Below are 103,835 nucleotides of genomic sequence, written 5' to 3'. Positions count from 1 at the left end.
AGGTAAGCGAACACAAAACGTTAGCTGTGACAAACTCAGACACGGGGGGTTTTGCGCTTAAATTTTGGTATTTGGAAAAGTCATCTTCATGCCTCCAAATCATTAGTCTCCTCTGCCTTTGGTGGTACCCAGCCTGAGCTGGAGGGTAAGGCATAAGGGCTGCTTCAGCAAACAGCCTGACTGCTCCTTCCTAGATACTGCTTGGTAGAAACGAAACTTCATCTTCTGGAGAAGGTAGACCAGAGCACGGCCGTATTGTGACTTCACAGACGCTCGTCAGTCACCTGCCAGGAGGGACTAAAGCAGCTGGATTGTTTAGTCTGATAAAGAGGAGGCTGAGGGCTAAGCTACAACACACCTCACCTGCAACTACACAGAGGGCTGGTAAGAAGATGATGGTAGTGACATAATAAAACCAGAGGCAACGGTGCCAAATCGCAGCTTGGGAGGTTCGGGTTGAACGCTTGAGCCTGCTTTCATCAGACAGCATCCAAACAGACGCTCAGCGGGGGAACTCTGTCCTTGCAGGTTTTCAATACTTGAATGGACAAAGCCACAGCTGATCTGACCCTAGTGCTGGCAACAGAGCCACTTGCAGCAGCTGCCTGGGCTAAAGACCTCCAGATGTCCCTTCCCACCGCTATTTATATGATTCTGTGAGTGACAGAGAGCATTCCTTAGCGCTGGAGCCTATCCTTGGTGGTGTTGGAATGGGGCTCAGCATAGTTTTTAAAGTCTTGCCAGTTAAAACCAAGCCCCAGCCTGTGAACTGTACCCAGGAACCATCTGGGAGAATGCTGAGAGAGTTTAGCTAAAGCCACAGCTGAAGAGTGCAGAGCTGAACCTTTCTGTGGCGGCTGGCTTAGATCCCAGAGAACATGCTCAGGGATCCTTTAATTTACAGGTACAGATACTGCTCAGGCTGTGGACATTTGCTACTCAAAGGAAAAGATGGCTCAAGTGTCCTGGACTCAGACCTGGTTAGAGCTAATGGCCCAAAGAGCTCAGTCCCACTTAGGGAAAAGCATGAACTGGGTCACAAATTGACCTTAAGATCCAGACCGAGAACACTTGGAAATGTGGGACAGGGTTTTTTTTTCTGGTCTGAGACATGGCTGGGCCCCACGTGGGAAGATAATTGCACAATCAACCACTATGACAAAAGCCCAGCTGTAAATCGTCCCCTGCTTTGGCGTGGGGATGTTAGGACCAGGCTCTCTCCTCTCAGTTTAGGGCACAAATGCAGATGGGGGAAGGGGTAGAAAAGAGAAGGAACGAGACGGAGCTCTGTTCCATGTAGCTTGTGGGACAGGGGCAAGGGCCAGTGTGCCTGCAAGGTGATGCCCCTGCCTGGGAGCCAGCAAGGTGAAGCAGCTACTGGCCTGTACGAACCAGCTGGCAGCAGGCACTGCATCCTTGTAACCCCGCCACCGGCCAGCAGACAGGCCCACGCTCGTGAGTTTTGCAGGAGGGAGCAGGAACCCCAGCAGCAAGGCAGTGGCAGGGTGATTCAGGCAACCTCAGCTCATTTCCCTGCTTTTCATCTGGTGCCAAACGCATGAACAGAGCCGAGGCAGGGCCGGACGGTGTACAAAGGAGCGGGCAAGCGCTACAGATGCTGCAGCATTTCAGCCACGCTAACACTGAGAATAGCATTTCCCAAGCCAGTACAGCAATAATGCAATTTCAAGACGAAAGAACTCATCCTGTTAGGAAAAGCAACTTCACCCTACGTCTAGGCACCAGGCACGCTTAGGAGGGACAGATCACAGCACCAAGGATGAGTGCCACCTGCCGTCCTGCACATACGAGGGGGACAGACTCTGCCTCAAGCAACCAAAGGCAGAAACAACCCCACAGCAGCAATCCCATCCTTTCCCGGATCAGCAGCTGGTTCTGGAGCACGTGGCTGAGAAAGCTGCCTGGGGTAAAGACACGTACCTGAGACACAGTATATTGGGAGGAAGGACGCTGCTTGCTGTCCATTCGATACGGCAAGAAACGTGGTTGGAAGCATTCGGAAGATAGAAGATACTTTGTGATCAGACCCTCTTCCCCATGGGCTGGACTTCAGGTGCCAGTTGACTGGAAGCTAGCAAACGTTACTCCAGTTGTCACGAAGGGCAAGGAAGACAACACTGGTAATTACAGGCCGCCCATTTTCACTCCGGTGCCTGGTAGAATTATGGAGAAGGTTATTCTGGGAGTTTTTGAAAAAGCCTTGCATGAAGGGACAGCCATGCCTTACTAATATCAGGCTGGTGGCCAGTCGCTAGCAGTGCTCCCCAGGGCTCAATTTTAGGGACACTTCTCTTCAAAGCTTGTATCAGTGACCTAGACACAGGAATCGAGTGCACGCTAAAAGCTGGCAGTAATAAATTAGGAGGAGCCGTTGATTCCCTTGACTGGACAGAGGCCTTACAGCAAGATCTTGCCAGATTAGCACGCTGTGCAATCACCAACCACATGAAATTTAACACGAACAAAAGCCTCGTGCTACACCCGGAACAGTGTGATCCTGGCCGTATCTATAGACCGGGGGACAGAAGGCTGGAGCGCAGCCCTGCAGAAAGGGACCTGGGCATTTTGGCTGATGGCGAGCTCCTCAAGCCTGTTTCTGTTTGAGATGTGTTTAGACAACACTCTTATCCATGGCTTAACTTTCAGGTTGCCCTGCGTGCAGTGAGGAGTTGGACTCGATGATCCCTGTGGGTCCCTTCCAACTCAGGATACTCTACGATTCTGTGATTCTGTGAAATCTCCAAGGCCTAAATCTAGTACAGGGGAGCCCAGAGAGAGAGAGGAAAAGCCAGCCCCTGAAGCAGACGCGATTTTGCCTTTGAAACCCAAGCACAGAAAAGAGTTCGCTCAGTGGAGGAAGACTTCTCCTATGCTTTTGGCCAGGAAAGCGGGGCGGGGGGGGGGAAAGGTGTAAGAATGGAGGTCAGGACAGAGTACACACATGCTGCTGTGACATGGGAAAGCAGGTAAACCTCTGCTCATCTCTAGCATCTATAGGCAACTAAGGAACTGGCCCTGGTCACCCGTGCAGCCATACGGGCACCCACACCTGCTCATTCTCCGCCCCCTCGCCCCCCACTCCTTGCTCCTTTCCCCATGACATCCTGCTTCTGCCTTCACCCAAATAAAAGCTCTGTTCCACCTCCCCCTATGGAAAACAACCTCTTTTTCCAGCACTAAGCACACTTAGACACAGTATAAATTTGGGGGGGTTTTAATTTTTACAAATGTTTGAAAGAATCACTGAGCAGACAGTGACGCGTATTCCAGCAGTGACAGGCACCCAATGAATGACATTTTCCTGAATTGAGTCCCAGGTTCTCTTGGGATCAAGAGTGAAAGAAACAAAATTTACTAGAAAAAAAAGCCTGGTGCTGATGGCAGCAGAACTCCCAAGCTCAGCCAAAAAATTACTCTGATTTTACCCTACAGAAATCTAAAGATTAATGAAGGTTAGAGGTGAATTACTATATCCACATGGGTTACCAGTAAGCACCCTTGCCCCCTCCCCAAATTTAACTGGTGGGGTGAGGAAGGGATTCCAGCTGCCTAGTGGCAGAGCCCAATCCCATAACTGGGTCACCACAAATGGAGCAGGGGCATGGGAACCAAACATGGCTACTGGATCAACAACTTCAAAGTGAGGGCAAACAACGCCAGTGGAGGGAGTTCAGATTTCCTCACTCATCTCTTCTGCTGGTCAGCACCGGTGGCTCTAGGAGGCTTTAGTTTCTTTCATTTCTTCCCTTGTTTGAGTAGGAGACTGTCACTGAAAGGGAGAGAGAAGCGAGTCATTAGTCCAGAAAGCACAAACAAAGCTGAACCAGACCCTCGCTACAGACTTGGGGGTGTGGGATGTCACACCTCAAGGACCTGGACTTTAAGCCCTTCCTACTCGGGACTTTTTTCAAAACGCCTTAAGCCTTCTGGAATGTGTAAGACAAAATCTGGTCAGAGGTAAAGAAGAAGGATCTCACAATCCACAGAAAGAGACCAGCTCTGGCTTCCCTTCGTGACTCTAAAACATCTAAGCTTTTAGCTGCATGCTGTTAGCTCAGCTGGCACTGCCTTGCCCAGTAAACACTGGACAGATTAGGCAAAGCTACCACGCTCCTGCCAGCTCTGAAAGCCGGGAATGGGGTTTTCTAGCATGGACTGGAAAGCTTTTGGAGCGCAACAAGAGCATCTTTCCTAGAGATCCAACCAAACCAACACAAACTCCTACAATTATCTAATTGCCTTCTCACAGCCCTCTCTGCCACCCGTGCAGGATGCCCTGTATACACAGAACAGATCGGAGGACGCTCCACAGTCACTCCTGCCTTCCCCACGCAAGGCTCCTTACGGGACACACGCGGAGCTCCAATTACTGATTATCTCCTACTTGATGTGGGTGTTTGTGCGGCCCCTGCAAGGAAGGGCTTCAAGCTTCACATCGCAAATGGAAACTGAGGTAGAGGCGGAATAAACTTCCTGTCGCCAGAAAGGCCCAAGCCAGAAACATGCCAGGCACCAGGCAAACATCAACACTCTTGTTACAAGTCCCAACAGGAGGATCAAAATAAACAGTGCCTTACCTTCCTCTGTGTGTCAGGAGATGCAGTAAAGCGCGGGAACGGAAGAAAAACAAGAGTAAATTGATTAGATTCAACAAAAATCTCCATTTCCACAGTAAGTCTGCTCCCAACTTGGCTGTGTCCTCTGGCACCACGCTCCTCTCAGAGAATAAGATATCGAGAGAGCTCCAGAAAGGGGACCAGCTTCGCAAGTAGGGTGCAGTTAAATCCACCCACAACAGCCATCTGGCCCCTTTACCTGGTGAATCCCTCATCCTGCAGGTTCAGTACCAAGTTATCTGCTGTGAGATACACGCGGTTTTGTGAGCCAGCAATCTGAAAAAGAAATCCAGTGCAGAGATGGCGTAAAGGAGAAGAGTATAAACGCACATGGAAGAATAACACTAACGAAGAATCTGTCTCCCCCTCCAGATACAGTACTTAAGATCTCCATTAAATCAAAGCAATTCCCAAAACGACTCTGTAACTTCCCGACTTCCTGTCCCAGTGCCATCAGACTCTCTAAAAGAAGTGCTCATTCTGTCTCCCGGTCAGACAGACCTTTGATCCCAGGCTTAGCTGTCCCCTTTTCCCAGCCTGCAAGAAACCAAGAGCTTTCGGTGGCTGCAGCTGGGCGTGGGTGATGGAATCTGATGTGGATCTGGCCTTGTCATATGGAAGGCATGAACTCCTAGCCTCACATCTAACTGACAATCATTGCAAGCTAGATCTTAAGCTCTATTTGAGCAGAGAATGACTGGGCAGGAACAAAGATCAGGACAGGGCAGGTCACATTCGCCTTAAATTCATCATGTGGCCACTGGACTAGGAGGACAGCACAAGGACTGCAGAAGGACAAAGGTAATTCTGTGCACCATTACTCACCGTTTTTGAGATGTTCTGAGCAGCTCGGATCTTACGTAGCTTGATGTAGCCTGGATTCCTGCTAAGAGCTTCACCGAGGTACAGCAAAAGTTAAGGGAAAAATCTGCTAACAGAAGCCACCTACGCTCAAGGAATTTTTCCCAAGCCATACAATCAAACATCTTAGGGGGAAAAAGCAATCTCTGTCCCAGTAACTTGGGCCTTTGGGCAGGGATATTTTTACTACCCCAAATCAAGAACAACATTACGGATTATGGTCACACACAGCAAAAGTTAAACCTTACAACAGGGAGCTCATAGCCTTCTCTGCTCTGACCTGTAATCTCAGGCAAATCTCACTCCAGCCAACTGTAGGGTGAAAATAATAAATGACAGTGACCTACTTAGAGCTATCATCTGATAACAGTCTCCTAAGCGTGAGCCCAATGCGACAGATTCTCGGTCCTGTCAAGCTCACAAGACACATCCCACAAAATCTCCCGAAGTAGGATATCATCTTGGCAGCTGTAGCTTCCCCTTCAGCCTGAACAATCTTCTGCTTCTGCTCCTGCTTGGCCTTCTCCACCAGAAACTGTGCGCGCTGTGCCTCCTGCTGGGCTGCAGAGAGAATGGCCAAAAGCATTGGAAGCAGATCCCATCTTCTGAGCCCCCACCAGAACCCTACAGTTGAGGCCTGGGGGCTTCACTTCCAAAAGAACAGATAGCATTCTGGGGCCATACCCACAAGTAAGAAATGTATCTGAGTACACTTTATTTTTTCTTAAAACAGCATTCAGACCCTCTGAACACAATCCACATAGTAAGCGATAAGAGTCCCAGTATGAAGAGGAACCCTACGGTCTTGGGAACTCAGTCCCACCGGTGGTCTCTCCCATTAGCTATCACCCAAAGTCTTCTGAAAATACTTGTGAAATAACCTGTTTGGCTCCATTACGAAGGAGGCCGAGATGTATAACTCGGCAGCCGTAACAACGCAAAAGCAGTGATACGCTATCCCAAATTCTGCTTCCTTGTTTAACAATTCACTAAAGAGGCAAAGGCAATCCACTCTTTCCAGGCGTAAATCGAACTCACCCACTTGCTTAGCCTCCACAGCTGCCGTGTATTCACGACTGAAGCTCAGCTCTGTGATAGCCACATCGTCCAGGATGAGGCTGAAATCCTTGGCTCTCTCTGTCAGTTCTCGCCTAATGAGCAGAGACACCTGAAACACAAATACAGCAAAAAGAGTATCAAACACAGGCTGACTCTCACTTCCTGCACCCCCCAAAAGTGAAGCACAACTGCTCTTCACAGTTCGTTCACAGTGGGCCCAAGAGAGACATTACTTAAAGCAAACCTTGATTCATTGAAATTAATACCATCTCTGAATCCGTCACCTCTAAATAACGCTGCATATCCACAGCTACATACAGCATTTTCAGAAGTAAACTACAGCTTACTTACAGTTATTACTTAACTATACTACACAACTCATTTTACAAAAATGAAAACCTTCCTGAAAGGTTTTTTTGCTTCCACATGCCATTGCATCTAGTTCCACAGTTCCCACACAAGTTTTGGCAATAAGCATTTCCTTGAATTTGCCACTCTTGGCAGTTTGGCTGTCCCCTCATCTTTGTATTCAGATGAAGAAAATAAGTTACCACTACGCACTGCTACACACTGTAGACATATCACATCTTTTAACTACTGTAGCTACTCATCTAGCATGGCTACTCTGCTTTTTTGTCTTTTTCGATGAGTGTTTTTGGGTAGACATTTTTTTTTTGTTATCCTACTAATTTCTGAGTTGCTTTTAACTTGCCAGTATCTTTTTCAGGCAGGCTGACAAGTCTTCCATCAAATATAATTGATCCATCAATTAAATAGAAATTATTGCTACAGTATCACATTCTTGATCAGTCTAGCATTTGATTTCACTTTTATTGCAGCTGTTTCTGAGCACAATTCTAAAATGATGCCAGAATCCTTCGCTGTGTGAGCTGCAAGTGCTTAACTACGTAAAGTCACTTTATTTTCTTCTGATTATCAACTGCTTCAGTATGCATCACTTTACAGTAACGAATAGATGACAAGAAGGCAAATTCATCCAGTTTGTTCAGAAGTTTCGGATACCCTACAGTCGTCTTTGCTTCCAATAAACCTAAATCGTTTGCAGACATTGTTTCTTTGCTGTCACATCCTTCCTTTCCACTTTCTCTTTATACAAGATCATTAACAAATCTTTCCAGTGCACACCACGTGGCCTACCACAAAACCCTGAAGTCCCTATTCCGGATCAGTTCTCACAACGAGACCTGGATGCTTAGTTCTACTCTTCGCTTTTTTGTCATGGATCACACACTAGTTAAGAGAGCTTTGCATTTCATCTTTCTGACAACTTATCCTCTTTAGCAGCCTCACGCAGGATCTTTTAGAAGAAGATCAGCAACTTCTCTCTCCCTCCCCTGCGATAAGTAACAGATACTCTCAGAATCCCTGGCAATCACATTATCAGAACACAAGCTTACAGGTATAGACTTTTTATAGCTAAATATTTCTATTATTTTGCAACCCCCTCCAGATTACCCTCTAATTTTTTTCTAAACACAAATATTTACCATCCATCCGTAGCATACATTATTGAAAGTTTACAGCTTTGTTAACTGCTCACTCACTTTGCTTTTCAGATCCTTTAAAACTGTTTAATTTGCACTGATAGCTCTTCTAAGACCCATGAAGGGCCAAGTAATAGTTTTTTAAAAGCCAGCTCTACTGTTACTTGTGAACTATGATGTAAATTATCTCTCCCTCACCCATCATAACATTATGGTGCAGTTTTGCACTCTATACAATGAATCCAGTCTTCTCAGATGCTAGTGGTCCAGCCTTAGTGTTTGTATTTGCATTGGAATCAAACTGTAAGCTGGGTACAGATCCACACCCTTTCTGTTTGGATGCACCATCTACCAGCCTAATATATTTATCCTTTATCTGTTATAACATTCCCCACGTGCACAATTTAGTTGTTTCTTTACAATGGGAGTGTAATTCTCCTCCAGAAGAGTTCACCTGGGCTCTCTGCGTGATAAGCTGGGAAGCGTTAAACTTGGCTACCACGCTCTTGAGCACTTCGTTAACGATAGAAGGCAGGACTCGCTCCTCGTAGTCCAGGCCCAGGCGCTGGTACATGCTGGGCAGCTCTGCAGCGTTGGGGCGTGTGAGGACACGCAGCGAAATGTTCACCATCTGCAAATCTGAAGAAGAGAAAAGAGATGATGAGGGGGGGCCAGCACTGCAGCCGGACTCAGGTTGCCCAGAGAGGTGGTGGAGGCCCCATCCCTGGAGACATTCAAGGCTTGATGAGGCTCTGAGCAACCTGATCTAGTTGAAAATGTCCCTGCTTACTACAAGGAGATTGGACTAGATTACCTTGAAAGGTCCCCTCCAACCCAACACATTCTATGATTCTATGACTCCTTTCCCTCCCTGCCGCCCCACAGACACCACCTAGGCCTCACGTTCCGGGCCCGCGGGGCCGCTCTCACCTTTGGAGCCGGTGGGGGAGGAGATTTTCCGCGGCCGGGCTCGGATGTCGTAGATGATGGGGTACTGGAACCAGGGGATCCTGTGAGGGGCGGGAGGTCCGTTACTCAGGCGAGGCGACGGGGAAAGGGCGGGCCGGGGCTGGGGGAGCCGGGCCTTACCTGAAGTGCAGCCCCTCGGCGAGGATGGTGTCCTGCTGGACGCCGCCGATGCGGTTGAAGAAGATGGCCCGCTGGCCGCCTTCCACTGCGGGGAGAAGGAGAAGAGTCAGGGCGGGAGGCGGAGGAAAGCACCGGGTGGTGGTGGGGAGTGTTAGAGAACGGACGGACGGGACACTCACCGATAAAGACGGACTCACGGACGCCATAGGCCAGGGCGCCGGCCCCCAGCAGCAGCTTGAGGGCGGTGCCGACGCCGCGGGGCCCGGCCGGCAGCCGCCCCGCCAGGTCCTTCAGGTTCTGCGCCATGGCCGCGCCGCGCCGCCGGGAAGGACACCGGAAGGTGCCGCCGCCGAGGAAGCTCCGTCGAGGAAACCACCCCCCTTCCCGCCACGCCGCCACCGCCCTCCGGCCGCGCTGCCCTCCGGAAGTGGCTCCGGCCGGAGGGAGATAACGAGAGCGCCCCAGCCGCCATCTTGGGTGGTGGCGGCGGCCGGTGGGCGGGCTGGGGGCGGGGCGGGGGCGGTGCTAGCAAAATGGCGGCGCCCAGGCGGCCTCGTGAGGAGGAAGAGGAGAAGGAGGCTGAAGATGCTTCGCTGGAGGCGAAGCGACCCCGAGGGCAGCGGCGGCTCTTGGTGGTGCTGGAGGGGGCGAGTCTGGAGACCGTGAAGGTACCGGTGGCGGGGGGTCAGACCGGACTGGGCCGGGCCGGGCCTGGCCGAAGGCGGCCGCGGGAGCCCTTGCCCACCGTGTCGGTGCTTTGGCCGTAGGTGGGGAAGACGTTCGAGCTCCTCAACTGCGACAAGCACAAGGCGCTGCTGCTGCGGAACGGCCGGGACCCCGGGGAGGTGCGGCCCGATATCGCCCACCAGGTACTGGCCGGGCCGGGGTGGTGTCTGTGCCGGCCTGGGCTGCCCGGCGGTCGGCTTGGGGGAGGTTGTCCCTCAGGTCTGGGGTTCTGCTTTGTGCCCCTGAAACAGGGGTGAGTTTGGCCTTACCCGCTATTCTCGTGGTTTGTTAGTAATCCTTTTTGTTTGGCTATGGGAATGCTTTTTCTCAGCTTTACGGTAGAGCTCATGCAGCTAGATAACTCCTTTCTGCCTCCATATTGGTCTCTTCTGCATTTGTGGGGCCTAACCCTCAAGTTTTCCAAGAGCCCTCTCTCTGGTGCCTTTTCTGTTTCCCCTACTGTGCATTTTTCTATTTCAGAGTCTCCTGATGCTCATGGACAGCCCACTGAATCGGGCTGGTCTCCTGCAGGTTTATATCCATACCCAGAAGAATGTTCTAATTGAAGTCAATCCACAAACCAGAATCCCAAGAACTTTTGATAGATTCTGTGGTCTTATGGGTAAGTGATTCAAACTTTATACCAGTCACAAAATAATGCAGGAAGGTGGTTAGAAAAATTTTGGGAAGAGGCTAAAAGTTGCACCAACCTCAAAAATGTGAGTGTGAGAAAAGAGCAGAGAAATTAAAGTGTCTTTTGGTGAGTTCCAGGATGCATAGGTCAAGTATGTGTTCCTTAGCACAGCGGGGAGTGCCAGCATGAGACTGTGTTAGCAGCAAAATAACTTGTTGATCAGTATTTCTTAGGACTGCTTTAGAAGATGCCGGGAACTCTAAGGATGGACTTCTTGTGTACTTTAGCTCTGATCACCAGGTAGAGGATAGGATTCCTCCAGCAAAAGAACAGACAGCTTAACCAATTTTCTTCTCTCGTCAGTTCAGTTGCTGCATAAGCTCAGCGTTCGAGCAGCTGATGGGCCTCAAAAACTGTTGAAGGTAAGCATTCTTTGACTGTTCACAGGTAATGTTGCAACATTCCTCCTTTGCAACTAGTGATGTAGGAGTAAATTTTTTTATTATTATTTTTTTATTTTTGTGCAAACCATGGACTTAACTATGTGGCAAGGTGTCTTACTTCTATGCCCCTGCTAACTTTCTGCTTTTTGTAGGTGATTAAAAACCCAGTCAGTGATCATCTCCCTGTGGGCTGTCTGAAGATAGGCACCTCTTTTGCAGTTCCAAAGGTGTCAGATCTGCGTAAACTGGTTCCTGCGGAGGAGCCAGTTGCCATTGTTGTGGGAGCTTTTGCCCATGGTTCAGTAAGTGCATGTATCCCTTACTTGGAGCTATAAAAATTTTTATCAGCGTAGATTTCAGTCTTGTTCCGAGTGTGGGGTTTTTTTTTTTTTCTTTTGCTTGGTCCCTCCTGTCCCGCCCCCTCTTTTCTTCCCCCGGGTAGGCTTGTCAAAAAAAAAAAAAAAGGCCCAACGCTGCAACATTTGGGACTTCCCTCCCTCCCGAGAGAGGGTGGTAGCGAGGGCTAGCAGTTACCCTGCTGTGTTTCACTGTGGCAGTGTTCAGCCTTGGAGAAATACTGTGCCTCCAGCCAATGGAGATAGATGGGACTAAGTGAAAACTTCTAGCTTGATTATTTTTTTTTTTTTTTCTCTTTTCCCCTAGGTCAATGTTGACTATACAGAAAAGATGGTCTCCATCAGCAACTATCCCCTTTCTGCTGCCCTGACGTGTGCTAAAATTACTACTGCCTTTGAGGAAGTCTGGGGAGTAGTATGAGCGTCTGCTGCTGTCATGCTGGACTCCTGTACAGTGACTCCACATTCTGGAGAGGCTCTTTTACTTAGGTATGGACCTAGAGGACTTTGGGCTTGCGGAAGGGAAAAGGCTTCCATTTTGTCCTTGTAGCTTCTGGAGCAACGAGACTTTAAATGGACTGCCCCACCGACCTTTTTTTTCCTTTCTATTAAAGGTCATTTTTGGTAAGAGTGCTTGTGTATTTTACTTTCTCATCTTTAACACATGGGCAGGCTTGATCCCTTTATGGCAGAGACTCAGCCCAAGTCTGTCACGAACTGAAATTCTTAAGTGTGCCCTGCTGGCCCTGCAGCTGAAGCTACTCAGTCCTGTAGAATCACCTTGCTCGGTGGTGTGCAACAGTTCGCACGCCCACACCGAGGCACCCAAGAGGAAAGGAGCTGAAGCCGATATGAAAAAGACCAGGAGCAATTTTTATCTCGGATGACAAACGTAGAAAAGTCAGAAGGTGGCTCCAATCGAGTTTTACAATCGTCTGATATCAGCAGAGAGACACGAGTGTCCACCGGAGGGCGGCAGAGAGATAAGGCAACATACAGAAGGTGGAGGATCTGGAAGGAGGCTTACTCCGTTCCCCTCCTTTTGGGTCTCTGGCCCTGGGCTTTCTCTATCCCCCTCCTCGCGTTGAAAAAAGTAATACTTCAACACAGCAGACTTGGCAGGTGATGCTTTGCTTCCGGAGTGCGAAATTGACTCCTACAAATGCACAGGTGGTACAATCTGAAAAAGAGAAAAGTGCTGGGTTTGTTTTGGATGTTTTCATGTTTGCCTTTCACCTTGGGATGTAACCTTCCTGTCCCACTTCACCTCCCGCTCCAAGTGTGGGATTCTCTCCACATAGTACAGCCTTACCTTTTGGCTATTATTCTGCTTTTTTTAGCTTTTCTTTTCGTGGCACAATTAATCTGCGAATGTAAGGCAACACTAATAATAAGGTGAAGAACAACACATGGCCGAAGAAATAAATAGACCTGTACACCTGTAAAGAGAGAGGTGGGGTTAGGGATCAACAAGCAGCTTTGAGCCAAGAACGTTTGAGAGAAGACGGAGGGGAAAAGGGCTGGTTGCGTGGGTTGTCTGGTTGTAGCTACTAAATACCTTCATCCATTTGTCCCAGGTGAAAAGGCAAAACGGCACCAGAGAGTAACCCATGAACAGCCAGTGGTTAGCCTGCTGCAGCACGTAGAAGATGGGCTTCAAGACAGTGATGGAGGCCAAAGTGCTCAGGGCAGGACTGTCCCGAACAAGGTTTATGACCTAATTTAATGAAAAAACAGAATTCTCCTCAGTTGGTTGTCCTCTGGCGATATGTGCAAACTCTGGGGCCAAAGTATCTATCCAGCTGCGTAAAATGAATTTTAGTAAGCAGTTAGTCTAAAAAAGTAGTTAAGTACCCCATCCTGCTCAATGTTTTAATTAAGAAAAAAAAGTTTAAATATGGAATATTGTTCTGTCAGTACTGGGAGACTTAGCAGAGGCATTCAGCTCATGTGCTTGTCCTCCAGCTTTTCCAGCTGCCAAGCGTTTCACGTTGCCCTCTACTCGTATGCCAAGTTCTCCACTCCTGTCAGCTTCTGCAATACGTTTAAGGCTCGCCCATGCAGAAGCCAGCAACCTACTGAACTCCTGACAACACAGTGGTGTCATGTTTGAACACCAATTCCAAAGCGAGCAGCTATTTATTTTTCATATTTAATCCAAGTAAAGCTTGCAGCGTGGCCGTTTCCAGACTCCTGGGGAAAGGCTAACGCCGGCCACCCCATCCTGGTAAGTCAGACAAAGCGCACCTGTCTTTCAACGATGACTATAAGCAACTCCATCTGAAAGCACACCAGGTAGCCGGAGTGCAGCCCGTGCCAAATGGCCAGGAAGAACAGGGCCAGTGCCTGTGACAGCAGTTTGTTACCCAGGAACTTCAGACGCTTGAAGATGTAGCTAGAGCAGAAAAGAAACAAAGTGCTTCTAGTTTATTTGTCTGTCCTCCCATCTCTCCACGTCAAGAGGTGCAGGGCCCGGGGACCATAAGCCTTTGCGCACCCCTGCGGTGACAAACATCTCCCCATACCAGGTACCTCAGCCCTTGTCTTAAGTCCCAGCTAACTGGGAGAAGTGTCTCATCCAACAATGAGAAACGAAGGGACTTTAGAGCTCAGTTGTGTGTCCCAGCAAGTGCTGAACCAAAACCTGTCTGAGTCACTGCACAGGGAGCATCAGGAGGCATGATGTGGGGACCAGCTGATGGAGCAGTTCTGCGGCTGTTGGACCAGGCAGGCCAAAGGGCTCACTCTAGTCCCGTTCTAGCTTCTGCCTTCCTGCTGCCATCAACTGCTTGCCCGTATTAATGAATGGCCCTTTTAGATTGAATTAAAACATCTGTCTAACCCAGTAGCCTGTTTCAAATGGGACAGCAGCAAAACATGGAAGAAAGAAAGAGTGTAAGAACTGAGAACTGGCAGATTGTTCCTCCAGTGCTCCCTCTCAGCCTAAGATCTTGGTTCTGTTGACACAGACGTTACTGACACGCTACAGAAGGAGGATTTTGTCCTGCTCACCGGGCCACCCAGGCATTGGTGTTGATGTTGAAAGAAGCAATGGTCCCTTGGAACAAAGGTGTTGTCTCATACAGCCAGACCTTCATGTTGGCACAGGCATCCCACAAAGGCTTTCCACTCTCGTCCTTCCCATTGTACCCCAGACCAACAAGGATGCAGACACCTTCCTATGGAAGAAGATTCACGAGAAAGATGAGAGGAAAACATTGCCCCTTTTTCTTTTTTTGGAAAATGGGGAGATGGGGAAGGTCTGACTGCATTGAGTGGAAAGCACCACTGCAGGTGGAAAAAATGGATTAAAAACTGTCTGCTTTTTAATTGTCTAGCCTTTGCTAACTTAAAGCAAACTCAATTGACCTGCACTGATCTCCAGAAATTTGGATTACTTCCATTTAGCGCTACGTCCAAGAGCATGTTAAGTAGCTGCAAAGGTTCTACCTTCGTTCATTTGTCTTTGGTTTCTAGAATGACATCTAGACTCACCGTAACAAGCCAGCAGGTTACGTATTTGTAGAGTATAATTTTTCCCCAGATCAACATGTAACCACAACGGAACCAGAAAGGCTTCTCCTGCAGAGATAAGAGTGAAATACAATAAAAATGAAAAACAGAGTGGCAATAATGAGACAAGGTAGATGAGATCTCATCACTGTCTTCTGTTTTAATCTGATGTATGTGTGGAGACTCCTACAGGGACTGGACTGCCAGGCTATCGGCTTATACAAAGTCACACATCATCCTCCTTCCTTTGGTAATATTTGGCTGTACTTTCATAGCTACTTTGGGAAGACCCTGGGATTAGCATAATCCTTGCGGAAGTTACACCCTCATTTATTCATACTGACACAGAAACACTGATAATCTGCAGGTAGGAATTGCTTGTCAAGAGTTTTCTAAGAACCTCAAAGATTCTGGTAAACCTTGCGAGTTACTTTAGTTCTTTGCATGTACTGGTTCAATACAAAAAAACCCAGTAGCTTCTAAGATTAATTCTCTATTTGTAAAAGTTTTCATTTGGATCAATTCATCTTAACACTTTCCTGTTCTGCATCAAATGGAATCCACAGGACAGGCAGTAAAGCCAAATCAGTTGTGAAAAGGCTTATTACTAGTTGCTGACTTATTTTAAATTGAGACAAAACTAAAAAAAATATAAAATAATCCCCTTTTGTAGATCCAACGCCCTCCAGAGAAGTGGAATTCTTCCACACCTGAGAACTGTGACATGAATACATACCATATAATCATCTGAGAGGAGGTATTCATCAGAGATGTACAGGCTTGACAAGGTATAGGTTACTAGAAACAGGAGACCCAAACTCAGGCGCTTGAGAGCAGGCACAAAACTGAGAAAGAAAAATACAAAGGTCAAAGAAAAGCCTTGGAAAGAGACCATCAAACTCATAATTTTAAAAACAGAAGTGGAGAAGAGGAGGTAGGGGAGATAGCGACAGGGAGTGACCATGTTCCACTGCAGCAGATGCCTCTGTTTGGAAGGCGGGATGCCAGCATTACCAGGTTGGGACCAAGTCTGTACTAAAGATGCCAAATGGTAGTTGACGTTCATGCCCTGGAACAATGCTAGGACGTTAAGCAGAGAGTTATGAGCAGATTTTGAAAGACTGCCTTGTCTTATAAATGACTTTTGGTCACAGTACTTTAGCGTCCAGGTAAGAAGGCACTCTGCTGCAGGGAACATGTGGAGGATTCAGCGTTTCAGGATCTTAGGAAGGCAAGGAGCTAAGTGGCTTTTTATTACCTATTGGGTCTCTGGCCTGGAACGTCAGTCATCTCTCCCCTTGCCAGTTTCTGATAGTCTGTCATGGAGAACTGAGGCCCCACCATGAAGGCACCATAGAAGTAGGAGAATCCTGAGACCTCCATCAAGGTAGGAACTCCCCGGACAGCAAATCGCCGCTGCTCAGGGGTCAGGAACTCCTGCACCAAAGGGAGTGGCATTAACTTCATCCTAGGGGATCTCATACTACTTCTGGATGTTATGTTCTCAGCCTACCTCCTTAATGGTCTCAGTTCTTGCTCTCCACGTACATGGAACTTTCCAATTTGTACTTCACGTCCATTCCTCTCCTCAGCCCTCTCTATCCCCACCCCTTCTAAATAGCAACAAGATCCAATGGTTGAGACCAGTTGCACAGATCTCTATTCTGAAAAAATCTCAAAACATGGAAGGGATCTGTTGATGTGCATCCCCAAGGGCATAGTAAAAGCACTGTATCTGACCTCTACCAGTCCCTGACTGCAATCACATGTACTCTCCCGAGACCTTATCGTCCTACAATTCCTACTTCTGGATGCAAGAATTCATTGTCTTTAAATACTTGAAACTTCAGGTTAGGAAATTCCAGCTCAACCTTGTTTTCTTGCAGTCAGCTGTGATTCCATGGATGCTCCAGATTGGGTCAGGCCCCAAACAGGGGGTGGGGAATGCAGATACTAGAAGTCGGATTAAGAGACTGTAGCAAGCGTTCTGTCCTTTCCCACACACTATGATGTGTGACTTCCCTCGCTGTTTCAACTGCTCTAAAAGCAGGGCCCTAACAAATGGTAAAGGGCAACCATTCACAAGGATATGGCAAGACTAAACAAAGGAAAGGAAGATGGGAACTGAGATCCAGTGCTGATGGTCTGCAAGTTAAAGGTACACTACCCACAAGACACAGAGCATTAGGGATCGGGAATCTAAAGCAACAGATCTGGGGGAAGGAGATGGTGGGGAATTTGGAAGGGGGCAGAATAACATTCTGACATGACTGAAACAACTGTTGTCCATCTCTAATCACTCCTGTTTCTGTTCCAAATTATTTCTTTCCACTCCATTATTCTGTGCCTTCAGACACTCACAGATGCTCCCCTCTCAGCTATGGCTTTTACCAAACAATGAATACAGCTTGCTAACTCGCATCCTTTGAACTTGAGTTTCTGATCTCTAGATCACTGGAATGACATGGAAGAGGGGAGGGGGAATGAAGGAGAAATGGTGTCTTACTCACCGGATCTTTTCCCCCATCATAGTAATCGATGGCCAGACCTAGGGGTGAGAAACAATTATTTGAAGCCCTATGATGGGCTGGTTCTTCCCTGAGGCATGGCTTGCAGAGTGGAAGAGAGAGGAAGGAGGTGGCACTTACCAATCAACTTGAGTGTCAAGACACAGTGTGGCATTGTCCACTTGATGTCATAATGCTCTGTGGCTGTGAAGTAATATCCAGCCATAAGGTATGTCTGAAAGAAACCATTGTTTGGGTTATTCAAACTAATTCGTCCAGCTGGTTTTGATCTGTCTCCACTTTTCCACCCACAGTTGCTACTGGGAAACACAAAACTGAACAGAGGGTTCCTTTCTACAAACCGACGCAGTAAGAAAGAGAGTTTTACCATCTGAAAGAAGAACGTGGTGAAGACGGCAGTGATTGTGCGACCCATTAGTCTCAGTATGAGGAACTGGATTAGGACACATAGCAGGGAATGAAAGAACTGCGTCCCTGCGGAGGGGGGAAAGAGAGAGAGATATGAAGTAGAAATGACATTTTCCCATTATAGGTCCTCCCAAACTGCAGCACGCCCGAGGCCAGGCGGCTCTCTCTTCCCAAACTCATCTTACCAAAATTGAAGTAAGCAATTGAGATTCCTGTGAACACATTGTATAGATGAACGAGGTAGGTCTCCCTCTGGAAGAGGAAATAGCGCTGGAACAAGGCAAAAGGATATCCTGAGTAGAGAAGGGAAAAAAAAAAAGATGAGAGTTGTAAATTAGTGTAGACAAGCATTTGTAATGGTCCATATCATAGCTTTCTTGAACATGTTATTAGGAACGTGCACTTTACATAGATACATCATGGACAAGAGGAAATGGCTTCAAACTGTGCCAGGGGAGGTTTAAATTGGATATTAGGAAAAATTTCTACACCGAAGGGGTTATCAAGCATTGGAACAGGCTGCTCAGGGAAGTGGTGGAATCATCATCCCCGGCGATATTTAAAAGACAGGTCGACATGGAGCTTAGTGACATGGTTTAGTGGTGGTTTTTGTCAGAGTTCGGTTGATGGTTGGACTTGAAGATCTGAAAGGTCCCTTTCAACCTAGACAATTCTATGATTCTAACATCATGAACGCAGTATACATCAATGGTATACATTCCTGATATTGTGCTTCCATCTCAGGAGATAGATGCCAGATGAATTACTCTGTATATTACACAGAAGAAAATACTTTAGCAAGAACATAATTATATCAAAGTTGACATTGAAGCGCAAGAAATTCCAGGACTACAGTTTGTCAATACATGAAATGGATAATGCCGAAATACACGAAACAGACTTTAGTCTCCACTTCCAAATTCTGTGACAAATACAGTGAACGTGACAAGAGGCTAGATTTAAAAAAAGAAAAAAGAGGGGGGAATTTTTTGGTTAACACTATGACGTTGTCCTAAAAAATTCAATCCCCGCTCCCACCTCAATGAGTTCTTACATGATGCTGACCAGCTTTAATCTGAGAGTTCCTCAAGCAATCACCAGTAGCATACTCTTTCTTTTCTAACTCTCCAACTGCAGATTTGCATCTGATTTGTGAACTACTGGGCACACAAAGCTGTAGCTCAAGTCCTCTGGGACTACGCATGTACTACTTCTGAAAAAATCAGTCAGAAGCATTTCATATGGAGCAGCTAAGATAAATGGAAAGAGTTTTTTCCTTGCATTTTCTGCATGTTAGCTCTCAGTCTAATTTAGGAATGCTGCCAGATTATTCATCTGTGGCTCTAGTGAGAAGCAAACATTTGTGAAGCACTCTGGTAGTACGGTGAGAAGTGCCATACAGAAACCCACGAGTAAATTAAATTCTGCAGTCTAGGTGAGGTTCACATAGCACATAATAAACATTGCCACATATTAGGCAATAAATATATTATGTTTTAATACATATTGACACAGGAAGCATTGTCCATCTCATGAGTATGTGAAGTCTTTTCATGCAATTAGTGTTTCTAAAGGCATGTGCACCATGAGCTGAACGGGCATAGTAGGAGCAACTTTAATTCTGGAATTTCGTAACTTGATTGCTTTACTTTGCAAGCTTGTGTTTTTTTTTTATCCTGATTAAAAACAAAACAACAAAAGAAAGGAAATTAATCACATACCACAATACTGGAATCCATACTGCTTATTAGCTGAAATCTGTAGCAGTGGATGGATTTCTGCTACCTGCACTAATGGAGTAACAGTAGCAGTAGGTAGTCATGTTTTATATGGAGCAGTAATAAAAGGTGATGAAATGCGCATTTTGCCGAGAAGTGTTTGATGGATGGAAGGTTTCCAATAAGCAAGGCCAAATCTAGTCACTACTGTGCGAGGAAATGAGGAACTCTATCGTGTTATGTAAAATACACATCGTGCAGTCTGTCAGTGCTAATAGAGTGAGGTGTGACTGGAGCCATTTTAAGGTCCTTCCCGTCCCCCCCAGATCCCTTGGGAGGCAGCCCCAGAGTTCGGGACTTTGGGGCTCCTTTCCAGATCCCCAGCGGCATGCTCTACTGAGCCCAGGTGTGAACCTGCTGCTTCTACAAACCTTCCTCAGCCCCTGGCCACCCCTCTCTCGGTCTTCCCTGCCTCCTTGTTCCTGTTCCTTCCTCCTTTTGTGTCTTTTTTAGCCGGTTTCCACGCCACAGGCTGCCTTCTCGGGCTGAGCAGCCGGCCAGCCCCACATACCACGGCCCTTCGCCCGCGGAGCCTGGCAACCTCACTCTTCCCTGCCGCAGCAGCGGCTCCAAATTCCCCTGCAAAACGCCTTACCCAAACCACCCCTTTCCCTTCCTGCTCCCCCATGCTTTTATTTATTTTTAATAGAGCCGCCTTTTCATTAGCTGGCATGCACTTTCTGTCCCATTTGCCCCATCGCCTCCCTGAACGCCAGCTGAGGGGGGGAAAAGGGAATCGGCAAAGAGAGTTCGTCACACAGGCCCTCTGGGGATACAGAAGTAACTCAAAGAATCAGAGCAATTCACATGATTTAAAAAAAAAGAAGAGGCAGTATTGCCTACCAGCCTTATACTCAGAAACATACAGATTCTCGGATTCCTTTTTCACTTATCCATTTTCCTGCGGAATTTTAATAAACATATTAACAACTGACAACAGCTTGGTGAAATGGAAAGCGGTAGAAAAATATAAAGCGTTACCATCGGTTTAGATCAAAAGTTAAAATGCTGAGGTTCACCGTGGAAAAATGTTTCCCCTTTTTGAGCAAGGGGGAGAAAGATCAGATCAGAAATATAGGCAAAGCATAATTTATTGCTGTTCATTGACACCTATGGTTTTAAAACCACATTTTCAAGGATTTCCCATCCTCTCAAAAATCAGAACAATCTTGCAAAACATTCCATTTTCATCGGGAAGAAAATACCTGCTTTTTGACTCCAGCCATTGCTGTAGACAGAATTAAATTATGCCTGAATACTATGATGTATCTCAAGTTTCTAAAAGCCAGAAATTTTATCTATTTTCCCCCATCCCCAACTAGTGTTCCTACTCTTTAAAGACCTGTCTCACTTGTCACACGTACTCCTTTTTAGCTCTACACAGGAGACCGTATCGTGGCTTGGGCAACGCTGCTCTGAAGGAGAAATAATTATGAGCCCTTGCAAATAGAGAGCTACTAGGATGTATGTTTTTAGAAAGCCACACATTTAAATCCCGGTCTTGTACTATGTGGGTGCTGTTCCAGTTCGAAAGTCGCAACGTCAGCCTAAGTTCTTCTGATATCCAGAGCAGCTCCGGTACTCTGGACTGCAATTTAGTTCCAGTTTTGCCGCAAGGTAGTTTCCTCAGTTTTACAGCTGGGCCAGTTCCACGCCACAGACAGAAACTTTAACCCCCAAACAGCAGTGGACACGGAATGCCAGCGGCCATTCTGCTGACGCCTGTGCATTCTTCAACACCCATAAAATACCTATTCAATAACGAGCTATTCCTACAGATGACGACGGCGGTACTCCCACCCCACCCGGGTGTTCTTGAAGGAGCCTGAATCAGCGCAACAAAAAGCTGGGGAGCAGTTTTGGAAGCACACCTGGCTGTCACGTTCGGATATGTCGGCCCTGCTTTGCTTTCGCCATTGGGAAATGGCAGGGCTGGAGTTCCCGGCTCCTTGCTGCCGAGGGACGGGAGCTCCCCGGTCTGACAAACTCCGCTTTCACAGCTCCCTCCGGCAGAGCGGACCCCGGCGGGAAACCAGCTGTAATAACTCTGGGAGAAAACAGAAGGTGACCTCCCGATCCTACAATTCTTGACCTCCAATTCTCCTTCTCCATGCACCATGGAGTCAAAAGGCAGTTTGCACGCAGAGTTGATTTTTTGCCTCTAGATAGACCTTCTATAGGAGGGAATTAGCAATTGATATAAAAGGGACAAATTAGCCAAGACATGCTGCTGCTGATAAATGCCTCCTTTTTTTCCCCCCCCCCCCCCCTTCAGAGGAATATGAGGATGATCCCTGGTTAAGAGAACCCCAGCGCTGGAAGGAAAGGACAAAGCCAGCTTCTTCGCCACAGCCATTTGGGAGGGTAACTGCACGGCGCCCAGGTTGTCCACCGATACAAGAATCTAATTGAGCAAAAGAAGTAAATGATCAAGAAGCTGGATTAGGCAGAAGGAAAAGCAAATTCCAAGCAAAAATAGTGCTGTCAAGTTTGCTGTCTTCTGGAATGGGTGATTAAGATACCTGTCTTTTTCCAGCGATAAAGCTGCAAATAAGAACACCAGAAACATTCTTTTCATCTCTGCTCCCTTTATTTCCCCTTCGTTTCATCTTCAAGACAGCAGATCAGACTATTTTTCCCCTTCTCCCTTTTGCTGATGAGCTAACTCCACCTTTGTTAACATCCAGCAGATCGATTGTCTCTGTTTTTTCTCATTAGAATGCTAAAACTGAAACGAAGGGGACAACAGGAAAAAGACATGTTAAAATATAAGCCTTACCTAATATTCTGACTTCAAAGATATTCTCTTTTTCTGTCTATAATACTGCAAAAGTCCCACACCTTGTTGAACACTGGGTGCATATATATGAGTATTTTAATTCAGCCCAGGAGTGTACTTTTGAAGTCCACTTACAGTGCTTTAGCTTACATAGCAGAACTGTCTCAAAGCATGTGAAGAGGACTCTCTTCTGACAAAACTGAACTGAAAATGCACTCCAATGGGCGCTCAGTCTTTATGACTGGACTGAAGCCAATGCAAAGCAAATGCCCCAAACCCACACAGCTAGGACATCAGGTACCGCACACAAACTAGTCAGCTCTACAGGTCTGCTCCTACTGTGACATTTTATTTGCTAATGTAGGCACAGTCAGTGTGTAGCATCACGCAACCCTCTTTTTTTATTTATTATTATTTAAGGAACGAGATGTATTTGAAGTTGAGAGTTTAAAAAAGGCAGCTCTGTGAAAAAAGTGCTCTGTGACAGGGCTGGTTTTAGCACCTTGTGATAGGATGGTGCTGCCTCTTACAACTTCTCCCATCTCTTACCCATTTGAACCAGTTGTTTGCCTCCCCTTCAGCAAGGTTCTTGCTTGGCCGACCAGCTGGGCACTTGATTTGGGATAACTCATCAGCTATGGGTGACCACAGGCAGAATTTCACTGAGCCTAAAATTCTACAAGACGCAGAGAACGGGAATAAGCCGAGGACGTAAAACAAATTGTTGAGAGGTAGGAGAGGAGGAGATAAGACCACTTGCAAGCAAAGCAGATGGTTTCTGGCACCTATTCAGTAGGAATGTGTTGATTTCTGCAGGTCACTGCTCTGTCTGTAGATGAGGGAACACTTCCACAGTGCTTTTCCTGGCAGTTCTGGGCAGATCAGCAGGGCCACTTCTGGCTCAGGGCTCTAAACAGCATGTTGGCCCCCCTCCATGTTATGCAGCAGAACATGTCAGGCAGCTTGCAAGCCACTGTATAACAGTATGGCCAGATAAACGCCTTTAATTCTTTGGGATCATACAGCCACACAAGAAGTAAGATCAAGATAAAGTTTTAAATGCAGTGTCATGAGGCCTTCTGTATCCTCACATACGGTTTGAGCAGTGACAGCAGGAGAGAAATCTGTCTCCTCTCACGGGAGGACAGGAGAAGCAGCACTTTTCTCTCCTTTGCACCGCTGGAGGGGCTCCCTCCCGTTCTCCTCCGAGAGGCGAGGAAGCATAGGTTCAGGCTGCTTACTCTGCCAAATGGCAAGTAACTCTGTTGGTACGGAGCTGAAAGCATTGGTGTCTTCCAAGCTGACCTAAAGACAGAGTTTCTCCTGGGGGAACACGCGGCCCTGGACCTCCTGAAGAATGGAAAGTAGAATCTTTGCAAGAGAGAGAATGCAAATGTCTCAAAAGACATTTTCATATGATTGACAGGCATTAGCGTACTAGACATACCAAATTTTTTTTAAATGACAGGGTCCAGAACTATGCTTTAAGTATTACTGCTGTTGATAATACCGCCAAATTGCAGCCTAATTTCTTCAAAGGTTGTTTATGCAAATCTTCACATACAGGAAGTCTGAAGTTAGTTTTTAATCTTGTGCAATCTGAATAATGGACTCTATTTGTATGCTCTGCTTCAAAATTGCAGGATGTATAAAAGGTGTCTCTGATTTAAATACAAAACTGTGACTAAAAACCCCATCATGTACTCAGCAGCGTGCTGTTAAATTCTTCACTCCTTCACTGAGAAAATGTGGTGCTCTTTAGGACTACTCCAATTTCTGTTCTTGGTTGCTCTTCCTTCCTCTTTCTCTCGTTCTCCCCTGTATTTAGTTGGGTTTTTTTTTTTTTTTCAGTAGTCAATTTTTTCAGGAGTCATTTTTTTTCATTTTAACAGTTTAAAGTGACCTGGCTTGGTTATTTCAGATCATGACCAAGTGAACGCTCTTATTCAAAATCAAGAGAGTCCATTCAGGCTATTTTTTCAACAATAATTCATCTTTCTCCAGAAATTAATGTAAGAAGTTAAAAAGCCCTTTGCGATTCTTCCTTTTTCAAAAGGTTATTTTTACTAGTTTCTGGTGATCTCCTGAACACTGAGACCCTAGAAACAGCTGTCGCAGCAGAACTGCACAGTGTAGATGGTGAACTGCATCACAGAGGGGGAAATAAGCAACAGCTTTTTAATCCATCTTTGGAACAGAAGACTGCGCTTCATCCTCGGGGTCGTGTTCTGAAACAATTCAGCAGTATTAGCTGCAGCCAACAAAAATAATTTTCTTCCTGAATCTATGCAAACACCTGAAACTGAGGAAGTGAAGGAAAAGCCATACCTTACCTGTCCTAATGCCATTCCAGCTTCTGGAAATGCCTTTCATTTATACCCCATGCCATCCTATCAAGTGGTCATCAGCACTAGTTGCATTACTAACAAGCTCAAGGCTTTTAGTCACATTAAAAGGACTACAAGCTAAGCTGCAATTAAATGAAAATTTCTTTTCACATTAGTGCCAGGTTAAGGAACTCTTCTCACTCTACTCTCATGTTGCTCAGAGTGGTGCTTGTCGCTTCCTTTTAATGCAATGGTATAATGCTTTACTACCCGTCTATTAAGCAGGAAAGCTGGAGTCAATCCCCTCTGCCCAAGTGGTTCAATCTACATGATGTGCAAGAGTACCAAACTAGAGGCGAGGTTGTTTTGCATGCCTTTAAGCCTTCCGTCTGAAGTTATGCCTTCAATTGCATGTAATTAAGAGATACGGAGCAAGGGAGAAAGGACAAGGAAAGGTGCAGCTCTAGCCTCCCGGTTTGGTATACATTTCAGGTATGCAGGGGAAAGATGTGAGTGGCCTCCCAGACTTTTAATAGAAATGGTAAAGATCCATTAAGACTTTATGCAAAGTAGACAGAGGCCTACATCAGGAAGGGACACTGTGCCATCTCAGTTGCTTTGTGTCAACACTGTTTGTGGGACATTTGTAACAACACGCATGAATCTCGGACTTAATGAATCTCCTGACTGCAGTGGGCACTTCTTCTTACCATTAAGATGATAATTATCTGCGGTTCCTTTCAAAGTAGTAAGTGGTTTTGCTCACCCATGGGACATCAAGCAGGAAATAGCCTTCCAGTGTCGAGTTCTAGCGTATGGATAGTAAGAGGGAACCCTGAGAGTATGTTCAAGGTGCCTTCTGCAAAGGCATCACACCACTCTGTGTGTCTGCCTCCACACACGCTCTCTAACGCCTTTTCTGCATCAGCACTTGTTAGACTAGTCCCTTGGCTGGTTGACTGACCTGGTAGTAAACTATCTGCTTTTTCTGGTTTAGGTTTCTGCCAGGCAAGTAAATTCAATCAGATCACAATTAAAGTACCAGAGACAGACGTGGGAGAAAGGAAAGCAGGACTTTTCCCGTTCAGCTCTGGGGAGCTGCTAGATTAATTCACGCTGACTTATGTGCATGTCCCGTATATGTTTCCTATTATTTTTTTCGTTACATAAGAAGTTTGGTTTAACTAACTTCTAAGTTAAGTTCAAAATGATAGTTCAATCCCCTATATTTACCTTTGACATGAAGAATGTTTTGGTTCAGTTTGACCTTATACATCGTAGATTAAACAGGACAGAAACCAGTCTGGTCCAGACCACAGCTATGAAGTGACACAACTTTTCTTGCATCCCTTTTTAAAAATTAGGCTTCTAGTTAGCCAGAGGAACTTTATTTTGACAGATGACACAGTAGCAGCTGTACCCTTTCAAAAATACTTTTCGGTTCATTCCTTTCTGCTAGGTGACTACACCACCGAAAGCTTTCAAAGCCCAAAGTTTCATTGTGCATCTGCACACATTTATGCAGACAGCATGTGTACATACATTTGAATTAATGTTTTGGGAGCTATAACCTCCCCCTCAATTATTAGCCCACATCGTAGCCCTAGCCCTGCCTTAACCATTTTACATGCGACTTAACTATCTCATGTTGAGATAAGCATAAGAAGCCTGTGTTTTGCAACATGCCTCGCACTGCAGGTGGAGCGCACCACAACATCCCAGGTCTTCTGGCCACTGAGCTCACAGGCTTCGCTCACCCTACCTGGTAGTCCCCGTGATAGCACGCCACTCCCACATAGCTCCGTGATTGCTGCCGACGCTAAAAACGTCCCTTGGCAGAGACAGATGCCGCTTGGATGGGGCAACATCTCAGAGGGGTTGTGGAGATTCCAAAGCGTGCACCCCTCCGGACACCTGCTCCTGGGGAATGTCGTGGCAAAGGCAGCGGGGCCATTCCCAACCAAACTTCTTGTGCCCAAACCACCTCTCAAGAAACAGACCTGAACGGGACTCGTTCCTCACCACGGCCACTAGCTCCGCAGGTCTCCACGCCCGGGCTCTCCCCGCCGCCCCGGAGGCAGCCTGCCGGCACCGAGCCCCCACCTCCCTGCGGGGACACCCACCGGCTGTCCCGCCCCGCTTCACTGGGAAAGCCGGAGGGTCGCCCAGGTCTCCCGCCCCGACAGCTCCCTGCGAGGCAGGTCCCAAGCTACCGGGCACAGGCCACCCTCCGCCGCCCGGGCCGGGCCGGGCCGGGGCGTTCTGGGGCGGGGCCGGTATCGGCGGGGGGCTCGCCCGCCGGTTCCGCGCCCACACGTGGCCTGGCACGGCAGCACTGACACAGGTGCGGCTCCCCACCGGCAAGGCGCTGCCCAGCCCCGGCCCCGGCACGGCCCGCTGGCGGAGCGGCTGGGTCGCCCGGCCCCACAGAGGGCGGTGCGCCCTGCCCGGGGCGCCAGACCCGTCACCCCCCACCGCCGCGCTTTCCGCCCTCCCTTACCCATCAGGATGGACACGATGAGGCGCAGCGCCTGCTCCGACGAGCCCAGGGCCTCGGCCACCTGGGCCAGGCCCCAGCCGGACCCCGCCATCGCCATCTTCTCCCCCGGCCGCCCTCGCCGGCCGGTTGCTCCTCGAACCCGGCAGCGGCACCAGCCACCACGGCCCCCGCACGCCTCGCGGCCCCCTCCGCACCCATTGGCTGCGACCGGGCAGGCCACGCCCCCTCGGCGCCTCCGATTGGACAGCCGGTGGCAGCGGGGCAGGGCCCTGCTCTCACTAAGGCAAAGGTTACCCCGCGAGTGGGCGGTGCCGCGGGGCTGCCCCCCGCCGCCCGATGATTGGAGGAACCGCTTCCCGGGGGCGGGGCTACATCAGGGCGGGGCCAGGCAGGCGAGGCGGAGCCCGCCTCCCCATTGGCTGTGGCGGGACAGGAGAGAGCCGGGCAGGGAGGGGTAGGGGATGGGGCGGGGTCGGGGTTATTCGCGGGCAGGAGGCGCGCGGGGAAGGTGGCGCGGGTCCAACGGTCATGCGAGCGGGGCAGGGCCCGGGCCCGGCTCTGGCTTTCGCGTTGGCTTTGGGTCCGGGCCTTGGCCTTGGCCTCGCCGTCAGCCTCGGCGTGGGGCACTGCTGTGCTGGCTGGGGACAAGGCACTCTCCCGAGCCTTCTCGGTGGCTCCTGGAGGACAGACAGTGGCTGCCTGGTTCTGGTGGCCCAGAGGGACCTGTACCAGGCCTTACAGCAGCACACGTCCCTGCAGCTCCCAGCTCTTTGTAGTCACTGGCCAGCTGTGCCTCCACGGCCTCCTTGTAACTCACCTGTTGGAGGGCTTTCTGCCAGGTGTGTCCCTTCATGCAGGCATCCATGAGCGCACCCTAAGTTCTGCTCCTCAGCAAAAGCTTCAGGCGCAATGGGTGCGATCCTCTTTCTTCCCCCTTGCTTGCATTACGGTTTTCCTGCTGTGTCATTTCGGGTGGGCGGTATTGCCCAAACTTAGCTGGAGGGGCAAACACACTCGCACAGAGGTTTATATGCAAAGGGACTTCTGGAGGCCTCTGGTCCAAACCCCTGCTTCACAAGCAGGACTTCAAAGGTGGATCAAGTTGGTCAAGGCATTGCCCGGGCGATTTTTATACTTTTTCAAGGATGGAGAGCTCCCAGCCTTCCTGGGCACCTAAGCCAGTGCTGAATCATGCCTTGCGGGAAGTATTTTTATCCTGATTATACTCTGAATTGCCTCTGTTGCAAGTTATGCCCATTGCCTCTTGTCCTGGCAAGGGTCTGACTCCATCCTCTTTATAACCACCCTTTAGGCAGTAGGACCTATTAGATACCATTCTTTGTCAAATCTGACTGGGAGAGGGACTGACAGGCAACATGCCCACGGAGACTTCATTTACTTAGAACAGGCTAAAAACCTTGCCCCCACCCCCTTGCCCTTCTCTTTTCCAGGCTAAACAAATCCAGATTCCTCAGTATCAGTGCTCCAGTCCCCTATCCAGTGGTCCTGCTCTGGGCTCTTTCCAGTTTATTCGCACCTCTCTTGTACTGGGGAACCCATAATGGACGCAGCATACCAAACACAACTTTATCAGTGCAATGCAGAGGGAAATAATCGCTCCTCTCCACCCATAGTTGACTATGCTGTCATTCGTGCCACCCAGCGTGCTGTTAGCTTTCACTGCTACAAGGGTGCATCATGGGCCGAGGTGCCACGATCCCCAGGATCTTTTCTGCAGAGCTGCTCCTAAGCCCGTTGTCTTCCAGTCTGTGCTGGTCCATAGGATTACTCCGACTTAGGTGCAGCTCTGACCGTGAGGTTACGGTGTGGCTGTGGGGTGGGCTCACCTCCTGAGCACTGGCCTTGGTGGGCGTGGGTTTCACTTTCAGTGATGTGGTTTTTTCTCCTGACTTCGTTTCCCTGCCCCATAGTGGCAAAGACACAGATCCAGAGGAGGAAGAGGAAATAGTCTCAAAAGAGCAAATTTCCCTGCACATTGGGCAGTGCAGCAGAAGACAGAGAGAGTGCAGAGAGTAGAATAGATAAGGAATGAAAAAAGAATGAAGGAATGGCTTGACAGAAACCTCACAAAGTTCACAAAAGCAAATGCAGGCAACAACGTGTGGCTTAACTTGGGGCTAGGGAAGAATTGAGCCAGAGTAATTTCAGAGGTCCTCAGTGAAGCAGCGAGAATCAACGGCCTCAAGCTGCCACAAAGGCAATTTCAATTGGACCAAAGAGTGCTTCACCATGGAAACAGGTGCTTAAGAGAGGCTGGGGAATCTTCAGCCTTGGACATCATCAGAAGATGCCTGGACAAGGCCCCAAGGCTCAGAGAACATGAGAAAAATGAAAATGAAGAGTAAGCAGTGCGGTAAAGAAGTGCTTGAAGAAAGGGAGATCTTGGCCTTGACCTCCACAAGTCTCTTGAAGGCAGTGTAAGGTACAGAGTGGCAGACCAAGATGGTCAGTAGGGGTTTAAAAACCCTCCTGGATAGCTGAGTCCATGAGGTTAGACTTTACAAATAGGTTATTGTATTTGTTCACCCTCACTGGTCGCTGTTTGCCAAACTTTTCGCAAAGTCCAAGGACTGACTGAATATCCATCTGTCATTGCCATGTTTAATTGGGTGTTTATGGTGTTTAAGCCAGTTTCAAAGAATCATAGAATCACGGAATGGTTTGGGTTGGAAGGGAACCTTAAAGGTCATCTAGTTCCAACCCCCCCTGCCATGGGCAGGGACACCTCCCACGAGTATGTGAGCATGCCAACTCTCTGTCCTCCCCCCAGTCACATTTGACAAGGAAGGGGCATTTCAAACTTCTAAATTTGTAGAAGCTTCATGAAAATGGAGAGGCAGATTGGAGAGAGAGGCCTATTGGTATTACCGCTGAAGGAATCCACTCCATAATCAAGCTTCCTCCCACGTTTCATAGAATTAAATTATCCGACAAATTTAACACTTCTGGGGCTATAGCATCTTAAAGTCTTTATCCTGCTGAACTATGTTGTTGTCTGACAGGGGATTGTTGTCCATGAAAAAGTTAAAAAGTGATGAGAACATTAATGTAAAAAAGATCCATTGTGGACAGGTAAAGAGTGAGATACAGATACAACTTCTGTCTCAGTAGCTCTCTAGCCAAAAATGGGAGAATATACCAGGGAAAGATCACCACATGCTCACCTCCTTCCTTAAACCTCCTCATCTGGCTTCCCCTCCCCTCATCCCTCCCCTTCCCTTCTCATCCCTGTCGTATAAAAATTGAGATCATCTGGAGGATTACTGAAAAAGCCTTGCTTTGAAGGTCAGAGTGTTATCTGGCGCCAACCACACCACTGTTTCTGTGGCCACTGGTACTCTGTTGCGCTTGCCGTGAAGGCTCACAGCATTGGGCTTAGCTTTCCGCATGGGCCAGTGCATCTCCTGCCCAAGCAGACCTCTGTCTCCTGGCAGGCACAGACTCCTCCTGCTTTTGAAAAGGCAAGGTGCTCCGTCTGGTTTTGGAGGCCACATTTGTAGCAGCAAAAGTGGCTTTGGACCACAGTCTCGCTCAAGTGGTGTCCTCCCGTAGACCTCCGGCTGTCCACCCACAACTCTGACCTAAGATTGCAGAAAAAGAGAGAGTTAGAGGCTGTATGCTGGTTTGGATAAGCTTCCAGTCTAGGTCCTTTGTCTTCTGGAACAGCTCAGGAAACAAACCTATGAAACACTCCCTTTGGGCGCAGAGTAACTTACTTGACATGTCCGCTATTTGTAAACTAAATTAAAAAAAATAATGGAGTATTTAAATACACCTGTGGCCAGTTAGCTATGTGTATAGTAAAAGAGAGTGTATATGAACTTTTAGGCTTATTTAATTCTGTAATCTACCATTGTCCGAGAAGAGTTTCAGAAGCAGCATCTCTTCCTGAGATTGCCTAACAGTTCCCATTGCGAGATGCTTGAATGTTGCTGTATTTGACCTGTTTAGATTAAACGCTAGATGGCCACTTTGAGTCAGAGCATAGTAGCTGTTTTTGAGACTCAGATCCTGATGAGTACCATTATTTTTCGTTATTATTATTATTATTTTTAATAATCAGGGCAGTGCTATGCTTGGGAGGAGGGGGTGTAACCAAAAACCCCTTCTTTACTGTCCTGAAGATATACCGTGGTTTGATGATACTACATAGGTATTACTGTGAAACTTGACGTTCACACGAGCTCAGCGTGACAATAAGGGAAGGTAGCTGCTGAAGCTTCTGCAAATTCATTTTTATTGACTGTGTTCGAGTGGCTCATGCAGCTTTCCCACAGACCCCAACTGCACCAGACCCCAGATGGTTCTTCAAGAATTTCTGCTGGACTTTCCTTTCAGGACGATTTCTTCTGCACCAAAGAACTGAAACAGGAATCATGTGCCCTGCCTTGCCTGTGCCTCTGCTCCCAGGCAGGCACAGGAGCCTGTTCTGGTTGAAATGGCTGCAGGAGACAAACGGGCTACTAGGGGGCAAGGTGACTATCTGGAGGGAGGGTGGGACTAGCAGTTTAAGGTTGAACACTGATGAGGAGGAGGAAGATTCTGGAAAAGCAAGAGTTAGAATAAAATTAAGTCTGACTGAAGTCTGCAGCTGTGAATCACTGAGCCGAGGGAAGAGCAGAGAGAGGGCAGGGAGAGAAACACCACTAGCAAGAGATGGAGTACGGAGGGAGAAGGGTGACTGCTTGGAAAAACAGGCAGGGAAGACATGAAAACAAGTTTTCATGAGAAGGATGAGTAGGGGGCCTCGGTGCCTGGAGGGGAAAAGACGTCAGGAGTGGGTGAATGACAAACTGGAGAGAGCGGGAGGAAGCTGGGACTCCGTAGACACTTGAGATGGGGAGGGAACAGTATGCTTGAAAACGATTCACCTTTTCGGTGTGGAAATTACTGCAGAAATAAATGTGATGCCGATGTCTGTTTTCCAGACATTGCTGGCTCCGTTCCCTATCCCCCTCCCCCCCCCCCCGCCTCCCCTCCACGAAATTAGGGAGTTGCCGTTCATGTCCCATCCCCTGTTTACGGTGGGTGATCTCGGACACAGCGTGATGGGACACACGATGGTGTCGCCTGGGGGCGGGGAGGGGGGGGTCAGGGAGCGCAGCAGCAGGCACTGCCACCCCGGTGACATCCGTGTTGTCGCCGGGAGGGCCGGGCGAGGCAGGGTCGCCGGGGGAGGACCGGTCGGTCTCTGCTGCCTCCCCCCGGTGCCGCCGGAACCGGCGGGACGGGCTGCGGGGTGCGAACCTCCGCCGTTAGCTTCAGTTTTGGGGGGGGGGGGGAACGGGCAGGAGACCCCCCGCCCGTAGCTGCGTCGCTCATCCCTCGCGGGGTGGCAGCCCCGAGCATCTTGTCACTGTCGCCGGCCCCGGCTAGCCGCCTTCTGGAAGTTACTGGTCCTGCTGTGGAAATGTCACACTACCTCGCTCCGCCACCACAGTTTACAGCCTTGCGGTTTAAAGTAAGCCCAAACATTTAGGAACATTTCGTCCTAACAGATAAAACTCTAAACTGTTCCTTTTCGGCCTCTAGCTCACCCACCACTGGAAAAGCCACGCATGCGGTGAGGTTGGAAATCCCTAGGAAGGTCATGGCAGAACCCACGCCAGTTATCCCACGGTGGGACATCTCCAGCTGTGGGTCAGAGCCCCTCACCCATGGGGAAAAAGGCCTTGGATGTGAACAAGACCATGGGGCTTCTGTTTTGTAGGAAAGGTGGTGCATCCCCTGTGCAGGCATTGCCTGGGCTTAAAAGTCAGGGCGATGTAGGGGAAGGGAGTCCAGAAGGCAGCAGGCATCTCAGTATGGTGTGGCACACGGAACAGACTGGTCCCGAGTCCCAGGTTTTACTGGGAGGCTGTGGGAGCTTTGCACTCAGACTCGGGGCTGGAGGGAGTCAGAGGTGGACACACTCTGGTGAAAATCCCCCTGGTACAGTAGGCAGAGGTGGAAATCCGTGGGTTATACCGAGCAGTTCTGAGCCAGCGCACAGGCAGGTTTTCCCGGGGCTCACCCAAGGCTCTGAATTTAACCACCAGCAGCAAAACTGGCCTGGGTCAGTCACAGCAGCGAGGCGGGGAAGTGCGGCGTGCAAGAAACCCACCGAATCCTCTCATGGGCAGAATGGGACACAGGCAAATTACTGCCGAGGTCTTGGTGGATCAAGGATATTTTGCTTGCTACTTACATATCGTTGATTCCCTGCTGATGGATTTCACCTAGTTAATGTTATGTATTCTCTTTGAATATTTACTACCTTTGTTTTATGCACTGACTCACTGTTTCCAGATGGGAAGGTGTGGCTTTTCTTAAGAACTTGGGAAAAGCATTTTTTTTCTCCCAGCTTCCTGGGGGAAGACGAGCCAGTCAAGCCTGTTTTAGATGGTAATTTTATGAAAACCCGAACAGTACTGCTCTTCATAATGTCTGGCAGAAAGGTTACAGCTACAGAACTCTGAGTCATCTTAAGAAAAGATTTGTCTTATGCAATTTGGGAAAAGTAGTATGTGGTCATGTAATTTAGGAATTTAAGAGAATGTGTGTGCCTCTGAGCAGAATTATATTGTGTTGGCAACCTTAGTGTTATCATTTATTAACCTTAATGGCATGGGTTTGCCTCTTTTAAATTATTATTTTAATATAATTTCTGACATGGTTTCAGTGAAGTGTAAAATATATTACCCAGATGTTTCGTCTTATGATTTGTAAAAAAAATATAGATCTAGGCAAACGCAATCAAATGCTGTATGTGTCTTCAATGTAAATGTATACTTCAATATCAAATGTAAATATGTACATCAATATAAAATGTAAATATGTACATCAATATCACTGGTCTTCTGCATAAACAGTTAGCATTATGCAGATATGTGCCCACATAAAATGCAGCTACCTTTTTGTTTAACTAACTTCATCAATCTTTTTGTTAATTAATAGGTATATGTCTTCTAAAGAATTATTAATATTCACACACATATTAATGTACCACTGCTACAAACAAGTTGAGTCAGGTTTATATGAAAATATACAATTCCCTTGCGATGAAATGACATGCATAATGTATCAGCCCACACTCATTTTACTTCTGCCATGCCCATTTTAAAATACGATTGTGACTTGAAGAATCACTGGCAGGGTCTTTACTTTGCCCAGTTCAGAGAAGAAAATGTCTCCCCTTGATTTGTTGTCTATCTTTCACCACCACTGTTTTCCTGTTTCTCAAAATTCCAGTTAGAAACATCACGCTGTGCTCCCAAGAGACAGCAGAAGTGAGATGACATGCTGTTTTCTTTCTCTATCCATTCTCAGTTTGACAAAGAAAACAGACTAGGCATGTTCTTCCAGTAAAGCCTTTATCCTGACTACGATGAAGTCAGTTATGATTCATCTGTAGGTGTTTCTCTCCCTTGACAATATAAAGGAATCTTTCAGCTGGGTTTTGCTAACACACTTTGCCTATGGCCTGTTGAAACTTGAATCCTTTTTCTCCTGACCAAAACAAGCTCTGGAGTGTGCTGTGCTGATTGTAAAGGGTAGAGGTTGTAATGGATTTTTAAATTTTCATTTATAGTCCAGTCCTGGTACAGCTGGTTTGTGAGGAGAAGAGGTTTTCTACGGTATTAGTGACAGGTCTTTTGTTTGGTGACATTTTGGTCTTGGTTTGTGGGCACTGGCTGGATTAAGGGTCCTACCTGCCATAAGTCTTGAAATTGCTTTCCATAAGGGTCTTAGATCTAACTTGCTCCAGAGCTAAGTCTGATGAACAGTTGCTTTTACATGAAGTTCACTTGGTAAATAAAGAGGTAGTTAGGAGTTCTTGGTCAAGTTCTTACTGACAGAAGTGTTCCCATAACAAATCCCAGCAAAACAATGCGCTCTTACTCCGGCTGGTAGCCTCAGAGAGGCACAACATCGAATAGGCCGCTGTCTTTTCCTTTTTTTCCCCCTAAGAAATGGGTCTCTGAAGGAGATGAGGAGCAGTGGCAGCAGCCCTGTGGCCACCAGGTTGCAGTAAGAGAACGGACTCCGATAAATTGCTCTTTGGACCGGGTTATCAAACATTTTGTTTCCATGCAAAAGCACTGGACCAGTTCTCATGTTGACTCTCCTTTTTCTGCACCCTTTGGATTTTGTTCCTGACTTTTAAAAGGGAGGCGGAAGAGGAGGAGAGGGGAGGCAGCCGAAAACCCTTTTCCCCTCCCTTTTCCCCGAAGTCATCTGATTTCCCGAAAATGCCGAATGCAGACCAGATCTGTGCTCTCCCCCGCGCAGCCTGAGCCAACGGGATTGTGCAACTTGTTTGGAAATTCCCTTTCCTGCCGAGGGCCGAGCATCCCACCCCAGCGGGGAGGCTGGGAGAGACGCATCCCGCAGGTAGAGGGTGCTGCGATATTGCGGATTAGAGCCTTGGGCACGTTCGGAGGAAGGTGTGAACAGGAAGGGAAAAAAAAAAGAAAAAGAGAAAGAGAGAAGAGAGAAGAGAACAGGACACGAACTAGGGAGAGAAGGTAAATATTGCAAGCATTAGAAATGGGAAAGGAAAAAATATTCCTGAGCGTTGCTATCTGACTGCTAGAAGAGTCAGGACAAGCTGCTCCCCATTACTTAGCGTAGTTTTTAAGGTGCTGGGAAGAATGGATTTTGTACCCCGGGGGGAAGGTGTGCTTTCTGTCTTACTTTGCTGTGCACCAGCATGGTGTCTGGAGGCACTGATGGTCATACGGGGAGAAGGTGAGTACCAGTGAGTACCGAGATCATCTCTCCATTTTGTCAGTACGGGGACTAGCAGCTCTTCTTGGTGCTTGGGGTTGCTGCATGCAGGAAGGAACAGAGTTATAAACTTGATTTTGAGGCAGATCATTGATGTATTCTCCACAAGCTGGGCTTTTAGGGTCTTTGACCTGCCTAGCAGGCATGCAGGAGCACAGGCAACGTTAATCAATCACACTGTTTTTTGTCCCAGATCATAACTCCAAAGTCCAATTCCTGAAAGTTTTCAGAAAGGAAGATCTGCTTTTTCCAGATGCGGTGAGTTATTTCGTCTCCAAGGGGAACTCAGGTTTATTAATAATTTCATTTTATAAATTAGGTATTGTTTCTGAAATCTGAATGTATCTATAGCCCAAGTAGCCTCCAGAACAAGGCAGTGAAGAAGGGAATAGCACTTAAGACCCTTGTGTTCAACTCCTGCAGTGTTACCAGCTCCTATAGAGCTAGAGAAGAGGAGAGAGCGTGACTGAGGTTGTACTCCTTCTGTGTGAAAGTCTACTGGAGAAAGACAAGCCCCACACAGCCACAGCACTGGTCATTAAAACTCCTCCAAATCCAGGAGCTATGCTGCATGCTATGTGCAGCCAAAGACTAGTTTTTTCACTAGGGACTGTGTGCACATATGCGGACAGAGAAGACTACTGCAATGTCATCTTCCTTCCTCTTTTCTCAGGTACCTTATCTTCTTCTGCCTCCCTGTGTGGGCTGATGCAGCCTCCATGTATGGTGAGATCTTGTCACCCAATTATCCTCAGGTGTATCCCAATGATGTGCAGAAATCTTGGGAAATCCAGGTCCCTTCGGGATATGGCATTCGCCTTTATTTCACACATATGGATCTTGAACCATCGCAGAACTGCGAATATGACTTTGTGAAGGTACTGTCCCCATCCTCAAGTGAGAAAAAGACAAGAAGGTGGGTTAGAGCACAGAACGGCAGAGCCGTGTACAAAGCTCAGGGCTGGAAGAGGAGATAGACACATCCTTCCTGTTCTGAGCTCCAAGAAGCCCAAACTGAGTGTATCCACACTAGCAGTCACTAAATTGATATGAGTTTGCCTCATAACCGCATGAGCATCTCCTGTATTCATAGAAAAAGCCTTCTTAGCCATCACCGACACCTCTCTATGGCAAGGCACATTCTTACCCAGTGAACCATAGGTATAAAAGGACCATTTTCTTAGGGCATTGATTTTCTGTCCCTGAAATTATTCAGAATTAACCCCTGAGTGGGCATAGATGATTTAATGCAATCATAAATTGATTGGAAATTATGAAGGTTAAAAACAATCAAGAGATTGTGTATGGATAGTGGGCACTCAGATAAAGTGTTGTGGTCCATTGCGCCACAGGTTTCAATGGCTTATGCACTACAGCTTTCTTAAAACTGAGAGACCCACTAGTTGTGCTCCATGTTGTCCCACAAGGCACAAAAGATCAGGCATTTTCACACAAACAGACAGAAAACAAGACCATCCTATCCTACGATAGCTATGTGTGAAAAGGGGCAATAAGGTTGGGTGCAGCACGAGAAGGAGACCTTGGAGAAGGACCAAGGTGGGATAGTAGGATGGATGTGCTCTGCTGGGAGCTGTAATAACATGTGTCGTTTTGCAACAAACCAATGAACCTGTTAGACTGCAGACCGTCAGTGATTGGTTTTGCCATTTTGAACCACGGTGTTGATTTTTTGTACAAGTGGGCCTGAGGAAAGGATGTTGACAGACAACTCTGCATTAATTTGTATCTGAGAAATTAAGCCAGGTATTTCACAGGTGGGACATCAGTAGAAGGGAAAAATCCTCAAGCGTCTTGCAAATGTCATGAAACTGGTTGTCTAGGGGCTCCATTCAGCTGTACCTTGGCTGACTGTCTTCCACTCTTGGCCAGCTGTCTTCCACCCTTGGCCAGCTTCGTGGTGACACAGCAGTCTTGGTCCCTACTGCTGTCTATGTGACATGGCTGTGCCCTGGGAGATCAACCTGAATGTTGTGAGAAATGCATGCAATTTAGGAGCCTTTGGTTAGCCACCTATGCGCAGGAAGACTCAAGTGTTGGTAATTGCACATATTCCAGTAATGTGATAAGACCTCTCTGCATTCTTCTGCAGATCGTGTCAGGTGGCCATGTTGAAGGTGTGCTTTGTGGGCGGAAGAAACCTCGTGCCCCTGGCTCCTCGATTGTGGAGGAATTTCATGTCCCTTATGACACCCTCACTATGAGCTTCCAATCAGACTTTTCCAACGAGGAGCATTTCACTGGTTTTGCGGCCTACTATGTTGCAGTGGGTAAGGTTAAACCAGCCTCCTCTGAATCTCTGTATTGTCCAGGCTATGGGGGGAGGAAAGCTGACATAAGGGTTTTCCTTACAAGAATGCCTTATTTAAAAGAGATCCCAGGCGAGGGGACTGCTTTCCAATATGGCCAGTATAAATGCTGTTTTAGAGATACCTTTTCCTTGTTGTCCACCAGTTTGCTTCACTTTCTCATCTTCTTCCTGCCCTTAGGGCCCCCTTTTAATCTTGGCTGATTCATCTTTTCACACTTGCAGACTTGGATGAATGCATGGATTTTGTGGAGGAACCTTGCAGTCATTACTGTAATAATTATATTGGAGGTTACTTCTGTACCTGCCCACCAGATTATTTCCTCTATGACGATAAGAAAACATGTGGAGGTAAGACATATACATGAGCTGTGGTCAACAGCAAGAGTTAATTTAGGCCACGTGAGATATTGTACATGGAAGACCTTCTCTATCAAACTTCTCAACCAGTTGCGACAGGTATACTTTGGGAGAAAAAACATCACAGTGCAAATCTGAACTGGCAGTAGACCGTGATTTTGGGAATTCTGTTAACATATTCGTAACATTCTTCGTGTCAGGAGAATTAAGAAACTACTAAATTATATTGTTTAAAGACTGTGATGGAGACCCTTCTTAGCATACTGCTATCTGTGAATCTTTTAATCTCTGACAAAACAGGGCAGTCCAATACAGACACAAAAATGGCCAACGGGCTGCTTGGCTTGAATCAAAAAATTGCAAAGTCACAAATAGTGCATATTGAAAGGAGTATAATATGAGGATCTGAGCACGAGGAAAGGAAGCCTAAATTGCAGGTGGAAGGTGAAAAGGCAGGCCACTAGAAATTAAAGTCTCTGGGTAATTAGATAGAGAATGGCCCTGGTTTTAGTTTCTTGGAAAGATGCAATGTTCTCACATGGTTAATGCAGGTGTCTGGGGAGACTGGAGATGTAGTGGAAGAGAGAAGGCGTGTTAGCTCCGTACATGGACCAGTTCCTTTCTGAATCCTGCCTGTGTTCCTTCCTTAATCCTAGTGAACTGCACTGGAAATGTCTTCACGGAGCCATCGGGGGAGATTTCCAGCCCCAACTATCCTAACCAGTACCCAGAGAACTCACGGTGTGACTACCGAGTGGCTCTGGGGCCAGGCTACTTTGTGACATTGACCATACGCAGCGAGGACTTTGACGTGGAACCAGCCAACTCAGAAGGGACTTGCCACGACAGCTTAACAGTAGGTGTGGGACTTGGGGAGGGAGTCAGGATGCTCTGGATCTCCCCTCAATCTCCTGATACTCAGAAGACCTTCTGACTGCTTAACTTTATTTTCAACTATGTTGCCTTTTGAAATTATTGGGAATATCTCTCTCTCTGAATGCATTTGGTATTTCTCATTTCTTCTTGTTTGTTATTTTCTCAGATTGTCTCTGGGAAGCAGCGCTTTGGTCCCTATTGTGGCAGCAAATTCCCAGGTCCTCCTGAAATCAAAACTAGGAACAACATTCTTGACATAATCTTCCAGACAAACCACGCAGTACAGCACAAAGGCTGGAAAATACGCTACTATAGGGATCGTGAGTATGCACTTGGGAAAGAATTCTCTCTGCTGCTGAGTTAGGAAGAGAGCTTGTCCCACGTCAGATTCATGGTACAACAGCATGTTAACTTGTTCACAGCTGCTGGTACTAAGTAAACAGAGGATGCCTGTTTGCTAGGCAGAATAATCCCTGGGGGGAATGACGTTGTGAGCTGGAAGGACAGTAAGTCTTGGACGAGTTAATCACTGATTTCTGCCTATCTCTTCAAAGCTGTAACCTGTCCCCCGAGTGTCATCCCCAACTCTGTTCTTGATCCAAAGAAGGATAGGTATATCTTCAAGGACAATGTGAAGGTGACCTGTGTGGAAGGCTACGAAATTGTGAGGGTAAGTTACATAAAAAAGCATATATCCTCTCTGGCCCTATCAGCAGCTTCCTGATGCCATTTCCCATCAGGTGTCCTGGGCACCTTTGGGGACTCGAAGTTTTCACCACAGCTCTAGGAAGTGGAAACTTCTCCCAGCCACTGCAGCATTTTGAGGACCCTTCAGTGGAGCGCCTGTGTCAGATACATTTCATGACCAGTGATTTACATGGGTCGTGTGTTCTTTTCCCTAGCAACGAGACAGCTTCATGACTTTTCACTCCAGCTGTCAGGACAACGGTGAATGGACCAACTCCCATTTCAGCTGTGTTCGTAAGTGACCCATCTCTATATTGTGGGAAGCAGACCGGAATGGAGCCTTTAGGCTCTAGATCCACTGTATCTCCAGGTTAGGAGGACACTGAAGGACTGGGATGTGCGCATGATGAAGGGACAGAGGAAGGGAGCGCTGATGACTGTACAGGGACCAGAGGAGCTGAGTGGTTCCCCATCATACAGAATAACCATATTGCTGAGTAAGGCTACCCCTTTGATAATATTTGGTCATTTTTGTTTCTTCTCTACAGCTGTGAACTGTGGCGATCCTATTGCCATTGACAATGCCCAAGCCGTATACGTCTCTGAACTTCATGAGCCTCTCTACAAAGCTGCTGTCCGGTATCAATGTGATGCACCTTACTATACCCTGAAAACCGAAGGGGATGGTAAGTATTGCCTCTGCAACACAAACACATTTCTTGGATTGAAGGCCTAAGAAATGGTACTGGGATCGTCACAGGGCTGAGATTATATCCCATCAGGTCAAGACTGGGAAAAGGTTCTTATTGGTGTGGGATTGCAGGCAATGTTTTTGTGTTGCCTTTGTGTTTATACCCTGTAATAATGTCTGAACTTGGGCTCTTGACCTTAAATGCATTAGCAAGTCCTCTCTCCATCTGCTTGGTGTGTGAAGCATGGAGATTTTTGTCACATCTGACACACGTTTCTGGTGAAGAAGTAAAGGACTAAAGAAATCTATTAGATGAGGTCCCTCCAAACTAGAGGCAGAAGCACCCTGGTGGGATCGTGTACTTCTAGGGAGATTCAGCAATGTTTACCAAGCAGTGCTCACTTTGGAAATGAGAAGGTTAATACATCATCTTATACAGTAATGCTACTTACCCTCTCTTCATCTTGATTGTGTCTTTATGTCACTCTTTTTTTCTTGTGTTTTCCAAGCGGTGTATCAGTGCTCAGCCAGTGGAGAATGGGTCAACAAAGAGATGGGAACAAAGCTACCAAAATGTGTCCCAGGTACTACCAAAACTGTGTGTACATATAGGATGCATATGAAGACCAGTGCTTCTTCCATCTGTCTGTTTTTAAACTGTTAATCCTGAAAGTACAGTTGATCCTTTCTATGCTGTTTAAATCACATTGGACAGGGTGTTTCTGAAAGCTGTGAGCCCCAAGGAAAGGTCAGATGAGGCAGCAGAAAGAAACTGGAAGCAAAAGTGGGCAACATAATAAGACATCTGGTATAACAGGACCTCTTCAAGTATCAGTGTGTGTTTCTGCACCAGTTTCCCCACCTTCAAGGGTGCACATTCTCAAGTTGTTCAGCGCTTTAGATCTCTGTCTGCATTATAGGTAGCAAAAAGACTGACAGGTCAAAAAACATGTCTGACAATGCTGGACCTTTCTTTCTTCAGTCCCTCCCAACCTACACTGAGAACTGTAGCTTCTCTTCAAACCTCTCCTGGGGGTAGCGTCCAGCTGTCCACTGGGCGCTGCAGATGCAGCACTATAGAGAAAGGTCTTTCGCTACTCTCACTGGAAGTCATAGCCTAAACCCTTAAGGTTTAATGCATCCTTCAGTATTCAGATACACTTTCTGCATCTGAAAGCTTAAGCAATATCCCTGTCAGGGACCTTTTCATCCTCTCTTTGTGTGCTTGGGAGACACTGAAGAGAAAAGCGCATGGGTACCACTGCTGCTCCTGACTGCTGGTTATTACGGCTGCGTCTTAACTTCCAGCTGGTAGAGTGAATTTTAAATCCTACGTATTCTGCACGCTGTTCAGCTTACCCTCTTACAGGAGGCAGCATGCCTTGGGCTAGTTGTACATGATGCCTGTTCACTACTCCAAACCCCCAAATACTCCTTGGCAAAGTACAAAATCCAGCTGAAGATGACTCTTAAGGGCCAGCTCAGCCAGTGACTTGGACTATACAAGTGCACAGTGTAAAATGCAAACGGTAAGATAAAGCTCAGGGTATTTACTACCCACAAGGAGGTTACAAAGAATATGAAGAAAGACTCTTCTCAGTGGGACACAGCAATAAAGGACAACGACAGGCAATGGATACAAGTTGCAGCAAAGGAAATTCCGACTGTATTTAAGGAAAAATGCTCACCCAGAGCACTGGAACTGTTGGCCAGAGAGGCTGGCTAATCATCACCCTTGAAGATGATCACAAGCCCTCTGGCAAAGTCCCTGAGCAACCTGGCTTTGCTGTTAGGAGGGCAGGAGAAGGGCAGTTAGAGATGAAGAGGTTGAGCTAGAGACATACAGAGGTACCTTCCAGCTTAAATCTTTCTATTATTATGTGAAATTCTGTAACAAACTCTGCTTTATTTAAATTGGAAGCTACCTACTGGCTGTAGTTCCTTAATCTCTGATGATATGACTAAGGGTTCAATGTAAATAAGGCAATATGTGATAAGATATCAATTTCCTAGCTATGTCAGAATGACCAGCCTTATTTATGCCTTTAGAGCTCACATTCTGCAAAACCTCGTAGAACATTTTACATAAAGAGCACGGAGCACCTCTGTACCCGTAAGACCGACGGATAAGAGCTCCATTGACCCACTACTTAAGATTTTACATGCTGAAAGAATGGAAAGGAAAAATGGTAAAACATCAGTGACAAACCTGAACACTTAACCTGAGGCTATCTGGAGTTCACAAAAAAGAAAAAATCATTTCAAAGGGCAGTGTCATATTTATAAGAACTTAAGCAAGTATTTTTTCCCAGACAATCCCTTCACCTACAGGGCTTAATACAGCAAAGGAAAGATGCTAACTACAATGCAATTATATTGTGAGCTTTGACATACCCCGCACTGGTGGGGTGACAACTGCTTTCCAGAACAATGAATATTTTCAGCCTAAATTGAATTTTGAGAGTAGTTTTTCTGGATTTTTCTTGAATTTCTCTGTAAATACTAGTTGCAGACTCTATGACATAGAATATAAACATTGGTTACTCATAATCAAAAATGATTTAGAGGACACAGGAAGGAGGGGACTATGGGCTTTTTTGCAGTAGCAAAGAACCCCCTGTTTGTAACTGCTAATTCTCCCATCTGGTTCCTCTTTTTTTCTTTTCTTTCCAGTCTGTGGGGTGCCTAGTAATCCCATCCGAGAGAAAGCAAGGATTTTTGGAGGCACCCGTGCAGAAAAGGGCAACTTCCCCTGGCAGGTGTATTTCGATTACCCAAGAGGCGGTGGCGTACTCATCTCTGAAAGATGGGTGATGACTGCCGCTCATGTGCTGGAGGGGTACGACAAGCCCAACATGTACGCTGGGGTAATCAATGTTGGTAAAGAATCTCTGTACTGGGAGGCCAAGCAGCTGGTCGCAGAGGCTTCATTCATCCACCCCAACTGGAAGAAGCAGCCCATAGAAACCAGGACTGATTTTGATAACGATATTGCACTACTGAAGCTGAGGGAACCCGTGAAGATGGGCCCAAACATCTCACCCCTCTGCCTTCCTGGTAAATCACCTGAGTATGAGCTACAGGAAGGGACTCTGGGCTACATTGCTGGCTGGGGCCAGAGAGAGAGAGGAAGACTGCCTATTTATCTCTGGAAGGCCCAGATTCCTGTGGTGAACATGGATAAGTGCCGATCTGTGAAACCAGAGGGCTCTGCTGATTCCAGTGCTTACCGATTCACCGACAATATGATCTGTGCTGGTGGTGACAAGGACAGCTGTAAGGGGGATAGTGGTGGAGCCTACGCTATCCAAGATCCTCTTGATGACAAACGGTACTATGTAGCTGGGCTGATCTCCTGGGGACCAAGATGTGGTACCTTTGGTCTTTACACCAAGGTAGTGCGTTATTTGGACTGGATTACAGAGACCATGAGCAAGCATGAGGATGCAGAAGCTTGGGAGGATTAGCTCTTTCTCCTTTCAGCACAGTCACCCTTTCTAAATGTGATCACGGATGGCTACGTGTTCAGGCTGGCTGTGATCCTGTTCACTCTGTGTATATAACGGGCCTAGTCATTGTGTCACTGCTGAGTCAGGAATACTTATAGGTTTCTCCCGCTGTCGTCATGTCTGGGAAGGGAATTTCTCATTCTTCTTCCACTCGTAGTAACGTAAGAGGAAGACGCTACTGGATAAAGAGGCCCCTTCTGCTTCCTCTCTTTTTTTTCTATCCCATTTTTTCCCACTTGGAGACGATCTACCCATGCTCCTCCTGACAGGGACATTTCAGTGAAGATGAGAGAGAATAATGGTTGGTTCCCAGGGTAGGTTCAGAGCCTGGTTTTTGATTTATGTACTTCCTGTATTGTTCAGAATATTTAACAGCATTAAAGGATGTCCAAATTGCCTGTTGTGCAATGTGCTATTGTGTGTGTATTGCCTTTCTTCTTCTCGGTCTAGACCTAGTTCTCCTTGAAACTCCCTAAATCAAGTGTCTGTTCACATTTTGATCCACTACGCTGCCAGCTTTTGTCAAGCTGTAACTTGTGCTACCTCACCTCTCTACCTAAGCGTCTTTATGAAGTTCTTTGAAGATGCTTGCATCTCTTTGACCAACCATTACCAGCAATGAGGACTTTAGACTTCTGAATCAAGCTGAGCAGAAGAGACATCTTCGAAGTCCTTTCGTTTACCTGTCCTCGGGGCTTTATTTTTCAAACTTTATTGTGTTAGATAAGAAATAAAGGTTGCTTGATTTAGGGAAAGTAGTGTTGTGGGAGAAGATAACCTGGCATTTGTTAGGGGTATCTTCTGCTCCAGAAAGTCCTACATCACTCACAGTTATCTATCTGCTAAGATGGTCAGAGAACTGGTGCAGATGGCATATGATGAAAGACAGAGGAAGCTGGGTTCGTTCAGCTTGAAAAGAAGGAAGCTGAGAGGAGGATCTAACTGCTGTACTCAAGGTACCTAAAGGAGGACTAGAGAGTGCACAGAGCAAGATTCTTCAAAAATGTGAACAGTGACGGAACAAGAGACAATAGACACAAACTACATTAAGGGCATTTCCAGTTGGGCTTTTTCCCAGGGTGTGGGTCAGCCTTGGAACAAGTGTGATGAAAGACTGGGGAATCTTTGTCCCTGGACATCTTCATAACTTGCCCAGGCACAGCCCTGAGGCTCTGACGTTAGTCCTGCTGTCAGGAGTGGGTTGGACTAGAGACCTCCTCTTACAGCCTAAGTTTTTCTGAGAGTCTAGGAAACGGTGAGGAGGACGTGTGCAGCTCTTGGGAGTTTTCATATAGATTCCTGCACCTTCAATTTTGTGTAGCAAGCAAGAGGTTTTTTTGTTGTTGGGGCTAGTAAGCAAGGATCTCATACTACATTCCTGAGGAACTGTGACCTGCAGGTCACAGATGAATGCTTTTTACTTTTATATCTGTATGTGCCAACTTTGAACTAATATGAAGTTTTATAGTCACTCCTTCTTGTTGCTACGTAGGTGGGCTCATCTCAGCTTTCATCTTTTGGAGCACAAAAGAGAAATGTCCATGCCTGGTAACGAGTCCCAGCTGCAATCTCAGTTCCTCTTGTGCAAAGAGGGGACTGCGTACTGGCAGAGGAACAAGAATGATGCAGTGGTGCCATTGTAACAATATTTTATAAGTTATTATATATAATACATAACTTTACAGTATGTATTAGAATTTCATAAATCATGCAGGCATGCCCAAACATCTCGGGTAATCATGAGCAAAAGCCACTGGAAATCTTACAGACTGCTATGTCTGGATATTAGGAAGCTTCTGCTTTGGTATGTATCCTGGTTTGAGGTAAAACAGAACCAATTTTCAGATTCGTAGTTTTACTTTTTAGCTGGGCCTCTTCTAACTGACTAAAGTCTGAAATTAACAGCATATCGTTCAGAAATGATGGAGATACTTACTTCATCAGTAGAAATAGCTCAACAAAGTACAAGTTGGGAAAAATCAATCCATTTTAAGTTCTGAAAAGGTGACCTTCAAACTAAGGTAAGACATTTCCGTAGCCTCTATGACCACAAAGCCGCTCAGGGAAGCAATGTCACATCATTACTCACTAGCTCACTGATTAACTTCAGTCTTTTTGGAAAAGAGGAAGAGAAAGTGCTGAAAACAATTCAGGAGAGCAGAGGAGAAGAGAAACAGAAGTGTGGATGAATGGGCAAGGAGCAGGAAAGATACTTATTTAGCTGGGATTCTCTTTCTAGGAGGATCACAGATTCCTATAGGGATTTTAGGCACACCTCAGCTTCCCAACGTTTCCTAGTTTCCTGCAGAGTAGGAGATTCTTTAACATGGCTTCTCAGTCATTTTCCTCAATTTTCACAAGGACTGAAGAGTTGGGTATTTTGTTGTTCTTGTGTGGCGGTGTGCTCTCCCCTTTTCTCCCCCTTGTCACCTGTACTCACTGAGCATCCCAAAAATTCCCTGTTCTTCACCTGGAATACCCCCCAGTTGCATATGCCTCATTCTCCATTCCCTCCCCCAGACCAGGGTTTATCCATGTGCAACTGGACAACTTGTTTTTCCATGCTCTTGTTGCCTCTCATGCTCCCCTTTTGCCCATAGAAATGGGAGAAACCAACAGAATTCTGACCTCTGGAGATCATGGATGAATTTATATCAGATGTGCAATTTCACGGATCACTCCCCAGGGTATACTATCTGAAAAGCAAATGAGAGATACTGACACCTGAGAAGAACTGGAGCTGGATCTCACAGAGAACAGCGCGAGAAGGCAACTATGACGCTACCCCCAGAGTTCCCCTGTCAAGGTCTTGCAGACTTCATTTCTCTCAGTGACTCGCAAGAAAAAGTTTGGTTGTTCTGCAGTAGCAAAACTAGTTAAGCGACAACTCCAGAGAATATACAGAATATACAAGAGGGGACATCTTCTCTCTGAGTCAGCATCATTTTAGAGCTGCTGTCCTGCAGTCAGAGCTTTATTTCATATAGTATAAAAAAGCCCCATCCTCAAATTCTGATCAGTAAAGGTTCCTGGGCTCTTTTCTCCATGAGATTGGTTGTTGTCTTCCATGCCTTTTGAATGTGGCATCACACAGACAACTTAATTTTGCCTCCTTTGGAAGCCACCTGGAGTTTCAGAGTGGGTAATCTAATGGTAGTTTTGTGACAGGTGAGGAACTGCCACATGCCATTGTGGAACTGGAAACACTTTAGTGGTAGGTAAAGCAATCCCTATATAAAGTCCGTAAGTCACTTTCAGTGATGGGGAGTATTTAGTAGTTGTTAAAAACAAAGACAGAAAAACATAACACACCTGGTTTCTCCAGCAATGATTTTAATATTCATAGAATCTCACCGATGCCAATGGGCATATGCACACTGTACTCACCACAAAGTACCACATCCTCTGAGAAAATCTGCTGCCCTGCAAGCTTCCCACACAATAGAGTACAAAAGTAGACTGCAGTAGTCTGATGATATAGTCAGCACTTCAAAGAATAACGTGTTTGCGGTCATGAGATTTCCTGATATTATTAAAGCTTTATCCAGTAATAAGATTTTGGAAGAACTAGAACAACCACAAAGGCATTCCACAAGCTGCCAGTGGTACAGCAGCTTTGATAAGTTTTGATGGTACCACCAAGAATTCATCAAAGAATATGGTGGCTTTCAAAAGTGCTCATGATGAAGGTTACATGATCTGCCTGTTTGAAAAGCCTTTGGGACATCATCAAAAGCTTTAGGTATGATTTGCTGTGTCTGGAAATTTATATGCTATCAGTGATTCTTCAGTTAGTAGGAGAGCAGCATTTAGAGCCTATCCTCCCTTATTATCCCTTTGATCCAGTCCAGATAGTTGATGATCTTGGTGTAGAAGCCATAACCTTCGGCACAGCCGATACCCCAAGAAACAATACCGGTAGCCACCCAGCGATTACTTCCTCCGTCTAACACTGTGAAGATGCTCCCACTATCTCCCTGGCAGGTATCCCGCTTGACTGTGAGGAAGCCGGCACAGAACATGTTCTCAGAGAAAACCATAGGTATATTCCGCTTCTTACTGTCCAGCCAACTCTGACACTTCTCTCGAGCAACCGCTGGTAGGCTCACATACTTCAATTCATTTGAAACAAAGTTTTTTTCCACACCGAAGCCGCTCACGTAGCCCACGCGCCCATCCCTGTAGAACGTGGTGTTGGTAGTATCTGGGAGACAGATGGGCAGTACTGTAGGGCCCAGGGTTACTGGGTGTTTCAGCTCCAGCAAGGCTATGTCCCCATTGAAGTTGTGGTCATCTTCAGGGTTGTAATCTGGATGGACAAAGATCCTACGTACAGGGTGGTTACCCATCTTGTGGAGCTCTTCTACCTTGGTGTGCCCGAGGAATATGTTAGCCTCCTCTGCCAGCTGGTCCAGGCTCACATTGTTCCCTCCTGCCCCTTTGGGGAAGATGGTGTGGGCAGCTGTCAGGATCCAGCGATCGCCCAGGAGCGCACCACCTCCTCGGCCATGGATGCCAGTCAGTGCCTGCCAAGGGAAATTGCCTGTCTTGGCTGGCTTGCCGCCCATAATCCGCTGGAATTCAGTAAGGGGTCTGTCTGGCTTCCCACATACTGTGAAGAAATGCAAGGAGACCATCACACCCTCTGTTGCCCTGGCTTGTCTCTCTCTTTCCTGCACCATCACTGTTCAATTTCACCTTATTTTTGCCTTCCTGGATAGATTTCCCTGTCCTCCCTCACTGATACCATTATCCTCATCCCCCTCCCTGCATGTTGTCCCGGCTTTGTTCTGACTGTGAGCATGAATCGGTAAACACCAGACAAAGTCAAGAGTTTTTTACTGACCTGGCAAGCAGGCGGGAATCCTCGCCTGGCCATCTTGGTCCACCCAGGTTCCCTCAGGAGAGCAGGTGAATCTGTCTGTAGGATGACAGGGAAGTGAATGAGACCCAGGCCTGTAGGCATGGGGTGGGAAGAAAGGATAGAATAGAATAGAATAGAATAGAATAGAATAGAATAGAATAGAATAGAATAGAATAGAATAGAATAGAATAGAATAGAATAGAATAGAATAGAATATTTTCAAGGGGTTCCTCTCTCCAAGGTGTCTCACATGCTGCACTCAGCCCTTCCATCCCAAAGGCACCCTTTCCCAGGAAAAGCCACCTGTGGTATAGTCTGGAATGTCTCCATCTGGGATAGCATGTACATCTCAAAGCACCTCAGTTCCAGGGGACCAGTAAAGCTCAGGTATTGCTTCTGTAGGAGAAAAGCCTGAAGAGCCATCTGAGTGAAGTCTTAACTTCATCAAGTCTTAACTTCACTCAGGCCACGTGCTTGTTGAGCGCTGTTTGACCTCATTTAGCCCAAAGAAGGGGGAGAAGTAGTAAAGACACGGATTTTAGATTCAAGTTTCTGGTCTCTGTAGTTTGCAGAGAGTAGGACAAGGTGGTTTGTTCCAGAAAAAGGAAAAAGATGAGTCAGTTACTGTATATGCTCAGTATCTATTTCTGAGGCTATATTGCAGGTCAGCTAACTTGCATGTCACCTCTCAACACAAACTCCACCACCTCCAACATTCTTGCTTTTCTTAGAAAGTTTGTGCTGGTGACTAAAAGTAATTTATATACAATTTAACTTACACTGTAGTAAATGCTTCCAAGAAAATGTTCGCTGTTCTCCTTCAAAATTGACTAAATCGCAATGACTCCCCATCAGAATTTGGCTGGTGCTGATATCTAGTTGCTCCTGATTTTTTTTCTGATGAGACTGAGCTCTGACTCTTTATGAAGAAGTTAAGCTCAGATGCAAAAACAATCAAATTCAACATGAGTACCAACTTAAAGCACTCCTTAGCTGCTTGCTCCTGGCCCCAGTGCTAGCGTGTCACCTCCCTCAGGCACGGTCCACAACTGTGCATCCATGCTGGCAACCATATCCAGGAACTGATTCAGCTTAAAAATCTACATTTTTTTTTTTTATGGAGGCTAAGTGAGTGAGCAGCCAAGGCAAAGAATCATGAACTTCTTACGCTGTTCTTGCAACCAAAGCTCCTGTGTCATCAAATCGTATCTGAGGTGCAAAAAGAAGGCACGTGAATGGTTTTGAACATTGCCTTAACTTTTCTGACCTGTTGCATAAAAGTAAATTTTTCTGTATGTATGTTAGCCCTTAGGCTACAGATGAGAGAATAAGACCTCCTGCAGAAGTTAAGGAGAACATGGAGGAGGACTCTGGGAATGAAGTCGGGTGGGAATAGGCTGAGACAACCAGCCTCAGGAGCTATGCCGTGGAGCCAGGGAAAGATTGGAGAGCCCTCACAGGAGAAAACCATGAGCCTGGGGAGCATAGACAATTCTAACTGGAAATCCGTGCTTTTCATGCACAGATTCCAATGTATGTGTGGGATTAGGACTCACCACCCCCTTTTCCGGTGACGATGTGATAATATGGTTCATTGCATCGGTATGTGATCACGGACTGGTAGTTGTTGTTTGCAGGTTTGTGGACATAGCTGAATGCCCCATTGGTCAGGTCTGTAGGGTTGCCACAGTTCACAACTACAAAAAAGAGAAAAGAAAGAGGTGAATCAAAGACAGCCTTACTGCCTGCAGGCTTAGGTTCCACTTGGATTGTGACCATGATGTGAAGGATGGAGAGGACCGGTTAGTACAGCGGGCAGAGAGAGGGTGTTCCAAAATGAATCCCAAACTGGGATCTTTCGCTTTTAGATGTTACAGCATTGTGTCAACTTTTTAGTAATATTTTATTCATTTCTGTAAGGGAGGAAAAACATTTAAGTTCTTGCAAGTGGAAAGTGTAATGAAAGTCAGCAGTGGACTAGGTGACCTCCACAGGTCCTTCCAGCCAGGATATCTGCGAGTCTATGGCCACAGGCAAATTGAGTCATAGAGGCTGAACTCCCCACGTTCTCGGAGGGGGAAAACCATGGCAGGGGGCATAATCCCCGTTCTCAGATCACTCACTTTCACAGCGGGGCATGGATTGATGCCATGTCCCATCAGCCTGGCAGACAGCTGTGAAGGACAGCAGCTTTCGGTTGCCCTGCATGGGAGAGAAAAACATCTCTGTTGGTTGTACAGAGCCTTACATTCCCTTCCCCACGTTGAAATACTATTCTATCTGCCCATCTTTTCACTGCTGTCCAATAGTTACCCCTCTGCAGTCTGTTCCAGTTGCTGTCCTCTCCCTTTGCTGCCTTCCCTCTACCCTGTGTTTGCCACAGGCTACAAATTCTTCATAGCAGGCCAAGGTATCAGCAGCCAGCAACCATAAAACCATGACAAGTCTGGGGCAATACCCAGTCCTGGCAACAGGATGGCAAGGGAGGCAGGTAACATCTTCTGCTTCAGATCTAATTTTCATAGCCTTCCAAAGAGGTATTCTTGTTTGCCAATGTTTCCTGGTATCTTTGTCTCTTACCTTCTACCAGGGCTTCATGAAATAGTAATTGCATAAGGAAAGGAGCTAGGAGAAAGGAAGGAGAACACACCGGGAGAAAGCCGACAGAAGCAAGGATGAAACAGAAATTGCAACAGGTTGCAACATGAGCGAAATCTCCAAAGAAAGTTTTACTGAAAGGTGAAAGACTTACACAAACTGAAGAGAAGCCAGACTATGGCTGAAGGGAGGGGAGAAGGGATCTCACCTCCATCAGGTTATACCCAGTCTTGCAGCTGACAACAAAATAGTCCTGAAACTGGTACACAGGCTGCAGGTCTCTGATGATGGTAAACTGATCCCGTGGGACAGGCTGTGGGCACCGTATTTCTGTTAGAGATTGGGACAAAGTAGGATATTATTAATAAATGGTCTAGATAGGCTGTAGCAGCCTCTGGGGAAGAAACATCTTACTCTCGGAGGTGTAGTGGATCTTCCAGCCACGGCTGAACCCTGACTCATCGGTGAGGAAGAGGATGTCCACCTCATTGCTGTTGGTTTCAATGCTGCCAGGTGACTCCTTGCCACAGAATTCACCGATCTGTCTCCCTCGTGCTTGGATCTGGTGAGGAAGACTTGTATCACAGGGACAGAAACACACATGCCTCTCTGCCCCAGCATCCCTATTTCAGTCCAGACCAAGTTTGCCACAGTGCCTATGACAGTGGACAGGGCTGGTTGTGTGGCCCATCTTTGCTGATGTCTGCAGTGACAGATCAGAACAAAGGACTGAGTCACCTACAAGCTCTGCTTCTCTCTTATCACGGGTAGCAGAGCTGTCAACCCCTTCAAGTCCTGAGATTAAATCAAAGGAAGATAAAACTGGAAGAAGGATTATTTTTTTGGCTCCGCTCGCAGGTGCCTGTCACCCAGAGCCTCTGACCTCAGGACACTGGTAATTAAGCACACTGAGGGGAGGGACAAGGGAAGAGCTCAGTCCTTCATGCTGGGGCATCCTCCTTGTACTGATCCCACATTTCTCATCCGAATAGTGGTGTCCCTACAATTCCTGTCCAGGTCTGGCAGCAGGGTTGGAAGTAGAGCTGGCTAATCTCCAGTACCTTGAGCTGGTCGTAAGGACAGTGGACTTGCTGGTGTTCATCAATCTCAAAGGGTTCCAGGAACTTGAGGATGACAGACAGGCCCCTTTGCAGACGGATGCTGTAGTTACACCGGAGGTCTTCAGGATAGGGCTGGGGGTACTCGGGGCTGCTCAGGTACCCAGATGCCTCTGTGAACAACTCACTGCTGCACTCCGCTGGTGTAGAGGAAGAAAACAAAGGTCACATTCTGGAGCTGTGTCTTCTGCAGCCCTGTCAACTGCTCCCTAAGTCACTTCTCCCACCCTTCCTGGCTGAAGGGCTCCTTCCCTGGAACCCTCTGATCCTTCCAAATTTCAATTTACCTTTGCAGGAGCGGTGGTCACTCTGAAGCTGGTAGCCAGTCCGGCAAGAACAGAAGTAGCCACCCACATAGTTGTGGCAGACATGCTGGCACCGAGGCCTTTCGTCTTCCTCAGCAGCATTCTTAGGGTCACATTCGTCAAGATCTGAAGACATAGGAAATGCAGGGACAAGGGGAGGCAAGTGTTAAACCTCTCTGCTGTAACCGAAAGTACATAGAGATTCACACCCTTGCTTACAGCATCTCTTCATTTTCCTGACAAGGAGGAAAACTGGAGCCACAAGGGCTGCTTTCTGCATGCCGAGGGTCTTGCCTACTCACCCACAGCTCGGTAATAGGCCAGGAAGCCCCTGTAGGGAATCACTGTGCCATTGTCTTCATTGGAGAAATCAGAGTGAAATGCCAGGTGCATCCTGTTCCCCTTAGATACAAATTCCTTCCTTCCTGGGTGATTGCCTGTGGTTGACCCAAGCTGGCCGCAGTATCGGCCCAAGTTCTTCTTGTCTGCTTTGATCTGTCAAGGTAAAGGGGAAATCATTGTAGTCTCGTAAGATTCAGCCTGCTTCATGCATCGCCATTACCCAGCCAGGAGTCGCCAGTAGCTCCTCCACCCATTTCTATCTTTAACTCCTTCCCTTTCCTTTGTGGGAAGCATGAGAGGAGGCCTGGTGAATGAAGAGCTGTTGCATGTGGTGGCTGCTAGATTCCCATCTGCAGCTATCCCTTGGCCCATGCACATACCTTAACATAGTCATAGAAGCAGGACTCAGATGGCTCCAGGTCAAAATATCGGAAGGTTAGCTTCACCGCATAGCCTTTTGGGACGTGGATATCCCAGATGCTGATGTTATTGTTGGGATATGGCTTGGGATAACCAGGGGATCTGATCTCCCCAAAAAGCTTTCTTGGGACTGGACTGGAACTGATCACTCCAAAAAAGAGGAAGGCGCACACAAGGAACGGAACGTGCCTGTGAACATGGCAAGTAAACTATGAATTGCACAAACTTAGGTCATCCAAAATCAGGGGAGACTTCACAAGTGACTTGTGCATTGTCTAATGGAATCCAACATGGGAGGCCTAGCTGCAGGTCCAGCTTCTGGCTTGGATCACTCCAGAACAAGGAGGGCAGCTGAAATGAAGACACCAGCACTACCCAGGTTCCAGCAACGCATTGTCACCCAGCCAAAGAGGTTCATCAACCAGGAATCAGTTTGAAAGAGCAAGGGTGAATTCCCCGAGAACTGCTCCCAGCAGGCATGGGGCTGGGTCCCTTAGAACCAGGGGAAGTTTGGTTCCCTTTGGCTCTAGGCCAGCAGGTCATTTCTGTTTATTGCTAGTTTAGGATCTCTGCCCAGCTCGTTTGGCGAGGGTCTGACGAGCTCGAGCTCAGTTTGCTGAGGAGCAATCCTGCCGTGCGTCCTGGGCAGCCCTCTCACCCGGTCATGCCTCAATTCCTCTCCTCCAAAAGTTGGCCCTCGTTATTTTTTTTATTTTCCTTTTTTCCTCTCATTCTGCGGATCGCTCCTATTCGTCTCTGGGGAACGGAGGGACTCTCAGTGTTGCTCCACAACAAGCTCAGTGCCCAGACCTCACGAAAAACACCAGCCGGGAAGATCCCTCTCCCTCAACCCTAGGTGCTGGCAAAGCTTTAATGGGGGGACGGCGAGATGAGCTCAGCCCAGCCCCTTGGACCTCTCTCTTCTCCTTCCTGGTAGGGTTCTAACCCTCCCCTTCCCCTCCCGGCCAAGATGCGGATGCCCCCCCTCCCCAGGTTGCCCCCACTCACATGTCCATACGCTCGCCCGCCGGGCACGCAACCCCCTGCCCGTCCTCCCCGGGATCTCCGGAGCGGCGGTCAGCGGGAATTCCGCCCGGAGGCCGGTCAGGTAGGTGGGGAGAAGCGGAGGGAGGGAAGAAAAAGCCCGGCTGGCCCCGTACCAGGCTCCCCCCAGCCCGGCGGCTGCTGCCCTCTGCTGCCGAGATGCTGCCGAGATGCTGGTGTGTGTCCCCCCTCCCCCGGTGTGTGCGCTTTTGGGGGTCTCTCACCTCCCAGCCAGGCAGGGGCGATCTGAATCTTCCGGGCGAGACCCTTTCCTAAGGCTCGATCTGCAATCCGGCAGCTGCTCCGAGGTTGTCCCCCTCCTGAAGTTGTCCTCCTAGGAAGCCTTCCCCCGACTCCTTCTGGGCCGTTTCCTGGTGTAAGAGGACCAGAAATTTTGGTCTTAACAAATTAATTTAAACTTTTTTTTTTTTTTTTTAAATCAAACCGTCAAAAGAGGCGAGTTTTCTCTGTTCTGGCTTGCTGAAGAGCATTTCAGAGGGTTGGGGTTTTTTGGGGGGATGGGATCTAGGAGCTTCTTCAGGGAAAGCAGGAAACATCAGACATTAGAGTTAAACGGATATTAAGGAAAATGAACCAACCTACAGAATTAAAAGCATTCTGAGAACAAGTCCCTCTTCAAGGACCCTTCTTGCTGTTTGTTCTGCGAGCGTTTTTAGGAGAAGCGAGATAGATAAGGCCTTCAGTGTTTAATGGGGAAATGAGAAAAGATAGCAGCTTACAAACACATTTCAGGCTTTTATCAACACAGTGCACAAGACATATATTGTGTTCCACCAACTTTGCAAAGTTTAAAATTTCTTGACTTTCAGACTTTGGTGTAAGAGATAAAACACCATTTTAGTGTTTTCCCTTAGAATTATGGGTGGCTTCAGATAAATTAGCAAGTTTCTTGCATTGAAAGCATAGGAAATAATTCACAGCTACAAAACCATGTTGAATTCAGGTGAAAACAGAGTTAAAAAGAAGGAAGAAATTAGTGTCTTTGTGATATTTATGGAAGTGTCCTAGAGAACATGCTCATCAAATGTCTTTGAATTGTTATCCGAAAAAGATCACATAAACAAGTAATTAGTGCCTCTGTAATAACAGCATATGGCCCCGCACATCAAAATGAAGATTAAGCGGGGGACATTACCTCAGTACTTCCTGATAGCCAAATATCTCTACTGCACGATGGACATACTTGGGCAGGGGTCACTGCTGTGCCATGCCGGAGCAGGTTCTGATGGCTTACTGTCCCACCAGAAGGGACGCTTTTACTCAGAAACCACATCTGGAAAGTATCTGGCAAGGACTGGAAGCTACTCTCAGAGATCTGTTATGGACAGGTTACCGGCGGGAAGAGCGTTCCCAGGCAAAGCAGGGATAGACAGAGGTGACTGAGGATCATTTGTAAGAAGGTTGATCATTTCAGGGTGTTCTTGACAAGGAATCTTCTGCCCAGAGGGCACTACTGGGAGTCCCCCATGGCGCTTTCGAAGCACATCTCCCTCGTCTTCATTTCCTCCCCCTGCCTTGATAACACCATCTGGGCTACTAGGAGAGAACTTCATCTGGTAAAGCTGAGGGTGGTTAGCTGGGGATATGCCTACCTGGAGCAGCCCACCTCCAATACATGTCCCAGAGACCCACCTGATTTGGACAAAGCGGCTGTGCCCTCAGCCCTGCTCCAGTGCTCCCACTGGTGGCGTTCCCCTTCAGATGCTCCGTGCAATCCTGTTCTTCATGTTAGGGAGGAGACAGGAAATATCTGCTATCATTTTTTCCTGGGGAGGATGTCTCTACCTTTCTTTGCTTAAGGGCAGAACACATGTAGGACCACAGAATACATGTAGGACCAGAGGATGGCAAAACCAGCAGCTGTTTGCTGGCCTGCTTGGCTCAGCGGGGTTACAAGAGGACTGGACAGTAAATCCAGACAATATCAGAGCAAAGAAGCTGTAGATCTTCAGCACAGTCAAAGGTGCCAACAGCCTCTCCTGGAGAGAGACTCCTGCTTTGAATACAGTGTGTTGCAGGAGGTCGTTGGAAAGAAACCTGCTGTGCAGCCTCAGAAGCTGTGAGATCATTCTCTGATGTACCTCTCATCCACTAAACAGATGAGAAGATGAGTTGGATACTTCGGAAACTTGAAGCAAGGAGGACAGAGAAATACCTTTGTTGGGCCTCCTACAGCTACACCACCAACCCTACAGTATGCCAAGGCCACAGAGCCAGGCTCACCTGTACACACTGAGCTGCTTTCCCAGGGCACTCTACCTTCAGCCCCTTGGTTTGACTACCCATCACAGCCTTTCGGAGACACTCCGTCACTAGCCGCAGGGCTTGGGCTTCACACAGCCAGGCCTGTGCTATCCAATGGCTTACCACTTTTTCAGACAAATCATGCCACTCCTACAGCTCTGGCTGATATGGTGAAGATGACCTACACCAAAAGAAGTCTCAGGAGTGGGTCTTCCCCCTGGTATGAGATGGTGAGCAGCAGCAGCATCTTGGTAGTCTGTTTCTGCGTCTTCTAAATCAAGGGGCAAAGCCAAGTGTAATACCCCAGAAGGGATATACTTCTGCAGCGCTAGCCACTCAGCAAGGGCCAAGAACAAAGACAGTGCCCTCCCCATGTCGCACCTTATCCCCTGCCTTATGCCAGCATCCTCACTTCCCGCGGGCTCGCGTCTCAGTGATATAGTACTCTGGTGCAAAGTCACCGTCTGACTTAGGCATCACATCTATAGCACGATTACAAAAGAAGCCCAGTGAATTATTAGCGCTGGTAGTTACTAACTGAAGCCCCAGAATAGGTTGGAATACTAGCCCTTATGGTTATTCTGAGTGTGGACCACATGAAGTGGGTGTGATTCCTACCGATGGTTCTGGCACAACCAGACGCTTCCTGAAGACGAGATGCTGTCATGGATATACGATGGCTGGCAACCAGTCAGAAGCAATCCACTCAGCACATCACCTCACGGGCTTACATGACAATTATGTGGATGGCTGGCATGCCAGTGGAAGAGTCTGAATAACCACCTGAAGGCAACAGCTGCCTACCATCAAACCAGAACCTAGGCTCAGAAAATGGAAGTTTGTACCAGCTTTTGGTGCAAGGTTTGAAATGAGTTGATTAGTTGTTGATCACACAGTCTGGAAGATATCAGTCTGGACATGGTGGAGTGAGCTTCGTGTTGGGGATCAGAAACATCTCAGAAGGGCTCTCATTGCATGGAGGAGAATGAAGAGGGCAACAGTTGAACCAGCTTCAGCTGCAGTCGGTCAAAGCTCTGCATTTGCAATGTTGTGATACCAAAAAGATAATGCAGAGGCTCCTTATGAGAGAAGGAACAATGGGTTGCGGAGTCTGCATAGAGCAGATAAATGACATGCTGGATGATGCCATGGCTATGATTGCTCGTTGGGTTTGATTGCGTCCCGCCCAGTGGTACACTTGCACTGCGGATATTGACAGGGTGCTGCAGCCTGGGATGTCCTCAGGACAACCTTGAAGAGCCGGAGTTCAACATTATAGGTGCAGCTGCAGCTCCCTGACCCCTTGCTTATCACATGTTCTGAAGTAACGCTTTTCTCATGGCGCTCGTGTTCGCAGTTCTCTGAGAACAAGCTCTTTGGAAAATACTACATTTTAGATGAGCTGCTGGAAGAAAAAAGTGCATCTTCTCAGCTTGAAAAGGGCCTCTATTTCAAACTCTGCCTACCTCTTGGTTCTCCGTGATGTCAGTAGCTACACATTTCTGTGTACCCTGCCCTTCAACCTTTTGTTGGGGGGCAACCACAAGTGTCCTTCAGAAACGGGGCTGTGGGCCTGTGCACCTCCCATCAGGTGTCTTCATTAAAGGACACCTCTGTCTTTGGCACCGGTCTGGCTTTTCGGGGGCCTCACCTGCTTTGGTTCTGTCCCTTGGTCGCTGTAGAGAGCAGCTGTGAACCAGGGGAGCTATGATGGCCACGGGGCCACGGGGGGGTGGGGGTGGGGGGGACACGACACTGCCAGGATGCCGGAAGGAGTGCTGGGGCTAGAAGCCGTGGCAGTGGTTTCCTACACCAGGAGGAGAGCTAAAGCTGCTACCCGGCTCTGGGTTGCTCTGCTCCAGATTAACGTAGAAGTGCAACCAATTTTCACAGAATCACGCAGAATCACAGAATGATTCTGTGGCTCAGAGAGCCTGAGCCTTCCTCACTCACAGGACCTTCTCAAGAGCACAGTGAACGTGCCCTCGGATTTCACGCCATTCCATGAAAATCCTTGACTCTGGAGGACAAGTTCTGTTTTCTACCCAAACCTGCTTGAGGATCCCGGGATCCTCAGAAGAACGTGGGGTCCCTTAGCGACAGGAGAAGGCGGCTGGTGTTGGTGGCTGCGGAAGAAGGGGCAGCCTCAGCCACCCTTGCCCACTCGGCGACCAACTCCCCCTTCCCACGGGGATCGGAGCGGGGGGTTTGTCCGGGGCGGCGGGAGGAGGGCGGGAGCTGCGGGGGGGGGGGGGGGGGTGGGGGGCCGGGCCGGTGGTGGGGCAGCCCCGGTCCCGCTCCTCCCCGCACCGCTCTTATTCTGAAAGGAGCCTCCGTGAGGCCGACGGCCCATCGCCCTCCCCTACCCCGGCCCCCCCGGGCCGCCTCCTCTCCCCGCCTCCCCGCTCCCCGCCAGCCCGGCCCCGCCGTCACCCCCGGCCGCGGGAGGGACCGGCCCGACCGATGCCCGGCGAGAGGGGAAACAGAAAAAAAGACGCTGCTACAGTGCGAAGGATGTCGGATCGCTCGGGTCTTGTTTCTTTTTTTTTTTTTTTTTTAATCCGGGGGGCGTTTGCACTCGGGAGCGAGGGTCCCGTCCGGGCATCCTCCCCCCCCCCCAGCTTCCCCCCGGGGAGCGCTCACTTCACTTTCTGGAAAACCTGGACACAGACCTCGTCTTCAGCCGTCATGCGCTGGGCAAAGGAAGGGGACAAAAGATGAGTTTAGGCCGGATCCCCTCCTTCTCTCCCTCCGCCAGCCCTGCCTGCCCTCCCGCTGGAGCCTGGCAGGCCCCATGCTGCTGCACGCCCTTCCCGACCCTCCCAGAGCCCCGGCGGGTCAGGCTGCAGGGCAGGGAAGGGACATTGCCTTTGGCTGAGCTGCGTTAACTTTTAAACCCTGGAGGCGGATGTTTGTGCGAAGCGGTGGCTGCCCCCCGAGGAGCCGGGGCTGAAGTCTTGAGAGGAGCTGGAAGGAAGCCCCAGGGCTGGCTCGGAGCCCGCAGCACCCGCGCTGTGTGTGTGTGCATCCCCCCACCCACTGTGATTGGGATTTAGCAAGCTGCGCAGGACCCCGCCTCACCAGATGCAGCTGGTCCCCCTCCAGCCAGTGCCTCCAGCCTCGGTTCCTCTTCTCTCCCAGCTGCTCACACACCAGCTGATCCCCCTCCCAGGAGACAGTTGTCTGAAAAAAAACGGAGGAGAGGGGAAGACATGGTACCAAGACAAGCGGGTCCTGGCAATACAGGTTTCCAGCAACAGCGCTGACTGTTCCTCTCAGACACGTTTTCAAATGCAGTCCCCGATCTGGTGCCTCTTTGGTGTCTTCTTGGGACTGATGTCCTTTGTGGAAGGTGAATGACCCCCTGGCTTCCAAGTGCAACAGAGGACTGCCAAGTGGGATGACGTTCTGTCTTTCCAGAGCTTTGCTCCAGAGGATAGTACCCTCTGGGTCCCAAAGTACTGGGTTTCTGGCTGTATGGTGCTCATCCCCTTTGCTGTGAGTGATTTACTCATAGAACCACTTATTCCCGGACCTGCAGGGGCATGCCAGCTCTGGGATGGGCTCTCAACTGGTTTGTGAATCAAAAGCTGAGCAAGTCCCTGAACTTGTAGTGCACCCCAGCCCGCTTGTCAGACTGCACTGCTTGGGGCTTCTCACCTGGCATTTGCGTCCATCCACGGGTCCCAGGTCTTCCTCAAACTGGACTCCCAGGTCAAAATCCATAACGTAGTCCCGCAGGGAGGTGATCGTGCGGATGACCATGTGATCTCCCGTGTGGATGATCTCTTTGTCAGGTTTCAGGAGGCAAACCACTTTTCGCAGGACCACATTGATATCTGGAGGATGAGAGGGAGGGGAGATCTGTGGACGACGTGGGCCCCTCGTCTAGCAGCATCCCCACAGAACTCCTCCACTCTTTTAGCCAGAGAGCCCCAGCCACCATATGTCCTCCCCCGCTCCCATCACAGTGCAAAAGTGATGGTCGCAGGCAGAAGGACCAGAAGGTTCCCAAACCCCTTCATCCCCTTCCCGTTTTCTGACATTTTTGGAGACAGAAGGGAGCAGAAGGGGAGGAAGGAGCCGGATGAGGGGGATGGAGTTACCTAAAGCGCGCAGGTAATTGTCCATGTTCTCCTGGGAGACGAAGCGGTAATAGCCGGTGAGGTTGGGAGGCATCCCGGGGCGGAGGGAGGGGGCCGACGGCGAGGAGGAGAGAAGGCGAGGAGCGGGACAGGCAGGCAGCTGGAGCCGATCTGGCTGGCCGGGCGGGCCGGTGCCTCTCCCGCGGTGCGGGGAGGTCTGCGGGGCTGCCCGGCTGCCGGGCTCCCCGCTGCAGTAAGAGTCCCCGCGCTGGGGGGCGCGGAAAAGGCCGGGACTGCCCCTGCTTCCAGCATCTCCGCCTCGGATGGGGAGGACGTGGGAGCGGCAGGTCGCCTCCTCACCCTCCGCCCTCCTCGGCGGCTGCCTCTCTTAAACCCTTGGCTGCCGACCAGCGGCAAGAAACACCCCCCGCCACACCCCCCACACCCCCCGCCGGCCCTTTCTCACACCCTGACGCCCGTGGCTGCGAGCTTCCTCAGAGCGGTGCCCCGGCCCACGCTCCCCCCGCCCCGTCGAGGGGACGGGGCGGCAGGCTGGCAGCTCCGCCCTGCCGACCCCGCGGGACGGATTGGGCGGGGGGGCTCCGGCTGCGCTCCGCAGCCCCTCTCCCCGACACCCCCCATCCCGCCGATCTTCCCCCCCCCCACAACCCCGCCTCCCCTTCCCGCTCCTCCCGCAGGCTGCCAGGATGCTTCCCGCGGCGAAGCACCGGGGGCCGGCTTTGAAGTCCCCCCGCCAGCCCTCGCCCCTCTCCGTGCCCTGCCCGGGTTGCAGCGAGAAGGGGAAAAAACAGCGGTTCCCCCGCATCGCGTAGGACCGCGCAGCACCGCACCGCCCGCCCCCCCCCCGCCCCGCAGCACCTGGCGCGGCGGCCCCGCGCATTGGCTGCCGACCCCCCCCCCTACTCCTCGCGCCCGTGACGTCATGCTGCAGTGTCGGGGCGGGGCCGGGCGTGGAGCGGAGCGGGGAGCGCGGAGGTACCGCGCCGTCCCTGCGCGCCGCCGACGCCGCCGCGGGAGCGAGGGCGTGGGCCGGGCCGGGCCGGGCAGGGCCGGGCTGGGCTGGGCTGGGCAGGGCACGGCACGGCCGCCCCCGCCGCTGTCCGGTAGCCCCGTGCGGGATGGGACCCGCCGCCGCCGTGATGGGCGACCCTCGGCCCCGCACCGCCGCCGCCGCCGTCCTCCTCCCTCTCCTCTGCCTCTGCGCCGCGCTGCCCGGCGGCGCCTCCAACAAAGGTGAGCGGCGGAGCGCGGCGGGCACGGTCCCCCGGCGGCGGCGGGGCCGGGGGTGCGGCGGGACGCCCCGCTGGCAGCCTGCGGCCGCCCCCCGCGGCGGGGCTTGATGGGGCGCGTTGGCGGCGGCTCATCCATCCGCTCCCGCCGTGTCCGTGCGGATCCGCGCCGCCCGGCCCCGTCGCCCGGCACGTTTGTGTCGGGGGATCTCCGCCGTCCTCCGGCGGCTCCGGCTTGGTTTGCCCCTTCGGGCGCCTTCATCGCATGCCCTCCTCTCTACTTTCTCCATCTGTCTCCTGCCGCCGCGTTTTTCTCCATTCTTTCCTCTCCTTTTGGCGTTCCCCTCGCGTTTTCCCCTTTTCCACCCACTTGTCTTGCTTTTGTTTCAGTTATTGCTGCGTGGATGTAGCTTTTCTCCCCTTCCTTAGCATGCCGAGGGAGAATGTGTTGCTGCTTCTCCACAGACCCCTGGTGGTCTCCAAAACACATCCCCTATCTCCGTGTTCCAATTCTAGTTCCTCCATCTACAATCTGTCAATAGGAATTATTGTACATTTATGTTTTAACCTTGCAGGTCGCTTATATACAACAGTATTTTATATGCTAAATATGTAAAAAAAAAAAATAATCCCTAAAGCTACAGCTGTAACGATCTGCATGCAGATGTTCTTTGAACACGTAAGAGCGATGGAGAAAGATGTAGGTTTCTAGATCTGTGGCTGTAGACACAGGCGTGAGAAATTCACCCCAGGGGAGTCAGTGCGTCAATAATCTGACAGGGTGGGAGTATCTGAAAACATGCAAGGGGCTCGGGGGTCATCAGGGAATGTGACACCTTGGGGTGCTTTCTGTGCTTTGAGGAGGTCGGGCTACAGGGTGGGTGCAATGCTGACATTGGCAGGGGCATTTATTTGTGCTGCTCCGGTGCCAAGGGGCCCAGTGGCGAGGCAGGGCCCCTTACGCTCTGGCTTTTCTCTCTCCTGTGTGAATTTACACTCTGAAATGTCTCCCCACCTTTGGCAAATTATTTTAGATTTGTGGGAGATTTCTTGGAGCCTGTATCCTAAAAATATTCCCCAAATGTTTTTCTGAACAGGAACTCATTTCCCAAGAAATCAGATTGGTGATTCCCAAGTTGCAGGTGGATGCAGCAAAGGATTTATCTCTCTACCACCAGCTTGTTACCCCAGCAACAGGGCATATCTGCCGTTTGTAGCTGTGGATTCCCACCTCGGTGGTGTGGCACATGGACTAGAGCCGCCACAGGGTAGAACCTGGTGGGGGCAATGGAGGGGTGGGGTGAAACGTGGGCACTTGCACACAAGAGAGGATTCCACCTGCATGCCGAGCAGGATGGATGTTTCACTGGATTTCCTACGCAATGCTTTATAATCTTAATCAATACGGTGAGGGAGAAATGCCAACCCACGCTCTTCGCTGCTACGCCAGGCTGGGTCTGCCCGCTCTGCCCTGCTGGCGCGTCCCCGTTCTGACCAGTCCCCTTGTCTGCTGGCCCACCGCCCGCCTCCGGCGGCATCCCCTAGCCCCGATTTGCACAAGCGCTGGGTTGTAAAGGGGTACCGTCCCTTTTGAGTCCACACGTCACGCCATGCCGGTGATGGTTTTGGAGGATATTGTGCTGCAGAGGATGAATTCACGTCTTGGAAGTAGTGCCCTTGAGGGGAAGGGCTCTGGATGCTGCTCCCCACCAGCTCTGAGCCATGCCGTGCTCAAAGTATTGCTGGGTTGTAATAAATCTTGGTCTCCAGGGGGTGGGGGGGTGGGAGAGTGGGGGATTATCTGGGAATGGGGGTTGTAACTAGGCCATGTAATATAATCTCTGAGGCCCATTTGGCAGGGAGTGGGCATGGGGGAGGGGGTTTTAATTTGTAATGATTTTTCTTCTCTCTCTCCTCCTCTCCCCTCCCCTTCCCTCCCCCACCGCCACCCCCCCTCACCCCTTTATTTCTCCCTTTTCCCTGCCCCGGAGCCTGTGCGATAAAGATTAATTTGCTATTTCTGGGCCTGTGACATTTTTCAGAGCCTCCTGCTGGCTGCTGCCTCCATGCCAAGCCTGGCTGGGCTCCAGCCAACGGGATTAGCAAGGAGGGGCCAAGGGAATATGGTGCTCGCCATGGAGTGGGGAAGGAAGGAGCGAGGGACTCTCAGAGTAGGTTGTTGTATGCGCAGGATGGCTGGCTGAACGTGTACCTGGGTACGTGTGTGTAGATCCTGGGCCTTAGTCCAGAGGATGAGAGGCCTAAGTGATAATGGCTGCACGCAAGACTTGTCCCCTGGGGACACCCCAGGGGAAGACGTATCCTGGATCCTTTAATTATGGCTTCAGCGAGCTAGAGGATTTACCATTTGGAATCTGTCTCCAGAATCAGGCTACTCCTACCTCTTAATTTCATTTTTTGTAAGCACTCCGGCTTTCCTGGGCACCCAGATGCCTCTCCACATATTTCTAATAAAATAGGAATGAGGAGGCCAGAAGGAACACATTGTTTCTGATGAGGTCTCCCAAGAGCTACCTAGAGCAGCACTGAAGAAAGAGAACTTCTTCCTCCCAGCCTATTTTAGACTTCTCTATTTCCAGAGAAGAAGGTGGGGAGGGGTGGTTGTTACCTGCCACTGGATGATATTCTGCGCTTTTCCTCCTGGCTCTGTCACTGGCGGCTAATACATTCCTGTCCTCCATCCCTTACCCCAAATCCTCCTCAGCAAACAAGCACAAACCCTGGATTGAAGCTGAGTATCAGGGCATCGTCATGGAGAACGACAACACGGTCCTGCTCAACCCGCCGCTATTTGCACTGGACAAAGATGCTCCACTGCGCTATGCAGGTAGGTGGGCGACAGCTCTCGGAAGGGTGGGAGGCAGGGAGAGACTTGTGAAGGGGCAGAGACAGGGTGACGTTCCTCCCCGTGCTGGATTCCAGCTCTCTCCAGGAAATGATCACCTCCGGACCTTGTTCTGGAGGAGGTCTCCAGTGAAGTTTGGAGGCAATTTGGGCACTGCTTGATTTAGGATGCCGTGAGCGGTTGCCTTAGGGAGAGAAACCGAGGGTGGAGCCAGCTACTTTTTGACGCAGTTCTGCTATTTCCAAAGATCACATGCGTGGCTCTGTGTCTGTGAGCGCTGGAGAGGGCTGGTAGGGCACACTTCGTTGGCAGCGCTGCAGCCCCTCGCAGTAAGCACAAATCCCTGAAACTACAGAGGAGGCTTTAGGAGGGTTGTATTCCTGGTGCTTGCTTAGGCTGCGCCTGGAGCTTCCTCGTGCATCCTCCCTCAGCTTCGGGAGAGGAGGAGTCGCCCCTTGTGAGCTGAACTTTAGGATTTAGGTGACCCTATCTGCGGTTCCCTGTGGTACTGTGCACATCCTGCATATGTGGGTGGATGAGACATCATGGATCTTCATGCTCTGCCTATCTGCGGTATATGCCCTGTTTTGCCTCCCTGAGGGATGCAGAGGAGAAAGCAGGTGCTCCCTCAGTCCGGTGGCTGTGCAGCACTAGTAAATCCAGCTCGAGCCTTGTAACCTCTAATCTTTCTTGACGTTGGTCAAGACTCCTTCTTGCCGTGGGAGTAGTCTCCAGTAGAGGGCAATCTGCACCGTTAATGGCTGTAAGAGAAGGCTGGAGGAACTCCTAGGGAACCAAAAATTGCTTGAAATGAGAGGTGATAATGAGGGAGAAAGGAGAGTGTAAGTTAGAAAGGAAGAAGATATGGGAGAGGGAGGCAAAGGGGCGTAATGTGCTCTCCTCAGTCCTTCTCTTTCTCCCCTTCCTCTCTGCCTTTGTGGGTACCAGGTGAAATCTGTGGCTTCAGGATCCATGGGGCAGGGGTGCCTTTTGAAGCTGTAATCCTGGACAAAGCCACAGGTGAGGGGCTGATCCGGGCCAAGGAGCCAGTGGATTGTGAAGCACATAAGGAGCACACATTCACCATCCAGGCTTATGACTGTGGAGAGGGACCTGATGGAGCAAATACCAAGAAATCACACAAGTAAGTCCATGCAGTCATTGCTGCATGTTGCAATATGTGATCTGTCACAGAAACACAAATGAAAATTGCTGTGGGAATGCTTCCTTTAGCCAGGAGTGTTTTTCTCAAGCCTTGATACTATAACTCAACACGTTAATAAAATCCAAAGAGAAATGTTCACTGACTGAGTCACATGAGTGAATACAGTAGAAATGAGGGCTGCTTGACAGTTGTGTCTAAGAGTGGTGGTTTATGTTCCTGCACATAGGCAGGAGGTCCAGATTACATTATCATTCCTTTTGCTCTTTCCCCGGGGTGGGAAATACATTGTCCACGCCCCTGTGTGCCAGCATTGCAGGTCTCTTTCCTTGTCCTTGTTTTTTGACGGCTGGAAATCAGACCGGTGCACTTTAGGGGGGTGACTTACACTGAAATGTAGGTGGTGTGTGGCTCCGAATCAGCCGATCCATTCTTATTGATGTCCTCCGCATCAGGGCCACGGTGCACGTTCGAGTAAACGACGTGAATGAGTTTGCTCCCGTCTTTGTGGAAAAGTTGTATCGTGTGGCAGTGACTGAGGGAAAGCTGTACGACCGCATCTTGCGTGTGGAGGCCATTGATGGAGACTGCTCGCCACAGTACAGCCAGATCTGTTACTACGAGATCCTGACCCCCAATATTCCCTTTCTCATTGACAATGATGGTAAGAATCTGCACCTAACCGTGAGCACGTCACTCCCCCTTTCCTGCTTTTCTCCCTCTCTGCCCAGTCCCATTTGCTACATGAACTTTCTAGCACTGCTGATCTATCTCTCCTGCTGCTGAGACGCAGCAGCCATTTTGTGGGATGCCGTAGCTTGTTACAGAGTTGTACTGGAAGGGGGACTCAGCCCCTTTTTGGATGTTTTTGTAGTTGATCAAAAACGAGAGTGATTTCTAGAAGGGACATCTTTGAGGAGACCGTCCTTCCTCTCCCTTGATCCCGTTGTTTTGCTAACCAGGGAACATTGAGAACACGGAGAAGCTGCAGTACAGTGGAGATCGTCTCTACAAATTCACGGTGACAGCCTATGACTGTGGAAAGAAGCGGGCTTCTGATGATGCTGAAGTGGAAATCCAGGTGAAACCCACCTGCAAGCCCAGCTGGCAGGGTATGAAACCTCCAAACACAGTTACGTCTTCTCTTTGCTTTTGCGGAGCTACTACTCATTGCAAATGTTTGTATTCACACATATAAATTTGTGTATACACTGAACCATGGTTCAGTTCCGGCACCAACCCATCAGTCCCATCTAAGGGGGTGCAGCAGACACCAAAGTCTGTTGCAAAGCCACAGAAAGGCAATTCTAATTTCTATTCAATTCAATTCTAAATTCTAACTTTGGAGAATCATTCCTTGGATTACTGTGAGCTACTCTGTATTTGACTCGGCTCATAGACTGTATTCAATGTAGATTGTTTTCAGGGCTGCTCGTCTTGAGGGTATTTGGCTTTCCTAGAGGTGGTGTATGTCTATGGGTTCACCTTAGTCAATAGAACTAGGGGATCAACACAGCTAAATATCTGCTTTGCCCAATGAGAGAGGTTGACAATCCAAGGAGTGATGCTACACTGGTACTAGCTGTACAAGATGAGAATTTGGACCCTGTGCTTCTAGGAAATCTTCCCTTGCACTGATGCCAGCTGCATAAAGCTGTCTTTTCCACATGGAAAGGGCCAAAAAATCTCTGTTTCTGGGCTAGTCTATAGATGTCGCTTGCGTGTGTGCCAAATGGTCTGGCCTTGGGTCCTTGGCAGGACCTAACCCATGTCTTGCACTCTTCTTCATTAGGCTGGAACAAGAGGATTGAGTACACCCCGGGAGCAGGCAGCCTCGCGCTCTTCCCCAGCATTCACCTGGAGACCTGTGATGAGCCCCTGTGGAACATCCAGGCCACGGTGGAGCTGCAGACAAACCACGTGGCCAAGGGCTGTGACCGGGATAACTACTCCGAGAAGTCACTACGCAAACTCTGTGGTGAATCGCTTCTTTCCTGGGCTGGGGGCAGCTGTGGCACAGCACCCTGCCCCTTCCCCTGGAGGGCTTCGCAGTGGTAGCTCTGTGCCTCACACAGCGGAGGCGCTGGGGGACATGTTCCTCACATCTGCTGTGGTCAGCAGGGCTGGGAGGACACCTAACTCACATGCTGCGTTGAGGGGCAGCGGGCACCATATTTACACAGGGCTCCCCGTGCTTTCCTTGCTGGGAAGCCAGAGGTTTCTGTGCATTGCCCCAGTACGCAGAGTCCGTGGGACTTCCCTCAGCACAGATGGAAAAGTCACCATCTTTCCCCAGATAGGAGAAGGCCTATAGGCAACTCCTCCTCTCCCTCTGCTCTTGGACTTTACAACGAGCCCTCTAGCATCCTCTTCATCTGTTCCCTGGTTCTCAGGCTCCTTATTCTCCCATGCTGACATTCCTGAACTCCCTCCCTTCTCGGTAGGTGCTGCCTCAGGAGAGATTGACTTGCTGCCGGTGCCTGGCCCCACGGCGAACTGGACCGCGCGGCTCTCGGTGCACTACAGCCAGGACAGCAGCCTCATCTACTGGTTCAATGGCAGCCAGGCTGCCCAGGTGCCTGTGATGAATGGGCCAAACGCCCATGAGGGGCTGAGCGACCACTTCACCCTGTCTGTATGGATGAAGCATGCCGTGGTGCCTGGCAAAGGCAGGCGGGAAGAGGAGACGGTGATCTGCAGTACGGTGCAGAGCGGTGAGACGCTTTTCCTGGGGTGGCGACACTTGTACTCACTGCCTCTAAGTTGTTAGAAGGGAGCATAGAATCATGGAATGGTTTGGGCTGGAAGGGACCTTAAAGATCATCCAGTTCCAACCCCCCTGCCATGGGTAGGGACACCTCCCACTAGACCAGGCTGCTCAAAGCCCCATCCAGCCTGGCCTTGAACACTTCCAGGGATGGGGCATCCACAGCTTCTCTGGGCAACCTGTTCCAGTGCCTCACCACCCTCACAGTAAAGAATTTCTTCCTAATATCCAATCTAAATCTTCCCTCTTTCAGTTTAAAACCGTTACCCCTCGTGATTGTCCCTGCAGGGGGAAATCCCTAGTGTTCCAGAGTGGGACCTGGGCAGGGGTCCATCCTTAGGAACACAGCTTCTTCAGGTGTTGCTTTTTCTGGGAGCAGCAGTCAAGCCCACGGGGAGCCCGCGGTGCTGAGTGCCATTCGTGCAGGCTAGCGCGTGCCTCTGGGCTGTGGCTAGTGAGACTGCTGTGAGGTGTGAGATGTAACTCCCTGCGCTTGCCCCTGGCAGAGGATGGCTACTCGCATTACTCCCTGGCTGTGCACGGCTGCCGGATTGCTTTCCTCTACTGGCCGTTGCTGGAAAGTGCAAGGCCTGTGAAATTCCTCTGGAAGCTTGAGCAGGTGAGGAAGCAGTTTTGCCTCTTCCCCATGTCCCTTCTCCTTCTGCCCTCTGCTGATCCCTTCCTCTGCTGTCTGCCGTAGGTCTGTGATGATGAATGGCACCATTATGCCCTCAACCTGGAGTTCCCCACTGTCACGCTCTACGTGGATGGCGTCTCTTATGACCCTGCCCTCATCCATGACAATGGCCTCATTCATCCCCCACGGCAGGAGCCCGCGCTCATGATTGGAGCCTGCTGGACCGGTGAGTGCCCACTCCCTGAACCAGGCTCTTCCCGTATGGGGAACAAGGGAGTGGAGGGAGAGACAGACGAGGTGAAAGAAACACCACCCAATACTAAATGATGCAAACCACATTGCAGTCATAGTGCTTCCTCGGCACCAAAGCCAGTGTGGCTTCTTCCTTCCTTACGGACGGAGCCAGCAGGCCACACTAATAATAGCTCAGGGACAAGTGTCAATGGCAGCTTCATGGACAACAGCAGTACAACGTGCGACGGATAACCAGCTTTCAGGCAGAGGGGAGTTGAAACTCTGTACCTCATTCAGGCGTGGGCCTTTCTATCAAAGCTTTTCACCAGAAAACAGGCAGTACTATTTGTGCTGCTGGTTGTATTGATGGGGATTTCTGTGTCTGGAGGCTCTATATGAAGAAGTCACAAATCATTCTGTAGAGGAATTGGGTTGGAGGACAAAGATCGGGTTAGGAACATAGTTAAGCCACTACCAGATTAAAACCCGTTCTGTGGAGATGTAAGGCTGTGTATCCCAAGCCTTTCAGTTCTTCTGCAAGACTGAAGCAGGACAGAACTAAAGGAACTTGCCCGCTGCTTGCCTTCACTCCCGCAGAAATTTCTAGCAAGATAAAAAGATTTTATCTTTATTTTTTTTAATCTTTTATCAAAGATTTCCATACTGTAGTACTGCTTCTCCCAGGTCAGGGATCTTCCCATAGCTCTGTGCTCTCAATGGGCCTTTTGCAACCAACAAATATTAATCAGCTTGTGATACCCTCCTGGAACCGTCTGAGTTTCAAAGGGATGTTGAGAACATGGCTTGTTGCGAAAATGGCTAGGACCGTGTTCCATAAATGGGAATCAATTAGTTCCCCAAACAGATATCATTGGGAAAGGAGGAAAAAAACCCACCCTGTACTTTCTTCCTTGTATCAGTTACTCATCCTACAGTCTCACCATCCCTTCGTGAGAGGGACTCTGCGCTCTTTCATCTGTGATGTGCTGTCTCTAGGGCTGAAGGGTGCACTGCTTGGCACGGGACTCCAGAGCTGTTCTTTTGGACTGGCCAATACACTTGTATAGATAACTTGCCTGACCCTGTAATTACCCTCTTCCAATGCCTTATTGCTCGTCTGAATGTTCTTCTTTTGCAGAGGAGAAAAACAAAGAGAAAATCAAAGGAAACGAGAGCTACACTGATACTCTGCAGGGTAGGGGAAAGAAAGAAGACGGTTCTCTTCCTCTCTTCACCGTGCATGACTATCACTTCTTGCATGGTGCCTTCCTCATACAGCTCCCCCAATCCTGTCCTGCCACCTCCCACCATCTTGGGAGGAAACCCCTTATTTGGCGGATTGGTCCTTGATACCTTGATATCTGTGGAGCATGAAAAGGCTGATAGGAGGACTACAGCCTGCTTTGAGAGATGTGGTATGCTTTTCATGTGGAGAAACGAGTCCTCATGCCTGATCATTAAAGTTGGTCTCTGAAGAACACAATAGCCATTAGAGACATCAGGAGATGTCACCTCATCCCTAACTATCTATGGAACGTATAGTTTCTTTTAAAAGCCCTCACAGGAAGCAGAGTGAGAAGGGGACAAGAAATTGTTTCCATCTGGCATTCAGCAGTCTGGCAGAAGCTTCCCTACCCTACCCACCGTTCACTGCCCTAGTCTTTCTGTTGGTCTGTTTTTCTTGCTTCCCCGCATCTGGAATTCAAAAAATTGTCATCTCCTTACTTCAGCATCCCCCCGTCTTCTTGTTGTCTTTGCTTTTCCATGTCCTGTGCACCCCTCTGTCTCTCTCTAGCCCCCCTTAACATCTATACGTCCCTCACACTGTTGCTTTTGTTGTCCTGGCTTTTCCATGCCCCATGCACCCCTCTGTCTCTCTCTTACCTCCCTTAACATCTGTATGTCCCTCACACTGTTGCCTTTGTTGGTTTTGCTCTCTTCCTCGCCATGTCTCTCACACCCTCCACCTCCCATGTTTCCCTCAGGAGATCCTCTGTCGATACACCACTACTTCCATGGTTACTTGGCTGGCTTCACTGTGCGCCCTGGTAGCTTGGAGAGCCGGGAGGTTATTGAATGCCTGTATGCCTGCCGTGAGGGGCTTGATTACAGTGACTTCGACAGTCTGGGCAAAGGGATGAAGGTATGCCCATCTGCCCAGCTTGCATGGGTCTCCTCCACTCTCCTCCCCAACCTCGCTTCCCAGGACTTTGCCTGCTCCCCCACCTCAGACAATGACCCGCCTTTCTCCTTTGTGTCTCTCTCAGCCTGGATTCTTGGCATTTGCCAAGGAACCCTGAGTATTTTCTTCTCTTCCACCTGTAGGTTCATGTGAACCCTTCTCAGTCCCTGCTCACCTTGGAGGGTGACGATGTGGAAACCTTCAACCACGCAATCCAGCACGTGGCTTACATGAATTCACTGCGCTTTGCTACCCCTGGAGTCCGGCCACTCAGACTCACCACTACTGTCAAGTGAGTGGACAAAGCAGTACCTGCGGCTGACTTCAGCAAGAGGGTTACCTCTCTTCTGAATAAAATTACACTCCCTCACCTTGTATTTTAATTCTAATTGATGGTCTCGAAACGGGTAAAAGTCTTCGTGAAAATCAATATTAAAGTATCCAATATCCAATTGGATACTGTAATACTGGGTCCTGGGGTCTATGCAGGCAGCAGAACTTCTACCTTCACTCATGGTGTTCCAGGCATGTGGGCTCGTTTTAATTTTCTCTGTGGTGTGTGGATGTGACCAAGTCACCTGAAACCCAGTGATGTTATCCGTACCACACCTCTCTGTCTTGCACAGCAGGCTACAGGGCAGCTTTAGGAAGACTACCAGAAGAAGGATATTCCCTTCGCTGGCAGTAATGGGCAGGAGGTGTTCTTGTACAATGTTGCTGGTGGAAGCTTGGGCCAACTGATGCTTTCTACGTCTCTCCTTCAGGTGCTTCAGTGAAGAGTCCTGTGTCTCCATTCCTGATGTGGAAGGTTACGTTGTGGTGCTACAGCCTGATGCCCCCCAGATCCTGTTGAGTGGCAATGCCCACTTTGCTCATCCTGCGTCAGACTTTGAGGGTCCCGATGGGGTCCCCCTGTTCCCCAACCTCCAGATCACCTGCTCTATTTCTCACCAGGTGGAGGCCAAGAAGGATGAGAACTGGCATGGTACCGGTGAGTGGAGCACAGGGCGAGGTGTAAGAGACAAACTGGAAAGACTTACAAGAGTCGCTGTCCTGCAGAGGAAGTACAGCCCCTCATTACAACCAAAATAGGAGAGAGTTTACAAATTTAGAAGCAAGGCACATTGTCTGTCAATATGTAGGCTAATCGGTTCTTATCCCTTTCTGCTCCTCCCAGTACTTTTTCTATCCACACAGTTCCTTTGCCTCACTCTCTCCTCCTCCTTTCCCAGGCTGCTCATTCCTAATGCCTTTTACATTTTACCTACATTTTTTTACTTACATTTCCCTTTACTAGATGGATGTCCTGCCTGTTACCCTCTCCGCTCCTGCCCTTACTCAGCCTACTCCTGCTTCCTTCTCTCCTGCTTTTCTTATTTCTCGCCCCCTTCCATCTCTTCCTGCATCACTTAATACCCGTGAATTCCCCAGTTGGTTTCCTCACACCCTATAATATCTTGTCCCTTAATTTCTCTCCGTCATCCTCAGGTTGTTTCTCTGCACTCTGTGCTCTACACGTCCTTTCGCTTCTTTCGTATCTCTTCTGGTAATGGGATTTTTTGCTCATAGATTTTTGTTTAGCAGCTTTGCCTTTTCTCATACGGCGATGAGTTTCTTGACTTAGAGCAGGTTGGTCTCAGCCCCACTGACAGCAGTTAGTCACTGAACGTGGTTGCCATTTTAAAGAAGATAAGATCTCAACCACGGTAACCAGCAGTCCTGAGACGGGAAAAGTTTTCAAAAGCACTCAGGGTCTGGGAACGTGTGATAAGAGTTGTTCCTAATTTGCACATTGTCATTGTCAATAGGGTCCTTACAGCCAAGATGTGTTATCACGAACCAGTCTGATAATAATATGTTGTTCCAAAATAAAGTGAGTTTATTATGTGCATAAATAATGTCATTAGAAGCAGGGGGACTCCTCCAGCAAGTAATTAGACTGACAGTGATTTTACTCAAGGTCAGTGCTAACCAGAGAAAGAGAAGTCATGTATGATGTGAGCACTTTTAAGTGGGTACCACCCTGAGTAACTCCTGCCTTCACTGATGGCTGTCTGGCTTTCTGGCCCTGTCTTCTTTCCGTTTACATCTCAGTGACAGACACACGAATGTCAGATGAGATTGTGCACAACCTGGATGGCTGCGAGATCTCATTGGTAGGAGATGACTTGGACCCAGAGAGGGAGTATCTGCTCCTGGACGGGGCACTGCTGCAGCAGCGGGGCCTGGAGCTTGTCAACACCTCTGCCTACCTGACCATCACAGGTACGTCTTCTCCTTGGCCACAGCTGTCTAATTACGCCTCTCACTGCCTGTCAGGCATCGCTGGGAGAAGCGCTTAACCCCATGTTAGAGATGTGTTGGTGTACATTGTGAGGCTCTGAGATGTAACCATTTGTTGACTCCTGGGTTTTGGAAGTCCCGGGCCATTTCCTTAGGCAGATGGCTCCTCCTCCAGCACACAATAGTAGGGCATAGTGTCTGAGCTCTCACCCAGGCTTGTATTGCTCCTCTTGACTTAACTCCTTGGCGTTTGGTGTTCTCAGGTGTCAGCAGCATTTTGCGTGACATGACTGGGGGGACAGCACATCCCACAGGCTGTGGACTGGTACAACACTGTTGTACTCTCCAGAACTTAACAAGGCTGATGCTCTTCATCGTTCCTTCCCTTCCACTTGTTTTACCAATGCAACCAGGGATTCCATCAGGTCTTTTGGAGCCAACTCCATCTCTGCTCCCTTCCTAAAATTAATGAACCCAGCTTTGCCTTGGATTCCTCTATAGCTCCTAGTTACTGCAGGGTTATGATGCCAGATGACTTTGCAGCAGGAGCTTCCTCACCCCACCCCAATTCTCTCATTTCAGGCGTGGAGAGTATTGCGGTTTACGAGGAAATACTACGCCAGGTCTCATACCACATCAACCATGGCGCTGCTCTTTATGAAAGGAAGTTTCATCTGTCCTGCACTGAGATGAATGGACGCTACTCCAGCAATGAGTTTACTGTTGAGGTACAAGATTGATTCATGCACGTATCGGTGCTTGTGCATGCGTGGAGAGGACATGGTGGATGGGAATGCACACAAGGTAGAATGTGCCGTGAACACAGGGCCGAGTCTCTCTCACTCCGGTCTTTCTGCAGGTGAATGTCCTCCACAACATGAACCGAGCTGCTCATCCTAACCATATTCTGAGTTCTCAGCAGTTCATGCATCGAGGCCATCATTTACCTCCAGAGCTATCTGGGCACAGTTTGGCAAGCACTCGTAACAACCCAAGTACGTAACACTATCTTTTGGGTTTATTCCTTTAGGTCAGGATGCTGATTTTCCGATATCCTGGTAGAACCTATGGCAGAGGATTCCTTTCAGGCTCCCTATACCCCTGTTACTGAGATCTCGCTATACTGTCCTGTCCCACTTGTCATTAGCAAATGGACTGCAGTCTGTATCAAACTGTAGTTTAGAGCTTGGTGCAACAATCCTCCTCTTGGTGTGTTGTTTTCTTGATGTGGAAACAGTCTGAAAGCTATACCTGAGAAGGTCTAAAAAGAACAACCGTAAGCTGGTATGATTTCATTTGTTCACCTTGCAAAGGTGCCATGCAGGCTTGGATAATGTAAAGTCAGAAAGAAACTTCAACAGCAGGAGAGAAACAAGAGAATCAAGACTGCCACTGCTCTAAATGAAGAGATGGGACTAGGTGGTGGTCAGCAAGGCAGAAAAATGTAGGAGATGGCGCCACACAGCCAAGAGGACGATTCTTGCCCCGAAAACAGAGGAGAGAGAAGCCTGAAAGCTAGACTAGAGTTTGGATTTGTTGGTTTGTGCTGGCAGCCCCGTGCCACAAGCATGGCCGCAGTCCAGTTGGCTCCTCCTAGGCTGTGAAAGCTCTAAGACTGTTAGAGAGGACCCTGTGTTGGTTTTGGCCCCCTGTTGTAGGGAACATGGAAAGCATCTTTGGTGCTAGCTTTTGCCACAGCTTCCTGCAGCAGCTGATCCCAAGCTGGTCCAGTCCTGCAGCTGGGGGGACAGCCTATATATGTGCTAGTAGAGCACCAAAAACCAGCCTTCGCCACTCCCGTCCCCAGCTCTGCCCCATCGCAGCAGAAAAGGAAGAGTTGTTCCTGCTGTACAGAACCGCTCAGAACAAATCCATGGAGGGCCTGGATAGATTTTGCAGGGAAGTGGGTTATCTGGGAAGTCAAGGCGCAGCCTACAGGCCTACAACAAAGGCCTGGGAGTTGGGCTAAGGGTCTTAGGTGAACTTCAAGTTTTCTCCTGTGGACAAGCCAGGCTTTGGCCATGGTACTAATCAGAAGGCCATCATAGCCCTCCCCTTTGCCACATGTGCAAAAGCACACTTCTTTTGGCTTCCTTCTTTGCTGCTTGCACAGAAATCACACCCTCTGAAAATCATCCTTGTGCCCTTAGAGGCTCTCCCCAGCACACGTTTCTCCCTCCCAAGAGGGGGAGACAAATGGGTGCTATGCAACATATTCTAGTGACTTCTGTAGATAAAGATGTGCAGACTCTACAAGCTGGGCTGACATCAGAGGACGCTTGGACCTAGGCATCCTGAAAGACCATGCAGGCCTCAAGCGAAGATACAGCAGCTGGAGGCAGGGACTGCCTGTGCCCAGGGGAGCAAGAAGAGTCAGGACATGTTCCTGCCTAGACCAAAAACCCAAGCTGTGCCCAGGAACCCCAGTTCCTGCAGGTCAGGTTGGAAATGCATGTTTCTGTGACAGACTCCAACCATGCCCTCTCATTTTCTTTCTCCAAAGTGGTCCCCAGTGCTGCCACAGTCATCATTGTGGTGTGCGTGGGCTTCCTGGTGCTCATGGTGATCCTTGGCATCCTGCGCATCCACTCCCTGCACCGGCGGGGAGCAGGGCAAGAGGTCCCTGGGGCTGCTGAAGGGGGACACACAAGCACCGGAGGCAAAGAGAGCGACATGTTCTGGGATGACTCAGCCCTCACCATCATAGTCAACCCCATGGAGGTGAGGAGCAGCCACAGGGGCTGGGGCTGGGTGGGCAGCTGGGTTGCCGGATCCTTCTCCTTACCCCATGTCTCACATCCCCAGTCCTACCAGAGCTGCCAGGAGAGGGCAGCAGAGAGCGGCGAGGGCAGAGCTAGTGAGGGCATGGAGGACGAAGATGACAGCACCGACTCGGAGACACCCGACTCCCCGGACAGCAATGACATAGATGACCGACACATCATCGGCAAAAGCGACGGGCCTCACTGCTACTAGGAGCTTTAAAACACCAGTCCAATGGATTCCCCCCCAAAAAACATATGGCTGGAAGGAGGAGGTGTCTTACTTTTAACTTCTTCCTTCCCCCACCATGTACACACGCGCTCCTCCCTCATCTGTCATTTCTGCCTCCCATGTTCCTTCATATTCTGCCATCCTCATTGTGGACATTCCCCACATTACTGACTCCCCCATCTGGCTCTCTAGAAACGTGCGTTAGGGCACTTGCACACGACAGTGCCACAGTTCAAACTATGATGAGGAAGGAGAGGCTCGGAGGGAGCAGAAATTTGAAAGGAGAAGCCAGCCATAGGGCTCAGAGTGGGGTCTCTCACAACCCCTCCCCAGATATTATATATATATATTGTATATTTTTTCAATGTTGTCGTTTGAGGTTTATTCTCGTTCCATGCAAAAAAAAAAAAAAAAAAAAAAACCACAACACAAAAACCACTGCAGCTTGTGTCGCTTTGTAAAATTGTCGATACTCCTAAACTAAATGAATGAAGGTAAGAAGGATGAGGAAACAAACTGGATTTTAAAATAAATGGATTTCAAATAAAATATTCAGGGCTTCTGCAGTTTTTCACTATGAGCAGGGAAATAAACAGTCAGTGTAGCCTCTAATGTGAAACTGGAGATTGTCCAGAGCATGTATTTACTGAAATTACTGCCTTATGTCGGGGAAGGGTTACATTTTTTAGCATATGTGTTGGAACACGAAAAAACACATCATCCCTGATGCTACCCCCCTGCCTTTCTGAAAGTCAAAATACTCTTTGAAATCACAATGTAGCCTTCCCCTGAACACAGGGCTAGGAACCCACAAAGGAACGGAAGGCATCGCAGCCTGTCACAGGCAAGTGTAACACATGCAGCAAACTGAATTCTTGATTACAGAAAAAAAATAAGGCTCTTCCCATACACTTAGTGTATTATCAATAGAAACAGGCCAAATCCTCTGCTTGGTACATCTTTTCATCTGATCCACTTTCTTTACCAGCAAAAAAAGAGCATATTTTTCCACCAGGGGTTCCAGCCTGAGAGAACGAGGTGTCCTCTTTCTGTTGGGAATGGAGGGAATGGACACAACAGATATTGGCAAAGCATGGCTATAAGCCCAATAGCATAAGTTGTTAGGGTAGTGCTTCATAGCAGGTTGTGCTGCTTCCCTTGACCTACTTTGATTATTCAGACCCTGCAAGACAAAAATTGCAGCTGCCTGACGCGTCTCAGGGCACTGGCTGCAACATATTAAGGACCCAAAGGAAGATTCTGCAATAGGACATTTGCTGGTAGCCAAGGTTGAGAAATCCTCCTTAGAGGCAGGAAGGCAGCACAGTAGGTGAGAGTGGAAGAGCACCTTGGAGGGCACGAAAGCTCTCAGCGCAAGACCTCTGCCTGCTGCAGTTCTCTCAGATGTCTCAGCTCTAGCCTGTCTTTGTGTGCAACTGTGTCCATGCATGGTTGTTATTGGGTCCAAAAGAAGTGAACATGCGGGGGCTGTCTAAGATACTTTTATGCTTTCTCCTTTGCCTCCTTTCCAGTAAGTTCCATGCCCTTGTTTCATGCAGGGAGCTTACAGCAGGCAATATCAAACCAGTGCCCTGACATCTTGCAGCACCAGAATAATTCAAGTCTCCAGAAAGAAGAAAGGCTACATTGTGCACATTGGAGCCAAAAGTTTTGCACAAAATAGTCTTATATCCTGAGAATCCTACGCCTGACCCAGTTCTCATACGTGATGAAAAGCACCACCTCTCAGAGCACAGAAAAAGACCAAGTCTCAGGACCATGAGGTCTCTGTGTCTCTACAGCAGCCTCAGCCAGGTGCTACAGCGTGCTTACAAGGTAGAAGAGGCCAAATGTACGATAAGTTCATAGGTAGCCATCATGATAGCTGTGTTTGGGATCTGGCGGATCAAGTGAGCCAGGAGCCCTCGGTATAAAGCCAAGGGTCCCTCTTCATGGACCACAAGTTGCAGAGTCTGTACAAAGGAGCGGTATCGTGACCCTTCTTCTCGCAACCGTGTCCGAATGACCTCTGGAACGACAAAAAGGGAAGTGATATCAGCAGACTGATCCTACAGGCATGGCATCTCCCATTGAGGGGAACGGAAGCAAGGAGAGTGGATCCACTCACCATGTGGATATGCAATGCAGGAAGCACATGTTTTGGAGACAGCAGCAGCTCCCATTAGTCCAAAGAAATCATGGCCGTTTGGTGAAAGCGTGAGTGGTGGGGAAAGGGAAGGATGGCTGTTTCTCAGATGCTGTTTCAGTGATTCATAGATGACGAAGTGTATGATGGTCTCTGACACTCCAGCATAGGAGGCAGTGATACCACGGTAAAATCCACGAAGGCCTTCAGTGCGGTAGACATGCATGGCACACTGGAGAGCATTGCTGGCCATCTCTCCCTTCGCCCTGTAAAGAGGAAGGAGGGTTAGAATGGCATACTGCTCCACTGACCTAAAACGCTGCTGTGAACGCAACTGTGTTGACTCTTCCCTAGCACGCCTGAAGACCTATGTTCTGATGGCGAGTCACAGACCGCTACCCAACCCCACCCCCAAACCAGTCCTGGTTTGACGTGGACTGGTTCTGTATTGCTAGTCTGCCTTACCTGGCTTCCAGCTGCATTCTGGTTTTCACTAACCAGATAGGGTTGGTGAGTGTGGCAGAGGCAACGCCTGGAGAAGAGAAGAGGAAGACAGCCATGAGCACTAGGATCACACTGACAGTTTGTGAGGAGGTGCTTATCTATCAGCTCTCTGAATTCTGCTTGGCAAGCTGCAGACATTTGCAATTTGAGAATGACCTTGAGCTCCCATGGGAGAAGAGACATTTAGGGCAGACTATTTGATTCTCCTCCTCCCTCATTCCAGCCTTTGTCTGGTGGTAATTAGCTCCTCTGCCTCCAACATAACCCTACTACAGGTCCTGGTGTTACAAAGAGGCAGGAAACAACAGGATAAACTTGCAAGAGTGGCAGATTTTGTTAGAGAACTGGGACATATCAAGAGAAATGATTCTGTGAGTGGTCTAAATTACTCACTGCCTCTTTTCCTGATAGCAGTGGAAGGGATAAAGACTAGATCCGAGGCTTGAAGAGATGAGCCTAAGAAGAATGAAGAGCGAGAAAATGTTTTGGTTACCCAAGGAATTCGCTGCTCCAGGTGTGGAGGAAGAAAACTTCAGAAGAGAGCAGGACTGATGGGAGCAGCAATGGGGTAGGAATAAAACCCATTTACGCTTACAGACAGAAGGACCCCTTGGCTCTGACTGGAGACAGAGGAGGCTCACCTGCACAGGCTGCTGATAGCATGTGTACTTTCTTGGACTCCGGTACGAGGACAGCATTGAGCCTCTCCTTAACACCAGAATAGGCAGCAAAATATATAGCCCTGGTTGGAAGGAAATACAGAAGAGGTTACAGCTTTCCTATGAGGAGCAGATACAGCACTGCTGTGGTGTCTCACTCCAGCTTTTCTTACTCCCAGCACAGGTTTGTCTAATGTAACATCAGATACTATTTATACTAGGCCCACAGCAATCATCTCATCTTACAACTATGACCATAAGGTCCAGAAAACGTCTGTGTGAAGGCGTCCTGTGGAACAATGAGCACAAGGCCCAGATGCTTTCAGTATGTGAAGCAATAGCTGTCACAGTGTGTACAGCATGAGCTACCCTCAGGGAGCAGTACTCACCGGGAAGGAGCAACCCCAACAAGGTTTGGGCCCAGACCTCGGAACAGGGATCGCATGCCTTCCTTCTCAAGGATGTCCCTACAAAAGGAAACAAAGAGACAAATCAGCAGAATAACTAAGACGGGGGCTCTCCTGTTCCTCCTCCTTCTTCGTTCTTCAGTACTTCTGTAGCATTCTCTCCTCACATCCTGTGTTATCCTTTTTCTGCCCTACTCTCATTTTCTCTCCAACCACTTCTCCTCTCTCCTTCAGTCATTTCTTCCTATTCTTGCTGACACCACCACTCTGGGTCTGATCAAACCACTAGCTGAGAAATTCCTTACAGTCCCAAAAGCTGCCTTGCAGACTCAGAATTCAAAGCACAGATCAACCTGAGAAGTACATGTACCTGTGCTCTGATGAAATTTCCTACCATACTTGGTTTCCAGAGCCTCAGCTCAAATGCTATCTTCATCTCTCTCTCTCTCCGCCCTCCCCTGGCCTCCACCCGATGGCCAAACCTTCACCTCCCTGGTTCTAACGTGCACACTGCCCTATCCTACCCACCTCAGCAACCTGAGCACCCCAGGAGATGGTGGGCTGGGGTTCATCAGCCTCACACTCATCCCCGGCAGCTGTATCTCTGAGAGGCACAGAGGCCGCAGTGTCAGTTGGGATGACTGTAGACGTGTCTTCACCACTTCCAGGGGACATGTCAGGATGGCTCCAGCTGTGCCACCGCATCTAGGGGATAACAAGGGCATAACAGCACATGTAAGAACGACCCCTGTGTAGGAACAGGGCAATAATTCTGACCCTGTTCATCCACAACCTCTCCCCTCTAGGAGAGGGGGTTAGGTCTCCCAGCCCACGTCACACACGACCTCCTGCTCTGACATTGATTAACGTAATAACGGCTTAGCTTGGGACATCTCCTGGCAGCCTCACTCCGAAACCTCACTCAGTATTTGAGACAAACAGTTCCAAGTCCATAGGGACTCAGCAGTCCCTCAGCCCAAAGCTGCTGATCTTTGCATTCAGAATTTCCCAGAGCAAACATTTCTGCTGCCCAACCTCACTGCAATGCCTTCTGCTGAGATCACCCGGCACCGTGCCTCACACCTCCCCACAGCGGCATTGGCTCAGAGAGGGGCAGCAGCACAAAACCTCCCCCACCCCTCAGCCTGCCTGTGTCTTCAACCCATAACCCATTCTGCCTCACATCTGCAAGGCCCTGCAAGCAAGATCTGTATCTTCTGCCAACAGACAGGCCCACCCCCAGCCTGACTTGGTTAATGAAAGAGGACCATGACCTCCAGCAGACAGAAGCTATCTTTGGAACTCATGAACCATCACACCTCACGCTGAAAGGACACGTATCCCCTTTTTCCTTTTCTGCCACCCAAGCGCGAGTCAGAACCAGTATGTTCGGTTCTCAGCTTCTGCCCCTTCAGATCCTTTGACCGACAACTCTGTTCTTCTAGAGGATGCTCAGTACCCGAAAGACTGTTTAGAGATCAATTTGCAAAGCCATGCAAGAGGCTTTGATGAACAAACAGTTGTTCCTATCTGCTACAGCCAAACTTGCTTTGTTTCACAAGAGATGGAGGCTTAAAAAAAGGTCACTCCGGTCCAAAGAAAGAAAAGACAACTAAAGAACTACAAGGTATCAGTGACAGATAGATATCAGGGCAAATGAAGGCAAAATTGAACCCAATCTAGTTGGAACAAACATTTTAAAATCAGCAGGCATAAAAAAACCTCATGGCCATGGGTATTAAAAATAGCTGATTGAGGAGACTTCATACCTACAGATTTAAATGCTTAAGAAATGTCAGGGAACTGGGGAAATATACTAGCCTAGAAGAGTTCAAATGTCTACCAGGACTTAAAAAAAAAAAAAAAAGGTGTACGTGTAATAATTTATGCTGCTAAGGTTATACGGTTATATGACTTGAGATTCATGCCAGAAGAGAATTATGGAATCAGATCACTACAGACTTAATTAAAAGAGACTTTGTACTAATCAATGTTGGGGCAGGGGGTGGGGAAGCTATATATATGTTTTGGTTTTTTTTTTTTTAAATGGAAGTTACCAAACAAAAGCTGGATTCACAAAAGCAACTACAAAGATGTTACATACTTCAGTTTTGCAAAAAAGTGAGCTTGACATCTCACAAAACCACACTTAGAGCCTTAGCACTCTTCTACAGCTTAGTTGCTGAATGGATTAAAATCAGACCACAAAATCTCACAAAGAAGAAAAAAAAAAAAAATAATACCAGCCCCACTCTTTCCCTGCCCTGAAACCAGTTGTCAGTAAAGAATGAAACAGCAAGAGACTAGGAAAATCGCTTCTAGACTAGACCTAACAATTTTCAATTTTTCCACCAACAGACAGGAGGTAACATTTCGCTCTTGGTAAAATCCAAGGGTAACAAAGATTGTCAGCAGTACTGAGCAAAGCTGCAACAACTGGTAAATAACGAAAAAACACATGGAACTGAGCAGAAACCAAGGGTCCTTACACTGGGCTTAAACAGACCGGTTTAACAAAACCAAAACCCTGAAGTCCTAACTCTAAAAGCAGGAACAAAAGCAATTCCTGCAAAATATGATGAAGAGCAGCAGTTTACAACTAGTACAACATGTACTCTCAGAGCAAAGCAGCGACAAAAAAAGCTAATTTGAAGAAGGCAGGTAATTCTACCTTAGAAAACAGTACTTGCCTCTAGATCTTGCTTTCACATTTTAAAAGGAAAACCGGAAAGTTTGAGGTGACAGAAAAAGAGGATTAGTTGACTGAAATACAAAAAAACACTATTAACATTCTTTTCAATTATATGAAAAGGGTATGAGAACACGCACGGAGGTGACAAGGTTTACTGGTAATTCACTTTTTAGCCCCTACTTGGGCTAGACAAAAATTTAAATGGCTTGAAGATCTTAATTTAAGAATAGCGATGCTAGGTCAGACAAATCTGCAGTTAAACCAGGATTCTGCCTAGGACACAGGTGAATAAATATCACCTATGGAAGAATAGGAGAAATATCCATGTCCAGAACATTCTGCCAACTTCCTGCTATTTTCAGCGCAGGAATTTCCTCAGCCAGAAATGTTGCATTGCATTTAACAGCCTTCAACACATTCTTCTTCATTAATCTTTTAAAAATGCTTTCTGGACACATAAAAAGCTTTTACCCTCTAATATCCTGTGGCCAGGAGACCCACAGTTTCACTGCACACTGTGTTAAGAGCTATGTTTCATTTGATGGTCCCCAGTTCTCGTCACACTAGAAGATAAAGTGAACAACTGTTCTTTCATCAATGAGATGTGTTTCATTTGGTAAAACAATAATATCAACTATATACTGCAGCAATAACCTGAACTACTTATTCATCTCTTGGGTTTTAATTAATTGTAATTCAAAGATTAACGCTTAATGGGTGAGGACAGGATACAGACCGACAAAGCTCCCACTAGCGACACTCCTGTCACCAGCCAAACTCTCATAGCTTTTCAGTAAACAAAGCGGAAAATGAGGATGAGGAAAAGCTTAAGAAAGCCAAGAAATATGGAAAAAAATATATTAAGAAAAGCTAAGATGCAGTGACTATATAGTTCAAAGGATAAGCTAATAAAAGAGAATAACATACAAAATAGCACTGGGAACAGAGAGGGCAAGTACATATAAGTAAAGATCAACATAACACAATAACTGCATTAGTGGCAGAAAAATGGAAATTTACTGAAGAAGAGCAATTAAATGACGTGTTTTATTGCACATGCTATACCGTGGACCACACTGTCACAGGGACTCTGACAGGCTGGTGGAATCTGGAAAGGGATTAGGTGGATGTCAAGGCAAGGGAGTTCTGCAGTTACTCAGCGAAGCCCGGCAGTATCTTCTACTTTAGGACATTATAAACTTGAAGCTCATTGCTTTGAGGCTTAAATGATAGATGTTCCTTAAAGAGAGGAAGAAACGCTGCATGAGAAGGAGCTGCTCAAGGGCACGCAGTGAATTCCCAGGCACTGCTGGGACCCCACACTCCCAGCGCCTGACTCACCAGGATCACCAGCCGCACTATTTAAAGCCAGAGAAGGCCACGCAGGAATCCCAGCCAGGCGATGACCGAGGCCTGGCCGCCCTCCCGAAGACATGGATGCTCCACCATTTGCCCCGCTGAAAGGGGCCTGGCGGCCCCTCACATTCCCCCTCTCCTTCCCTCGACCCCCATCCCCGGCAGGCTCCAGGCCGGATGAAACCCCAGGCGAAGCCCCCCCCGCCGGGGACTCCCAGGGAGGCCTCCCCCTTCTCCCCATCCCGCTGGGCCATACATTCACCCCGCCTGCGCTGTACCAACTCCCCCACATTAGGGCCCGTCCCAGCAACGAAAGCCCGGGTGAGGGGCGAGGCAGGGCCTCCCCTCCCCCGCCTCTTGGCCAGCAGGTGCCGGACCCGCGGCCCCACAGTCCCCGGCGTCAAGCGCGGCCGCAGGCCCGCCCGCGGGAAGCGGCGCTGCGGGCCGCCGCCGCCGCCGCCACCACCACCCCAGGCCTCGCTCCTGGGGGGCGAGCGGGCCGCGGCCAGGACGAGCCGGGGCGGCGGCCGGAGGGAGACCCCGGCCCGGGAGCTGGCGAGAGCCCGGAGGTCCCCGGGAAGAGGGCGCCGCAGGGCCCGGGCCGACGCGGAGGAAAGGAAGGGGACGGGCCGTGGGCCCCGGCCGCCCCCGCACGGGAGCCACTCACCCTCCGGCGAGCAGGTGGAGCAGGGTGCTGTGCTCCGGCATGGCCCGGTGTTCTGCGCTTCCGCCCGCGCCGCCGCCGCCACCCCGCGGGCCTCCGCCGGGCCCGCCCGCCGCCCCGCGCATTGGCTCCCGGCCGGACGGAGGAGGCGCCCGAGGGGCCGCGGGGCCGCGCCCGTCGGCGGCGGAGGCGGCGGGAGGGGCGGGCCCGGGCACTGCAAGGCGGGAGGGATCCGTGGGGAAGGGGCCCTGCCGCTCACGGGGCCCTGCCCGCGGCGTCCCGGGGCCCGGCGGCCTCGCCTGTGGCGCCCCGGGGAGGGTGCCTCCTCCCCCTCCCCGTGCGTTCCCTGGGCTGAACCCAGGCAAAAGACGGCAAAATAATTTCTTTGAGGTCAGACCACGGGGAAGTGACGGGTCCAAGGGCAGAGCCTGGTCGTTCCTGACTCTCACCTTCGCTCAGTGGGACCACAGGTGCTTCCACTCATCATAGAACCATAGAACGTGTTGGGTTGGAAGGGACCTTTAAAGGTCATCTAGTCCAACCCCCCTGCAGTAAGCAGGGACACCTTCAACTAGATCAGGTTGCTCAGAGCCTTATCAAGCCTGGCCTTGAATGTCTCCAGGGATGGGGCCTCCACCACCTCTCTGGGCAACAGGTTCCAGTGTCTCAGCACCCTCACTGTAAAGAACTTCTTCCTAATGTCTAATATGATGATGTTTGGGTTCATATGAAAACAGACCAATGTGTTTCAGACAAAAAAACCCAACCAACACACTCTCAGAACAAATTAGACTTGTGATTTTGAAGTTTGAAGGCTTGGTATGTCAAAGATGGGGGAATATTCCGAACCCAAAGATCCTCTGTTGCTTTTGCAAATGCAAAGTTTCCAATGGTGTCAGAGTTCACAGAATGTGATCTTCCTTGGAAAAAAAGCAGAATGTACACCAACATCATGCTATTGCCAAAAAGGCACACATCATATCAGTTTGTATGGCCAGAAGGACAGCCTGTAGGGAAGATGAAATAAGCTGTCAGATCAACTCTGTACTACTGAGACTTCAGCACTCCCAGCTCCGAGTGACACAGGGCCGAGTGTCCAGTTTGGGTACCACACTGTGACAAAACAGGCAGGTGTTGGGGAATAAACCCACACGAGGGGAACAACTCACCTGCGCCATCCAAGCAGGAGGACTGAAAAAATTGCAGTGTCTAGTCTAGAGAAGAAGGAATTGAGGGAGACGTGGCAACTGACTTAAAGTTTATACAAAGATACTTCAAAGAGGAAATGAATAATTACCTTATCTGTGGTGGAGAAGAAATGAACTATCAGCCCATCAATGGTGCCTGTCGCTACATGGGCAGTGAGGAGAAGACCAGTAGAAGGACTGGCCTTCTGGTCAGTGAAATGGAAAATCAAACAAAAATAACAAGAAGTGGCGAGTATTTTTCACTTGTCTTCACTGTGATGGTGGCTAGGGGAATACGTTAAATAGCACCAATGACAAGTGGGTAAAAAGTCATTCTAGATTTCAAAGCACTGAGGCAAAGTCGGTGCTTTCAGACCAGGTAGGCTTGATGAAATTCATCCTGTGATGGTTGGAGAACCGGACGAAGCGATGTCAGGCCCACTGCCAGTTATCTTTGAGATCTCTAGAGAATGGAGAGGTTCAGAAGACTGGAAAAGGCCAAATAATATTGGTTATTTAAAAAAAAAAAGAAGGATTTGAGGAATTACTGGCCAGCCAGCATTACTTTACTGCCTCCCCCTGTGATACTGGAACAAATAAACATTAAGTAGAGAACTCACATTTGCCATTTGCCAAAATCAAGTCAAACCAATCTTTCATGGTAGACTAACAGGCCTTGTGGATAAGGAAGTAACAATAGATGTTATATATTTTGACTTCAGTAAGGATTTTTATTCTGCTTCATCTGACAGTCCTACAAATAAGCTAGGAAACATGGGAAACTGGATCTGCTTCTACTGTTAGGAGAGTCTGATGCTGATCAGAAAACTCTAAGATTGGTTTTCAATGGTATGCTCTCTATCTGGAGCAAAGTATCAAGGAGTCCTGCAGAGATCTGTTCTCAGTGTGGCATTAATAGTTTCTTCGGTGATTTGTACAGTGGACTAGAAAGTGTGCCTATTAAATTTGCAGACAACACTAACCTGAGAGGACTTGCAATGCATTTGGAAGACAACATGAGTATTCAGATGATCTTGATCAATGGGAGAAATGGCCTGAAAGAGTAGAACACCATTTAACAAAAGCATGAGCAAAGTTCTTGCACTTGGAAAGAAATAGCGAATCTCACCAAGTTAGGATGGGGAATAGCTAAGCAGAAACCTCTGTTTTGTCAGTGGTCCCCATCAGGTCCAGGACCTTCAGCAAAGTACTCGCCACCATCAAACTCAGACTGGATGAAGGACGCAGAGCCTGGAATAGCCTTTTCAGGAACTGTACAATTTGCTTTTCTCACCTCTCCAAGAGTTATTGAGGCCCCCTCATATTTCAGTTCTTGCTGACAAAATATTTACACTTTGTGTACAAGGGTCCATTGATTTTGCTCCATCTCCTTAGATCAGACCCTTTGCTTTCTACCTGCAAACAGAAATATTTATGGCTTCAGCAGGATACTTATCCACCAACAGCTATAGCTGTGGTTGTCCTGGACGCTCTGCCACCACTGTCACTTCTGGTTCCTTTAGTTGCATCACAGTCTTTCCGGACTGTAAGGGATAAATGGGGCCATCCAGCTTTTCCTTCTGTCTCCTTTGCTCTGAGTCTAAGACCTAGAAAGTCTCACTCTGCAAGGTCTCTTTCTGTACCTTCAAGTGGAAGAACACCCAAGCCTCACTCTTAGGCAATGGCAAACTGTGGCTGAGCCATGGAAGATGCTTTCTGAAGGCCTCCTACAGGCTGTCTTCAGACTGGTGCAAGTGATACCATGAGATTTTCAGTAAGATCAAAGGATTGCTTAATGTTGGAACTGGTTCAGTGATGAGCGCTGCTTTGCAACAGTCTCTGTGAGCCTGAAGGCAGCCAAGAACCAGGGAAAAGAAACTGCCTTCCCAGGAGACGAGAAAGAGCGGAAGAGAAAAGGAGACAGGATACATTTTTCTGTAGTGTGTCTTGTCCCCGCAGGCAGCAGCAATGACCATGGGTGCATTTCCTATGGGGCCTGGTTTTGCTGCTCATACTGAGGAAGTGAGGCTGTGGGGATGTTTTTACAGATCAAGAGTCCCTGCCCTGAACCAGTAAGGCAAGCTGAACTGGTATCATAGGCTGGTGTCCTGGGCATACCCCAAGACCCTGAAACAAATGTGTATAAATCAAAACTGCTTCATCTTGGCTTCTGCACTGCTTCAGTCTCTGATGGCTTTTGGACTTCTGCCCATGCCTGATCTCAATGCCTGCACTCCCCTTCCCCGTGTCGCTGTGCAGTTTATTGTTTTTCCCAGGAGCAGCACTGTCCGTCTGTTCTTCTTGAAAGTAATTCAGGATTCTGCCCAAAAGCCTCCTCCCTCAGTCTCTGTCTTGCAGTTCTCTTGCTAACCCTTGATCACATGGAGCCTATGCAGGATCGGCATTTGGTAAGAGCAGGTGAGTCCTGTTTGTCATTCCAGGGGCTTCATCCTAGGATGACTACAGCTTACAGGCAAGCAGGGAGCAATATCATAAGGCAGACATCTGGAAGAGTGGAATGTACTGTGCCAGTGTTACGTAGTGTCTGCAGCCTCGGTCTCCATGTGTAAGAGTGGTTGCGTAAATGCCTTTTCAAGTGTCGCCATCTTAATGCAGCTGCCTGACAGATGTAGGGCACTTCCACGTCAGTGCCTGAATGGATCATGGAATCACAGAATGGTAGGGGTTGGAAGAGACCTTCGGGGATCACCTAGTCCAACCCCCCTGCCAGAGCAGGTTCACCTGGAGCAGGCTGGACAGGAGCACCTCCAGGCGGGTTCTGAATATCTCCAGAGACGGAGACTCCACCACCTCTCTGGGCAGCCTGTTCCAGGGCTCTGCCACCCTCAAAGTAAAGATTTTCCTCATGTTGAGATAGAATTTCCTGTGTTCCAGTTTGTGCCCGTTGCCCCTTGTCCTGTTATTGGGCACCATTGAGAAGAGTCTGGCCCCATCCTCCTGACGCCCCCCCGTTTTGGTATTTACAAGCATCGATGAGGTCCCCTCTCAGTCTTCTCTTCTCCAGGCTAAACAGACCCAGGTGTCCCAGCCTCTCCTCATAAGAGAGGTGCTCTGGTCCCTTGGTCATCTTTGACGCCCTAGTCTCAAGAGCGCTTTCAAGGGGAATCTTCCAGTAATCCCTGCTTGCTGGACTTCGGTTTGTACTGCAGAACAGTCTTGGTGCGCAAACTAGATTCCTTTCGGGTGGCACTGAGCTGGTCGGGGTGCTGTACACAGGAGCACACTTCACGCCTTTCAGCCACTAATTGGTGCGCGAGCCCACAGGACCAGGGAAGACGTAATCCAAAGTGAAGCTCCCCAAACACGTTTGGTGGGGGTGTTGGATTTCCAGCCCCAACTCTATCGCTTTAGAGATTTGCTCCTCTTGAGCCATCACTACTGGCTGTAGATATCATAATGCATTTCAGAGCAGTAAGGAGAGCAGTCAAGAAGACTTACTGCCAAAGAACAGCGTCTAAAACAGCACCAGACATCAGGTTTTTGGATAGATGAACTGCACATGGAAAGTCTGGAGAGGACCCTGCAGAGGAGCATATTCCTTTTGGAAAGGAGAATTAGAGAATCAGAATCATAGAATGGTTTGGGCCGGAAAAGATCTTAAAGATTGTCTAGTCCAACCCCCCTGCCATGGGCAGGGACACCTCCCACTAGACCAGGCTGCCCAAAGCCCCATCCAGCCTGGCCTTGAACACTTCCAGGGATGGGGCATCCACAGCTTCCCTGGGCAATTGAGATGGGATTTGATTCTGAGAACCATTTATTTCCAGCACCCTACCGTCACCGGGGGCAGCACACGCCCTGCAAACCCCGCTTTGGGCTTTTCCCGTTCTTTTAGAGGCCCCGCGTGAACGAGCTCTGCTTTCCCAGGTGGTTTGCTCTTCCTTTGGAATCACACGTGAAAACTGACGACAGCTGCAGAGGAGCTGACATTCCTATGGCTTATCCGAAGAGATCCCGTACTTCCCACCTGAACGGAAAGTACTTTTAACCTGTCACTGCGACTCTGGCCCTTTAAGGCGCTCTGGTGCGGCGCTCGCGGGGCGCCTGGCCCTTTAAGGGCTGGCCCCGCCCCCTCGCCCCGTGAGCCCCGCGAGCCCCGGCGGCCCCAGGTACGGTGCTGGGACGGGGGGGGCGGTTGGGGAGACTCCCCGGTTCTGGCTGTACTCTCCGCCCGCCCGGGCGGGGAGAGCCGGGCCGGGGTACCGCCGCCCGGGCGGCTGGCAGTGAGGGGCGGGCCGGGGCGCGGGGCTCACTGGGGAGGCCGCGGCCTTGCCGTCCGTGGCGAGCGGGTGTCCTCTCTGTCGGCCTGGCTGGGGCTGGGCGGAGGAAGCCGGGGGCGGGGGGTGTCCCGCTCCCCGGGGTGATGGCGGCGGCGGCTCTTCCTGGCCGTGGCAGCTGTGCTCGGCCGCGCTGGGAGCCGGCGGGGGACCTGGCGCCGTGGCGGCATTGCCTCTGAGCCCGGCCCCCACCCCCGTGGGCTCCGGCCTGGGGTCGGGACCTCCCCGGCCGGCCTACCCGCCCCGCCCCGCGCAAGGCTCCCGGGCCCGCAGGGGCGGGTGGGGCCGGCGGGCGGCAGCCGGGTCGGGGCACTGCGCCGGGCGCCCTCGGCAGCCGGCCGCTCCGTCTGGCGTTCACCCGGTGTTTGTGCCGCCCCGGGACCAGGTGCAGGCCCGGTGGGGGTTTGGCGCCGACCCTCCCTCCCTGCCGGGCACCATGGCCTTGAGGGAGCTGGTGGAACCGGAGTGCGGGGGCTCCAACCCCCTCATGAAGCTTGCCGGCCACTTCACCCAGGACAAAGCCTTGCGGCAGGAGGGACTTCAGGGCCCGCTGGCCTGGCCCCCCGGGGCGCCCGGAGCTGCTGCCGTGAGTGTTGCCGGTCGCTGAGCTGGAGCTGGATGTGGGGCCTGCCCGGGAGAGGGGTGTGCTGGCTGAAGGGGCGGGTGGGGTGAGCAGTGTGTGAGGGACTACTAGCACGGGTAGGTGTGGGGTTGCTTTTTTTTTTTCTGGGGAAAGAGGCCACAGGGTCACCCCATTTGTCCTCAGGGGTTGTGGGGTGAGGGCCTGCTGGTGCAGGCTGTGTTTATGGGTGCTGGGGGAATGTTGGTGGCTGTGGTGAGCTGTATGGATTGCTGTCACAGGCCCTAACCCTGCAAGTGGTGGGTGCGGGGTTGGACGGTATCACTCAAGGTACTCCTGCGCCTTTAGCTTCCACATAAGCAGGCAGCTAATGCAAGAAAGTGCTGACAGCCTAAGCTCGAGGAAGATGTAAACTAATTAGGTCACAGGGGGTGTGTGTGGAGGGGTACGGGGTCAAAGCTGTTGGGGTAATTGCCCACTATTCCCTTTAGGTATCCAAACCACTGGGAGTGGCCACAGAAGATGAGGTAAGAACAGGTTGATGCATCTCCTTACTGCTTTTCTCATCGACATCGTTTGCTATTTTTCCCCTTCCCTGACGTTAATCAGGTAAGCCCATGAATAATGGGCTTCTGACAAGTGCATTTCTTTCTCCTGTGCTCCATGGCTCTGCCTGTTCATCTTCTGTGCTGTTTGTAATCCGCCTCTGTCTTTGGCAGCTGGTTGGAGAGTTCCTACAGGAGCAGAATGCCCCTTTACTGTCCCGTGCACCCCAGACCTTTAAGATGGATGACTTATTGGCTGAGATGCAAGAGATTGAACAGTCAAGCTTCCGACAGGCCCCTCAGCGAGGTGAGGGGAGCTAGAGTAGGTGGAGAGCTGGAAAAGATCTTGGTGTTATGGTTAAGCTCCTAGCAGGGTGGTTCCCATTTATTCAGCACTTGTGAGGTTGCATCTGGAGTAGTGTTTCCAGATTTGGGCTTCCCAGTACACTGACGTGCTGGGACAAGTCCAGTGGAGATCAATAAGGTGTTCAGGGACTGGAATATGTGGTGTAAGAGGAAAGGCTGAGGGAACTGGATTTGTTCAGCCTGTCTGGTTGCTGTCTTCAGCAGCCACAGCCAGGATCTTTGCAGCAATACACAGCAAAAGGACAAGGGGCAATGGACACAACTTGCAGGAAGGGGAACTGACTAGATGTAAGGAGACATTTCTTCCCTTGGAGGGCGATTCAGTACTGGGATGGGTGCCTATGGAGGCTGGGGGATTGTCATCCTTGGACAAGTTCAGAAGATACCTGATGAATGCCCTGAGCAAACTAATCTCCAGGTTTAGCATTAACCTGCTGTGAGAACACTAGCAACCTCCAGAGATTTCTTTCCAAGTGGAATCTTTCTGTGATTTTATTCTAACAAAGAGAAAGGGAAGGATCAGAGATGATGAGGGCTAGCCTGGAACACTTAAATGATACCTTTGAGTTCTTCAATCCTCACTTCTGTTTTTTACTACTTGTAGCTCCAGGTGTGGCAGCCCTGGCACTGTCTGAAAACTGGACCCAGGAATTCTTGGCTGCAGCAGATAGCGCTGGTGATGTCTCTTCAGATTACAATGAGGCTGACTGGTCACAGGAGTTCATTGCTGAAGTGACAGGTGAAGGGTCCCTTTTGGAATTATTGTCAAGGTGTTGCCAGTCACATGCCTGTGTATGGCGGGGAGTTACTGAATATGAAATTGGAGTAATGCTTTGGGCCCAGCAGGCAGTGTTTACTGTAACAGCTTTAACAGGGAGAAAAAAAAAAAGCTGCTTTGTGATGGTTTAGCCAAATTGTTCACAATATGGTGTGGAAGCTTTTATTCAGGTGTAAAAGTCTTTAGCCTAGGTTACTTGGATAACTTAGGAGAAGCAGGCTATTCAAACTGCTTTTATAAAAATTATTATTATTCAACTGATGCAAATTCTGCAGATGGCCTGGTGCTGCTTCTTGCTTACATATTCTCTAATTCCCTCTCTTAAGGCTAAATTTGCTTTGGGTATAAAGGCAAATATTTTTTAGTGCTTTGGCCAAATAGTTTTTGTCAGTTTCATGGAGGTAGAGGGATGTCGCACCTTGGATATGTGCAAGGTGAATGTTTCCGGCCCAAAGGTTAAGCTTTCAATATCAAGCAAGCCAGCAGTTTATCTGAAAACCCATCCTGCATTGTGTAGAGAGCTGGGGCTGGAATAGGGTCCTGTTGCCATCCTTGACCTAATCTGAAAGTCTGAGTAATATTTAAATAGATGCTATTCTCTTTTCCAGGAGTGGCCACTGTAGAGAGCCAGGTAGTCCCATTCTTTGACCTTCACTCTTTACGCTTCTGGGAACATAAATCAGCATTTATAAAGGTCTTTGAGAAAGTTCTGATGAAAACCTAGTGCCTTGTAGGCTGTGCTTTTGGCAGAGACTTGTAATGCATTGCTAATTTTCTTGACCTACATATTATCCCACATGGAGCGCATGAATAAGTTGTGAAATTACAGTAGAAAATCATAAGGCTATTGGCACCATAGTGGCATCTATATTAATATACAGTCTGAGCCTAAGGCTTAAGTTTTAGATCAGAATAAACAAAGTTAGAACAAACGAGCATAAACAATCTTACAGAGAAGATCTCTTCAAAGAATGTTAGCTAACTGTATGTAAAATGGAGAGAGAAAAATCTGAAGTTAATTTGAGTGATGGTCTGCCTGTCTTGTTCTTCTCCCTGTTTTTCCTGCTGTCCTATGCAGATCCGCTATCTGTGTCTCCTGCCAAGTGGGCAGAAGAATACCTAGAGCAGTCAGAGGAGAAACTGTGGCTTGGGGAATCGGAAGACCAGTCTTTGGCGGATAAATGGTGAGTCTGTCTTCTCAAGAGTAGTTATTGCAGCAAGGTACTTGGGTGGGTGAAGTTTGGATAGGTGATAGAAATCTGCTGTGGCCTGAATGCTTTTGAGTCATTTAATTTAGATTGATGTTCTCAGGCCTTTGGTTTCAGAGAAAGGCGGAAACAATGCTGAAACATCTCAGAGAAAGGAGTAAACAAAAACTGAAGAAGTTTTTAAGAAATCCTAGCTTTTCTGTTTTCTACTTCCAGGAAGATATTGTGATCATGTAGGCTAACTTAATCTCATGCTTAATGCAAAGCGCCTTAAAGTGCTTACAGGAGTGAGATCAGAAACTCCTAATCAAGCAGAACTTTTTTCCACAACAGATGCTTTTTTAGATTTAGAGATCTCAAGTACTAGACTTTACTAGTTGTAAACTTTTATCACTTTATTCTCCCTGACAAACCACATCCAGCCTTTCCTCTCCATATTTCTAGATTCAGCCTTCCAGACATTATTTTCATGTGTTTTTTCTGTGGTAATTAAAGAACAGTCTACTACTGCACATCTTCTCTGTATAGGTACCTGTTGACTACGGTCAAGTTTTTCAATTAAAGCAGCAAAACACAAGCAAGCAATGTGGGCTTCTTAGATCTTTCCCTAAAAGAGATTTTGCATATTTGGGTTCTCCTTCTTCCTGGCTCTTGCCTTTTCTGATACGGTTCTGCAAATATGGCCGTTCCTGAGATATTGCCACCAGTTCCAAAGACGTCACCAAGACTGAACGTAGTGGTAACGCCTGGAACTGGTCCTGTCCTGCTGTAAGCCGGACAACGTATTGAGTTGTGTGCTTGCTATGAGCCCTCAGTCCTCTGCAAAGTTGATGCTTTTCCAAGACACACTGTTCCTCTTCCATGAGCATGACCTACTTTTTATTCCTAGTTACATGACCTTGTTTTTGGTAGTGCTAAGGCTTGCAATGTCTGATAGCATGTGAGCTTGCCAAGGAATCCAGGCTGTTCTGCAGAACTATGCTGCTACTGTAGTTGTTTAATTCTGCTCCTGTTTATGTCAGTCATTTGCACAGTTAACCTAGTAGTAATTTTGAATTTTTAGAAATGGATAAAGGTACCGAATCACTTAGGAGAGCCCCAGAGTCTTTGAGGAGGGGTTGTATTGTGTAGACTGTTGTTAGTGAAAGAGTTCACTGTTGCCTGGTATCAGACTATCTCTTTACTGCCTCTAAACACAGGTATGAGGAGTATCAACCTGAGGATGATCTTAAGAAAACTGTTAGTGATTTCCTCTCTAAAGTGGATGATCCAAAACTCAAGAATTCTGAGGTAAGAAATTCCCTGATTTGGTTTGACAGATATCTAGTGTGAGTAAGGGGTGTGGGGAATTGAGAAGGGGGAAGACAGTAGAGGAATAAAACCTCCTGCTGTCCCATGTGTCCATTTCTTCCCTGATTCCTAGAAGTTGAACCCTACAATCCACTCTAGATATTATCCATGCCTACCACATGACTGGTGAAGACCTGTCCTCCCCACCGTTTTGGGCCTTTTGTGCTCGCTTTGCAGAGAGAAGTCCTCTTAGTGAAGGAGGGGGGCATGGGCAGAGGGCTTGTTGGCAAAGTGTCTGCCCAGCTCCACCCTTGTTTCATTTCTCTGCCACAGTTCCTAAAGTTTGTCCGCCAGATCGGAGATGGGAGGGTATCGATCGAAGCTAATCAGGTGACCCACAGAGACCAAGATCAGGCAGAGCAATGGGCAGCTGAGTTTATACAGCAGCAGGTAGGAGCCCCAGCCCTATGTGGTCTGAAGGAGGAAAGCTTTTTGCCACAGTGCACAGTCTGGGAGCGAGGGAGAATGGCAAGTCCAACTCTCAGCAGTGCTCTACTAATGACTAGGCTGGGGGAGGCGAGGGAGGGGCTGTTGGGCTTGTTTTAGCAGAGTCTAGGCAGAAGCTGGGAAGGTATTTGGGCAGTGTGAATTTTCACATCTCCCGTAGCAACTTGGGAGGAAGGGGATATCCAAATGAACTCTTTTCTACTTTACAGGCCATCAGTTCTTGCTGATGGGGAGGAGGGGTCATCACAGACCCTTCTGCTGTTTTGAGGTGTGCCCTGAGGTTGCCAAATTCTAAATAGAAAGGTGTGTTTCTGTTTCCAAACTCCCAGGGGGCATCCGATGCCTGGGTGGATCAATTTGCACGATCTGGAAACATGTCAACTCTTGATACGGAATTTGAGCAGGCAAAGACTGCTGTGGAGGTAAAGCTGACGGAGGAGGAGGAGGAGGGCTGGGGTACCAGCTGAGAGACATGGTAGGATTACCTGTCTCCTTTGCATGCTGTGAGAAGGGCTAGCAACACTTAAGAGGGGGTCTGTAGAGCTCAATTTAAGGTACCTACCTCAATTAAGGTACTCTAGTCACGTTCCGTTCTACCTTCAGTCAGATGTGGACTTCTGGGACAAACTCCAGGCAGAATGGGAGGAGATGGCCAAGAGAGATGCAGAAGCTCACCCTTGGCTCTCTGATTATGAAGACCTCAGCTCCTCATCATACGACAAGGTAATAGAGACCAGGGTCTCTCAGCCCTAGTACTGTGATGGACTGCCTTGAGGAGACTGTCAGTATGTCTGCCTCGCAGGTGAGCTCCACAGACCCCAAATGCTGCTAGGATTCCTTCTCGCACTGACGTTCTGCTATCAGTTGCACCCTTATCCCAGATCAGCTAGGGGTTGAACAAGGACTATTTTCAGTTGCGCTTGTCTGCAGATGCTGTCTAGTTCTTACCCAACACCAAATACCAGTTAATGCTGGGATTCTTTGCAATGAGTGCAAGTGTTGTCGCCCCCTGCCGCCCACAAGCTGATAAGACTCACAGCAGATATTTAGTCTCTTCTGACTTATTTCAGGTCTGGTTTGGGGAAATTTTTCAGCACAGAGCAAGCAGGAAGAAGAGCCATTTTTCTCTGGTCTGCTACAGACTAGCAGAGAGGGTGAGATGCTGGCTGGTCTGCAGTTTGAGTGTTTCTGGTACAGCAAGACTAGACTGTGCTGTACTGTAGAGGGTGCTTTTCTCTCCCTAAGCCTGTCTCCTGACTTTAGCTCCTGCCTGTCTTCCCTTCTAGGGTTACCAGTTTGAGGAAGATAATCCCATGAGAGATCACCCGGATGCATTTGAAGAGGGGCGGAAGCGCTTGGAGGAAGGTGACCTCCCCAATGCTGTCTTGCTTTTTGAGGCTGCAGTGCAACAGAAACCAGATCATATGGAGGTGAGTGAGAGAAGAGATAACAGGCCTTGGCCAGGTGTCCTGCTACTTGCGTCCTTCTCTAGTGAGGTGTCAGTATGTGTGTAGAAAACTCACTTCAGTGTTAGGAGCTGTGCAGGCTGTATGAAAACGTCTTATTTTTCTGTGGCTCTGGGTATGTAGCCAGTGTATGTGAATCCCCAGGAGGGCTGTGGGCAAGGAGGCTTATGACTGAGGTCAGTTACAAAAACTGCAAAGGCTCTTGGAGCTCTTTGGAGCACATGAGAGTGCATGGAGCTAAGACAAGGAGTTCTCATCTCTTAAGTTGCATCTGTGCAAATCTTTGTTGGCATTGCAAGTTTGGAGATGCTTATGGCAGATGATAACTGCTTTCAATATCTGTATTAAAGACTAATTCTGAGCAGGTTGTTACACTAGGGTCCTGGTTAGGTCTTCCATTTAGATGCTCAGAGAAGATGTAACCCAAGAGGGTTGAGAGAGATGGCTTGGGTGTCTTCACAGTCCTCACTTGAAGCTGTAGGCCAAAGAATGATTTTTATTCAGAAGACAAGTTTCCAGCTCCTAGTTCATTGAATACTTATTTTCATAAAGCACTTCAGCTCCTGCAGGATGAATTGAGAAATGGAACAGTCTTCCGCCTTTCTCCAGAGGTAGAGGCCGCGGATATTCTCAGGTGGAAGAATGCAAATACATCCTTTTTATCTGTTTCTGGAGTGCCTGCCTCAAGGACCCAGGGATGCTGAATTCTCAGTGTGTCTGATTCAAGCCCTGCGAATTGTATATGATTGGAAATAACTTGTTAATCCTGAGACTTAGATGAGAGTGACCCCTTGGAACAGAGGTTCTTGGATTCTGGGAATACAGGCATCTAACTTTCTAGGTAGGGTACTGGGAGTAGGTGAAAAGTAAACAGAGGTTTTGGAGATCTACTTCAGCTTTAAAGTGGTCAAAAAGTGTTGCTGATTCTCCTTTAGAATCGGCAGTCTCTTCTCATAGGCAGCGTGGGCTGCAGGCTGAGCATAATGGAGAGGTAGTTGAAATCTTGGGCCAGTTCTGGCAGGTTGTATTGAAAATGTTCTGAATTCTTCTATTGTGACTCTGCAGGAAGTATAGGGGAAGTCAAGACTTCACAAATGGTACAGTGATCAAATAGACTTGAACAATTGCTCTGGAGGAAATGTCGTGGTTGCTTTGGTCCAAATCACAACTTTACCTTGAATCTCAGCTCTTCTGCCTGCAGTACACTGTGCAGTTATCACTGGCCAGCTTTTCTTGAGTTGCAGGTAGCTGCATGGTGAGGCATTAGAGATTTGAGACAGTAGATTGCCTCTTGCTTGCACAGTGTGGCTGGGTCTTTGCTAATGAAACAGTTTTCTTCCTTGAGACAACGGATACTGCATTTTGCGACTTACATTCAAAAAGCGGGTATGTCATGCTGACAATCCTGCCAACTTTCTAGCCTGTTTTTGAGCAAGGAGTGTGGTTATCAACATAAAGAGAAACAGGTACTTTGGATTTAGTGCCTTAACTGAATATTCCCTGTGTCAGCAGCCTGGAGGTGGAAGTGGTTTTCCTGTACTGGTGTCACAATGACTGAAGATTCAGTAAAATAACAGCACTTCTGCTTTCAGGTCTGACAGACAAGTCCCCAAGGTTATCACTTGCTAGTAGACCACTGCACAAGTATATACATCTGCCTACCTTAGGGGTCTCATTATTAGCACTGCTTCTATGCCATTTTGTTCTTAAGAAATGAGAGATCTGCTTTTCCCTCCTTCCTCTGCAGTTTGACCACAGTTAGAAGTTAAAAGTGGAGATTCTGTCACTTAAAAGTGTAAAACTGCCAACGGTTGCTTTATGGTAGATCTCCAGGTAAACATTCACTTCTTCTGTTCACTATAACACCAATAAAACTGTGTTTTATTGGTCTTGAGGACCTATGTGCCATAAAGTCTACATGTCTTTCAAGAGAAACTTGTATCTGTGGCTAGTATATATACTTGCATATATTTGGTCTTACTCTAAAAGTATGTGGGATAATACGGTGGATTTAATCTCTGTGTCTGTGGTTTATTGGCTTATCTTTTTCTCTGTGTGTGAAGAAGTCTGAGTTTGTGCATCTTTGTCTTCTCCAGGCCTGGCAATATCTAGGAACCACCCAAGCAGAGAACGAACAGGAGCTTTTGGCCATCAGTGCCCTCAGACAGTGAGTGTTGCAGAAGAGACGCTGAGCATGGCTTCTTGTCTAGTGCATAGTGCCACAAGGACCATATGGCTAGCTCTGTTTTGATTGTGTTGCCTCCTGTATCCTAGGTGTCTCCCAGAATGTTTTAATACTAATTAACTTTTTTTTTTCTTTGACCTGCAGGTGCTTGGAACTGCAGCCTGGGAACCTCACAGCGCTTATGGCTTTAGCAGTCAGCTTCACCAATGAGTCCTTGCAGAAGCAAGCATGTGAGACTCTGCGGGACTGGTTACGCCATAAACCGGACTATGCTCACCTGCTGGAGAAGGAACCAGAGGAGAGTGTCTCGGGCACAAACCTGGGGCCTTCCAAGCGTGTCCTAGGTTCCCTGCTGTCTGAGTGAGTCGGGATTACAAATTTCAGCCTTCAGCTGAAAGGCTTCTTGGAGGGTTGGGACTAGTCCAGGCAGGAACAGAGGGAGCAACACAAGGCCAGCTGTCTCCACAGTACACCAATATCCTTGTTCTGTGCTTTTTCCAGCTCATTGTTTATGGAGGTGAAAGAGCTGTTCTTAGCAGCTGTGCGCAGCAACCCCTCGACTGTGGATCCTGATGTTCAGTGTGGCCTGGGTGTCCTTTTCAACCTTAGTGGCGAATACGAGAAGGCTGTGGATTGCTTCAGTGCTGCGCTCAGTGTGCGCCCCAATGTAAGAAAGGGCAGACTGTGGATGCTGGAGGTTTATGGGTAAAAGTTCGGGTGGAGGTGCTGCTTGTGTGGGAGGTACACTTTTGGACGGGAGGAATAAGACAGACACACGGGAAAGGGAGGGTTGGCTTGGGGCTTAAAAAGATCCAGTTTGTCTCAGCCCTTTCTCTCTGCCCCTTCCTCCAGGACCATCTTCTATGGAACAAGCTTGGTGCTACCCTGGCCAATGGGAATCGGAGTGAGGAAGCTGTGGCCGCGTATCGTCGGGCACTGGAGCTCCAGCCAGGATACATCCGCTCTCGCTACAACTTGGGCATCAGTTGCATCAACTTAGGTGCCCACCGGTGAGCATAGGTTGGGCAGATCTGCTGTGACCCATGAGTGTGCATGTGTTTGTGGGAGAGAGACTGCAATAGGTTACTAGGGCAGCGCCATGCTGCCTGCAGCCTTCCCTTGGCATAGGAGAGCAGAGCGAGTGTGTGGACTCTGCCCCGAGAACAAGGTGTCATGCAGATGCAGTTGGAGTAGGGGCCATCTGGACTTCGGTTTCTGTTAAGAGGGAAAAGGGGGATCTCTGGTGCTGGAGCGGGGTAGGATCTGGTGAAGAGGAGGAAACTGTTTTGGAGGGGAAGTACTTCAGAAGCAAATGGGGGAGGGAGTATGAGATTTACCATCTTCTCCAGTAAGCATGTGTATGTTCTCATGTTGACAGTGAGGCTGTGGAGCACTTCTTAGAGGCTTTGCACATGCAGCAGAAGAGCCGAGGTCCGCGGGGGCAGCAAGGCGCTATGTCTGACAACATCTGGAGCACCCTCCGCATGGCCCTCTCCATGCTGGGGCAGAGTGACCTGTATGGGGCAGCTGATGCCCGTGATCTTCCCACACTGCTTCAGGCATTTGGCCTCCAGCAGTGACTCTGGGATGGGCTCCCCTGCGAATGCAGGGTTGGCCCAGCCCAGCAGTGACCTTCCTTAGAGAGAAAATGTTCACTAGGGTTCATGCGTATCTTTGCTCTGGTAGGGCAGATCATTGGCAACTGTTTTTTTTCAAGGACCTCCCAACTGAAGTGTGCGACTTCCCTGTTTGTCTGTTGTGGCCTGAGCATCTCTGGGCGGTTCACATTGTCACCTCCATGACTGACTGACGCTCTGCTGGTAGGCAGATGATCAAAGTGGGGAAGACCACAACATCCAGCCCTCTTGCCAGACTGCATTTGCAGTAATGCCCAGCTTGGCTATGAGACCTTACGATAGCCATTCCGGCAGACACTACCTACTGGATGCGTGTCTTGAGTGCGGGTTGCTTTGGTGGGGTGGGATTTGTCATTTGGCGAAAAGGTGACAAATTCTGGGTTTGAGCATGCTTCCCCCATGTATGTGCTTGCATGTGTGTATATGTGGGTTGCTTGGGAAAACTGGGGGCAGCAGTCCCCTTTTCTGGGTATTCATGGTACAGCCAGATGCTGGTTTCTCAGCAGAGTTACTGTACTTATAACTGAGTTATAAGTTCAGAGTTTCTTTATGAACCTTTTAAGAGCAGAGTTACTGTACTTAATGGTAGGGACACAGGTGGAGGTCCTTAGCCTGTCAGGGTAAGAGGAGATCCCAGAGTTCAGACTTGAGGGAAAGTGATAGGAATAAAGGTCTAAAATGTAACCTCCCCTCCCGGAATATGGCGGGGAAAGGGTCAAGTCTTAATTTTCACTTGATCATCTGTCACGGTTTTCCTTTGCACAGAAGTTCCCCATCTTGCGTGTAACTGAATCTTGTTAATTATAAATATCTGTATATGATTCTATTGGGTAAAATGTTTTTTTAATTGTAAAGTATTTTGTATAATAAAGGAGGGAGAATTAAAATTGCCAAAATAACATCTTTCTCTGTGCCTCTGTTGGAGCTGCATGCAGTGGGTAGTATAGGTCTTGCGGGGTATAAGCTCACGGGCTTTCGAAAGATAGATTGGTGTCTCTCTCAGTTTCTGTCTCCCCTCTTGACCCAGGTTTTGGTTTATTGATAGCTCATATGGAAATGAAGCTTAAAGGACCTCATTTTGCTGTAGCCTCAGGCTTCAGTTCTCCGAGCCAGCAGGAGAGCTTCCCAGTGCCAAAAGCGCTCTCTTTTTTTTTTTTTTTTTCTTTTTTTTCCTTGCTTAGTTTTAGGGTCAGTGAAGTATATTTTTTCACTTTCTTGCCGTCTGCAGTGAGGGAAGTTGTGTTATGTTTTATCACCTCTTTGAGGAACCTGACTGCTGCGGTAGTCAAGACCCCGGGGGACTTAGGCAGGGAGCACTTGCCCTTCCTCTTCTACCTGCTGTGGGTGGTACAACACCCCCTGCTCCCCTTTAGGCCACTTGGTGTGGTTTTTCTCCCCACCTGGGCCACCTAACAAAACAAAGGACCAGAATGTTATGTCATCCCATTAACACCTGGGACACATAATAGACACATAATAGTAAGTGAAGGGTAATGGGCCAGAATGTTACGGCAACCCCTTAGGGCACCTGGTTCCCCTGACTCGGGTTGCTTGGAAACAAT

At 48.8% G+C, this 103,835-nt stretch overlaps 9 protein-coding genes across 21 annotated transcripts; 4 read left to right on the top strand and 5 right to left on the bottom strand.

The window, feature by feature from the left end:
• Positions 1-3,219: 3,219 nt before the first annotated feature.
• On the bottom strand, positions 3,220-9,569 carry PHB2 (prohibitin 2). Of its 2 annotated transcripts, none has more exons than XM_074592292.1 (9): positions 9,331-9,569; positions 9,152-9,236; positions 8,993-9,072; positions 8,517-8,701; positions 6,537-6,666; positions 5,956-6,059; positions 5,463-5,540; positions 4,837-4,913; positions 3,220-3,790 (listed from the first exon to the last, which is right to left on the bottom strand). In XM_074592292.1, exons 1-9 carry the CDS (start codon positions 9,455-9,457, stop codon positions 3,757-3,759), a joined length of 900 nt encoding a protein of 299 aa, XP_074448393.1. In that variant the 5' UTR covers positions 9,458-9,569; the 3' UTR covers positions 3,220-3,756. The 2 variants fall into 2 exon arrangements, with proteins under 2 accessions (XP_074448393.1, XP_074448401.1); XM_074592300.1 differs by having other exon boundaries at positions 3,220-4,604; positions 9,331-9,508.
• An 82-nt stretch (positions 9,570-9,651) lies between these two features.
• On the top strand, positions 9,652-11,938 carry EMG1 (EMG1 N1-specific pseudouridine methyltransferase). Its single transcript, XM_074592325.1, has 6 exons — positions 9,652-9,819; positions 9,919-10,020; positions 10,358-10,499; positions 10,875-10,933; positions 11,107-11,256; positions 11,618-11,938. Exons 1-6 carry the CDS (start codon positions 9,685-9,687, stop codon positions 11,729-11,731), a joined length of 702 nt encoding a protein of 233 aa, XP_074448426.1. The 5' UTR covers positions 9,652-9,684; the 3' UTR covers positions 11,732-11,938.
• Positions 11,939-12,162: 224 nt separating this feature from the next.
• LPCAT3 (lysophosphatidylcholine acyltransferase 3) lies at positions 12,163-27,341 on the bottom strand. Its single transcript, XM_074592229.1, is given in 15 exon segments — positions 12,163-12,490; positions 12,623-12,749; positions 12,869-13,027; positions 13,558-13,705; positions 14,323-14,489; positions 14,806-14,892; positions 15,560-15,668; positions 16,082-16,260; positions 17,334-17,371; positions 17,472-17,565; positions 17,719-17,825; positions 17,945-18,052; positions 27,144-27,258; positions 27,260-27,298; positions 27,300-27,341. Coding segments are annotated over 14 exon segments (1,509 nt in total). The 3' UTR covers positions 12,163-12,490; positions 12,623-12,632.
• An 8,097-nt stretch (positions 27,342-35,438) lies between these two features.
• Positions 35,439-44,780, top strand: C1S (complement C1s). 2 transcript variants are annotated; one of them, XM_074592130.1, is made up of 12 exons: positions 35,439-35,671; positions 36,127-36,191; positions 36,607-36,811; positions 38,044-38,221; positions 38,485-38,610; positions 39,276-39,475; positions 39,662-39,815; positions 40,050-40,165; positions 40,398-40,476; positions 40,731-40,868; positions 41,383-41,457; positions 43,547-44,780. In XM_074592130.1, exons 2-12 carry the CDS (start codon positions 36,187-36,189, stop codon positions 44,338-44,340), a joined length of 2,070 nt encoding a protein of 689 aa, XP_074448231.1. In that variant the 5' UTR covers positions 35,439-35,671; positions 36,127-36,186; the 3' UTR covers positions 44,341-44,780. The 2 variants fall into 2 exon arrangements, with proteins under 2 accessions (XP_074448231.1, XP_074448242.1); XM_074592141.1 differs by having other exon boundaries at positions 35,533-35,671; positions 36,607-36,849.
• A 2,918-nt stretch (positions 44,781-47,698) lies between these two features.
• Positions 47,699-55,200, bottom strand: C1R (complement C1r). The gene is made up of 11 exons (XM_074592117.1): positions 55,038-55,200; positions 53,990-54,218; positions 53,570-53,762; positions 53,250-53,393; positions 52,906-53,102; positions 52,259-52,406; positions 52,053-52,174; positions 51,370-51,448; positions 50,803-50,943; positions 49,229-49,303; positions 47,699-48,994 (listed from the first exon to the last, which is right to left on the bottom strand). Exons 1-11 carry the CDS (start codon positions 55,043-55,045, stop codon positions 48,192-48,194), a joined length of 2,139 nt encoding a protein of 712 aa, XP_074448218.1. The 5' UTR covers positions 55,046-55,200; the 3' UTR covers positions 47,699-48,191.
• Positions 55,201-59,853: 4,653 nt separating this feature from the next.
• On the bottom strand, positions 59,854-62,068 carry RBP5 (retinol binding protein 5). The gene is made up of 4 exons (XM_074592106.1): positions 61,445-62,068; positions 60,999-61,177; positions 60,420-60,521; positions 59,854-60,031 (listed from the first exon to the last, which is right to left on the bottom strand). Exons 1-4 carry the CDS (start codon positions 61,515-61,517, stop codon positions 59,978-59,980), a joined length of 408 nt encoding a protein of 135 aa, XP_074448207.1. The 5' UTR covers positions 61,518-62,068; the 3' UTR covers positions 59,854-59,977.
• A 316-nt stretch (positions 62,069-62,384) lies between these two features.
• Positions 62,385-78,349, top strand: CLSTN3 (calsyntenin 3). Its single transcript, XM_074592081.1, has 18 exons — positions 62,385-62,677; positions 65,399-65,521; positions 66,488-66,683; positions 67,157-67,365; positions 67,664-67,813; positions 68,494-68,679; positions 69,146-69,415; positions 69,975-70,087; positions 70,169-70,331; positions 71,478-71,534; positions 72,325-72,482; positions 72,665-72,813; positions 73,286-73,512; positions 74,616-74,786; positions 75,387-75,532; positions 75,664-75,799; positions 77,308-77,525; positions 77,610-78,349. The coding sequence occupies exons 1-18, from the start codon at positions 62,563-62,565 to the stop codon at positions 77,778-77,780; spliced, it is 2,958 nt and encodes a 985-aa protein (XP_074448182.1). The 5' UTR covers positions 62,385-62,562; the 3' UTR covers positions 77,781-78,349.
• LOC141745029 (solute carrier family 25 member 36-like) lies at positions 78,189-86,442 on the bottom strand. The gene is made up of 7 exons (XM_074592093.1): positions 86,230-86,442; positions 82,043-82,219; positions 81,497-81,574; positions 81,090-81,190; positions 80,410-80,476; positions 79,927-80,210; positions 78,189-79,827 (listed from the first exon to the last, which is right to left on the bottom strand). The coding sequence occupies exons 1-7, from the start codon at positions 86,349-86,351 to the stop codon at positions 79,628-79,630; spliced, it is 1,029 nt and encodes a 342-aa protein (XP_074448194.1). The 5' UTR covers positions 86,352-86,442; the 3' UTR covers positions 78,189-79,627.
• A 4,982-nt stretch (positions 86,443-91,424) lies between these two features.
• Positions 91,425-103,176, top strand: PEX5 (peroxisomal biogenesis factor 5). 11 transcript variants are annotated; one of them, XM_074591974.1, is made up of 17 exons: positions 91,425-91,543; positions 92,097-92,297; positions 92,783-92,818; positions 93,011-93,143; positions 93,807-93,941; positions 95,059-95,164; positions 96,388-96,478; positions 96,812-96,928; positions 97,315-97,407; positions 97,589-97,708; positions 98,056-98,139; positions 98,272-98,415; positions 100,548-100,618; positions 100,781-100,996; positions 101,138-101,303; positions 101,489-101,646; positions 102,015-103,176. In XM_074591974.1, exons 2-17 carry the CDS (start codon positions 92,148-92,150, stop codon positions 102,214-102,216), a joined length of 2,022 nt encoding a protein of 673 aa, XP_074448075.1. In that variant the 5' UTR covers positions 91,425-91,543; positions 92,097-92,147; the 3' UTR covers positions 102,217-103,176. The 11 variants fall into 11 exon arrangements, with proteins under 11 accessions (XP_074448075.1, XP_074448094.1, XP_074448156.1 ...); XM_074591993.1 differs by lacking the exon at positions 98,056-98,139; XM_074592055.1 differs by lacking the exon at positions 98,056-98,139 and having other exon boundaries at positions 101,489-101,656.
• The last annotated feature ends 659 nt before the right edge of the window (positions 103,177-103,835 follow it).

This window comes from Larus michahellis, chromosome 1, assembly GCF_964199755.1.
Source record: "Larus michahellis chromosome 1, bLarMic1.1, whole genome shotgun sequence".
Taxonomy (NCBI): domain Eukaryota; kingdom Metazoa; phylum Chordata; class Aves; order Charadriiformes; family Laridae; genus Larus; species Larus michahellis.
Note: the sequence above shows the minus strand (reverse complement) of the source record. Positions and strands in the feature narration are given on the sequence as shown.

What these genes read in the sequence shown, in the direction of transcription:
- PHB2 (XM_074592292.1), bottom strand. Translation starts at nt 9,457, where the DNA reads ATGGCGCAGAACCTGAAGGACCTGGCGGGGCGGCTGCCGGCCGGGCCC. An exon ending in TTATCACGCAGAGAGCCCAG is followed by an intron (nt 6,667 to 8,516) that starts GTGAACTCTTCT and finishes TTTGTGTTTCAG; the next exon opens with GTGTCTCTGCTCATTAGGCG. An exon ending in TGTGGAGGCTAAGCAAGTGG is followed by an intron (nt 6,060 to 6,536) that starts GTGAGTTCGATT and finishes TTCTCTCTGCAG; the next exon opens with CCCAGCAGGAGGCACAGCGC.
- EMG1 (XM_074592325.1), top strand. Translation starts at nt 9,685, where the DNA reads ATGGCGGCGCCCAGGCGGCCTCGTGAGGAGGAAGAGGAGAAGGAGGCT. An exon ending in CGAGTCTGGAGACCGTGAAG is followed by an intron (nt 9,820 to 9,918) that starts GTACCGGTGGCG and finishes CTTTGGCCGTAG; the next exon opens with GTGGGGAAGACGTTCGAGCT. An exon ending in TAGATTCTGTGGTCTTATGG is followed by an intron (nt 10,500 to 10,874) that starts GTAAGTGATTCA and finishes TTCTCTCGTCAG; the next exon opens with TTCAGTTGCTGCATAAGCTC.
- C1S (XM_074592130.1), top strand. An exon ending in GGCCTACTATGTTGCAGTGG is followed by an intron (nt 38,222 to 38,484) that starts GTAAGGTTAAAC and finishes TCACACTTGCAG; the next exon opens with ACTTGGATGAATGCATGGAT. An exon ending in CCTGAAAACCGAAGGGGATG is followed by an intron (nt 40,869 to 41,382) that starts GTAAGTATTGCC and finishes GTGTTTTCCAAG; the next exon opens with CGGTGTATCAGTGCTCAGCC.
- C1R (XM_074592117.1), bottom strand. An exon ending in TGACCACCGCTCCTGCAAAG is followed by an intron (nt 53,103 to 53,249) that starts GTAAATTGAAAT and finishes CCTCTACACCAG; the next exon opens with CGGAGTGCAGCAGTGAGTTG. An exon ending in GTCCTTACGACCAGCTCAAG is followed by an intron (nt 52,407 to 52,905) that starts GTACTGGAGATT and finishes CTTCCTCACCAG; the next exon opens with ATCCAAGCACGAGGGAGACA.
- RBP5 (XM_074592106.1), bottom strand. Translation starts at nt 61,517, where the DNA reads ATGCCTCCCAACCTCACCGGCTATTACCGCTTCGTCTCCCAGGAGAAC. An exon ending in CAATTACCTGCGCGCTTTAG is followed by an intron (nt 61,178 to 61,444) that starts GTAACTCCATCC and finishes CTCATCCTCCAG; the next exon opens with ATATCAATGTGGTCCTGCGA. An exon ending in AGGGGGACCAGCTGCATCTG is followed by an intron (nt 60,032 to 60,419) that starts GTGAGGCGGGGT and finishes TCCTTTGCCCAG; the next exon opens with CGCATGACGGCTGAAGACGA.
- CLSTN3 (XM_074592081.1), top strand. Translation starts at nt 62,563, where the DNA reads ATGGGACCCGCCGCCGCCGTGATGGGCGACCCTCGGCCCCGCACCGCC. An exon ending in CTACACTGATACTCTGCAGG is followed by an intron (nt 71,535 to 72,324) that starts GTAGGGGAAAGA and finishes TGTTTCCCTCAG; the next exon opens with GAGATCCTCTGTCGATACAC. An exon ending in GCAATGAGTTTACTGTTGAG is followed by an intron (nt 75,533 to 75,663) that starts GTACAAGATTGA and finishes GTCTTTCTGCAG; the next exon opens with GTGAATGTCCTCCACAACAT.
- LOC141745029 (XM_074592093.1), bottom strand. Translation starts at nt 86,351, where the DNA reads ATGCGCGGGGCGGCGGGCGGGCCCGGCGGAGGCCCGCGGGGTGGCGGC. An exon ending in GGGGTGCTCAGGTTGCTGAG is followed by an intron (nt 81,575 to 82,042) that starts GTGGGTAGGATA and finishes TTCCTTTTGTAG; the next exon opens with GGACATCCTTGAGAAGGAAG. An exon ending in CTGCATTGCATATCCACATG is followed by an intron (nt 79,828 to 79,926) that starts GTGAGTGGATCC and finishes TTGTCGTTCCAG; the next exon opens with AGGTCATTCGGACACGGTTG.
- PEX5 (XM_074591974.1), top strand. Translation starts at nt 92,148, where the DNA reads ATGGCCTTGAGGGAGCTGGTGGAACCGGAGTGCGGGGGCTCCAACCCC. An exon ending in CAGTCTTTGGCGGATAAATG is followed by an intron (nt 95,165 to 96,387) that starts GTGAGTCTGTCT and finishes CTCTAAACACAG; the next exon opens with GTATGAGGAGTATCAACCTG. An exon ending in CTGAGTTTATACAGCAGCAG is followed by an intron (nt 96,929 to 97,314) that starts GTAGGAGCCCCA and finishes CCAAACTCCCAG; the next exon opens with GGGGCATCCGATGCCTGGGT.